This window comes from Taudactylus pleione, unplaced genomic scaffold (assembly GCF_031769625.1).
Source record: "Taudactylus pleione unplaced genomic scaffold, aTauple2 ptg000851l, whole genome shotgun sequence".
NCBI classification, from domain to species: domain Eukaryota; kingdom Metazoa; phylum Chordata; class Amphibia; order Anura; family Myobatrachidae; genus Taudactylus; species Taudactylus pleione.
In genome coordinates, this window is record NW_028285253.1 from 109,423 (window position 1) to 253,601 (window position 144,179).

General features: G+C 44.1%; 1 protein-coding gene across 1 annotated transcript; it reads left to right on the forward strand.

Moving 5' to 3' along the window:
- Window positions 1-32,645: 32,645 nt before the first annotated feature.
- Window positions 32,646-104,285, forward strand: SEC14L1 (SEC14 like lipid binding 1). The gene is made up of 18 exons (XM_088458799.1): window positions 32,646-32,781; window positions 36,403-36,475; window positions 40,923-41,017; window positions 73,138-73,287; window positions 82,228-82,359; window positions 86,036-86,164; window positions 86,273-86,504; window positions 86,903-87,012; window positions 87,104-87,293; window positions 87,972-88,060; window positions 93,838-93,908; window positions 97,352-97,523; window positions 98,293-98,427; window positions 98,729-98,863; window positions 99,688-99,939; window positions 100,017-100,195; window positions 100,293-100,394; window positions 101,155-104,285. Exons 3-18 carry the CDS (start codon window positions 40,955-40,957, stop codon window positions 101,390-101,392), a joined length of 2,379 nt encoding a protein of 792 aa, XP_088314925.1. The 5' UTR covers window positions 32,646-32,781; window positions 36,403-36,475; window positions 40,923-40,954; the 3' UTR covers window positions 101,393-104,285.
- Window positions 104,286-144,179: the final 39,894 nt, after the last annotated feature.

Below are 144,179 nucleotides of genomic sequence, written 5' to 3' on the forward strand. Positions count from 1 at the left end.
TATCTTTCCCCTCTTTGCTTATATGAAGCAAACACCACTTGTTATATTATCGACCACTGAATATGTGCAAAAAATCCCACAAAATATGGATTATTAACAAAATGCAACTATTTTTATTTATAAGGTGCCTTAATTCTATTTTGTTATGGTCATGAAAATTGGCAGACTGGGGTATGTGGGGACCACCAGGATAATTTAATTGTAGTGGGCCACGGTGGCACAATATTTGTGGGAAATGGACACAGTGGTGGATTAAGACCACGTGGGGCGCCTAGCATCCATTCACCGGTTGTGACCACTGCACCGCTATATTTCCGACCTGTGGGACACTGCTGCCCACTGGTAAGGATGGCACCTGGCAGGCTGTTTTAGTGGGGTGCCGCGAAAAGGGGCAGAACGTATTCTGCCATTTTGAAATCAGGCAGGGCGCAGTGCCCCCCTAAAAGAGCCTAGCAGGAACGCTGTATAAACATGGAGCCACACACTTAGATTTTGGATAGTGAGCCAGAAAACATACCACCCATGGAAGAATAAACACACACACGCACACACACACACATATATATATATATGTATTGTGATAGGATCACTGGTAAAGTGGTCTGTGGCAGGTACATTTGTCCCAGATTCCTGTCTTTTGTGTTTTAAACCCCCAGGAGAAAGTTTGCAGTGTAGCAGGCTTGAGTTTCGGCTTTTTGAAAAGCCGGTTTGGGACCTGGGGGTTGTGGGTGAGAGGAGAGGGAGGGCTCCACCCACGGCCACTCCAGGTTTTGGTTCTCGCAGCCTGGTATCAGGCTTGATTGGGTTCCCACCTGAGAGTGGCCAATATAAGCCTAGTGTGTTGAGGGCTGATTGTCTCACCTGGGAGAGCAGACAGGGAGTTTGCTCAAAGACACCTGGATACCTAACTGTGAGTGTTGTGCTGTGCTTTTGTTGCTGGCGAGGGCATTAGGCCCTGCCATGTTCTGGTAGTGAGGGAACTACCTGTGAAGTTAGTGCCCCGACAGGGCTAGGATTTATATTTATGTTTTCTTTATGTTTCTGACATTGTACAATAAAGACTGGCACCGACCAGCTTGTACTTGCATCCAGACTGGTGTGCTGCTTCCCTGCTGCTGTGTGTGTGTGTAAGGAAGGAGTCCTCTACCCAGGAGAGGGACCCCCTAACCTAACTGTGTCACAATATGGTGGAGAATGCGCGCACCCACATACACTGAAGTTGCAGCAAGAGGAAAACTTTCCATTTAAAAATTAAAGGGACAGACACCCAATTTGTGAGTGTGGAAATAACGCTGTGTCCTTGGAGTCCCATAGAGGAGGCGTCAGCCCATGCTCAGAGAGGCAAGGTTCAGCTTCCAACCTACACCCCAGGACAAAATGGAGGACATTATTAAAGCCCTGCTCCAAGCTACAGCAGCTCAGCAGGAATCTACCAGGGCTCTGCAGGAATCCACCAGGGTGCAACTGTCGGCCTTGGAGACAGCCCAGGGGCAACAACAGGTTGCCATCGAGGAAACCCGCCGGGCCTTAGCGGAAAACAGCCAGGCCATAAAAGAGGTGGTACACCACCTGATCGCCCGGCCCAGAGATGTTGGTACTGGTCCTCCCACCACCACTCACTCCGTACGAGCCAGTCACTTCCTCCAGAAGATGACTTCGGGTGATGATGTGGAGGCCTATCTCGCTGCATTTGAAAGAACGGCCGAAAGGGAGAGTTGGCCCAAGGAGCAGTGGGCCAGTCTGGTGGCACCTTTTTTGTCTGGGGAGCCACAAAAGGCCTATTTTGACTTATGCCTGGCTGATGCCAAGGACTATAAAAAACAAAAATAGGAGATCCTAACTCGCTTGGGAGTCACCACCTTTGTTCGTGCCCAACGGGTCCACCGCTGGGAGTTCCATATGGACAAGCCTCCACGTTCACAGATGCATGACCTCGTCCATCTGTCCTCAAAATGGCTACAGCCCGAGACGCTGACAGGACCACAGATCGTGGAAAGGGTCGTGATGGACCGGTACCTGCGATCATTACCTGCGACTCTGCGCAAGTGGGTGAGCCATGCAGACCCTAAGTCCGCGGACCAGTTGGTCGAGCTGGTGGAGAGGTACGTGGTGGCTGAGGAGCTGATGAGTATGCCCTACCGAGCCCCGATGACGCACCGGAGAACTCCCAGAGACACTGTTCCAGGGGAGAAGGGTGCTGGGCGGTGGAATGTACCTAAGACTGAGGGTGTAGAACCTGGAGACAGGCCTGCCAGGCCGGGAAGGTTCTTGCCCCGTAAACGACTAGACATTAATATGACTCAGTGTTTCCGATGTGGTGGCTTCGGCCATATTGCCGCTAATTGTGCACTTACAACTGAACCTATGCAATGTGATACTGCTCATGTCTACCACAGGGGGTCTTTCTTTGCACAGATAGCCTGTACGGCTGACCGGCAGGCTGAGACTGATAAGCACGTGTGTACTCACTGTAGATGGCAACCGAGTAGAGGCACTGTTAGACTCTGGTAGCTTGGTGACACTTATAAAAGCTGAGCTGGTGAACCCCTTGAGGCATACAGGGAAAACTGTTGGTGTGACCTGCATACATGGGGATACTCGATATTATGTTACGGCCGAGGTGAACATCGAGACACCATGTGGCTCTGCTATAGTTTCTGTGGGTTTGGTGCATGGTCTGGTGTACGATGCAATATTGGGGAGAGACTTTGCTCACTTCTGGAAGTTGTGGGAAAGCCGTTTAGTTCCAGAGGTGAACAACCCCGATCCATTTGAGAAGGTTGTCGATGTAGTGGAGGAGGGAGTTTCTTCTGAGTCAGAGTTATTCCCTTTTTCTACTATGGTTGGCGAACTAGAGAATGCGGAACGTGACGGTGGCCCGCCAACTGATGTGCCTCCCATTGAGGTGGGAAGTGTTGTTGGGCCAGGTGATCGTCTGCCTGATTTAGAGGTCAGAAAAGAGGTCTTTGCCGTGGAGCAGTTGAATGACCCTACTTTGGTAAAAGCCAGGGAGAATGTAAAAGTAGTTGATGGTAAACCCGTAGACCCTGATAGTCCTTTGTCCTATCCCCACATGGCAATGTGTCAGGATTTGTTATATCAGGTGACTAAGAAGGGGGAAGATGTTGTGGAACAACTAATAGTTCCCAAAGCCTACAGAAGAACAGTGTTGGATCTGGCCCATGGTCATATAACGGCAGGCCATCTAGGGGTAGAGAAAACCACTGAGCGAATAATGCAGAGGTTTTTCTGGCCCGGGCTTCATAAAGAGGTATCTGACTTTTGCGCATCCTGCCCTGAGTATCAGTATCATGCTCCCAGGCTACATTTTAAGGGTCCACTAGTTCCATTGCCTATCATAGAGGTGCCGTTTGAAAGAATAGCGATGGATTTGGTTGGACCCTAAATGAAGTCTGCCAGGGGACACCAGTATATTCTGGTCATAATGGATTACGCTACCAGGTACCCGGAAGCGATCCCGTTGCGCAATACGTCAACCAAGACCATTGCCAGAGAGCAAGTTCATGCCTTTAGCAGGCTGGGTATACCTAAGGAGATACTAACTGACCAGGGTACACCGTTTATGTCCAAAGTCATGAAAGAGTTATGCCGCCTGTTCAAAATCGAACAGTTAAGAACTTCGGTTTATCACCCCCAAACCGATGGGCTGGTCGAGAGGTTTAACAAGACGTTAAAACACATGCTTAGGAAAGTGGTCGACAAGGATGGTAGGGATTGGGTCTACTTATTGCCGTATTTATTGTTGGCCATAAGAGAAGTTCCCCAGTCCTCCACCGGGTTTTCACCCTTCGATTTGTTGTATGGGAGACACCCAAGGGGGTTACTAGACATTGCCAAAGAGACATGGGAGGGGCAGTCTAGTCCTTACAAAACGGTGATTGAGTATGTTTCTCAAATGCAGGAGAGAATTGCTGCGGTAGTGCCGATAGCGAGAGAGCACCTGGAACAGGCTCAACAGGCACAGCAGAGGGTATACAACCGCAATGCTCGGTTACGCAGCTTTGCTCCTGGGGACAGAGTGTTAGTATTGGTTCCCACTGTGGAAAATAAACTTTTGGCTAAATGGCAAGGGCCCTTTGAAATCTTAGAAAGAGTGGGGCAGGTCAATTACAAAGTTTACCAGCCGGGGAAAAGAAAGTCGGAACAGATACACCATATAAATCTGTTAAAGCCCTGGAAAGATAGAACGGTACTGTCGGCCGTCCAAGACCCTCCAGTAAGTCCAGGGCCCTTAGTTCCCGAAGTGACAGTGGCAAAAACCCTGTCGGCAATTCAACAACAAGAGGTCAAGGAGTTTCTGATTAGAAATAGGGTGCTGTTCTCTGACGTACCTGGGAAAACCTCGGTCATTAAACATGACATCATCACTGACCCAGGGGTTAAAGTTAATCTAAAGCCCTATAGGTTACCAGAAGCACAAAGAGAATCGGTGTCGAAAGAAATTAAAAATATGCTAGAGTTAGGGGTTATTGAAGAATCACATAGTGAATGGTCAAGTCCCATTGTGTTGATTCCAAAGCCCGACGGGAGTGTGCGTTTCTGCAATGACTTCCGAAAGTTGAACACTGTTTCAAAATTCGATGCCTACCCGATGCCAAAAGTGGATGAACTGATTGAGAGACTAGGGACGGCAAGGTATTTAACCACTCTTGACCTAACCAAAGGGTATTGGCAAGTACCGTTAACCGAGAGCGCCAAACAAAAGACAGCTTTTTCAGCGCCAGAGGGCTTGTTTCAGTACAAGATGTTGCCCTTCGGGCTACATTGGGCACCTGCTACCTTCCAAAGAATGATGGACAGGATTCTAAGGCCCCATAGACGGTATGCGGCTGCTTATCTGGATGACGTGGTCGTTCATAGTCCTGATTGGCAGTCTCACTTACCCAGGGTGCAAGCAGTGTTGGACTCCATCTATAAGGCAGGTTTGACAGCCAACCCAAAAAAGTGTTGTCTAGGCATGGAGGAAGTAAAATATCTGGGATACACCATTGGCAGCCTGATAAAGCCTCAGCTCAATAAAGTTGATGCCATACAAAACTGGCCACGGCCTCTGAATAAGAAGCAGGTGAGAGCCTTCTCGGGAATTACGGGGTACTACAGGAGGTTTATACCCAACTTTGCCACCATGGCAGTCCCACTGACTGACCTGACCAAAGGCAAACAAAAAGTCATGGTAAAATGGAGTCCTGAGGCAGAGAAAGCTTTTCAGGAGTTGAAAGTAGCGTTGTGTTCCCAACCAGTCCTGACGACTCCTAATTTTGAAAGGGAATTCATAGTACAAACCGATGCATCAGAAGTAGGTATAGGAGCGGTCCTGTCCCAGAACAAGGAGGGTGAGGAACACCCTATTTTCTATCTTAGCAGAAAGTTGAATGTACATGAGAGAAACTATGCCACAGTGGAGAAGGAGGCATTGGCCATAAAGTGGGCGTTAGAGGCTCTCAGGTACTACTTGGTCGGAAGAAAGTTCAAATTGATCACTGACCATGCCCCTCTGAAGTGGATGTCTGAAAATAAGGACAGTAATGCGAGAATTACAAGATGGTTCTTGGCGTTACAAACTTTTAAATTTTCAGTGGAACACAGGCCAGGAAGCCAGCTGGCCAATGCTGACGCATTGTCACGCGTTCATTGTTTGGGGGCTTCAGTTGTTCCGCCCCACAGGTCGAAACAAAGGGGGGGGATATGTGATAGGATCACTGGTAAAGTGGTCTGTGGCAGGTACATTTGTCCCAGATTCCTGTCTTTTGTGTTTTAAACCCCCAGTAGAAAGTCTGCAGTGTAGCAGGCTTGAGTTTCGGCTTTTTGAAAAGCCGGTTTGGGACCTGGGGGTTGTGGGTGAGAGGAGAGGGAGGGCTCCACCCACGGCCACTCCAGGTTATGGTTCTTGCAGCCTGGTATCAGGCTTGTTAGTTTTCCACCTGAGAGTGGCCAATATAAGCCTAGTGTGTTGAGGGCTGATTGTCTCACCTGGGAGAGCAGACAGGGAGTTTGCTCAGAGACACTTGGATACCTAACTGTGAGTGTTGTGCTGTGCTTTTGTTGCTGGCGAGGGCATTAGGCCCTGCCAGGTTCTGGTAGTGAGGGAACTACCTGTGAAGTTAGTGCCCCGACAGGGCTAGGATTTATATTTATGTTTTCTTTATGTTTCTGACATTGTACAATAAAGACTGGCGTCGACCAGCTTGTACTTGCATCCAGACTGATGTGCTGCTTCCCTGCTGCTGTGTGTGTGTGTGTAAGGAAGGAGTCCTCTACCCAGGAGAGGGACCCCCTAACCTAACTGTGTCACAGTATATATATATATATATATATATATATATATATATATATACAGAATTAGTGCAATTCTAACAGAAAATCCAATAGGTATGTCAATGTTTTGGCCTGCACCGTGACCATTTTCGAGACTTGAAGCCATCTAGTACAAACGTTCCCAACAGAATCATACTTCATGATGTATGATTCTGTTGGGAGCGGTTGTACTAGATGGCTGGAAGTCTTAAAAATGGTCACAGCGATGACCAAAATGTCGTCTTACCTATTGGATTTTCTATTTGAGTTGCACTGAATGTGCTATGGATGTATACCGCAATTTAGTTTCAGTGGACATGCTGTTATGGGTGGTAAATAACTAAACCTCTATTTTTTTAACTGTACAAGGAGAGTGTTCATATTCTATGTGAAAATGGTTGAAGTCACGGCTCTGGAATACAGTTTGTGATTTTCTTATGTAGCACCCCAGAAAGGTGGATTTTTGCATGTACGTGTGGGCTCTTTCTACATTATTATTATTATTATTATTATTATTATTATTATCCTATATTTATATGGCGCCACAAGTGTTCTGCGGCACCTTACATAGTACATAGAACTAATAAGTGAACAAGAAACAAGTAACTTACAGTACATTACAGTGCAGGACAAGGACACGATTTATATACATTGCTGCAGTAGCGATTAAACACTCACAATAAGCAGCCGGGAGCTGGTAGTCACGTGTTAGGTGCCCTTATGGGGAGTAAAGAGTCGAAGAAAATGTAAAGAGAAGCACATGAGGGAAGAGGTCCCTGCTCGTGAGAGCTTACATTCTAAAGGGGAGGGGCAGACAGACAGGCGTGACACAGAAGGGGAAGATAGGGAGGAAAGAGCATGAAGTGGGTTAGCATGAGAGCTGGAAGGCCTTGATAAAGTAGTGGGTCTTGAGAGCCCGTTTGAAGATATGTAGAGAGGTGGAGAGTCTGATAGGAAGAGGGAGAGCATTCCAAAGGTAGGGAGCAGCACGGGCAAAATCTTGGATGCGGGAGTGGGAGGAAGTAATCAGTTGGCAAGAGAGGCGGCATGCATTTGTTGAGCGAAGTGGATGGGCGGGAGTGTGAAGGGAGAGAAGGTCAGAAATGTATGTGGGAGAGGATTTGGTGTGGGCTTTGTAGGCGAGTGTAAGAACCTTGAATTGGCATCTGAAGGGGAAGGGGAGCCAGTGTAGGGCTTGAAGGAGAGGGGAAGCAGATGTAGAACGTCCGGAGAGGAAGATGAGCCGAGCAGCAGCATTGAGAACTGATTGTAGTAGAGAGAGGTGAGAGACTGGGAGGCCAGCTAGGAGAAGGTTACAGTAGTCCAATCTGGAGATGACCAGTGAGTGGATGAGGATTTTAGTGGCATCCTGGGTGAGGAAGGGTCTAATCCTGGAGATATTTTTTAGGTGGAAACGGCAGGACTGCGAGAGGTGCTGAATGTGTGGTTTAAATGAGAGGGAAGAGTCTAGGATAACTCCAAGACAGCACACTTTGGGGCTAGAGGCGATAGTTGTACCATCAATAGATAATTCTTTTTTGGGAAGTGAGGTAGTGGAAGAGGGTGGAAAGATGATCAGCTCAGTCTTAGACATGTTAAGTTTAAGAAAGCGCTGGGACATCCATGAAGAGACAGCAGGAGATACGGGTAAGGAGTGAGGGGGAGAGCTCAGGGTGGAAAGGTAAATTTGAGTATCATCAGCATAGAGATGATATTGGAGGTCAAAGGAGTTTATGAGTTCACCTAAGGAGGATGTATATAGGGAGAAAAGGAGAGGTCCAAGAACAGAACCTTGGGGAACTCCTACTGTTAGTGGAAGTGTGGGGGAAGAGGAGTTATGAGAGGACACAGAGTAGGAACGATCAGAGAGGTAGGAGGAAAGCCAGGAGAGGGCAGTGCTACGTAAACCAAGAGAGTGAAGGTTTTGCAGGAGGAGAGGATGGTCTACAGTGTCAAATGCAGCAGAGAGGTCAAGGAGAATGAGCAGAGAGTAGTGGCCCTTGGATTTGGCAGCAAGGAGGTCATTGCTGACTTTGTGAGGGCAGTTTCAGTGGAGTGGAGAGAACGGAAGCCAGACTGAAATGAGTCAAGGAGGGAGTTGGAGGAGAGAAAGGTGGTAAGGCGGTTGTAAACAATACGCTCAAGGAGTTTGGAAGCAAAAGGGAGAAGAGAGATGGGTCGGTAATTGGACAGTATGTTAGGATCAAGGGTAGTTTTTAAGAATGTGGGAGACAAGGGCATGTTTGAATGCAGAAGGGACAGTGCCAGATGATAGGTAGAGATTAAGGAGGTGAACAAGATGGGAACAGGCAGAAGGAGACAGGTAACAGAGGAGATGGGAAGGGATTGGGTCAAGAGAGGAGGTGGAAGGAGGGGAGGACCGGATGAGGGCCATGACTTCCTCTCCAGAAACAGGGGAGAAGGATGTCAGAGTTGGTGAGGCAGAAGGGGAGGGGTGGTCAGGGAAAGGAGGGGGAGGAGTGCTGAGGGTCTGATGGGATATGGAGTCAATTTTAGATGTAAAGTAGGTGGCAAAGTCAAGGGCAGAGAGCGAGGAGGTGAGGTGAGGAGGGGAATGGCAGAGGAGGGAGTTGAAAGTGGCAAAGAGATGCTGGGGGTTTGAGGACTGGGAGGAGATGAGGTTCTTGAATTATGTTTGTTTGGAGAAGGATAGGGCAGCACTGTAGGATGAGAGAATAAATTTGAAATGGAGGAAGTCAGCCTTAGACCGTGATTTTCTCGAACATTAGATACAGTAGATCGATATGAGATAGTTAGATGATAGACGGATAGATACAGAATTACAATCACACACACATATATATATATATATATATATATATATATGTGTACAGGTGGTCGCACCGGCACTTAATGCAAAGAAAAGACAGGCTGTGTTTTTTGTGAAACAACATTTCAATGTTTATAAAACATTTTTGTCAGGGTGCATACAAACTTAATACTTATCAAGCTAAGGGCCTGATTCAGCTTCAGACTGAATTGGAAAGCAGCTTTGCAATTCCGTCTATGCTGATATGGTAATGCACAGAAGGCATCATGCCCCCTGCTGCATTATGCATCGGATACTCTGTGGAACATCGGCCGGCTAAGGTGACCCATGGGGTCACGCAGCCGGCCAACGCAGATGAGAGGAAGAAGCCAGGAAATTTCCGTCAGCCACGGAGATCCTGGCTTCTTCCTTCCCTCCCAACGGCAGCGACATGCCTCCATTTCGGCAAATGGAGGGCATCGCAACCCCCTCCCCGCCCACAAATGGCAGCAGACTGTCAATCGCTGACACTCTGCTGCTAGTCTGCGAGCGGGAATAAGGTCCTAAATACCAAAGCTGGGCCATCCATGGTTTTGTTTTGCCGTGGGATCCTGCGCAGTGTGATGACATCATAGGTCTGCGTCACAGAGCATCCACACCACAAGTGAACTGTAAACAAATAATGTGAATGGGTCTCTGCAGTGAAGCAGTGTCATGGACGGTCCAGTGAGGATATTAAGCATGGTAAATATTATGTTTGTGTGCTACATAACTAGCCTCGAATTTTGCATCAGGACACTGTAAACCCTTAACAGAAGTGTGTGTATATATAATATACAGTATATATATTATATACAGTAGATATGTGTATATACATGAAAAACATACACGGTATCTGTATATTTTTAATATATACACATAGGGCCTGATTGATACCCACTCGCGAGCGGCTGTCCGCTCGCAAGTGGGTCGATGGTCTGCACTGCGCATGCGCACGACGGAGGGAGCTCCGTCGTGCGCATGCGTGAGACGCGACGAGCGAATGACTTTCCTTCGCTCGTAGTGTCTGATCAAAGGGGGCGTGCTGTCGATGTTGATTGACAGCACGCCCCCTTTGGTGGGCGTGCTGGGGGCGTGCCTCCCAGATGGAGGCGTTCCCAAGGGAACGCCTACCGTCAGAAGCCGGCCCCACTGACATCACTAGTGATGTCAGTGGGAGTGATTTTGGCTCTGATAGAGCCAAAATCACTCCGGGCCTTGCGGTTGAGAAACTCAACCGCAGGCTTCTGTACGCAGTGGCGATGGTCGCGATGGTCAAGACCATCGCAACCATCATCCTGCACGCTCGTATATGCTGTGGGTGGTGACCCACAGCTATACGAGCGTCCAGGAGGACGCTCCATATTTATGGAGGTGGGCCCTGATTCAGAGCGAGCGCTCTGGTCAGAGCGTCCGGCTCTGAATCAGGGCCATAGTCATAATTTTCATATATACACACATCATATATATATATATATATATATATATATATATATAAATATATATACACACAATATAAAAATATATATATACAATCAGCAGCGTATCTGGATGGCAGTGCGCCCTGTGCAGCACTGCCGCCCCTCTCACTCCCACCCCGCCCCCCTCCTCCCCCTGAGCACTTACCTTTCAATCCAGGAGCATGGATGGCGGGCGGGACCTTTCGCCGGCGTTCTTGGTGCGCCAAGCACCACTGCAGGAGGTCTCCTCCTGCAGACCTCTGGAGCCGGGAAGTGGGTGGCCGGTGACTCTGGAGGCTTCCGCCCTGTGTGGAGGCACCGGCCGCACCACCCTCCCTACGGCCCTGTATACAATATATGTATATATATATATATATATATATGATCTCTATCAGTGCCTCAGCCTGCAGTGCGTTATTCACAACTTATTATCACACAGCAGGCAGGCTGGCAGCCAGCAGGACTGATGCCTCACCTCAGGAGTCAGGATCAGTCACCCTGTAGGGCCGCCTTCATGGAGCTGCCTCAGACTGCTGCTTCTCTTCCTTCAATGGCAGGGTGGCACCTTAGTGACATCACGATGTCACGTGGTGCAGAAGAAGCGCTGTGTCACTGCATATGCGGCGCAGGGAGGGCTAGTGAAGCCTTCCACTGCGCCGCTATATGTCTCTAATGTATGCCGCCGTTGACAGTGTTTGATCCGCCTGATGACACGGCCAGGAGGGGGGAGCAGGTTGCATCTGTTGGGGGTGGGGCCTCGGACGGCCACTGGCAGGCCGCAGGCTGCTGTAGCAGGAAAAAATGTTTTCCTGTCAACAGCAGGAGCACAGCTGTTGGTGGGCCTATTTTGATTGGGGGCCTGGAGCTATAGCTCCATCAGCCTCATTGTTAATCCGGCCCTGGTATAACTATTTATAATAAACTGTTTGGCTATATGCAATTACAGACATGTCAGGATTACATGAATAACAGATATTACTTCAGTATCTTCACATTTTCTTCTTCTAGAACAAACCTGTAACAACAACAACAAAGTACATAATTGTATAAAGACTGACAACACACCACCTGCTGTCCCTCCAGTGTAACCATGCAAACGACATTTAAGTGCGGTTTTATAGAAGTGGCAATGTTATCCATAGCAACCAATCAGATTCTATGTATCATTTATCTAGCACTTTCTAGAAGATAATAGCTAGAATCTTATTGGTTGCTATGGGCAACATCTCCACTTCTAAAAACCTGAACTTCTAAATATACCCCTAAGCTCAGTCTGTTGTAATATCCCAACACCTCTTCTCAACCGATGAGGCTTAATCCATGAGACCTTTTCTTCTAGATACTCTCTGATGTCTCTCTCCAGCTAATGGTTTCTCATCGAACCTATCCCTAATCCTAAAAATAAAAAATAATGTGTCAACCATTTTTGAGTCGACAATTTTCTTTTGTACCTGTCGACCTAGTATTGACTGTCTAACATCTGATGGCTATCTAGACATTGTCGACTTTTTTACTGTCTATCTATAGTCCGGAACCCTTTTCTGTGTTACTGTCCATGTTATCATGTGTCATTTCTTTTGTGTGCTGATATTTATCTATGAGTCTATTTTTCACAAAATCCAGTTCTGCTTCAGGCCTTGTTTCCATAGCATTTATCAGTGCACTGTATGTGTCAGGTAAGCTGGCTACTACGTGGCTGCATTTTATATCTTCTCCTATAGATCTGAGCTCTCATCCGGTACAGTTTTCTCAGCAGGAATAATATGCAGTTTAAACTGATTCATTCATGTAGCCTCTGCTGTGCGTCCCACATACCCTTAGTGTTATTCTTGAATCTTCAACTAATAAGCTTATGGCTGCACATGCCGGTCTGTTTTTCATGTCCCATTCCTGATTATTAATCTCTGGTCTGTCTATAATTAAACTTCCCACAAATTATCTTTAGACAACAACATTTCAACTTTAAATTGCAATAGTTAATAGTTATCATTGTACAACTTGGTCACTGATAGCCTAAGATATGTGCTGCTTGCCATCCGTTCCCTGCTTGTACGTCTTTATTCCCTCTGAGGTATAAGACTGGGGGGCCTATTCATCAACACTACAATAACGGTTTTAAGGACATTTTCCTTATTTACCGTTATTTTAGTATTCATTAACACACTTAACACAGGAGATATCACTGATATATCCTTGTTAAGTCCCCCTGCGTTAATTTCCACACTCCCCATATATTAGTATGGGGATATAGAAATTAGGCTATTCATCAAATTCCGAAAATTATGTATTTTCGGAATTTGATGGTGTTACTATACGCCACTCTCAGGTGGCGTATAGCGGGTTACACTTGCCTGCTTTCAGGTGGGCAGGTCCTCATCCCTCCTCCAACTTTGGCTGCTGCTCCGACTGTTGTTCTCCCAGCAGAACACAGTAAAGTTTAAAAAAAATATATATATATTCTTTTTTTGTGTGTGTAACTTTACTCTTTTCTCCTCTTCAGATGGGAGGTCGGGGTACGCGGCTGCAGCGGTCAGGTAGGTGGGAGACAGGGAGGTGAGCTGTGGGGAAGGGGAAGGCAGGGGTTGGGGGGCACACATAGTTACCGCAGCAATTGTAAATGGAGCAAACTCGGCACCAAATAGAAGTTTAAAATAGCCTTCTTAGCAACATGTTGTGCAGAAGCACTGTACATGTCAGTGTTCTGTTCTATAGGGTAAATAAAGTGTTAAAAAAAAAAAAGGTGTGGGGTTCCCCTTCAAAAGCATAACTAGCCCTGGACCTCTGAGCCCGTTCTGGTACAGGATTATGGGAAAACCAATGTGGGGTTCCCCCTATTTCCCCTGATTTTTCTGTACCAGAACAGGCTCAGTTATGTTAATGGGGAGGACCCCACTCCATTTTTTTTTAACACTTTCACTACAAATACAATACAGAAGCTTTGCACAGATCACACTACCTCATCGGAAAACACGATTCGCTCAAACACGAAACTTGGTAAGTTTGTGTGTTTGACAAAAATTCACTTGTGTGCCAGCGATTCAAAGTGTGTTTAAAACTAGGTCAAACATGTATTTTAGGAAATCTACCCCTAAGTCTCTGTTCGTTGTAATATCCCAACTATAACAAGGTGTTTAAAGTAGCCAGAGGGATACTGACCTGCAGTATGTCACTTATTGGTTTCAAAAGCAATGGTGGTAGATTTCTACTTTGAATAATGTGTCCTGCCATATCCCTATGGTACTCAGTTGGTTTGCGGTGTGTGGCTTCAAGGCTGGGAGGGCCAATACACAAAACTGAATAAGTTGTCATGTCCCTGGAATCATTCAATGGTTTTGAAGCTATGCAGTATGAAGTATTATCTTTCTGAAGAAGCAAAATCACAGATTACATGAGAAAATGCACCTGTAAAATGTTGAAATATTCTGTGACATTCAGGATCGGACTAGCTCACAGGTGTACGGGAGAAATCCCTGGTGGGCCCCAAAGCCTGAAGGTCCCATCCTCTCCTCTAGGGGTCAGTAACTGGGTGGAGCAGGATCATGGTTGGTTTGTTTCTATGGAAACTACACCAAGATTAACACTCCTGCCAATCAAAGTGGGTGGTCCTGACATGCCCCTGTCCGCTCCTTTATAAAGGAACCTTGTTTTCTGCATGCCCTCTCTAATGGTTGGGCAATTTGCTCTGCGCTGGATGGCCCCACTCTTTCTGATGGCTGGCCACACCACGTAAGCTTGGGTCCCTACAACTACATTCCCTGGAGGGCCCTTCATACCCCAGTCCAGCACTGGTGACATTCAAACATTTCTCTACTCATGTCATGGGTCCTACTCCTAATGCATGTATATATATATATAAGTTTTTTTTCCACTTAGCCAGTGTCTGTATTCCTAAATCCACTTCAACTGTACTGTTTAGTAACATGATTTGAACTTGGTGGTCTCATTGGCTGCTGAACCTCATCTGTGACAATCTTACTTTGCATAAATCATGTCATCCTCCATTGGCCCATTTTTCTCAAGCTCTGTTGCTAAGCAAATTAAGACTATTGGCTGGGTGTCATATTAAGTGTTGGCCTTCACTTGATATACATGTGACACAGTCAAGTCATGGATGAAAAGAACAGCAGTTGCCGTGTTCCTCATGTCTGCACCTTTCTCATCCACCACCATGCCAGAATAATTAATTAGGGCTCTGTTTATAAAGCAAGTGTAACCCCTTTTTTGCTGATGGGGTATAATTGTAATCGGTATTTAATGCCAGCGGCTGAATAGCTGCCGGATCAAATACCAATAGCAGAACCCCGACAGACCTAATTCCCGACTGGGGCTGTTAAGTAACCTAAAACTTCCCTCTCCCCCTCTAACCCTAACCCTCCCTTAGTGGTGCCTAACCCTAAACTACCCCCTAGTGCCTAACCCTAACCTCCCCCCGTTAGTGCCTAAACCTAACCCCCCCAGGCACCCTAAACCAAATCCTCCCGGTGGGGGGGGGCAAACCCTAACCCCCCTTGTGGTGCCTAACCCCCCCTTTCCCTACCCTAACCCTCCCAGGGGGTGCCTAACCCAAAGTCCTCCCGGGGGTGCCTAAATCTAATCCTCCCGCGGCTAGACAATAAGACACCTGGCTTACCTTCGTTCAGTATGCTGGGTGCCGGTATTTTGTAGTGGTGCTAATGATAGGTGTCAGGATTTCGATGCCTATCTTTAGTCCCCTGTCGGGCTGTCAGTGTCGGGATATCTGTGTCGCCAGTATCCTGACTGCATCCCGTATAATTGCCTGCTGCTATTTCGCCAGAGGACAGGTGCAGAAATATCACTTATTTCTCCTTTTGTCCCTCTAATTTCGCCTGTTACCACAGTCCCCACAGCCTGCTATGGTGACTGATAAGTGACTCAATTTAATGTTGATTTTTATTGCTAGGTACCATTGTCTTAAGATAGTGCTCCTCTTTACCCAGCAATGGAGACCTGCAAAGTTGGGGAGACTTTGCAAGGTCCCCTCCAGGTTAAATCTCAATGCGTATGCACATGTTGCTAGAACTCCTTGTCAGCATCCTTAGGCTGCAACTAAGGGGGAGAAAACTACTAAATCACAATGGGGGTTTTGCCAAGGATCCAAGAGGAGCAACAGATTGATAAATTGAAGCTAAAATGTGCTTGATACAGAATTAAACCACTGACCCACCAATAATAAATAGTCCACTTAAACCTTTATCCTGCACATTTTGCCACTGAATTACGCACAGACATGATACGTGGGTGCCTGGATTATATAGCTTCATCTGCACATGGGAAGCTGTCAGGGATTGCACAGTGTTTGCCATTAAACATATCAATAATATGTATGTTTACAGACTGGATCCTCAGCATTCATCCAAAATTGTTTTTGTTAAAATATAACCAATGTAGGACCTCTTACTAGCTTGATTTGTATGAAGCTGTTTGACTAGGTTGAAATCAGACATTGAATAAATATATAAGGGTAGTTCAATAAATAAGGTTACAAGACCTCTCATTTCATACATTTATTCAACTCGTACATATATATATATATATATAATCAATAGTATGGCCTTGGTACTGATTATTTTTCCACATAGTCCCCATACTTTTCTAAGCATTTGTTCCAGCGGTACACCGAGGCATCTATCACAGCATAGACGATATCAGTGATAAGTGCCTGAAACCAGGACGTGTTGGCTTGCTGAACTTCACCGTCAGTTGTGATTCGCCTACCACCCTGGGCTTCTTCAGTGGTCCAGAGATGGAAATCACTTTGTGCCAGGTCAGGGCTGTAGGGAGGATGGTCCAATACCTCCCACGTGTGCGGTCAGCTGAGTGTGGCCTGGCGTTATGGTGCAGCAATAAGACGCCTGTTCGCAGCAACCCAGGTAGTTTTTGACAAATTGCCCCCGCAATGTGTTACCATAGTGGACAGCATTCACAGTATCTCCCTCAGTGAAGAAATCAAGAAGAAGCATGCCCTTGTGGTCCCAAAACATTGTCACCATTACCTTGTTTGCTGATGGAGTTGGTTTAAATTTCTTTGAAGGTGGGGAGGATACATGTTTCCATGTCTTGGATGCTTGCTTCATCTCTGGTGTCAAATGAGGCACCCAAGTTTCATAGCCTGTAACAATACGCTGCAGGAATCGCACTCCCTGCTCATGGTACAGCGTCAAGTACAAGGGAAACATTCCCATCCTATTGGTTTTGTGAACTTCTGTGAGTTGCTTTGGCACCCAGCGTGAACACTTTTTCCTGTACCTTAGGTTCTCATGAACAGTGTTGTGCACAGTATGCCCACAGATATATTCAGTTCCTCAGCAATATCCTTAACTCGAATGCGTTTGCCCTCCTGAATCAGACCTTCAATGCGGCAGAAATTGTCATCTGTGGTGGACGTGCTTGGCCGGCCTGATCGCTGCTCATCTTGAATGTCTGTCTTGCCGTTGTCAAAGGCAGTGCACCAAACACAAACCTGTTTTCATGACATGACGTTATCACTGTACACCTTGACAATGAGTTTCAGCTGCTGTGCCCTTTAGATGCAGAAATCTGATCACACTACGCCAGCCCTGCAATATTACAAGTGATGTTAGGACAGTATGACTGATATGAGGCACAGTCTAATGGCCGTGAGTGGAAGCAGTGGTCTACCTGCTCTGGCCTGGTGGGAAATTAGAATTAAGTAGAGAACATTACACACCTGAGAGGTCTTGTTACCTTACCCATTGAACCACTCTCATGAAAAAAAGTGACCTGGAAGAGATGCTTGGTCCTATCGGAATGCCCAGCTAATACCAGAGTGCGGAAATAGACGTACAGTGCAGCAGATACATGGCTGGCAAGTACCAGCTGCTGGCGGTGACAGGCAGGTCTAGCCCAGGCCTACTTGTCACCCCCAGAAACTGGTACCTACCAGCCATGGATCTGCTGACCTGTACATCTATCCCCACACTCTGGTATTAGCTGGGCATCCCACATGAGGATGCCTAAGCAGCCGCATATCCTGCTACACACCACATGCATGGACACAGTATAACACACACTGTGCCAGCTCACCTGGGTCATTGTGTGGAGGGAATGGGCTGCTTCCATAACCCTGTAATCAGCAATGGGGCACCAACAGCTTGGCCATGGGAGTCTCTCAAGGCTTCACACAAGACTGCCCCTATTCAGCAGGCATCCTGTGCCCCTCGCACCCCTTACCTCGAATGGTGGTAGTGAAACTACTCCTCCCGCAGGGCAATCATGAAGATCCTAGACTGGGTAGTCCTGCAGGCGGAGGTGGCAGGTAATTATTGACTAATAAAGCGAAATGGAAACTTGCAATTGCCTAATTAGACATTAGAGGGGAGTGTCCAGGGCTTCTGAAGCAAGTTCCAAAATTTCTCCTTAAATAAATATTTTTGGAAAAATTGGACTTGCTCTGAAGCTGTGAGAAAAAAAGCCATGTTCATTTCTATAGAAATTACCATGGCTCATTTTCCCACAGGCAATTGAAAAACCCAACGCCGCAGGGTTTTTCAATATCCCAGGAACAGACAAATCACAGTGTGTACAACTCCAAATTACTGATTAAATATAAATACATTGTGCAATAAAATTTTGCAATCAATAGAGGTTTTTAGCATAATCATGGCCAAGGTTATGGGCCTACCCACCATATCCAGGTAACCTCTGTAGGGTAGGTCCCTAACAAACTAGGGTTCAAATCCAGAGCGCAGGACACCCCTAAATCAGTGCAGCCAAGCCACCCCAGGGCATCGCTATAATGAGAAAAGTGAAATGTAAAGTAAGAAAGGTAAGAGCATCTATGGCTACAAGTTATATACTGTAGTGCAACTTTGGGTTGATTTTTGAGGCGTGGGTACCCTGGATCGTTTTGGTTGGTCTGTTTCAGGGCATCACATTATAACACATTCTTTCTTTTTTGCACTATTTTAACACTTTAATTTTTGTTTTTATTATATTTGTATTTTCACCTTTCTATGCAGCCATAGCTTCTCTTACCTTTCTTACTTGACATTTCACTTTTCTCATTGTAGCGATGCCCTGGGGTGGCTCGGCTGTGCCGATTTAGGGGTGTCCTGCGCTCTGGATTTGAACCCTAGTATGTTAGGGACCTACCCTACAGAGGTTACCTGGATATGGTGGGTAGGCCCATAACCTTGGCCATGATTATGCAAAAAATCCTCTATTAATTGCAAAATTTTATTGCACAATGTATTTATATATAATCAGTAATTTGGAGTTGTGCACCTGTGATTTGTCTGTTTCTGTGTCTGCAATAAGTCTCAACAGGTAGCACCTCCCATTATATATATTCAGGGTGTGCAGTCCAGGAATCTTTCCTATACACTTTTTTCAATATCCCGCCTGCAATTGAATATGCCCTCAAGTTTGGCAACAGGTATCCAATGTAGAAAACACTAGAGGTTGAGCACAAGAGTTAGGAAGCAAGAGAAACTAATCACCTAACACTTGTTGTTAGGAGAACCATGCATGCTGGTCCAGGCAGACCCTACTGCGCAGACGCCCCAATCTCCGGCTTTGAGTTCCAACAGCTGGATGGATCGGTTCTTCTGCACAGGCACCCAGGTCTGAGATTCCTTCAGCAATATAGTTGCGGCAGCAGGAGGGTTCAGTAGCCTGCTTGCGGAGAACAGGCTGCCTGTGATGACAGTTGAAAGCAACTCAGCCTATCCCTACTTTCGGCTGAGTGGGTGTAACTGGGTAAGAACTGGGTATTTGCACATAGGATAAGTGTTCCAAGAGTGTGTCATGTGCATGTATTCAAAACTGTGGGCTATTCAGAGGTGAAAGTACTCTGAGATCCATCTGATTTCACCAAGGATTGGCCTGAATGTAATGATGGTTACTTTCACAAGCGAATGGATATAGGTGATATGGCTGTGCAGATGCTGCCAACTTAGAATACAGACAGAGATCTGCATTTATTTCCGAGCATGCAATGTAGCCGCATCTGTAACTGAATTGCGTGCACCTCTGTAGGCCCCATAAAGCTTTGGATTTTCTCCAGCCAAGTTATAGACACCAATATTTGCAGGAGCAACTGCTATACAGTAATTCACTATATCGCTTGATGTGGCTTAATATTCATCTACTGTGATGATAACAGTCAAAGCCATTTCAGTTTGGATGCTTTTATATGACTTAAATGCACCTAACCACCACCTTGTCATTGCAGTGATCTGATTCTACAACCTGAAATTCAATTTCTCCACTGCTCTACAAAACACCATCAGTAAATACACCATTACTCTTCCCAACTGCTTGTTAAAAATACTGTTCCACTGCAAACGCAGCTACGTTTCTCCATAATCCGAAGTGCCTTGGCGCCTATGCTAACGTGTCCGCAGGACCAAAGCTGATCAGCAGTGCAAAGTGGGTGGTTTCCACTCAGTAAATGACCTCCACTGAAGGCAGTAAGAATAATGCTTAATGCTTTAACATTTTACATTTTATCCATGGCTACAGACAATTGACAGTTTGCATTGTTTTTTCATCACTGATTCTGTATGATATAGAAAAATGATATACTGTACTGACATAAATTCATGTAGCCAGTAATAATTCCAAAAAAATTATATATATACCATGTGACACAAAAAGAATTATATCATTTTTTTCTGTGCTGAATTTCTATAAAAATTTTTTTTGAAGAAGCTTTTACCATGTCAAAAGGGCCATCTAGTGTTCATTGACAGTTACTGCTATTTCAATGAATATATGAAAATCAGTATTTTACTGGGGGAAAGGGTTCATAATAAATTAATTGAAATGTCGACATTTGATGTGTCTGGAAGTGATTCTCTCTAAGCACTGTTTGATTTGTGTGCCAACTAGAATCCACATTCTAACTCATGTAACAACAAACATTTCAGGTTCTATCTACAATTTCCCAAATTAAATATTATTATATTCAATTAGAGGCGAAAAGTCTGTTGCCGGACTTTTCGCCATCATCGGAGCTTTTCTTGGGGATAAAGTATTGGGCGAGTGCCCGCGTATTCCCGTATTCAATTTGGAATCAGCGAAAACGGGACCAAGCGGAAAGGTAAGTAGCGAAAAGTCCTGTCACTTTTGGGGAAATCAGCCCGTCAACCACTAAAAGATGCACTAACATGGGGGATTACTATGGGTACCCCCAAAAAGCCCTGCTAAAGGTATTTGGGGTTTTTAAACGGTCTCTACAGGTGCTTTAATGCATCTTTAACAAAGTGGTGAAGAATAGCATTTAGCAACATTTAAAAAAAAATAAAACTAGTCCCATCAAATTTGGGGTACATGAAAATGGGTGCAACAATATTTTTAAGTCCCTAAAGTGAACTTTTAAAAATACACCTGCCGCAAGCAACTGCATTCTAAAAAAATACCTGCCACATTCTTGGGGACCCCCCTGAGTCTATTTCGCTAGTTTATAAGTTTGTCCCCCTACTTTTTTTTTTGCCCCCAAAATGATAGTACATTTTTGGGGGGTATCCTGTTGAACATTTTTTTTTATTTTTTTTTTTACACAGAATACCTTTAAGGGACATTCCAAGGGGTGCAGAGTACTTTTTTTTACTTTGTACCCCAAAGCCCCAATTCTGCACTTTTTTGGTGAAAAGTTATCGCTGGATTTTGACAAAGACTTCTAAATTGAATATGGGGAAAAGTGAAAACGGCGAAAATAACATCATCGGCGATAAAGTATAGCCAATAACGGGTTTTCGCAGCCTAATTGAATATGGCCCTGTAGTACTATAGATTTGTGAAGATAATAGATACTGGTAATTGGGCAGAGCCTAATTAGGAACTTATTAACACTAAAAAGGGCCCTTGATAGTTGTCTTTCTGTGATCTTGAACCCTAGAAGTAGCGTTTCAGTCATTAGCACATTAGAAAATCTGGTGCCGCTCCTGTTGGTAATCGTGGCATTGTGTAGTGGGAAGCTGGGGCCACGATGACAAAATCAAGTCACCAAGCCCACTGGCCTGCCCACTTTGCTGTGACATCCCCACATCCCCTCCTCCTCCCTACATCTCGCTGAGCCGGCCTGGCCGCCCCCTCTTGGTGGGAGCAGCCGGTAAGTTCGCAACTGTGATCTAAATTTTAACATCCCAATTGTAAAGTGCAATGGAATACGCTGGCACTATATAATAAAGTAAGTAAATAATAAAGAACCAGGACCTGTTGATCACACATGTAATGTTTCAATTTGCTCTGTGTTCATCTGTATGCATGGCCCTATGACACCCTTTTGGAGACATATACAAATATGATTACAATTAAGTATTAGGTACTGTATACATTTTTTTTTTAGTACCAAAAGTTATAATAACAGTTTCCATATGACCAAATACCAGAAAAGGCTAAGGCAAATTAACCGCTGCTGTTTTTTTATTGCTTGTTAACTTCACACTATGGGCCTGATTCAGACCCGGTCGCAAATGCTGAGCGCTCGCAACCAGGTCGATGGTGGCCCAGAGTGCATGCGTACGACGGAGCCGGCTCCGTCGTGCACATGCGCGAGACCGGGATAACGACGGGCAAGCCTTCACTCCTGGTCTCGCACCAAAGGGGGCGTACTGTCGATGTTGAGTGACAGCACACCCCCTTTGGTGGGCGGGTCGGGGGGTGGCTGGCCAGATGGAGGCGTTCCCATGGGAACGCCTTCCATCTGGGGCCGGCCCCACTGACATCACAAGTGATGTCAGTGGGAGAGCTTTCGGCTCTGTTTGAGCCGAAAGCTCTCTGGGGTTTGAGGCCACGAGATCCTACCAGAAAGGTCTCGTCGGAAGCCTGATGGTCATCCTGGCCGCTCGCATCAGCTGTGGGTGGCAATCTACAGCAATGCGAGCGGCCGGTAGGCCGCTCCATAAAAAAAAAAGACGCCCTGATTCAGAGCGAGCGCTCTGTCAGAGCGTCCGGCTCTGAATCAGGGCCTATGACCAGACCAGTGGCATAATTAGAGTATTTGGAGCCCAGGACAAGATGAAAAACGGAGACCCCCCAACTATGTGCACGCGGGGAAGGCGTGTGCTCCGAAAAAGTGGATGTGGACACTGATAAATGGGGGCGTGTCAACATGACACACAACCGTTGCTCGTCACTCTGGGAACATTCCATTCCATATGGACCTTAATACCTCCAGTAGTAAGTACCCCTTATGCAATGCCCCCAGTAGTAGTTCCCCTTATGCAATGCCCCTAGTAGTAGTGACCCTCATGCAATGCCCAATGTAGTAGTGCCCCTTATGCAATGTCCACAGTAGCAGTGCCCCTTATGCAATAACCCCTGTAGTAGTGCCCCTTATACAGTGCCCCTAGTAGCGCGCCTTATACAGTGCCCTTTATACAGTGCCCCCAGTAGTAGTGACGTGTACACATAAAACACACAGACATACATATAATTATACTTACCCGAATCCCTGCTCCTGTGCCCACCATCGTCCACTCCTGCGTTCCCGCTCAACACTATGGGAGAGGTGTCATGACATCTCTCCATTCACCCACTGTGGGAGCCAGGGGGCAGAGCTCATGAGTGAGCTCCAGCCCAGCTCCGGCCGTGGGTGCAGCAGCCAATTAGAGTCTGTCTGACTCTTATTGGCTGCAGTGCTAAAACAAGCACACCCTGGGCACCGCCGGGTCCAACGGCGCCCAGGGCACATGCCCCGCTCTGCCCCTCTGGATTCGCCACTGGACCAGACCTCTGCTGAATTCTTCTTTTACCAAGTTTTGCTTCTGAATTTATCTAAGGAGCACAGTGAGATATTAGATGCTTCCCTCGTTTCAGAGGCACCTAGATTAAAAGAGGGACAGCAACTATTTTGAAAGAGGAATGTCCCCTCTTTCAAACAAGGGTTATCATAGCTTCTAAATGCCACAGTGGGGGAGATATAGTAACTTAAAGTCTCTATTTTCATAATAATTAATAATTATTACTTACAGAAAAAAAAATCCCGATCTTCCTCCCAGCCACTCATTGGACCTCATTCAGAGGCGGTCGATAGATGCAAGCGGTCGCACTGAATCAGGGAGGCTGCTTGCATCCTGAATGGCCGCCTCCTTGTCGATCGCTAAGCTGTAGGTTACCACCCACAGCTTAACGACCGACCAGGTTGATGGTCGCGATGGTGATCACCATCGCGACCATCGGAGTTTACGACCAGACCCTAAGGTTGGGTCTGGGCACTCGTAAGCCCCAGGCACTGACATCACTGCTGATGTCAGTACGGCCGCCCACAAAACGGCAAGCATTCCTTAAGGAACGACTCCGTTTTGGAAACCACACCCCCCCCCCCGGCCCGCCTACCAAACGGGGCCAACTGTCGATCAACATCGACAGTGCCCCTTTGGTAACGAGCTCGAGAGCGACAGAGTTTCTCTGTCGCTCCGGGGCTTGCGCACATGCAGTGCGGCTGCTGCGTGTGCTCTGGACTAACCATCGAGTCGGTAACGAGCGCATCAGCGCTTGCGACAGACTCTGAATAAGGTCCATATTCCCCACCGCTCTTTCAAGTGAGAGTGCGCCTATCTTCCTAAATGCCTCATGGAGGAGAGAGACATGGAGACTTAAAGGCATACTTGCCTACTCTCCCTACACTCGGACCCACGACGGATCTTTTTCCCAGAGAGGAGTTATTTAAAGTTGGCAAGTATGCTTAAAAGGAATACATATGAATTACCACCGGACACAAGTCCGGCGGTTCAAATACCGACACGGCTGAAAATCCCGATTATCCCCAGGTAAGTATCAACTAACCTAACCCCCCTAACCCTCCTTAGGGGTGCCTAACCCTAACCTTCCCCCCAGTGCCTAACCCTAATCCCCCCTCTAAGCGCCTAAACCTAAGTCCCACAGGGGGGTGCCTAGCCCTAAGTCCCACGGGGGGGGGGCCTAACCCTAAGTCCCCCCCGGGGGTGCCTAACACTAGCCCTCCCTCCCCCTAGCCTAACCCCAACCTCACGGGGGGATGCCTAACCCTAAGTCCCCCCAGGGAGCCCTAAACCTAACCCTCACCGCCCCAGCGGCTGTCCGCAGCGGCGCCCGCCATCACTTCAATCGGGATGCCGGGCACCGGTCTCCAGGCATCGGTAAAATGACAGGCGTCATTTAACCCTCGCCGGGATAAAGTAGTTGGGAAGCCGGCTGTCAGGCTTACGTCCGCCGGCTTCCCAATTGCATATCGCTTGAAAGACACTATACAAATAAAGTGAACAGTGCACACAGAATGCAGCTAGCAGTGTGTATCCCTACAGAGGGTCCACACTCCTCCACCAACATAAATGCACACAAAATCAGGAATACCAATCCACCAGCGCTTTCAAATATCTGGATGTACTTTTACAATTTCAGTCCCGGAATATTCTCACAATTCGTACTGAACTGGTGATTTTCACACTGTATATATCTTCTCAAGTAGACTGTCTCCTTACATAGGTATGCAAAAATATAGACAGCGCTTATAGACAAAAATGATTTAATATGTTATGAGAAAATAAATAAAATCAACATAAATAACAAAATTATAAAAAATACATTAAATAGAAAAATTATTTGTGTATATTAGGAATCAAGAAACAGAAACCGGCCGGTATATCTTCTTAATAACGACAAACCCATGTAAAAAAATCAATAAAAAAATCAATACAGATCTGTATATTATTAATAATCAATGGATACGGGAGCATCTTATATCCTTCGCACACATGGAGATATGGTATATTCAAAGCTCCAGCAATAATATATGTTTTTTTGTTGCTTAGGTTAGTGGTGAAACATGCAGTCAGTAATTTTGAAAGCAGCAATAATTTTGGGCGATATTGCATAAACTTCATAGTTTTTTGTGCCAGTAATGCTTAGCAGAATTACAACAAGCATGTATACATATCAGGCTTATACTCTGTTATTGCAAAACCATTGTTAGTTTGTGCCCATAGTGTTAGTAAGAAATCAATAAGCATGCAACGGAACTTTATTTCTTATACAAGCAAAAGTTCAGTCCCCTGCTTTTTTTAAAAAGCATGTACTCACGATTCTCCCGGGAGATCTATAGGTGGTAACAACCAGCTGGTTTGCAAATAGTGCAGTCGCTTACGCGTTTCTCCTCCTCCTTAGTATTCAGCGGCTTCCTCAGAAGTGTAGCCGCTGATCACTAAGGAGGCAGAGAAACGCGTAAGTGACTGCACTATTTGTAAACATATGTTTTGTCATGGCGGATGAGGGAGACGTGTCAGTGAGATTACGTCAGATGTGTGATTGAAGTTTGTGTTAAACCTGGAAGAAGCGGAAATGAAACTCACTAAATGTTACGGCAAGCATATGGTGGAGAAACAATTAGTGGGTAATAAGCAAGTGACTGACGAAGCACGTTCTTGGAGACCGTCCACCGCGATTACAGATGTCAACATTGCCAAAGCTGCGGAGATGTTGCAAAATGACAGAAGGTTAACTTTACGAAGACTTTTGGCTTCACTTGGCATCTCATTCAAAACGGGTTCAGCATATTGTTTCTTTTATAATTTTTTTTATTGAAGCAAGACTTGTCTGTACATCGAAAAAAAAAATTATCTACACAATAAATTCTCATATTAATGACATCAAAAGAACAAAGACAAATCTCAGTAATAGAGAACAGCTATAAAATGTGGATCACAATCCATAACAATATATCCATGATACATATTTACATATGAAATATACAACAAATGAATAGAATCCGTCATGACCGAGACAAACCCATAAGATATTGTCTATTTGGAGAGAGATAAGTTTTGTGAATCACATTGTAAAACAATTCTTGATACAAACTCGAGGCAGAAGCTTACAGGCATTATTGAGAAATCGGAGGAGATCCTGGGTAGAAAGAGTAGGAAAGTGGGGGTTCAGCATATTGTGACAAAGGAACTGAAAATGCATCGCGTGTGTGCCAGATGGGTACCCAGAATCTCACAGAAGAGCAGATGCGACTAGTTGAATCGTACAAGAACACCGTTCGAATGTCGGAGAGGATACCCAATTTCCTGACACCGATTGTGACGTGTGATGAATCCTGGATTCATCATTATAATATGGAATCCAAACAACAGTCCAGTGTATGGAAACACGCTTTTTCCAAGTTTAACACAAAATACAATCACACGTCTCTGACATAATATCACAGACACGTCTTCCTCATCCGCCATGATGAAATGTACAAAGATCTTCCACTCGCTGTAACCAAACAAAGAAGACTAAGGCAGTCCAACCGCAGGTTCAGACACATCAATGTATCAGCTTCACAATAACCAGCATATTGTTGCCACGTCTACCTGTGGGATAGAAAAACAAATGCAGTCTCATTACTTTTCAATCAGCCCTTGTATATAAAACATATAAAATGTGTGGCAATCACATGCAGTATCCGTTCATGGCTGAAAAAGTAACAAATACCAGCTGAAGGCCAGAATTGTCAACGGACAGTTCTTAAAGCGCATATGCAATATAGGATGTCCCGGCTGCAGTCCTGGGTCTCCCACCTGACTCCCATCCTAGTCTGTCTATGCTGGCTCGTGCCTTTCAGTCACCTCTAGTATTACTGCTCACGGGTTCACCCCATGTCCTCCTCTCACTTGAGTTTGAGAAATGCCTTTAAAGGTTGGTCATGTCTAAGGTGGAGGTAATAGAAAGTAGAGATTACAGTAGAATAACCCGGGTCGGTGCGTGGTTTGAAAGGCGTCTGTCCCAGGTTTGACCTGGTTTGGAAGCGTGCTCCAAATCCTGGGTCAGACCTGGTATTTTAGTGGAAAAGGAGCACCTACTGTACTAGCGATTTCTGTTCAATTCCTTATCAGGCCCAGAATGTACAAGTCATGAGTGTTAGGTAATTTTAGTTCAAGCCAGCTGCAGCACTCTCCTGAAAAGGTGAGGCTGGTGCTAGCTAGAAAGGTGACAAGCTGCTGCGCTGTTTCCTTTTATTATTAAAATTACTTGACTGACTCTACCATGCAGGTTTGCCGTGTAAAATCCAAAAAGATTACATTTATAGCATATTATATTTACGCTACTGGGGCCGCTGATTAATGAGAAAGGAGGATAATTATATTGAATATTGTAATGAACTGTGACACCTACCCAGCAACTAAAGAGGAGAGGGAATTCAGGGCCTAATTCAGGCCCGTTCGCTAGGATGCGTTCGCACTTCGCACGCAGCCGCCAGCAGCCTGAGTATGCAAATCCCACAAATGCTAGCAAAACATTAGCACGCCCACTATGTCTTGCCGTGCAATCGCGGTGTGTATTTTAGACGCCTACCAGCCTGACACAAGATGCGCACTTTCCCTTCGTAACATACGTCATCTCCAGGAAGTGTATTAAACAATCAGTAACATAGAGTAACATCGGACCCATACGCAGCACTTGTGGCTGACCAAACCTTACCGCAAGCACTGTGAGTGCTGCTGTGTGTAATTCAGCCATGTGACGTGTATACTGATGCTGCGTCTTAATTATGCACGCTCTGCATTCGCACCACCACACCCCCGTTACCATCGACCAACCCCTGTCACCACCCACAAACGGCACATCCTGTCACTCATGCTTGCGGAGCGTCTGTGTACAGGGTGCGAACGCTTCCCGATCGCATGGACTAGTTCCCGTAGGCACACTGCGTCTTGTACGCATGCGCAGATTGCAAACATCGGCAGGCTACGTGTGAACGCAGCCTAGCGAATGGGTCTGAATCAGGCTCTCAGTTCACGCACTGAATTGATATATATTACCATCAAATATACTTTGTCCCCACCAGAGGGCATCACTCTCCATTGAACAGTTTTTCTGAAAGGATGGTTTGTCAGTTATGTCCCTAAAGAATGAGTAAAATATGACGGTTCTCTCCCACAGGTTTAATAATGACTTATCAGGCAAAAACAGAAGGAATTGCAGTGTCTGCAGACAAAGATTATTGGGGATCGTCAGCTGATAAAAAAAAGTTAATGAGAGATAAATACACTACAGCAAAGCTGTATAAAGGCAGAATACAATCTGTACACACAACTAAAACAGAAGCAATTTATAAAGAGAACTCAGGGGCTGATTCAGCAGAGGATGCTAATGCATTCGCAACTGTGATCTCTTACGGATCGCAGTTGCTAAAACATGCTAATGCCTTCCAAAGCTTAACCAAGCATAGGGACGCCTGCTGCTGCCATGCGGCTGGCGATTCAATTCCCGGCAGCGCCTGGCCGACCAAAGCAGAGTTCCCGGCAGCGGAAGCTCAACAGCGCTGGAAATCCCGATCGTCAATAGGTAAGTATTGACTAACCCAACCTAAACCCCTAACCCTCCTTTCGGGTGCCTAACCTCCCCCCCCTAGTGCCTAACCCTAATCCCCACTCTAAGTACCTACCCTAATCCCCCCCTTCCCCGCTGCCTAACCCTAAGTCCCCCCCGGGTGCCCTAAACCTAACTCCCCCCCCCCCCCCTGCGGCTGTCTGCTTGCGGTGCCCGGCATCCCTTCGATCGGCATGCCGGGCGCCGGTCTCCCGGTGTCGGGGAAATGTCCGGCATTTCACCCTCGCCGTGACATGACAGTCGGGAAGCCGGCTGCCGGTATTAAGGCAGCCGGCTTCCCGATTATATACCCTGCTGCCTTCTCATATCCATGTGCAACTGCGTAAACATCGGTAACATCGAGCAGACACGCAGCATGTAAGTTAAGTCTGACCAGCCACAAGCACTGCAGCTCTCCTGACACCCAGAGAGCTCTCATGCTGCGAAGGAGATCCCAATGAATAATTCAAATAGCATTACACCCATGTCAACATCCCAGTGCCGGCATTGCCAGGTCCACATACTCATAATCATAGGCCCTGATTCAGAGCCGCTCCTTGCCGCTGCCCGCATGCTGGGATTGTGGGTTTTTTATTTTTTTCTGATCTCTGGCCGCTCGCAAAGCTGTGGGAGACCACCCACAGCTTGTGCGAGTGGCCAGTAGACTATCGCGATAATCACAACCATCGACCTTGCAACGAGACCCTATGGAGGGGTATATGCTGCAGCAAGGCCGAGTGAACTCCCTGCTCAGAGCAGGAAGTCCACTACTGACATCAGTCGCTGCTGTTGCGACGCATGCGCAGTGCCTAAACATCGGGCCGCTTGCGAGGACACAGCGCTTGCGATCGGCTCTGAATCAGGGCCATAGTGACAGTCAAACTGATGACCTCATCACACATAGGGCCTGATTCAGACCCGCTCGCTGGATGCGACCGCTCGCTCCCAGCGTATGGAAATTCAGTTAAGTGACGTCAAGGCAGGCGCTCGCACGGCAAGGCATTAGCACGCCCACTATGTCTTGGCAAGTGATCACTTTGTGTTTACAGACGCCCATCAGCCAGTCTTTAGCCGCCCACTAGCGGACGTCATCTCCAGGAAATATATTCAACCATCGGATCTGACCGCAGCACTTGCGGTTGACTGTACCCTACCGCAAGCACTTCAGCGTATTTGTCAACCAGCTGACACGTACTATGACACTGCATGTTAATTATGCATGCCCCAGAAATGGCGTGGAAACACTCTAGCTCGCCTGCGTCCACAACTCCACTCCCCCGTTACTACTGCCCTGCCCGTTACCACCCACAAACAGCCTCTCCTGTCACTCATTCCACTGGGCTGTCTTTGCAGGGCGAGCGAGCATAATCCGATCGCTCGTACTAGTTTGTGCATTGCGAACTACACACATGCGCACATTAGCGAACATTGTCTGCAACGAGTGGCCGCTTGCTAGCAAGCGGGTCTTAATCAGGCACATTGTTTTTTGCTTCAAGACAATGCCCAACCACGTTGCTGCTGTTGCATTGGCAGCACTAGAACACCCTCCTGGACTTAGGCCCTGATTCAGAGCCGGACGCTCTGAATCAGGGCCGTCTTTCTTAATTTTTAGAGCGGCCTCCTGGCCGCTCGTATAGTTGTGGGTGACCACCCACAGCTATAGCGAGCGGCCAGGAAGATGGTCGCGATGGTCAAGACCATCGGGCTTGCGACAAGACCCTTGTGGTAGGGTCTCGTTGCCGCAAGCCCTGGAGTGCTTTCGGCTCTATCAGAGCCGAAGGCAGTGGGGCCGGCCCCAGACGGTAGGCGTTCCCATGGGTACTACTCCGTCTGGGCAGCCACGCCCACCAAAGGGGGCGAGCTATCACTCACCATAGACAGCACGCCCCCTTTGGTACAAGACCCAGAGCGACGGCTTGCCTGTCGCTATCCGGGTCTCGCACATGCGCACGACGGAGCCGGCTCTGTCGTGCGCATGCGCACTGGGCCAACATCAACCCGCTTGCGAGCGGGTCTGAATCAGGCCCTTAGAGCCCTGTGATTTCTGGGCATTCCTAACCCTAAAAAAAACAGCTGCACAGAAAGACGTTCTCAACAGATGATGAAGTGAAAAATGTCACAGCTGCAACACTAAAAGTGATGTCACAAAACAGTTTACTGCACATCTTTGTAGAAACGCTGCAAACAATGCATTGAATGTGAAGGATGCTACTTTGAAAAAGAAAAATGTTCAGATCCTGTGGAGTCATCCGATTCTGAATAAAAAAAAAAGCAGTCTCATTACTTTTCAATCAGCCCTCGTATATCACAAATAAGGACTACATTAAAGAATATGGCTGGTAGCTGTGATGTTTAACAACCTAACCTTCGACAAGATGTATGGCAACTGAAAAACATGTCCGATATATAACAGGTCAGGGTGATCCATGTGTTATGAAAGCAGGGAGCACACATATTGGAGGACTGTCTGAAACGTCTGCTAACTACTCAGGGCCTGATTCATTGCAGAACGCAACTGCAAATGAAATATTGATTATGCAGGCAGTGCAACTGCGATAGTATGCTAATCCATTGCAATCGCAATGGCGCCACTGCACTACATAAGGACGCCCACTTTACTTTACACACATCCGTAATGTTTAGCAAGACTGCTAAACCATCGGTAACATCAAGTACCATCGCAGCCTCACGCACACTTGCACAAGCTCTGACCTTACACAGAAATTGCTAATTTCATTGCATCGCTATCACACTGCGTATGCCGTCGTGGTGGATAATTTATGCACACCCTTGCAACAGTGTTCAAACACCCTGGCACGCCTGATACCGACCACCCCCCTTCACCACCCACAAACGGCACTTCATGTCAATCACTCTGTGATGGGTCTACACAGGGTTAGGTCTAGACCAGTGGTTCTCAAACTCGGTCGTCAGGAACCCACACAGTTCACGTTTTGCAGGTCACCCAGCAGGTGCACAGGTGTAATCATTACTCACTGACACATTTTAAAAGGTCCACAGGTGGAGCTAATTATTTAACTTGTGATTCTATGAGGAGACCTGGAAAACATGCACTGTTTGGGGTCCTGAGGACCGAGTTTAAGAACCTGTGGTCTAGACTATACAGCGCTGATGGACCTGTGATGTCACACCCACGTGACCCGACCTGAAAGGGGGAGGGGTGGGGATTCTAACAGGGGACCAAAAGTGTCCCCTCGCGGGCTCACTACTCTCGCCGTGCTTCGGGCACGGTGGCTCGCCACAAATATTTATTCCCCCTCTATGCCCACGTGGATGATAACGCAGTAGCGGTTCAGCCTCCTGCAGCGGTCACGTGGTGGATACGTCACAAAGGTCCTTTAGCCACATAGGAAATAGCAGCAACCATCTGCGTAGTAATCTGCGTAGTCTCTGCGATCGCAATGGCTGGTTCGCGCACCCGCACCGCATACACATGCAGAGTACACAACAATCGGCCGATTGCATGTGTATTAACAAATGCGTTCTTTGCTGAATCAGGCCCTCAGTCAGTAGTCAATCAATGGTAACGGATAGATGCCCTTCAGTAAATGTAGTGTACTCTTTCATACTCGTGAGACGTGACATCATAAACTTGCGACGGAACGGCGCCATAACACGAACGGTTGTAGATTGCCCCTCCCTCCGTGTAATCCTGAGGACCCCGGAAACCATGTGACCATCCATGGAATGTGAGCGGCGGCTATCAGGGGGCGGGGCAGAGGAATCTAATTATTGACGTCACGCTCCGGCAGGCTGACGCCTGCGCAGTCGGAAGCTGTCGGTGGCCGGTGTCTGGTGTCACAGCGACGGGACGGGAGCCCGGCGGACCCGGACCCGGACCCCATAACCGTCAAGGTGAGAGACCCTGCCATGGTCTTATAGGAAATTAACTTGTACTGTGCGTATGAAAAGAGGCCTCAGTATACGGCTGTGTACGGAAACGCCTGTGTGTTATGTAACACCTCCAGTGCTGTGTGATATGTACACTAAGATGCATTCTCCCCGGCTTGTCATGCAGCTGTGTGATGACGTGTGTGTGTGTACATTGTGTTATTATTGACTATATGTGTTTTGGGGTCTATAATGATGTGCAGCTTGTGCTGTGTGGATTTGCACCTCCATGTGTGTATGTGGGACTATATGTACCCGGGTTTACTGTATTACCCTGTGTTATTACCCTGCTTGTAGCACAGCTACGCTGACCTGATGGGGTGGGAAGCAGCAGTGAGTGGGGTCTGTGTGTCAGGTAGCTCAGTGATTAGTAACTTTAGTGCAGCAGCCACCCCACAATGTTCTGGTGTGTGAACAGTCTTTGGTGGTAATAACTTTGCCCCCCAGTAATGTGACTAATGCAAATGCTGAGTTACAGGGTATTTAATGATGGGTGTCATTTTCTGGGGATGATTTGGTTTGGCTCATCTCAGAGTAAGTTGCTGTTTTCTTGCTGCTTCTATGCACTGCTAAGGCTGGAACGCTGTTCTGTGTCCCTCATTTGGAAGGAAGACCGTATCCCACAAGCCAGCTAGTCATCTAAAGCTGGAAGTTGCTGCAGTTTAACTTCAACCTTTTTGTGATACATTTCCCCGCATTAAAATATGCAAACTCTGTGAAATAGATCTCCCTATCGTCTGTGTAATAGACTCCTGATTAGTGATTACTCTTTTTTTTTTTTTTTTTTTTTGCTATTCTTTGTACACTTTGATTTAAAGGGAAAGTAAACCTGTTTATAAGGTGTTATTTTTATTTTTTTGTTTACCTCTGTTTTAGTTTTGTATGCATTTTGTGTGGTTTCGGTCCCATTTTATGCCTAATCCCTTTATGCAAATTTAATTTGTTTTAGAATGGGTTTTTTTCCCCAGAAGTGTGAATGTTAATGCAACTATGTTTTATGTAAAGAATGTATTAATAGCAAGTATAATTGTTTTGTGCATAGGTTCCCAAACGTGGTCCTCAAGGCTCCCCAACAGTTAAGTTTTACTCATATCCATGGTTGAGCACAGGTGTTAAATTAAATTGACTGAGGCACTAATTAAGTCACCTGTGCTCAACCATGGATATCTCTAAAACCTGAACTGTTGGGGAGCCTCTAGGACCCCATTTGGGAACCTCTGATTTTGTGTATTTCCGTTACCACTTGAAAAGCATTAACCTCTGAAGATATGTTTTTAGTTGTATGTTGCTACTATGTTATTCTACCACAGAGGTTTTTAATGGTTGAGTAATAACCCTTTTTACACCGGAGCTAAAACCCAGGTTTTTGAAGGGTTAACCCGGGCAGCTCCCTGGTGTAAAAGGGGAGAGAGTTGGATCGCCGGGTCGAGTGACCCGGCAATCCAACCCAGGTAACTAGCAGGGTTTAACACGGGCGTAGCCCGTGAAACCCTGCTGTGAGAACAGCGCACTCCGGGTCACGATGACCTGGAGTGCGCTGCTAGCCAGCCGATTGGTCCGGCTTCAGTGGCGCTTGGAGATGACGTCATCTCCAAGCGACCACTTTCACTCCGCAAAAGCCGGGTCTATGCAGACCCGACTGAGGTGTGAGCGGAGCTGACTCGGGAATATCCCGAGTCGGCGCCGGCAAAATTCCGGGTCTGATCCGGATAGGAACTTTGTTCCAACTCCGGGTCAGACCCAGAATTTAGGTGGAAAAGGGGTATTAGTAGGGTCTACCTTGTTCATCATGTCTTCTTATAAACTGCTTTCTTTAAAGGTCATATGATTAACATGATTGAATCTTACCAGTCTTGGGGATTGATGATTTACTAATAGTTTTGCCCATAGCAACCAATTAGATTTTAGCTATCCATTATTGCATTCTACAAAATGATACAGAATCTGATTGGTTGCTGTGGCAAACAATTCTACATTTCTGTTTCAGAACTTTTTATTAAATCTACTCCTTATTGTGTCTTGTAGAAATATTCATAGCTTTTAAATGTGATTTGTGTTTTGGAACAAAGAAGGCTAAATTTGTAACAATCTCTGAAGTATATAAACCACCAGTTTGAAGTGTGTTGTAAGCGGAGATAACTATTTTAGAGCTATACAGTTGTGTTTACTGATTCTCATTCTTCATACTCTCCATATAACTTGTATCCGGCATTCAATAGCCGTATGGTTCATACACACGGTCAAATTTTCCTTCAGATCTGTACAATAACTATTGCAAAAATCGTTCATATCTGAAGGAAAATCTGACATGTTTGTCAGATGAACGATGCGCGTTCCCGTTTGTCAGATAACGATATCTGACATCTGATGTGTTTGCAGTCACATTTGGACGATTCCATTCATTTTAATACAGGCAAAAATCGTTGATCAAATCCTTCATCTGACATATCTGACTGTGTGTATGCACCATTACACACACATTTAGGGTTTTACACTGGTTTACACATTTACGGGCATATGTATCAAAGCTTGATGTGAGATAAAATTGTGAGATCTATATCATCAACCAATCAGCTTCTAAATTACATTTTGCAGGCTGTGTCTAAGAAATGATAGTTTGGAGCTGATTGGTTGGTGGTCTATATTTCACAATTTTATCTTGCATCAAGCTTTGATACATATGCCCCTTAAACTCTCCACTGAAGTGGTCACTATGTCAAGCGCATTGTGCTTGCTAGAAACTAGGGTGGTGCAGTTACATGCCATTGACTTGTGTGATCTCCAGAAATTTTAAGAGCCCGCTGCACCAAAGTACCCTTACATTCAGGAAGCATAAAACTGTACATTGCACATAACAAAGTATACACAAATGTTATAAACAATATACAGGCAAGATACAAGGATTCCCAGGGATTAGATGGGAGCACACAAGAAGACAGCAACAGAGAGCTCTACCCATGAGTTTACAATCTAATACCTCAGGGTGGATATTCATAAAGATCTCTACAACAGTGTCCATTGTGTGCACTCTAATACAGTTCTACACAGTTCTTTGGACAAAACAATACATGACGTATGTAGAAGGTATTCCACATCAATGTAATTATACTTCTTTGAAGATGAATGTGTCTAATGGGAATGGAGAGCCACACTATTGTTAGTGAAAACATAATCCGCAAATATACTGCTATGTAATTTCTACTTCAGCGATAGGTAACTTGATACACTTTATCATTGATCGACCCTCTAATCATCAGATGGGATACAGCTTGCTCTAAATCTTACTAATAATTAAAATGAATTTAATAAATGAAAGACCCCAATCTGTAATAACATACTAGCCATTTTAAACAAGTGCTACACACTATAACAACAAAGCAGGATGGAGGTAGGGTCACAAGTGAAGGCTCAAAGGATCTCCTGTTGCCTATCAGTGGTCTATAATCTAAAAAAAAACACCTCTCCCAATTGAAGGTTACTAGGTATGTGACACGTTTTGGTTTGCATACTATACCAGTTGTGTATGAGATCTGTCATTGTCTGACTAATTTACTGTAATTAATGTTATCCGCTTTCTTTCTGCAGATGTGTTACATGAAACCTGCACTGTTCCTTGCTTCCATATAGGCCAGGAGTCTGCAGTTTTTGTTTTTTTAAGGTAAAGTGTTTATATAACTTCATTTCTGGTGTAATGTTTTATTAGCATTGTCTCTTTAAAATATGATCTTATGGGCTCAATTTGCTTCTCCTGTTTGGTGGCACTTAGCAAAGCCATCAAACTCGGAATTCTTAGCATCTGCGATCGGCAGCTGTTGTTGGGCCTCCTTCGTGATGCAGAAAAAATGCTGCTTCAAGTGCTCTTGTGTGTGTGTGTGTGTGTGTGTAATATGTATGTATGTCCACATTCTGTTTATTACTGCCAGTAAGTTGGTGTAATTGCTGGTTCTGCTTGAATTATACATGGTGGAAAGAGTATTTAATTGAAGAAAAAAAAAAGACACCAGTTGCAGCCTACTATCACTTTTTTTTTTTTTCTTACACTTCCCCAACCTCTAATGGTGCATACACACAGATTTGTTATAAGATATGAACGGTAACGATTGTAAAAATTGTTCATATCTTTGACATGTAGGGCATGCATCGACGTACGATGCGCGTTCCCGCATGTCAGATAACGATCTCTGACATTGGCTGTGTTTGCAGTCAGATTTTGACTATTTCATTCATTTTATTACTGTCAGAAATCGTTCATCGTTGATGAAATCGTTCAAATTGTTGTACAAATCGTTCAATCGTTTATCAAATCTGACGTGTATGCACCATTATGTTGCATACACACTGTCAGATTTGTCAGTTCATCGATTTCGTTGAATGATAACTATGAGCGATTGAACAATTTCTACAACGATTTAAACGATTTTGTCAACCATGAACGATTTCTGACATTAATTAAAATGAATGAAATCGTCCAAATCTTACTGCAAACACAGTCGATGTCAGATATCGTTATCTCGCATGCGGGAACGCCCATCGTTGGTCGATGCATGCCCAACATGTCAAAGATTTGAACGATTTTTACAATAGTTATTGTTCATATATGATAAGAAATCTGACCGTGTGTATGCGGCATTAGGTCATCAATTTAGTGTATTACATGTGTCAATTTTATATTACACTGGTCTGTGTCATTTTTGAGGTCAAGGTTTTCATGGGTGATCTTTTATATTTAGGGGATGGTGAATTAAAAAATATAACTAATTTAGCTCGATCAGGTCAGATTTTTTTTACTCTCCCAAGTTTAAAAGATTTCGTAAATAAATTATATAATAGTTTGGAAATTTGTTTATTGTTTCAAAGGAGACTTAAATTTGCATCAATTGTACAGTATATATTTTCAAAGACTTTCATGTGTGTTTTACATCTGGAACATCTCTTGAGGCAATAGTCTGCAAGCATTATTTTAATAACTAAGCATGCATTATTAATAATGCAACTAGGTCTGATAACTGACACACATTGAAGGACATAAAGGAAGCAAGTTCATTTGCAGGAACTAAATGACAATAATCCTTGTAGATGCCAGCTCCTGTTGTACCACCTATATATGCTACCATCTGAGTGGACAGATCATTGTGGTGTAAAACATGTGCAGCTGTACAGTAGTAAGCACATTACAGTACAAAGTGTAATTTAGCCATTATTTATTTATTATTTAACAGTTTCTTATATAGCGCTGCAAATTCCATTGCGCTTTGGTGGTACAAAGCCACTGCTTTGTACCACCATTAATAAGTCTACCTGCACAATTTTTTATCTCTTTGGATGTACAGATCACGACTTAAACACTCTAAAATGCTGCCACTGTTACACTAAAAAGTTTTTATGGATATAAAATTTTTTATATTTGCTTTAACCGCATTGGAAATAGTTCATTATATGGTCCAGGTCACTGGAAAATGCACTGCTGCATAGTTGTCATTTGTTAATTTCTCATTGTTGGCCTTCCCTGTGCTCTCCGGGCTTTTAAAAATGTACTATACAGTCTTACTGTGGAGGTAGGGAATAGGGAATCTTGGAGCTCTTTCAAGCATAGTAATAACCTCTCATGGTCAGACACTTATATAATTTCAACTTTTGTAAGCATCACGGCGGGTGCTATAGTGTCTGGTTGTTCTAGTTCAAGTTATCTGTACGGTCTCTATAAACCTATCTTATTCTTGTTAATAAATGCTAAGTGCACTAAACATGGGACAAATAATTTTCAGTGTGGTGTTCCAGCTACTGCATTCCAAGATGTTAATTTTAAATTTATAAAAGCTGCAGAGCCCAATTTCTCATGCATCCACACTCCTTACTAGTATAGTGGATTGTATTAGTAAAACTGCAATGTGTGGAAAACGCATTAAAAAGTCATGCGTAGTTTGCACTTATTTCCCAGAGCATATGTGCATATTAGGGAGGAAAGTACCTCTTTGTCCGCTGTCAGCTGAAGCTTACTCAGCCTGGCGGCTTGAATCCCTCTGCCGGGTCCAGGAAGTCTACGTTCTCCGATGCAGGCCCTGTGCTCGGCACGCCTACAAAACTGGGCGACATGCTGCCTGTTTCGTAGAATAGTCAAAGCCCCCCTCCACCCCCCAAACACTGCAGCATGTCAATCTTGCTGCGGCTGAGGGGGGGGATTGCGAGTGATCACGCAGGACCTGTTCTACACATGTGCAGAATGAGGCCTGTGCCTGCGCAGACCCAGAACCATTGGATTTGCGGACAAATCCGACTCTGGCCCGTTGTTAGAAGTCCTTTTGAACTCTGCTCCATTACTGTAACCTTTTCCTACAATATATGTTATGTTATGCCTTACTTTGTTGAACTATGGGCCTGATTCAGACCTGGTCGCAAACGCTGAGCGCTCGCAACCGAGTCGATGGTGGCCCACAGCGCATGCGCACGACGGAGCCGGATCCGTCGTGCGCATGCGCGAGACCCGGCTAGCGACGGGCACTCCGTCGCTCCGGGTCTCGCAACAAAAGGGGCGAGCTGTCGATGTTGAGTGACAGCTCGCCCCCTTTGGTGGGCGGGCTGGGCGGGTGGCTGCCCAAACGGAGGCGTTCTCATGAGAACGCCTGTCGTTTGAGGGCAGCCCCACTGACATCACGAGTGATGTCAGTGGAGAGATTCCGGCTCTGTTAGAGCCGAAATCTCTCTGGGGCTTGCGGCCACGAGACCCTACCACAAGGGTCTCGTCGCAAGCCCGATGGTCACGATGATCTTGATCATCGCGACCATCATCGTGGCCGCTCCCTGCAGCTGTGGGTGGTCACCCACAGCTATGCGAGCGGCCAGGAGGCCGTTCTTCAAAAAAAAAAACCAAACAAACAAAAAAAAAAAACCCGGCTCTGATTCAGAGCGAGCGCTCTGTCAGAGCGACCGGGTCTGAATCAGGCCCTATGTCCCATGAAGACATGCAGACACTTTATTATTTATTTACTAACAGTTTCTTATATAGCGCAGCATATTCCGTTGCGCTTTACAATTGGAAACATTGATAGAACAAAACAGGGTAATAACAGACAGACATAGAGGTAAGAGGGATCACAAGGCTCGCTGCGAAAATATACTAATGAATGCAATCACATGGCAACTGCAGCTCTATACCAAGACGCCCACCACTGTATAAAGCCGCCCGCTTCCCATGACATGCATCCGCAATTCAGCGAAATCATCGGTAACATCGGAACCATCTGTAGTTGACCTGACCCTACCGCACAAACTGCTAAACTTCCTGTCGCGATCTACACTTCTGCCAGCGTAAGCTATTGCAGGGGCTTAATTATGCACGGCCCTGTAACAGCGTTTAAACTCCCAGGCACGCCTGGGTTTCTCTGACCACCACCCTCAAATGGTCACTTCCTGTCAATCACTGTGTGAAGACTCTGTATGCTCACTGCGATCGCTACCCAATCGCAGTGGCCGGTTCGTTCACTGAGTCTTAGAAGCATGCGCAGAATGCAAACATTGGCTGGCTGCGTGCGCACACAGCTTTGCCAACCAAGAAATGGTTGTAATAGTTTTCTTCTTAGAGTTATGACTCGTTCAATCTAGATCTAGCTAATCCTGACATTTATGAAGAAAAGGTTATAGCTGGGATTGTACTGCTCAGGAGAGGCTTTTAGATAGTAATGCGCTTTTACTAGAAATCGGAGAACAAATATGCTTACTCTTTATTACCTGATGTGGTGCCAGTAGGGCCTGGAACTACCCTCTCCGGTATGTGTGTGATGAACACGGGGCCTCCTGCATGCTTCACATAGTTTACATGATGGAAACACACTCTAACAAAAGCTAATGGAGGGGTCTGTAGTATCTCAGTGTCATGTGTGACTGATCTTCTCTCTAGCTGAGTGCAGGGGACTAGCAGCTAGGAAGAATTGGGGCAGCTGTTTTGGTATCACAAACAGTGTGCAGAATACTTTATCAAGCACAGTCCTTAGTTTAGTCTTTGGGACATTGGGCACCCTCTATCAGTTTATATGGATTATATAATTAAAGTTGAGTCTCCTCATAAATTTCTGTATTTATCAAAGCTTTTTATTCCCCCTCCCCTGCAGGTTTCCAAAGTGTTCAACAATATACCGTCACCATGGTGCAGAAGTACCAATCACCCGTCCGGGTATATAAACATGGCTTTGAATTAATTATGGCTGTAAGTATTCAAATGTTGATGCAGAAAATATGAAGTCATATCTGTAGTATGCATTAAAGCTGTCCTTACATCATGGACATGTGCTCTGTTGTGACAGTGTTTCTGGGTAATAGTAATCAAGTTGTAATATGTACTTAACATTTTATTCTGAGCATATTCGGGGGAATGCCTAGCTTTCCTGCACTTCTCTTTGGTGGTTTCTGTATCCACTGTAATGGGGTTATATCTGTCACTGCTCAAAATAATACAGGCCTTTAGGGTCTGTTTGAAATCTGCCTGCTTTGATGTCATGTAAATCCAGCACGCAGCCAGTAAAGTAGATTTGCAAAGCTCTTCAGCTGGCTTTCAGACTGCAAGGCTTTTTCCTGTAATAATTTGCCATGAAAATCCCTTGCAGCTTTGTTAATGTGATTTTCATATATGCTGAACCTTTAGGTGTCAGATGTGCTGTCTGTGTGATGGGTAGAGAAATAGATGTTGAATATGTTTACGTACACAATGGTTTTTTTTTTTTCTTTTATATTGCTGTGGGGCGTTCGGGTTACTTTTGTGTTTTCAAGTTGCCTTTTCTTATCCCAAGCAATTGTATATAAGTATGATCTATACGCAGCGATCGAATACATTCATTATGATAAAATTATCCATAAAATACGAGATAAACCAATCCAAAGTGCTTCTTATTGACTTATGCCCTGCGTTTGCACTCGTTCTCCATTACATACTGATAATGTCCCATACCCGCAGAATTTTAAATATTTGTAATTGTGTATACTCCTGTTACGTAACTGGCAAACATTTTTATCTTATAGCCTTTGCAAATGGTTCAGGGTATTTATATAAAATTTGGTGATATTTTGTTTGCAATAAATCCCCAAAATCGGGAAGTTTCTACTTCAGGGTCCATAGGCGGTCCACAGGGGTTGACCTTGGGGGTATAGCTGGATCTGGATCCACGGGCACCACGCAGTTAAAGCTTTGCTGCTCCCAGGATGCACTTGGGTCCGTCCTCCTCTATACCCCGCCCCCGAGCCACAGGCACCTCAGTTTTAGTTGGTGCCCGGCCGGAGTCGGGTCACCCTGGGCAGTGGGGCTGCATAAGCAGCCCCTAAGCTTTAATTGAATTTTTTTTTTGCAAAGAAGATTTTATTATTTTATTTTTTACTATCTTCAGAGCGGCAGCATAAGACTGTCCATCTGGACGTCCATGCTGCCGCTCCAACAGCCCCGCTGGCGCTGCGACGCCAGTACTGATCTGGGGATCGCAGCGGGACCCCGGAGTCAGTACTAGCATGGCTCCGGGAGCTCCCACTGACTGCTGCCGGATTCTACGGGGCCAGGTAAGCCGCGTGTAGCGCTTCGCGCTGCACGCGGGGGAAAATGCAGTTTTTCAGCCGCCGGTCTCTGGGGGCAGACCGGCGGCGCTAGTAGCGGCGGCGGGCTCCCCCTCTTCAGGAATACCCCGCGTGACACGGGGGTTTAGTACTAGCAGGGGAGACAGCCTTCCCTGCTTGTGCGGCTCCTCCCCTCAGCCCAGCGCGCCTTCTCTCATGTGTGCTGGCGTCGCTGGGCTGTTATCTCCTGGCCACTCCTCCTCAGTGCTCTCCGGCGGCCATCTTCCAGGCAGCATCACAGAGCTCCCAGGCGGATACAGTGGACCAGTTCCCCTGCGTACCTCTCCCCCTGCAAAGGATAGTGTTCGCAGCGCTATAGCCCTCCCAGACACTGAATCTGGGAGGTTGTTTGTAGCGGAAGGTGCAGTGAGTATAACTTCCTGCATGGTATGTGACTATTGCTAGTGCTGCTGTCTGTGCTTTTTCTACTTACTGTCAGCTATTTACCTATCCCTTTCCTTCTCCTACGGCCCGCAGGTGCGTGGGGGAGGGGTGTTCTTTCTGTATACCTCACTTATATAGATCTACGTATTTGTGAGGTCCGTCACATACTGCGGTGTGCTACTCAGTACCAGATTGTGGGCTGTTTGTGTTGCATACTTGGGAGTGCGCAGGTGTTATACGCCTTACCTCTTTTCGGTGATACATTTTTTATTGCAAAAGTTTTGTGTCATGTCTGATGAGGAGAATGAGCGCTCCGTGGCTCCTGTGTTGTTTTCCTGCCGACGCTGTTCGGCAGGGGTTGACGGGGCGGATTTGTCTCAGGACGGTCTGTGCGGACGGTGCCAGCTGGTACCTGGTCCCTCTAAACCCCCAGTGGCGCAGGATACTCCGTGGGCGATGTTTACACAAGTGCTGGTGTCGATCGCGGACCGGCTGGCGGTCCCGACTGCGGTCCCTTCTAGGGCGTTGCCCCAGCCTACCATCCCCCATTCCCCGGGTGTGACGCGTCTGGTGCAGTCTCCTCCCGGGTCTCAGACTGTGGGTCCTTATGCGGGTTTGCCTGTGTACGTGCAATCTCCCACGGTACCACAACAGTCGATGGTACCGTTTCAGGGGTATCCTCAAACGGTACCCCCTCCCTGGGTGGATGTCCTCTCCAGCTCTGTTCAGAGTCTGGCGGCTTCGTCATCGGCCTTTCAAACTATGTTGCACAGTGATTTGCCACCAAGGACGTCCAAGCGAACCGTTTCGGCTTCATTGGCGGCACAGTTTACGGACACGGACGTGTCTTCGGATGACGGGAGATCCATGAAGACTCTGACTCGGATGCTGGGGCCCAGGAGGTGGAGGCTAAGTCCTCCATTAATGTACCGGCATTGGTTAGGGCGGTGCGGGCCATCCTTCATATAGAGGAGGATGCGCCGGCTCCCAGGTCGAAGTACCCTAATTTTAAGAAGGCCAAGGTAGCTTCGACGGTTTTTCCCCTGTCTGACCAGTTAACGGATCATATGGCAAGGGCCTGGCAGTTGCCCAGCAAGAGGTTCCAACCGCAGAAACAGTTGGCTTCAAACTATCCTTTTCCTGAGGCTCATTGCAGGAAGTGGGAAACTCCGCCTGCCGTGGATTCCCACGTTACCCGCTTAATTAAAAGCGCTACGCTGCCTTTGCCGTCGATCTCGTCCCTGAAAGATCCCACGGACAGGAAAGTGGAGACTTGTTTAAAGTCTATCTACTCTCTCTCGGGGGCGGTTGCCCGTCCGTCCATGGCCATTTCTTGGGTGGCTAAGGCCATCGAGAGCTGGGCCAACGCTTTGGAGGATACCTTTCCGGAAGATGCTCTGGAGATCCAGAGAGCGTTGATAGGACAAATGAGGGATGCGGCTTCCTACATTGGGGAAGCATCGTTAGATGCAAGCCTGCTGACTTCTCGGGTGTCGGCTGCAGCTGTGTCGGCGCGTCGGTCCTTGTGGCTGAGGTCTTGGAGAGCTGACGCAGACTCCAAAAAGTGACTGGAGGCCTTACCTTTTAATGGGGAGTTGCTTTTTGGTCCAGACTTGGACAAAATTGTGGATACTCTGGCTAAGTCTAAATCAGCCTTCCTCCCTTCGGCTTCTGCACCTACCAAAGTACGGAGCTCTGCCTTTCGGTCCTTTCGGGTTCAGGGCAAGGTCAAAGGTCAGTCCTTCCCGAGGCAATCGGCGACCAAGGCCGCTTCTAAGCCCAAGAAGCAGGCCTGGAGTGCCAGGCGCCCTTCTTCCAAGCAGGAGGATAAACCTTCTGCCTGATGGGACGGGCCTCCCTCTGGGGGACCCCAGAGTGGGAGGCCGACTTCTTCTATTTGCCCAGTGCTGGCACAATACCACCACGGATGCCTGGGTTCGAGAAGTGGTCTCCCAGGGGTACGCCCTGTCTTTTCGGCACAGACCGCCGCACCAGTTTTTCTGCACGAGTCCTTCTCAGGATACGACCAAGACTTTACAGATTCAGGAAGCTATAGAGTCCTTGCTGAAAGCAGGGGTCATTGTTCCCGTTCCTCAATTACAACGAGGGACGGGGTACTATTCTTCTCTGTTTCTGGTGCAGAAACCCAATGGTTCTCATCGCCCTATCCTCAACTTGAAGTCTCTGAACAAATTCCTCAGAGTTCCCAAGTTCAGGATGGAAACGTTACGTTCCATCATTCTGGCGATGGAACCGGGGGATTACATGGTGTCCCTGGATATCCAGGACGCCTACCTCCATGTTCCGATAGCACCTTCGCACCAGCGGTATCTGAGGTTCGCTATCCTTCAACATCATTTTCAGTTCCGGGCGCTACCCTTTGGCCTCTCCACGGCCCCGAGGGTGTTCACGAAGATTATGGCGGTCATGGCCGCACATCTTCGGAACCAGAATGTACGGCTGCTGCCGTATCTGGACGATCTCCTGTTGCTGGCAAGCTCCCCGGAGGTGGTACTTCAACATCTCCACCTGACGATCGCTTGCCTGCAAGCACACGGGTGGCTGATAAATTGGAAATAGTCCTCCCTGATTCCATCACAGCGGATGGTTCATTTGGGAGCCCTGCTGGATTCTCGTCAGCAACGGATTTTCCTGACTCCGGAGAAGGTCTCCTCCCTGCAGCTGCGGATACAGTTGCCTGAGCAGTCGCCGCCTGTCGGTCCTATGAGAGTTCTGGGGTCCATGGTGTCGACATTCGACATGGTGGAATTTGCCCAGTTCCATTCCCGACCCCTGCAGGGGCTGATTCTATCGGAATGGAACGGGTTACCTCACCGGATCCGCTCTCAGATGCTGGTGTTGTCCCCGGAGGTTCGGCAGTCTTTGGCTTGGTGGCTTCAGACAGCGCATCTGGTCGAGGGGCGCCCCTTTTGGATCCCGGACTGGGTCCTGCTCACGACGGATGCCAGTCTCCGGGGTTGGGGGGCAGTGACCGGCTCATTATGGCTTCAGGGTCGTTGGTCCGCGGAAGAAGCACTTCTCCCCATCAACATCCTGGAACTCCGGGCAGTATACAGGGCCCTGCAGTCGTCCGGCCCCGCTCTTCACGGAAGGGCGGTTCAGGTGCAGTCCGACAACGCCACCACGGTGGCGTACATCAACCACCAAGGAGGAACTCGCAGTCGGGCAGCAATGTCGGAGGTGTCTCGCATTCTTGCTTGGGCGGAGTGTCACATTCCAGCGATCTCGGCAGTCTTCATTCCCGGAGTCCTCAATTGGGAGGCGGACTTCCTCAGCCGTCACGACGTGCATCCCGGGGAATGGTCGCTTCACCCAGAGGTGTTTCAGCTACTCATGGACAGGTGGGGGCTGCCGGAGCTGGACTTGATGGCCTCCCGTCACAATCACAAGTTGCCCGTTTACGGATCAAGGACAAGAGACGCAGGCGCCTGTCTGGTAGACGCACTGTCGGTGAAATGGACGTTTCACCTGGCGTATCTGTTTCCTCCGATATCCCTGCTTCCTCGGGTTCTGCGGAAATTCAAGCAGGACGGCGGCACGCTCGTGCTGGTAGCTCCAGCGTGGCCCAGACGTCCTTGGTACTCGATCTGAGGTGCCTCTCCATCGACGCTCCGTACCTTCTCCCTCAGCGTCTGGACCTGTTGTCTCAAGGGCCCTGCCTTTACCCAGATCTGGGTCGGCTGTCTCTGACGGCGTGGCTCTTGAGACAGCCGTCTTGAGGTCTAGGGGTTTCTCCAGTTCAGTCATTGGTACCATGCTTAGGGCACGCAAGCCTGCTTCTGCACGGATTTACCACAGGATGTGGCGCACTTATTTTCAGTGGTATGAATCCAGAAACTATGATCCGCAGGTGTTCCGGGTTTCCAGAATCTTGGAGTTTCTTCAATCGGGTTTGGACCTTGGCTTACGCCTGGCCTCTCTGAAGGTTCATGTGTCTGCTTTGTCCGTGTGGTTTCAGCGACGGATTGCTACACTGCCAGATGTTCACACCTTTTTCCAAGGTGTTCTCAGGATCCAGCCTCCCTTCGTGCCTCCGGTGGCTCCTTGGGACTTGGCAGTGGTACTACGGGGTCCTCCTTTTGAGCCGCTTGAGTCGGAGGAGCTCAAGTGGCTGACGTTTAAGACCGTTTTTCTCCTGGCAATTTCTTCTGCCAGGAGGGTGTCAGAATTGGGGGCGCTTTCCTGTCGCCCTACTTTTCTGATTTTTCACCAGGACAGAGCGGTGCTCCGCACTCGTCCTGAGTTTTTGGCCAAAGTGGTCTCAAAGTTCCACATTAATCAGGAACTTGTTGTGCCAGCTTTTCAGTCACCTGATCTTTCAGCTGGTGAGGCTTCCTTAGATGTAGTCCGGGCACTTAGAATCTATGTGGACCGGACTGCTTCGGTTAGGAAGTCGGATTCATTGTTTGTCCTCTTCGGTTTTCACAAGAGGGGTTGGCCTGCCAACAAGCAAACGTTAGCCCGTTGGCTTTGTTCTGTTATTTGTGAGGCTTATGCACAGGAGGGTTTACCTGTGCCAGCCTCTGTTAAGGCTCATTCCACTCGTTCTGTGGGTCCCTCTTGGGCTGCTAGATGTGGCACCTCCGCTGTTTAGCTGTGTAAGGCGGCCACTTGGTCTTCAATTCAAACATTTTTGAGGTTCTATGCGTTTGACACCTTCGCCTCTCAGGATGCATCCTTCGGGCGCCGGGTACTCCTTTCAGCACAGGAGCGTCCCCGCCCTTAGTTGAACTGCTTTGGGACATCCCCAAGGTCATCCCTGTGGACCCCCTATGGACCCTGAAGTAGAAAACAAGAGATATGGTAAGAACTTACCTTTGTTATTTCTGTTTCTACGAAGTCCATAGGGTCCACAGGGCGCCGCCCTGACTCACCTGGCTTCAAATGGGCTGTGTGGCTGGTCACCGGTTTTCCGTCTCCCATTTCTGTGGGTATGGTTTCTTGTGTGTTTCAGTCTTCCTTCTCTCTGTTTAGTCTCCTCCTCCGGCCTTGGCTGCTTACCAACTGGGGTGCCTGTGGCTCGGGGGCGGGGTATAGAGGAGGACGGACCCAAGTGCATCCTGGGAGCAGCAAAGCTTTAACTGCGTATACCCCTAAGTTCAACCCTGTGGACCCTATGGACTTCGTAGAAACAGAGATAACAAAGGTAAGTTCTTACCATATCGCTTGTTTTTTACCTTGCTTCCACAATATGGCACTTATACAGAGTAAATGGTTGTATTGTCTCTACTTTGGCGCTCTTAGGGTTTACCATGTAGTCCACAGTTCTTACCATGAGTTAATTTATCCAATGGTTAATCCATGTGTTCATACACTGTATTTTAGTACCTGAAAAATTTTGTGTACTCCTATAAGAGCAGGGGGAAACACCCAAAAAGAGAGAGACCAGTAGTGCAGAGATCTCAAGGTAAAAAGACAATTTAATTTCATATATTACACTCACATGTTAAAAAAAAAAAAAAAAAAAAGTTATAAGCAGACAATCTGCTAATGTGGCCCAGGTTCATGTCCGCAGCCACCGCTTAACACGTTTCGGATGCAAGTCCTTTGCGTTAAGCGGTGGCTGCGGACTTGACATATCAGACCTTGTGACCGTTCCATCCGTTGGTCCACCTCCAGTTGGACGAGCGATGTATCCGGAAATTGGTCTTTTATCCTTGCGGTTACAATATCTCAGCGGCTGTGGGTGAACCTGGGCCACATTAGCAGATGGTCTGCTTATATACTTGTAACTTTTTTAACATGTGAGTGTAATATATGAAATTACAATTGTCTTTTTACCTTGAGATCTCTGCACCACTTGTCTCTCTTTGTGTGTTTCCCCCTGCTCTTAAGGGGGGTATCTAGTTAGCGATTTAACCAAGCGATTGCACGATAATGACGTTGTTATCGTGCAATCGCTTGCAAATCGCGCATGCATCGGGCATGTTTTGGTCGGAAGCGACCAGCGATGCGCTTGCCCGCTGGTCGCATCCGACATTGCCCGTACATGCTGGTCAACCTGACGATCTCGTCAGGATCAGCATGTGCGGGGATGAGGAATGTGCCTGGACTGAACAAGTGAACGTTCGGTCTAGGCACATCACTAGATATACAAACGAGTGCACGATTGCAATGTCGTAATCGTGCTCTCATTTGTATATCTAAAAGTGGATACCCGCCTTTAGATGAGTACACAAACTGGTACACAACATTTTTCAGGTACTAAGATACAGTGGATGAACACAATTTTTAACCATTAGATAAATTAACTCATGGTATATAATAACAACTGTGGACTACATAGTAACCCCTAAGAGCACCGAAGTGGAGACAAAAATAACATTTAAGCTGCATACACACACAGCGATGTTAATAACCAACGATTTTAGTGAACGATTTTCTTTGATTTTTTTTCACTTGAAATAATGAACGAAAATCGGTAACTAAAAATCGTTGGTTACTAAAATAATGAACGATTTTCAAAAACGATGAACCATTTTTTAATCATGCATACAGTGAATGGGAATCGTTTATCGTTCATTCTGCACAACATGAACTATTTTCTGAACGAAAATCGTTTGTTGGACAGTCAGAATGGATGATTAACTACAAACGTGAACGCGCATGAACGATTATCATTCAGCTTAAAAAGATGAACGATTTTATAAATGATTTAATGATAACAACATCGTTATAGTTAAATCGTCTTTGTGTGTAAGCACCTTAACTCTGTATAAATGGTTCAGGCTGCCTGACTTGTTCTTCCACTGACTTTACTGTTAGACTCTTTACTTGACATCATAGAAAACCTGAAATATTTGTATTTAATGTTCGGGAACAAAGGATAAAACGAAGGACACCGTTCACTTGGAAAACAGTACTGTTGACAAAAAATGTATATTGATGCTTGTACTTGGCCAGAGCTCGTTTTATAACCACTGACAGGTGAAGGTAATAACATTGATTATAATATTACATCTGTCAAGGGGGTGGTATATTAAGCAGCAAGTGAACACTCCTTTCATGAAATTGATGTGTTGGAAGCAGGAAAAATGGTCAAGCGTAAGGATCTGATCAACTTTGACAAGGGCCAAATTGTGATGGCTAGGCGACTGGGCAGGGGATCATCAAAACGGCAGTTCTTGTGCGGTTGTCCCGGTATGCAGTGGTTAGTAACTACCAAAAGTGGTCCAATCAAGGACAACCGGAGACAGGCTCATGGGCGCCCAAGGCTCACTGATGCACGAGGGGAGCGAAGGTTAGCACATATTGCTGAAAAATTTTATGTTGGCTATGATATGAAGGTGTCCTAACACAGCACACTGCAGCTTGCTGTGTATGGTGCTGCGTGTCCATGCTGACCCCTGTCCACTGCCAACTACCTACAATGAGCTCATGAGCATCAGAACTTTATCATGAAGCAATGGAAGAAGGTTGCCTGGTCTGAATCATGTTTTCTTTTATATCACGTGGACAGCTGGGTTACCTGGGAAAGAGAAGGCACCAGGATGCACTATGGGACAAAGGTATGCCGGCGGAGGCAGTATGAGGCTCTGGGCAATGTCTTGCTGGGAAACCTTGGGTCCTGGCAATCATGTTGATGTTACTTTGACATGTACACCCTACCTAAACATTGTTGCTGACCAAGTACACCCCTTCATGGCTTAAGGACGATGTGCCCTGCCTCTCTGCAAAAATTATTGAGGGATGGTTTGAACAACATGACAAAGAGGTGTTGACTGGGTGCCTCCCAATTTCCCAGATCTGAATCTGGTCGAGCATCTTTGGGATGTGCAGGAAAAACAATTAGCCATAGAGGCCCAACCTCATAACTTACGGGACTTCAATGATTTGCTGCTGTCTTGATGCCAGATACCACAGGACAACTCCAGAGGTTGTTGGAGTCCATACCTCGATGAGTCAGAGTTATTTTGGCAGCATGAGGGGGACTTGAACATTAGGCATGTGGTTTTAATAATATGGCTCATCGGTGTATCTTCATTGGCTTGAAATCTCCTCTGACCACCTTGAATCGGGCCCAAAATGTTGCTAACAATCTGAGTTGAATGCAATGCCGGTGATTGAGTAGAGCGATTTAAAAAAAAAAAAAGTTTTGGTTTTTACTGTGTATACATCGAAGTCTCACTGCGCATGTATCCCGATTTATGTTCTTTCAGAGTAGCATTTGTGGTTTTAGATGAACCCAAAAAGAAATACATTGAAAATGTACTTGACCAGTGACTGGAGGTGGTTCGTCTTATGGGTGTTTTTGGAGTGTAGCAGGCTTATTACTGAAAGGTTTCCGTACACAGATGCTTAATCGCTCACATAGTAGGCCATATTCAGACGGATAATCAGCACCCGGTGCAAGTTTCGATGGTGCGACCAATGATGCATCTAAAGATGAACCAGATGGTAATTCAGCATCTATAGACGCTATGGGGTATATTTACTAAAGTGATCGTTTTCAGAAGTTGGGATGTTGCCCATAACAACCAGATTCTACTTAACATTTAACTAGCACCTTCTAGAAGATAATAGCTAGAATCTCATTGGTTGCTATGCTCAACATCTCCACTTCTAAAAACTGTCACTTTACTAAATATACCCCTGAAAGTGGGCGCACCGATCCTTGATCATTTGGTCACACAAATGTACACTAGAAAGGGCTTTGTAGCTGCATTTGCATTAGGCCGCAGATGTGCAACTGACTCAGAATCAGGCCCTTTGTCTTCAAGTGCCTTTAATACATAATACTGTACAAAGAACCAGCAAAATACACCTGCTCCTTTTTGCTTGCTATTGCTTCTCCTGGGTCATGGATGTAGATTTGAATGGCGGTAGACCAGAATATGCCAGAATGTCTGAAAACATGCTCTTATGAATGTGCAATGCTTATCCTTCCCGAATTTCTTCACATTATTGCAGCCAGAAGAGTCATATTGCTGCCTTTTTCAGATTTTGTTTTTGTTCTTTCAAGGGATGTTCAAGAATTTCAACATAGTTCAATTTTGTCAAATACATTCGTTTTTTGACCTGAATACTGAAAGGTAGTTTCTTGCTAAACTTATACAGCCAAGTTATATACCGTATATACTCGAGTATAAGTCGACCCGAATATAAGCCGAGGTACCTACTTTTACCACAAAAACTGGGAAAACCTATTGACTCGAGTATAAGCCTAGGGTGGGAAATGGCAGCAGCTGGTAGTGCCCCCAGTAGTAATTCCCCCTGGTTGTGCCCCCAGTATTAATTCCCCCTGGTTGTGCCCCCAGTAGTAATCCCTCCTGGTAGTGCCCCCAGTGGTAATGCCCCCTTTCAGTGCCTCCAGTAGTAATCCCCCCCTGGTAGTGCCCCCAGTGGTAATCCCCCCTTTTAGTGCCCCCAGTAGTAATCTCTCCCCCCCCCCCCTGGTAGTTCCCCCAGTGGTAATCCCCCCCCCTTTTAGTGCCCCCTGTAGTAATCGCCCCCTGGTAGTGACCCCTGTAGTAATTGCCCCCTGGTAGTGCCCCCATTAGTCTTCTCCCCCCCCCCCCCCCCCACCAGTAGAGAGAGACATAATAAGAATAAAAAAATGGGAGAGACGTCATTACTCATGACGTCTCTCCCATTACCCACTGCGGGAGCCCGAAGATTGCTCCCGCAGTGGGAGCAGCAGCAGCCGATGAGAGTCTGACAGACTCTCAGCGGCTGCTGATTACAGCAAACACACAGCTGCCGGCTCCGGCGGCTGTGTGTTTGTGCTGTGTAGCGCTGACCGAACTCCGTCCTGTCAGCGCTACACTTCACTCGAGTATAAGCCGAGGGGGTACTTTTTCAGCACAAAAAAATGTGCTGAAAAACTCTGCTTATACTCTAGTATATACGGTAGGTCTGTCCACTTAGTAAGTTAGCCAAATAAACTAATGGAGACCCAATCAGAATGAACACTACGATTGCTAAGTCTGCAAATGAGTGTTTTCTACAGTCATTGTTGCCCATGTGCTAATGTTTGCCCAAATTGGTGGTTTAACCAGTTTTGATAATGAAATACAAAATAATTTTGTCTGCCTAGTTATGTGGAATACACTTTACTTTAGACTACTTGTAAACCTAGGTGATTCCATTGTAGTTTTCAGGTTACTGAACAAACTTTTTTTTCACATTTATAATTTACGAACTACATATATATATATATATAATTTTTGTATTCTAAAAGTTCCCATTGCACCGTGTACAATGTGATTAATCCAGTTTTGCTCTAGTTCTCATTCTCAAAGTCAGCGCCGGTTGTTATACAGGTTTATCAATTTGAGTTTCAACACATGGCAATGTGTTAATCATCAGCCTAAAGCTGGGTACACACCTATGCAATGTTCTGGCCGATAACCTGATATCGACTGTTTTGCCTGATAATTGCATAGGTTTGTATGGATGGGCATTCATGGTCCAAGTATCGGCCATTTCAGCTGATAATCACTTGATCGGCCTGATAATTGAACAGTGTATTGCAGCAAACTATCAGTAATTATCGGTCTGTTGGACATGCAAAATCGTCCCGCATGTCCGATAGATCGTCCGACATTCACCTGTTCCTTCACAGGACAGGACAGGAATGGAGAAATATTTCCTCCCCAGGGAAGGAAAGGCGATATCGTAGCCATACACTGTGATATATCTTGCTATATGATGGTTTTCAGTTTTTCATATAAAATGTCTGTTGTCCTGCCTGACATTTTATCTGACAGTATATGCCTAGCATATGCAGGAGCGTTAGCCGATAAATTGCTTCAAATGCTCCTGCAACTGTTGGATTGGGAGGTCGATGTCCAGCCTCACGATCCCATTGAAGAAAGTATAGACTGAGCTAAATATAGCTGTGATCAGATAGTCACTACGAGGATTGTAGCATTATTTTCACCTGCAAAATGATCTGCACAGTGCATACCAAGATGTTGTGCAAATTCTTAGTTGGGCAGTTTTCATTAAATGGAATTCCTGAGCGCTCCTTATTAAACATAACTTGAATATCTGCAGTCTTTCATAATGATGATCAGAAATTTTTCACAATTTGAAAATGTGTTTAGGTCGTTGAGTAAATGGAATGTGGGAGGCTGGGTTTATATCTTGTGTGTGTCAGCTGGTATGCACGCACTCCCAAGAACAGGGTGTTCTGAAAACGGCTACATCTGTGCTTCCTATGAGCCAGAACACGCACAGTTTATGATGACCTAGCCCACATGACTGCTAAAATTGGGTCGGATGCTTGGCATAACTGCTAAATAAAAGAAACTTTAAATGTCTTTTTGTTTCTCTCCATGGTTCCTTTTTTAATTGTTGCTTATTTTTTTTAAAGATTTGAACCTTCTTTTATAAAGTTGACAATAAATGTATTCATAGCAGTTGAACGACATAAAAATTAATTTTACAGTGATTGGCTTTAAGCATTTACATCATATTTATTTGTATATTATATAGTTGAAGCATACAAGATCCTTATCACTAGTGTGCTGGTAGACTCGGAGTATGGCATGCACCTAAATTGGTTGTCTTCTTCTACTCATGCCAATGTAATGACATTGGGTTAATATTATCTAGCTTTTTCTGAATGGAATACTTTGAATACAGTGGGAGTTATTTGCTAAATACCTGCAAGCTTGTGCAACGCAAAAACCAATCCGACCTACCTTGGTTTTCATCTGTTTACAATAGCTGGACCAAGCAAAGCTGATTGTTTTATATGCACGGTGCAAGCTTGTATATGACCCCTTATGCTCGTCTTACACGTAATAAATAAAATGTATGTATTTTCGTTTGGCTTATGCCTCAGAATTTGTGAACCGTATGTATGAGTTTTGTGTTCACTTTGTTATACTATATTTTTTCTTCATCAGACTAGGAAGTTGTTGGGTGGGTCTGGCTGATGGGAACTGCGCTTATGATAACAGAAGCGGAATAATTTGGTTTCCTGAATTGGGTCTCCTCTGAGAGAGCTCTATTGTGAGATACTGTTTACTAGCAGAGCTGCATTGTATGGAAAGTTAGCTGGCCGTTTAACCCCCTCATCGCAAAGCGTTTACAGCATAGTATACGAGTTACATGTTTTGCATTCAGTATTTGTCCTGTTTAGAGTTCTAGGAGAGTTTTAGTTTCACAAAGTTAGCATTGATGATCACATTGTAGATATATATATATATATATATATATATATTGTGACACAGTTAGGTTAGGGGGTCCCTCTCCTGGGTAGAGGACTCCTTCCTTACACACACACACACACACACAGCAGCAGGGAAGCAGCACACCAGTCTGGATGCAAGTACAAGCTGGTCGGCGCCAGTCTTTATTGTACAATGTCAGAAATAACCTAAAGAAAACATAAACACAAAACCTAGCCCTGTCGGGGCACTAACTTCACAGGTAGTTCCCTCACTACCAGAACCTGGCAGGGCCTAATGCCCTCACCAGCAACCAAGGCACAGCACAACACTTACAGATAGGTTTTCAAGTGTCTCTGAGCAAACTCCCTGTCTGCTCTCCCAGGTGAGGCAATTAGCCCTCAAAACACTAGGCTTATATTGGCCACTCTCAGGTGGAAACCCAATCAAGCCTGTTACCAGGCTGCGAGAGCCAAAACCTGGAGTGGCCGTGGGTGGAGCCCTCCCTCTCCTCTCACCCACAACCCCCAGGTCCCAAACCGGCTTTTCAAAAAGCCGAAACTCAAGCCTGCTACACTGCAGACTTTCTCCTGGGGATTTTAAACACATAGGACAGGAATCTGGGATAAATGTCCCTGCCACAGACCACTTTACCAGTGATCCTATCACAATATATAATATATTCTTTTCCCCGAGCCCTCACTTTGTGCCATGTGAATAAATCTTTTATTGTATTTTTCTTTACTACCTTCGTGATGCACTTTTTGTTTTGATTCCCTGATTAAAGTACCCCTTATATTTGTGGGCTTAACCATTCCACCTCAAAATTGTGAATTCACTAGGAACTTTAGGTTCAATTCGATTCAGTGTGATGCTGAATAGCCACAGGAGGGAGCTCCCTGAGCTATTCAATTCAGCACGCAGTTTGGTCCGACAGTTGCCAGTTAAGTCGGAGAATGCCGCTTCTCGCAAATTAAACTGGGTGTTTAGTCACGAGAACCGACATTCTCCGACTAAAGTGTCTGGCGCGAGGCTATTACTGCTGCGCTAAGCAGGAAAGCAGCCTCGCGGACGGCACTTTTGTCGTTTTTATCCTCGCATCCTTGAAGAGGGTCCAAGCAGTGAGCTTAAATGAATAGCTCTGGGAGCTCCCTCCTGGGGCTATTCAGCATTGTGCTGAATTGAATTGAGCCCTTTGTCTGAGTTAAATGTAACTTGTCAGATGCAAGGGTAGCCCTAACTCTAGATGGAGTGACTTGAAAATCGTAGGCTAGGTTTTGCAGTAGCTCAAACCACTAAAGCAGGCTTGGCCAACCTGTGGCTCTCCAGCTTTTGTGAAACTACAAGTTCCAGCGTACCCTCCCACCAATCAGCTGGTAAAGCATATTGGAACAACAACTGGAGAGCCACATGTTGGAGAGGCCTACACTAAAGAGCTCCTCCAGTCAGAAGCAACATTATAAGACCACCTGGCTAACAGAAATAAAGATATTTGGTAACCATTTATGCTGGTTTTTCAGTTATTTTAAGCAGTGTCCCTGATAGAATACACTCTGTTCTGCAATTACAGACTGACCTATTTCATTCTGTATATGCTTTGTGTGAGAATATGCTATTCCTAAAGCTGGGATACACACTTGGACGACGGATCGGCCATCAGACCGATCAGCCATCCTATTTGACTATGCATACACACTTGCTAATAGTCAGCTTGATGTGTCGTGACTGACGTCACAACTGGGCTGTCCGTCACTGGCGGCTGCTGCAGCAAGCCTACGGGCAGTCAGCTGAGCACCCGTATACACCTCACGACGTGCCGAGATATCCGCAGATATTTTGGGCATAGACTGTGCTGCACAGTAGACGTGATATGTCTGTGAATGACGTCGTTCACAGACCAGGGGCCAAATGTAATAGGGTGAGAGGTTAGAAAATGTGAGTTTAGCAGTAAACTGTCAGTTTTTAAACTCTGCCAATGTAATAGTCAGAGATTATGCAAACTCGCATGTTTTTAGACTCAAAAACTCTCACGAATTAAACTCTCACCCAGATGTTTTCACATTTTGAAGTTAAATTTTGACCAATGTGAGAGTTTACTGCTAAACTCTCACATTTTCTAAACTCTCACCCATTACATTTGGCCCTTATTGTCTGTACACAATTGCCAACACGCACTCGATATATCGGCCTTTCAATTGAATGGCCGATATATCGACCAGTGTGTACCCAACATTACTTCACTTTCACACAATGGAGGTGTTATCAGTTTTCATTTTCCTATGTGTATTTATTTTTTGTATAGTGTGGTAACTCCCAGTGCTTTGTGTTAAACATACATTTTCAGATACATCACTGCTTGATTATATGGTTACTTTATTTAAGCACAAACCTGTTATTTTTCATTTCACCTTTGTCTCGAGTTTCCATTTTCTGCTGGAGCAATAAGTGTACAATGTCTACTCTGTCCTTTCTTTTTTTTTTTTTTTTCTGTAATCCAGGATAACCTGGAAAACTAGGGTCAAAACGAGTTGTTTATTACTTTGTACAGCGTAAAGAATGAGTGACCTTCATTTAATTATACCATCCTGGCCAATATCTCACTCTGCAATACATTTTCTACACAATACAATAAAATTAGAATATCCTCTTAGATATCATTTTAACTAACTATGAAAACCTATTTAGAGTGGATCTGTTATGACTCCAGTCTGCTAGGTCCAACATACAGCATCACAGAATGTTCTAGGACACAGCAGTCAGCACGTGGTACTTGGCAATCAGTCCTCCAATTTATATAGATATATTATATAGAGCGAGAATAATATAATATAATATCTAGCTATGGGCCTGATTCAGAGTTGTACGCAAACCTGATGGTTTGCACACAGCTACAATGTTTGAAGATCTCTGCATGCGCAGGATCTGTACTGTGCATGTGCAGATCTCCTGTGAGCTCACTCACAGTGCCTGGATGCCGCAGTCTGATTGTCTGCCTCATTCTCTGGGCTTGCTGAAGCCAGTGTATGCTGCTGTAAGAACCTTGTACGCAACTATAGGTTACTCAGATGATCGATGTTCACTCAGTGTGATCCGATGCTGCGTCTTTGTCTAATTACACAAGACCCCCTCCTGCGGTATTAGCATATTATTGCACAGCTTGTCACAGTAGCGTGCAATTCTGAGTCCGGCCCTATGCCACTTACTTGGCAGGTGTGTGCAAGGGCAGTTTATTGTGGGCAATACAAGGGGACCAAAAGCTGTAGTTTTGGGGATTTTACATTTATTTTCCATATATGGGGATTACACATACTTGTTCTGTAGTTCTTTTAATAAAACATATTTATCATGTTTGTATTTATGATTGCAGTATATGTAGGTTGTAGTAGAAAAAACACAACTCACGTCATCTGGTCATTGAGGGAATCAATTTAGGTGTATCGCTAAAAACTTATTCTGTAGGGTGCACTTGAGAAAGCACTGAAATGCCATCCAAAAGCACAAAAGCCCAGAGGACAGCCAACTGTTGTTTTTCAATAAACCAAGACAAAGTCTTGTGAATATACAATACTCTCTCCATGCTCCCAACCTTATTGCAGAGGACTTAAGCCCAGCCTAAGAATGGCTGCCACAGTTACCCGAGACTATCACTGTCAGTGGGGACCATGCTTTCAGACACTCCACATTATCTGGCCACCCACTGCTTTTTAGTTCATGGCCCTTACCAGACCTCTCAGCTGCCAGCTTTTACCGATGACGTATCCATAACCATCTCGAGCGATGCACCAGTATTATTTTCTCATAGAAGTGGTGAGCTTCATTTTGAGGTGCCATTCCCTGGCAAGTTTAGATGATTTTCATATTTCATAATATTGCAAGTTGTCATATGATCTATTCTGGAGGGAATCCATTTCTCTCTATTGTTTAGACTGTATCCTATTTAGACTATTACAATTTGCCGGTGACTTTACTAACCGTGTATTTAATATATTGCACAACTAGAAATGCTCAAATTGGTATCTAGCGTTAAATATTATCATCTTCTAATAATTACTTGGGTTATCACCTGCAGCAGTTGTAATTAAGGAGAAATTTGCAAAGGATAAAAGGAAAGAATGCGCTGGTAAATTGATTTCCCACTGAACCGCAGTATATTAAACAACTCTTACCAATTTATTAAGCTACACAGAAACACACATTACTAGAATACCACATGACTATACCATAAAAAAGATCTGTAAAAACATAGGCAGCTTGAGTGTTCAATGCATCGATGTTGATGGCACAAAAGATTTTAAATCGTATGTTCAAAAAAGTCTCTTAATAGAACTGGTTGAATAGTTGCTATTTAGACAGTAATATTAGGACTTGTCACTTAGTTGCAGTAGTAGTCACAATTTATTAAAGTGAAGTACATATTCCGGATACAAATTATCAAAGGTTCCACTGGTTTATAAAATATGATAGCCAGTTTCTCCTATTATAAGTGTCGGAAACAGAGTTCATTATATAAATTCATGTGGGCAACTGCAAATACTAAATAGGCTGGTATGTAGCTGACTAATTTAGATATAATACCTTCAGTAGGCTTGCACCAGTTGAATAAGCCTCTATCCTGGCTGGTATGGAGTCCAGTGGTTAACCTAATCTTCGGATCGGTATACCTGGCTCATTGATGGGTCCGAGGTGTGTGGCACTGGTGTCAGATGTGAGTTCTGCAGATAGCCGATGCTTTATTGCAAGCAGTACTTCAAAGTTCCGAGATGCCAGTAAATTGGTTTCCTCTCTTGGCTGTTATTCAATTTGATGGTAGTGATGCCACCTGATTACGAAGTCCAGCTATATAACTAGTCCGTGAAGCATGGAGTTCAGGAGCAGGTTTAATAAAGTTACTGCTAGTTTTGTTGTCAATCAGTCTGTTCCGTTATGTTGCTATGCTTTGTTTCTGCAACTGACTGCAATTGATTTTATGAGCTATCTTGACTGGTCCCAGGTGTGTGCTTTTTATATGGTTATTTTTGTTCTGTTAAATTTACTTATATACATAAATTATTTAGACACTTAACCAAGCGCCTAATACTCCTCCTTTTGTATCACTGCTGGAGAAGGAATTTGGCTATTGAAAAATGCATTGATGATAAATGTAATGTCTAAAAATATGCAGGGAATACAAATACACACACATGGTCCTTGCCTATTCACCCTGAATACGGTGACTGCTAGCTTCACTGTGGCCCACAAACTTTGTGATCATTCCCCTGCTAGATGCTCAGCTGAGCCTCCTCTGGTCTACCCAGAAATTCCAGTAGCCCAACCACTATGGCTTATAGACCCAGTCCAGCAGGAATTGCCAGCTCAATTCCTAGCCAGCACAATCTGCAGACTTCACATCGGAGGAGTCAGACAGAAGTTGTAACTCTGCTGTGCAGGAGAATTGCTGAGAAATCAACCTCTCTTGTTGTCAGTCCATTTTATAGTCCACATTTTTCCCAAGTTTATTTTTCCAACCCCGGCTAAAAAGCATCATAACACGGTTGTCTAAGGTTTATACCAATGTTTCACAGTATTAATATAATAAGTAGGATTCATTTTTTTTTTTTTTTTTTTTTAAGTACATTAATGCAAAAAAGAAAACACACTGGTTTAAACCTACGGAAACAAAGAAACAACCCCCCCTGAAAATGTGTTTTTTATTTTGTTTTTTTGCTTTTTAACACTGATTTGTTTGTTTTGCCTAGTCCAGGAAAAAGGCTTGTTGTTAGGCCCTCTCCTTTAATTCTTGCGGAAAAGGCTTTGGTATTTCTTTGGATGGTCTTTGGGTTAATGCAAGAGCGCATACCAGACATCCATGTTTAAACCCAGGATAGGGGTTATATGTACTAAAGTGCCGGTATCTTGAAGTGGAGTTGTTGCCCATAGCAACCAATTGGATTCTACTTCTTTATCTAGCACCTTCTAGAAGATAATAGCTAGAATCTGGTTGCTATGGGCAACAACTCCACCTCTAAAAACCCGCATTTTAGTAAATATATCCCTAAGTGTGCTTGCAACTTATAGAGGTGTGACTGTAGAAGAACTCAAACTCTGCAGTGCTGCTCCATCAGTCCATTTGATTTAATCTGACTGCCCAATGCTAATGGAGGCAGGGCTTTGGCTGTTGACCCCCTTTCGCGGTGATCTATGGGCGTTTGCATATTTTTACAATGAAGGAGGATCTTTCACGGTTAACTCTGTGGGCCTGATTCTGCATGGATTGTAATTGCAAAGCTGCACGCAGGCTATAGATATATGATGTATGCACGCAGGCAGCTTTGCAGTTGCGATCTTTGCAGATATGGTAATGCAGCATGAGGCATCACGCCTACTGTGCATTACTTACCCGAGCTGCGTTGTTCAACGCAGCATCGGATAATCTGTGTACCATTGGCCGGCTGCGGTGAAACGGAAGGCATTGCTCCCCCTCCCCACCCCCAAACAGCAGCAGACTGTCAATCACTGATAGTCTGCTGCCAGTTTACGTGCGGGCTCGCAGACCATTCTTCACATGCACAGAACAGGTCTGGCGCCTGCACAGACTCCTGAACATATGGAATCTGTGTAGCGTGCGCTGCTGAATTAGGCCCTGTGGTAATACGCTTGCTATCTTTCTCCATCCACAGAATGTAAACAGGCCATATTTCCACACATCCTTTCCTGCATGCATTACTAATATAGAAAGTTTCCCTTCTGTGTCCCATAAAAAAGGCCTATAGTGTTTCCCTCTTCAATCCCTACTATAGCCAAATCTCATAGGCACTGATTATTACTAAAGCGTTCTTAATATAAGACCAATAGTTCATGCACCCATCATTACAAAGCATTTCTTTACGGATACTACAACCCATCATTTGCGTCCTGACTACTGCCCATCTTACAGAGATGCAAAATAAGAAATGTTCACGTTCCTAAATAAGAGCTTTTGGCTTCTTGTGACTGCACTGACTGTGTAGTGATGCAGGAGTAGCTGAACAGCTGTCACCAAATAGGCATGTATGGATGGCATAATGTCATACACGTACCAAGCATTATGGAAGAATCCTGGTGTTATTCAGACGGACATGATGTTATTGCTCATATATAAATGTTGCAGTAGTGCTGAAGAATGGAAACCACTAAGGTGTGTCAAAATAAACATCTCAGCCTATATTAGTTTGCCAAGTGGGTGTAAATAGAGTAGTGGATTATAAAATATTATTGAAATGTAAACTCACAGAAAAGTCTTGAGTACTGCACATAGCAGAATATAAATGGCCGAGCTCTTCCTTGTTCTCTCTATCTATCCATATATACATACACCAATGTATCAAGCAACTGTTAAAATAAATACTTAACTATACTATTACCTTAAATTAATAAAACATTTCTATAATTAATCCTTGCCAACTTCAAAGGGGAATGTCACTGTTTATTTTTCAGTCCTTTCCAAATGTGGCGCGTGATGGGCAACTAAATGTGATTCATATGTTTGACAATGTGAATATAATTTAAAAGTTGTAACCATTCATTTTAATGGCTGATATACAGCTTTTTTTTTTTCTAAAGACTCAGACTGTCAGACGAATGTATTGCTTATTTTGCAAGGTCCCTGATGAAAATTACTTTGGTTATGACTGTTGTGCATAGGATGTGAAAATACACTTCTCCTTAATGCCGGGTACATACTGGCAGATATATTGGCCGATCAATTGATCGGCCAGTATATCTTGTGTGCTTTGGCAAGTATATACCAGTATATCTTGTGTGCGTTGTTCAGACCTATTGCGTCTGTCCCTCCTACCCGCGGCCTCTGCTGCAAGTGTACAGGTGGTTGGCTGACCGATATATTGGGCATCGGATGTGTGTGTATGGGTGGTCAGCCGACCACCCGCACACTTGGAGCAGAGACCGTGGGGAGGCCAGCAGGACCCGCGGCCAGATGACATGATGGTTATTCAGTGCGTATGAACAATCATCATCTGCAGATATATCTGTTAGGTCTCTACCCAGCTTAAATCCATGTGTTTATAAAATAAAACTTTAAAATATGGCTTATATATCTAATAGTAAAAATTAAGATCTGAAAATGGAATATTTGCAACTTATACATACTTTGTTATGTGATATCCTGAAATAAAGTCAGTGTTTTCCTTCTGACTTTCATTCACCCTGGGCCCCTCCTTGATTCTTGGTGTCCCAAGCAAACACAGCTGTGTTCCCCCACTGTGACCCAATTCAGTCAAGGAGAATAAGTGCAGAGAGTGACGTACAAGCCGACTGAGCATAGTACGAAGTGCATGAGTAATGGGCTGCTTCTGGTTACATCGGCTACTGTATGCTGGACCTGATGTCAGGAGTGCTGGCATCATCATTGCACAGTACTATGGTATTATCAGAACTGTATGTGAGCCTAATTTGGGTCAAATCAAAATCTCGATAAAAGCTATAATAGGATAATCCGACATGTAAACGATACTAATTATCATTCTAATTCATGCATAAATGACACCAGAGGGGGCACACTGCTTTTTGTACTTTGTAATACAATGTCATTGTTGCATTCCAACATAGTGGTTGAGTCTCCCATATCCAAAATGCTTGGGACGAGGGGTATTTTGGATAACGGAATATTCCGTATTTTGGAATATTTGCATATTATAATGAAATATCTTGGAAATGGGACCCCAATATACACACAGAATGCATGTATGTGTTATATACACCTTATACACACAGCCTGCAGGTAATTTCATACAATATTTTCAATAATTTTGTGGGTCAAGCAATGTTTGTGTACAGAAATGAAATTAATTTATGTTTCATATACACCTTATACACACAGCCTGAAGGTAAGTTTATACAATATATGTAATAATTTGGGCCTTAGACAAAGTTTGTGTATATTGAATCCTCAAAAATCAAAGGTTTCATTATCTCAGTCATGCCAAAATTATTCCGTATTTCGGAATATTTGGATATGGGAGACTCAACCTGTAATAGTAATGTGCTGATTTTTTCGTTCAAAATTGAAATGCGCCTGCAGTGTGTTTTTGTCAGAAAGGTCCAGTACAATGTACTCTGATGTTGGAGATTCCTTTCCCAATATTTTATACTAATATAGACCCCATTATGGGTCGCATTGGCTGTGCTGCACAACCGATGGACAGCTATGTCTGCAGATATATCTGTCCATCGGCAAGTGGACCGCCCGTACACACAGAGCGGCAGACGCGAGGAGGGGGGCGGGACCCGCCCACCGGCTGCCAGGTCCCGGCTGCTGGGACCCAAGGGCACAAGTAGATGATGGCCATTCAGTGTGTATGAACGACCATCATCTGCAGATATATCTGTCAGGTGTGTACCCACCTTAAAGTGCCAGCCTCAAGGCTGTTAGCGCCGCGCTGAGCTGGAAAACACCCACGCGGCCAGCACTTTTGTTGGATTTCTGCTCGCACCTCAGGAGGGTATGAGGAGAAATCCTTTAGTCGGCCTAACAGTGCGCTGAATTAAATAGTTTCTTGAACTCCTTCCCGGCGCTATTAACAACGCGCTGAATTGAATCGCCCTCAATAAGTGAGCCAATTTAGTCACCTAGTCAGCTTCTCAGTAGGGTCTAGTTTGTATATTTCAAATAAAAGTAATCTCTGTTCTAAATAGACTATTACTGCTTTTATTGTTTGCACAACTGCAGGTGTACAGTACATTAACCATGAGAAGAAAAAACATTCTCAGCTGTTGTTCTGCTGCCCTGGGTTTTCTTGAAATACAACACTTTCAATTCTTAGCTACCCTTCATTTCCATTAGCCAGTGATACAGATGACTCTTTATTATATATTGACCATTATTTATATATTGATTACATAGTATGGGGGACATATTTAACCAGTCCCTGCCCCTGTATAGCTTAGTCTATATTCTCTACCAGTATGCCTTTAGCGTGTGTGAGGAAAGTGGGGTACCCAGAGGAAAACACTCATGCGAAGGTAACATGCAAACTCCACACAGATAAAACTGTTGTCTGAATTGAATACATGACCCCAGTTCGGTGAGGCACTAGTGCTGACCACTGTGCCACCGGACTGCCAGTGTGAAGTATATGCATTGTACTGTAATTCCCTATAATTATTTGAAGTTGTATCCTTCAGTGCACATCTCTACAGCCAATCCATTTTATTTTATAATTGAAAGTTCTATATGGAAAATGTGTGCTTACTACAGCTTCCTTTTGCCGTGTTCTGCATTTCAATTTTAATTCCTCCCGAGACCAAAGTTTAACAAGCTAAAACAGAAATATCACCTCTCTGCGCTCCACCATAATCACTATTTTGCCAGGATCTATAGTGTCTGTAATGATGAAGCAGGCCTTTTTTCAAGTCTACTGGATCTTCAGTCTCTCTCTTCTGTGGATTTACAATATCTGTAAACACCAGTGTCTTTTTTTTTTTTTTTTTTAAATCAGGCACGCGTTAGCTGGAAAGAAGATCTCCAGTGCTTGACCATTAGACATTGGGGACTAGTCAGTCCATAATATCTCCGAATGGTTAAGTGAGGTTTTGAACATTTATATTCATTTCTCTCAATATAAAACTGCCACATATCAAAAAGGCCCAGCTGTTCACAGGGTATTAATCAAATTAGAGTATGTGGCTTGTATTGTAGAAATGTTCAATGCACCTTGGAACTACCCACCTACTCTGAATGGCGGTGAGTAAGATGTTTTATGTAGTATGAGCACGGGCGGTATACACACACTTTGGGCCGTATTCAGTTAGATTCGCACCTGTGATAAACTTTCGCATGCTGGACTTTTTGCCTACATCTTGTATTTTAGCCGCAGAAACTTTTCGTGCACGTACCCGCTATTCGCCCTATTCAATTCCAAAAGACGTGAAAAAGTCGACACGCAATGTCGGAACAGGCAAAGTGATGTCAGAATCGGGGAGATCAGCCTGAACCCCCCCAAAAAGATGCAGAAACATTGGGGATCAATGTAGTAGTGCCCGATTAGCCCTAATGAAACTGTTTGGGGTACTTATGTCGTTACAATTGCCTCAAATTAGCGTGGTGAAGAATGGCATAAAGCAGTATTTTTTTGTTGAAAATAAGTAGTCCTGGCAAATTTGGGGTACCTGAAAATGGGTGCAAGCATCTTTTAATTTCTCTAAAGTGAAGTATTAACAAAAGTGAAATTCTGCCCTCATAAAAGCACCCGTAATCCCCCAAACAGTTGACCCCTTCTTAGAGCACCCCCAGAACTTTATTTTGCTAGTTTGCGAATTTGTCCCCCTACTTTGTGCTTTTTTGCCCCAAAATTCAAAGTACTTTTTTGGGGTGGTCCTCCTTTTTTTGGGGGGGGGGGGATTTTTTTTAACACAGTTAACCTTTGAGTGGCTGTACCAAGGGTTCTGAGTGGTTTCCCCACCTTTGCAAAAGTAAAAATTGTGCACTTCTTTTCTCCTGCTATTCAGAGGCGAATCTTTTTCGCCTATTACATTGCATTGACTTTCCGCGTACGCGAAAAGTGGATGGAATTGAATATGGAGATAAGTTTCCGACTGGCGAAAAGTCGCAATCGGCGATTCTTTTTTGCGGATCTCGGCTTTTCGCTTCTAATTGAATACGGCCTTGTGAAAGCTGAAACAATGTAGTATTTAAATGGTATAACCGAAAAAGGCTTATTAAAGTAAAATAATTGTGAAGTTTTGTCAGCTTACTTGGAGTTCCAAAGGATTTATTTGCACAAAGAAATAGAGCACTGCCCCTTACAATGCGCAGGCGCGATTGGCGACAACACAAGGCTTCAATTCTGAATACACTGACTTCCAACGGTCACTGCAGTACAATTTATAAGTGCACATTCAAATAGTCCTTTAGGGAATAAAATCACTGGGTACAGGCAGGGGATCTGTGTATACTCAACGTTGTATAGGTCAGTTCCTTCTCCGTTGTATGTGCAGCCGGATCTTCATTAGGCCAGAGGGCCCTACCGATGACTATCCCATGCTGGATTTCCTTTGTCTTACAGTATTATGGGTGAGGGGAAATATGAGTTTCAGGGGCAGTACATTACATTGCTTGGTACAGATAGGAAGGCGGAAAACCGCTCTGTGGTACTTGAATATATAGATGAATATAACTAATATGTAGTATATATGGTTGGGTTAAATTACGGCCTCTAATGGTGTATTAGTTCAATCGTCTTGAAATCTCTAATCCATTACGTATCCTCATGCGTAAATAACAGGGACAATCTCAGGTAGGCAATAACTTGGGGATTTGGAAGTTAAAGTCTCAGAACTAAGTCTTCACTGTTCAGACAGGCAAAAAAAAACCACCAGTTTTTACTGGGTTGGCTACAATGGGTGAAGTTAGTCTCGTATGGGTTAGTCAATTAACAGTAAATTGATAACAGGTAGGCAAAAACTTTAGGCAGAAATTTGTGTGGATGCAGTGCGAAACTTTGGCCAAAAGATGCCACCTCCGTCACAGCCATCACCACCTCGGGAACAAGGAACGTAGTATCAGGGTGCTTCGGGCACTATAATGCAGTTACAGGTAAGGCTGAGTTTACTTACCAAGCCATGGTGTCTGCTGGTCCATATCCTCCCTGCGTCCTAGTTCGCTGAGTGCATGTGAGTAAGGGGTCCAATATGTGCAGCAAAATCACTGAATGTAGTTAGATTGCTTTGCAAATGATTTAATATAAAAAAAGGGATCAGTACACAAATTTATCCATAAACAAGGGTTGCAGTACAAATGACATAAAACATATGCAGAAAGGTATAGTGTTCCAACGCGTTTCGTTCCTCCTTGGGACTTTTTCAAGGGCAAATGCTTATGTTAGGGAAGTAGGGACACTTCCCGAGGGAGCAGCTAGTGGCTAATCACTATCCCTCTATCTGTTGCTTAACTACAAATAAAGGGAGCTAGAACATTACGTCAAAAATAAGACTAAACATCAATATACAGTTATGTAAAATTATAAATATACTTAAAGTAAGAACTTTGTATTAATGATATTCCATAACCTCATGGTGTGATAATTTCTGCAGGGTCACCAAAGTTATTCTATTGGAATACAGAACAGGACAAGCCCAAGTTATGGTGCAATATTATAAATCGCAATAGCATACAATCAGATTGGCAGATCATTATTTGTAACTTATATAAGTAAAATGCCTTCATCCAAGATATCTAGCTTTAACAGGCTCAAAGCCTCAGAGAACATACAGTCAAAGTGTACAGCAGTTCCAATGGGTTACAGCTAACCTCACCTCCAAAAAATGTCCAAATAGAAATTGAGGAGTACTTGTGCACTAGACAGAATACTATATAGAAAGGTTCAGGTCACCCTAGGTACTTGCAAATTTAAATTTTCTTAAATTGCGTTATCAATTTGCGAGATCAATAATGCCACATATACTGTACATAAATAACGCACTTAATAATAGCTTCAAACATTATGTAAAGCAACCTCTGCTTCTGTAGGAGTTTAGATTAAACCTTCCAACAGTTTTTCTGAGTTTTATAATGCTCTAGATATCTAAGCTCATGAGCTTAGATGTCGCTGACATATTAGTGTATTTTACCATTGCTTTTAAAATAAAATTTCCCTAGGAAACTGGTTTGTCGGATGTGAAAACTGTGGGAAAATGTGACGGTGGGGGGTGGTTTTTTTGTTGTTTTCAACTGTTGGAGCCAAATTGTAAGAATATTTTAATTGTATAAATGTGGTCATACACAGACTGATCCTGCCTCTTTACAGTAAGCTTGGCTGGGCATGTGGGTGATTAAATCAAATGAGAACTATCAATTAGCTGGATGGCTTGTGGCTTCATTCAGTTCATCACTGCAGCCAGAAGATGACCATACACAGCCCTACAATTTCTACGATGCCCAGTAATATAAGCATAATTATAATAATAATGCAATCTATTTCAAGTGGCTGTCTTTTAGCTCTCACTCATACTGCAGTATCAGACTAATTGCACAATATGACATTGTGTGCGGACACCTTAAGTGTCTAAATACTTTGCAATATGTACTTGGGAAATGGGCCTATTTTACACACCATAAAACTGTACTTGTGAAAGTGACTATAAACACACAAAATGCCCTGTCAAGTAATCTTATCTTGATGTTTATCTGTACCTGTTAACCATACTGTACACTGGAGTCTGCCTTATATTTTGAGCTAACGACATCACTGAGTTATGAGGCACAGTGAATTATTTGGCTACATTTTCATTCCTATGTATTCAGACAACAAAATTGTGTCCTTACTTATCTACTTTAATTGCTGTTCAATTGGCTACTCCCTTATTTGTTTGTTAGATTATTTGGTTGGGAAAGAATCTAATGTGCAAGTGCTCAGTTATGTCCCTATAAGACTAAAGGTGCGTACACACTGGGAGTTTTTACTCAGCGATTGCACAATTGCGACATCGTAATCGTTCAATCACTCCGTAATCGTGCACTATAATGTAGGAAGCGACCAGCGATACGCACTCCTGCTGGTCGTTCCTGACATTGTCCATCGCCTGAATATGCAGGCCAATCTGTCAATAACGAAAGATTGGCCATGTTCAGGAATGATGGAGGGTGCCTACACTGAACGGCTGATTGTTTAGTGTAGGCACTACAGGGGAACCGGAATGACGGTATGATTACCCCTACCTGCCCCCAGTCCGGCCAGACCTTCTGCAGCATGTAGATGATAGTCGTTCAGTGTGTATGAACGACCATCATCTACAGATATATCTGTCAGGTGTGTACCCACATTAAGAAAGACTTGGAGAGTTGTATGCTGCTTAGGGCTTTACATGGCTTCATCTGATACATGGGCATGACTGCCGGGAATTAGACGATCATTGTTGTTGTTTTTTTTCCAAGATATCGATTAGTCTTACAAATGTAAATAAGTCAAAATGGAGTTTGTCTATAAGCTTTCTAAATAAATATAAAAGCTCCAATAATATTTAAATACAATGAATAATTACAAACGAACATAGAAATCAATCTAGTTCAGTGCCATTTTTTGTTAATACAGGTAAACGGCGATTGTTGTAAGTGGTTAGACTCCCTCTCCCCTCCTCCCCTCCCTCTCTTTCTCCCTTGTTATTGAAAATAATGCCAGAAAAAACCTTTCTTCTAATTTTGATAAAATATCAGATTAACATATCTACATAGATTCTAGTATACTTGAAGGAGTATTTTGTCAGATGGTTTATCCTGCATACATACTGTTATAGGAGATATCATTGTATCCATTTAGTACCAATATCTTGCAACATGTTGCAAATACAGTTGCTCAAGAGCTAGCAGAGAGACAATTGTTATTCATGTAGCAAGAAAAAAACAGAAAAACAAATCCCTACAGTTGTAAAATAAATATATTACATGAAATTAATCAGCAGTAGAGATATATTTGGGTCTCAAAACTGGTAATGCAGAGTGCATTGTAGTAACCACTTTTATTAGGTAGTTGCTACAATGCACTCTGCATTACCAGTTTTGAGACCCAAGTATATCTCTACTGCTGATTAATTTCATGTAATATATTTATTTCGGCAGGACTATGTACTATCCACTGAGTGAAAAAAACAAACTGTAGGGATTTGTTTTTCGTTTTTTTTTTTCTTGCTACATGAATAACAATTGTCTTTCTACCAGCTCTTGAGCTTCTGCATTGCAACATGCTACAACATATTGGTACTAATTTGCTCTCTGCTAGCTCTTGAGCAACTGCATTTGCAACATGTTGCAAGATATCATTGTATCCATTTAGTACTACGATCTCCTATAACAGTATGTATGCAGGATAAACCATCTGACAAAATACTCCAAGTATACTAGAATCTATGTAGATACTGTATGTTCATCTGATATTTTTTCAAAATTAGAAGGAAGGTTTTTCTGCCACTATTTTCAATAACGGGATGTTTTTTGAATGATCAGTAATAGATATACTGTATATAATGTGTTGAATCTAATCACTTACAACAATCGCCTTTTTGCCTGTATTAACAAAAATTGGCAGTGAACTATATTGAGTTCTATGTATGTTTGTATTTATTGGTTGTATTTAAATATTATTGGAGGTTGAAAAATAACACCTTACCCCTTATATTCTAAAACCTAAAAAAATAAAAAGTTTTAATCTATTCATATTACTTTTTTTTACTATTCTCTGTGTCTCACAAAGACACGGCGGTTGGAACCAAAAATCTCAAATTTGGATTTATCAGACCAAAGTACAGATTTCAACTGGTCTAATGTCCATTTTTTATTTTTCTTGGCCCAAACAATTCTCTTCTTGTTGTTCATCCTCAGTAGTGGCTTCTTCGCAGCAATATGACCATGAAGGGCTGATTCACGCAGTCTCCTCTGAACAGTTGATGTTGAGATTTGTCTGACGACTTTGTGGTCTCTAATCTGAGGTGCTGTTAAGTAGTGGTTTCTGAGGCAGGTAACTCTAATGAATATATCCTCTGCAGCAGAGGTAACTCTTGGTCTTCCTTTCCTGGGGCGGTCCTAATGAGAGCCAGTTTCATCATAGCGTTTGATGGTTTTTGCAACTGCACTTGCGGAAAATTTGAAGAACTTTGAATGTATCCTCATCAGCTGACCTTCATGTCTTAAAGTAATGATGGACTGTCGTTTCTCTTTACTGACTTGAGTGGTTGGTGCCATTAATATGGATTACAACAGTAGTCAAATAGTGGTAATTCCACAGATTGTCTCTTGACAAGGCACACCTGTTAATTCAAAACCATTCCAGGAGACTACCTCATGAATCTGGTTGAGAGAATGCCAAGAGTGTGTGCAAAGCTGTCATTAATTCAAAAGGGGGCTACTTTAAGGAATCTAAAATATAAAACACATTTTAATTTAACACTTTTTTTTGTTTACAACCTAATTCCATATATGTTTTTTCATAGTTTTGATGTCTTCAGTATTAACCTATGTTGAAAAGAATTTAAATAAACAAAAACCATTGAATGAGAAGGTGTGTCCAAACTTTTGACTGGTACTGTGTGTGTATATATATATATATATATATATATATATATATATATATATATATATATATATATATTATATTTTCTCTATCCAACAATCCAGCACTCTGGAGGCAGCTGGAACCTGGCTTTACCTTGCTTAGGTGCCCTTCTGGGGAATATGTCCCCTAATACATCAAAGAAATAAAGGTGACACTCCAATCATCTCTTAATCATTGTAAAAAACTGGTGTATTGAATCAACATTTCAGGGTCCAGCACCACTTCTTCACCTTTTGGGTCTCAAATAGCTGATAATTAAAGGATGCAGGTTGCAATGTAGTAAATAACAGGACTTTAAAACAAGATATCTCATTGCATTTTTATTTTTACCTGGTAAACTGATTAGGAATAAAACCGTAGTGCAATATATTTTACATATCTGGGCTGTTGTCATATTATGGTATTTTGCATATACACTTATAAATTTTAAAATGTCTTATTTGTCAACTGGTGTGTTGAATAGTTTTTTTCCTTTATGGTAGTGGAGAGCTTTGAAAAGGATGTATGAAGAAATGTACATGCTGTTGTGGATGGATTAAACTGCGGTTTTATTTATTACCAGTAATTTATATAGCGTGCATATTCTGCAGTGCTCTCCAGAGGATATTTGGTCATTCACATCACTTCCTGCCTCGGTGGAGCTTATAAGCTATGTTCCCTATCACATGTGCGCACACACACTAGGGTAAATTTTTGTTATGAGCCAATTAACCTACCAGTATATTTTTGGGAGGAAACCGGAGTATCTGGAGGAAACCCATGCAAGCACAGGGAGAATATACAAACTCCACACAGGTAGGGCCGTGGTCGGAATCGAACCAACAACCTCAGTGCTCTGAGGCAGTATGCTAACTATTACGCCATCTGTGTTTAATTTCTGTATATTTTGTAGCATATTGCTTTCATAAGGAGATGGTTGCCAAAGATTGTACTATTTCATATCTTCTTACAGAACAGATGGGTTCCCTGATGGTTATGCCATGACATGCCGAACCATGGCAATATGCTGACATTCTTATGAACCACCAATGTTTTCTCCCTGTGTGTATTGTCCCAAATTTTTACCTGTATCTCTAAGATATGGTAATTCCGCACACCTTACTCATGGTTTTCCCCTCTCCATTCTGCAGGCGTATGAACGTCGTTTCCCCATTTGCCATCTCATCCCCATGTTTGTTGGCAGTGATATCATGAATGAATACATCAGTGAAGATGGAGCAGTTCATGTTGTGGAGAGACGTTGCAAGCTGGATGTTGATGCTCCACGACTGCTCAAAAAGGTGAGTCTACTATTTTTCAACAACGAATGTAGATACAAAAACATATTAAAGTTTGTCACACTCTGATATTGGCTCTGTCTTCTAGCTTCTCTGTTACTAGTTTGTCATGGTTACTACTACGCAATATTTGTTCTTCAGGGTCCATAGGCTCCACAGGGAGACCTTGGGGTGTAGGTGATGGATCTGGATCCCGGGCACCACGCAGTTGAAGCTTTCAGCTCCCAGGATGCACCAGTCCATCCTCCCTATACCCCGAGCCAGAGGCACCTCAGTTTTAGTTGGTGCCCGGACGGAGTCGGGTAACCGTTAACGCAGGGGGGCTGCTTAGCAGCCCCTAAGCTATTTTATTTTATGATTTTATTAGTATTTTGTAACTATCTTCAGAGAGCGCAGCGCCCAATTTCTTGGAATGGTGCATAGCAGATCTTCCAGGATAGTGCGTGGTCCAGTCCCCCTGCATACCTCTCCCTTGGGTTAGTGTATGCAGCGCTATAGCCTTCCCAGACACTGAATCTGGGCAGTTGATTATAGTGCCAAATTGCAGTATATTTTCTGCATAATGTGACTTATGCTAGCCCTGACAGTCAGTGTTTATTTTTCCCTACTATATCTATCCCTTTCCTTTGCTATCTACCCTAATGCAGGTGTAGTTAAGGTGGTTCTTGTACCTCACATATATAATATATATATATATATATATATATATATATATATATATATATATATATATATATATGGTAATATTTGTGAAGTCTGTCACATACGGTTGTGTGCTGCATGGTGCCATATTTTATTTGGTCTAGTAAATTGGATAAATGAAAAGCGGGTCCCTGCAGGGAATCCTAGTGTCAGTCAGGACCTGTGTAGCGCTCCCTTATATATATATATATATATATGTGTGTGTCAGGTGCATAAATATTGGGACAATTTTCATATTTTGGCCTCTATTCACCACCACAATGGCTTTGAAATGAAACAAACAAGATGTGCTTTAACTGCAGACTTTCAGATTTAATTTGAGGGTAATTACATTCAAATTAGGTGAACGGTGTAGGAATTACAATGGTTTCTATATGTGCCTCCCACTTTTTAAGGGGCCAAAAGTAATTGGACTATCAACTCAAAAGCTATTTCATGGACAGGTGTGGGCTATTCCCTCGATATTTCATTATCAATTAAGCAGGTAAAAGGTCTGGAGTTGATTCTAGGTGTGACATTTGCATTTGGAATCAGTTGCTGTCAACTCTCAATATGAGATCCAAAGAGCTGTCACTATCAGTGAAGCAAGCCATCATTAAGCTGGAAAATCAAAACAAACCCATCAGAGAGATAGCATACACATTAGGTGTGGCCAAATCAACTGTTTGGAACATTCTTAAAAAGAAAAAACGCACCAGAGAGCTCAGCAACACCAAAAGACTCAGAAGACCACGGAAAACAACTGTGGTGGATGACAGAAGAATTATTTCCCTGGTGAAGAAAAACCCCTTCACAACAGTTGGCCAAATCAAGAACACTCTCCAGGAGGTAGGTGTATATGTGTCAAAGTCAACAATCAAGAGAAGACTTCACAAGAGTGAATATAGAGGGTTCACCACAAGATGTAAACCATTGGTGAGCCTCAAAAACAGGAAGACCAGATTAGAGTTTGCCAAACAACATCTAAAAAAGCCATTACAGTTCTGGAACAACATCCTATGGACAGATGAGACAAAGATCAACTTGTACCAGAGTGATGGGAAGAGAAGAGTATGGAGAAGGAAAGGAACTGCTCATGATCCAAAACATACCACCTCATCAGTGAAGCATGGTGGTGGTAGTGTCATGGCGTGGGCATGTATGGCTGCCAATGGAACTGGTTCCCTTGTATTTATTGATGATGTGTCTGCTGACAAAAGCAGCAGAATGAATTCTGAAGTTTTTCGGGCAATATTATATGCTCCTATTCAGTCAAATGCTTCAGAACTCATTGTTTAGTTTGTCCCATTACTTTTGGCCCCTTAAAAAGTGGGAGACACATATAGAAACCATTGTAATTCCTACACCGTTTACCTGATTTGGATGTAATTATCCTCAAATGAAATCTGAAAATCTGTAGTTAAAGCGCATCTTGTTTGTTTCATTTCAAATGCCTTCCATTTCTTCCTTCCTATGGATAGGAAGGTGGAGACGTGCCTGAAATCTATTTACTCTCTCCCAGGAGCTGTTGCCTGTCCGTCCATGGCTATCTCATGGATGGCCAAGGTGTTAGAGAGTTGGGCTAATGTTATGGAGGACTCTTTCCTTGTGGAGGTTCCTGAGGCTTAGAGGTCCATGGTTGGTCACATTAGAGATGTGGCTGCTTTGGGTGCTAGTCTACTGACCTCCAGAGTCTCGACTGCAGCTGTGTCTGCTCTACGCTTCCTGTGGCTGCGCTCCTGGAGGGCAGATGCTGACTCTAAGAAGGGCCTGGAGGCCTTGCCCTACAATGGGGAGATATTGTTTGGCCCGGACCTGGACAAGATCGGCAAAATCTAAGTCTGTATTTCTGCCATCAGCATCTGCGCCCTCAAAGTCTAGGACCTCTTCCTTTCATTCCCAGGGAAAGCCCAAAGGTCAGTCTTTCCTTAGGCAGTCAGCTGCCAAATCGAATGCCAAGCCTAAGAAACAGGCCTGGAGCACCAGATGCCCTACTTCCAAACCAGAGGATAAACACTTCTCCGTGATAGGATGGGGGATCCCATTGAGGGAGGCCGACTTCTTCAGTTCACCGAGTGCTGGTGTCACACCACCAAGGACGCTTGGGTAAAAGAAGTGGTCTCTCGGGGAATATGCCCTCTGATTCAGTCAAAGGCTTCCCCACCAGTTTTTCTGCACAAGCCCTCCTTCGGACGAGGACAAGGCCTTTCAGCTGCGAACAGCCATACAGTCCTTGCTGAAAGCAGGGGTAATTGTACCAGTTCCCCTATCTCAACGAGGGACTGTTTATTATTCTACTCTGTTTCTGGTTCAGAAGCCAAATGGGTCCCATCGGCCTATCCTCAACCTCAAATCTCTTAACAAGTTCCTCAGGGTGCCCAGTTTCAGGATGGAAACCTTACGATCCATCATACTGGCTATGGAACCTGGGGATTACATGGTATCACTGGACATTCAGGATGCATACCTACATGTCCCCATAACGCCTTCTCATCAGTGTTATCTGCGTTTTGCTATTCTGCAACACTTCCAGATTTGGGCATTGCCCTTTAGCCTATCCACGGCTCCAAGGGTCTTTACCAAAGTTATGGCTGTCATAACGGCCCATCTGCGGAGTCGGGGTATCCGGCTTCTGCCATATCTGGACAACCTCCTCTTGTTGGCAGGTTCTCCAGAGGTGCTTCATCACCACCTACGACTGATGATTGCTTGTCTACAAGCGCACGGGTGGTTGATCAATTGGGGAAAAGTCCTTCCAAGTTCCCTCACAGAGGATGGTTAATTTGGGAGCCCTTCTGGATTCTCGTCAGCAAAGGATCTTCCTAACTCCAAACAAGATCTCCTCGCTACAGATGCGGGTTCGCAGATGCCTCAGCAGGCGCCCCGTGTCTGTCCACTCGGTGATCCATGGTGGAATATGCTCCGTTCTACTCGAGGCTCTACAGGGGCTGATTCTCTCCAGGTGGAACGGATTACCCCATCGGGCGATGGTACGCTCTCCGCGCCTGTCTGTCTTGGTGGCTACTGACCTCTCATCTAACAATAGGTCTCCCCTTTTGGATCCTGGACTGGGTACTTCCAACAACGGACGCCAGTCTGGTGCTGGGGTGCAGTGACCGGTCCGCACTCATTTCAGGGCTGTTGGACAGCAGTCGAAGCAATCCTTCCAATCAACATATTGTAACTTTGGGCTGTGTACAGGGCCCTCATGATGGCAAAACACATTCATCACAGAAAAGCCGTGCAGGTTCAGACCGACAACGCCACCACAGTGGCTTACATCAACCGTCTGATGCACTCGATTTCGGGCAGCAATGACAGAAGTTTTCTGCATTCTGACATGGGCAGTGTGCCACCTCCCGGCCATTTCGGCAGTGTTTATTCCTGGAGTTCTCAATTGGGAAGCAGACTTCCTCAGCCGTCACGAAGTGCATCCAGGGGAATGGTCTTTTCACCAAGAGGTGTTTCAACTCCTAGTGGACAAATGGGGCCTCCCAGAGGTGAACCTCATAGCCCCCCGACATGATCACAAGTTACCAGTGTATGGGCCCAGAACAAGGGATGCCGAAGCAAGCTTGGTGGATGCTCTGTCAGTGACATGGATCTTCCAGTTTGCGTACTGATTTCCTCCACTATCCATGCTTCCTTTTGGTTCTTCAGAAGTTCAAGCAAGCAGACTGAGGCACTGTCGTGCTGGTAACTCCACCTTGGCCCAGACATCATTGGTACTCATATCTTCAAACTCTCTCCATTGACACTCCGTTCCTGCTGCCTCAACGTCCGGACCTGTTGTCTCAGAGTCCTTGCCTTTACACGGACCTGGATCGTCTGTCTTTGATGGCGTGGCTCTTGAGGCTTCCCTCCTAAGGTTCAAAGGATCTTCTAGCTCTGTCATCAACACGATGATTAGAGCCTATAAACCTACCTCCCCCAGGATCTACCACAAAGTGTGGCATACCTATTTCCAGTGGTGTCGTACAAGAGATTATGACCCTCAAGTATTTCGTATTTCCAGAATACTGGCTTTCCTCCAAGCTGGATTGGACCTAGGCCTATGCCTGGCCTCACTGAAAGTACATGTCTCTGCACTATCAGTGTGTTTCCAGCGCAGAATTGCTCCGCTTCCGGATATCCACACCTTTCTCTAGGGTGTTCTCCAGATTCAACCTCCCTTTGTCTCACCCTGTGGCTCCTTCAGATTTGGCAGTAGTTCTTCGGGTCCTCCAGGGTCCTCCATTTGAACCACTAGATTTGGTGGAATTGAAGTGGTTAACGGCTAAGACTTTTTCTTCTGGCAATTGCATCTGCCAGGAGGGTGTCAGAATTGGGGGCGCTCTCTGATTGTCCCCCCTTTCTGATATTTCCCCAGGGCTGTGCTTCGCACTCGCCCTGAGTTCCTTCCGAAGGTTGTTTCTAATTTCCATATTAATCAGGAAATTATAGTACCGGCCTTTCAATCACCAAACCTCTCATCATTGAATGTGGTACATGCTCTCAAGATTTATGTGGACCATACCAGTTCCCTTCGGATTTCACAAGAAGGGATGGCCAGCCAATAAGCAAACATTGGCTAGATGGCTTCGTATGACTATCTCAGAGGCTTACACACAGGCAGGCTTGCCTTTTCCGGCTTCTGTTAAGGCTCATTCTACTCAGTCTGCGGGCCCCTCGTGGGTGGTTTGCCGTGGCACCTCGGCTGTTCAGCTTTGTAAGGCAGCCACGTGATCTTCCATTCAGATCTTTCAAAGATTCTATGCATTTGACACCTTCGCCTCTCAGGATGTTTACTTTGGGCGCCGGATTCTCCTCTCACCGCAGGAGCATCCCCACCCTTAAAAGAACTGCTTTGGGACATCCCCAAGGTCTCCCTGCAGAGCCTATGGACCCTGAAGAAGAAAATGAGTTATGGTAAGGACTTATCTATTTCTTCGAAGTCCATAGGGTCCACAGGGCACCTGCACTGACGCACCTGGCTTCATATGGGCGATCTCACTGGTCACCGGTTTCCAGTCTCCTTCTCTGTGAGTGTGATTCTTGAGTGTTCCAGTCTTCCTGCTCTCTTATCCTCCTCCGGCCTTTGGCTTCTTACCAACTGAGGTGCCTCTGGCTTGGGGGTGGGCTATAGGGAGCTGAAAGCTTTAACTGCGTGGTGCCCGGGATCCAGATCCATCACCTACACCCCAAGGTCTCCCTGTGGACCCTATGGACTTTGAAGAAAGAGTTAACAAAGGTAAATTCTTACTGTAACTCTCATTTTGTTCAGCCTTTGCGTTCTGTTACAAGTATTAACTCAATTTGTCTACCTTTCACTTACAGTACCACTCTTCTCCCTAACCTCACATTCCCTGGTTTTGCCATTCTCAAGCCTGTATATTTTGGCCTTCTCAGCCTTTTCTTTCCATACACAGTTAGTACTTCTAATTGAATCCCTATCACCGTAAAGTGATCTAAGCACAGGCTTAAATGTAGAGCCCCTTTTCTACAGACTTGCATTTATACATACGGCCAATAATTTAGATGTTTATGCAACGTCTTGTGAACAATATGCAAAACTAGCCCTCCATTTTAGGAGATCAGACTTCTGCTTTGCCTTTAGCGAGTGACATGGTTTAGAGCAGAAACAGAGTTTTCACCATAGACACGCTATTTATTTTGTAAATACAGGAAATCTTTTTTGGTCTGTACGTGTTTGAGAGACATGGCTTCTCCTAGGTAATGAGAAGAAATGGGAAATAATCTAAAGATCTCCCCAGTGACGATATGTAAATGAAGCACTCCTTTTCTGGGTAACAGACTTCTGACTTCCTCATTTCACTTTCTTTAAAAGGAAATATATTCTTCAACACCCTTGTGCCATTCAATGACATACTATAGATTGTAAGCTTGCCCTATAGATTGTAAGCTTGCAAGCAGGGCCCTCTTAACGTCACCTTACAGAGTGTGATGCACCGTGTAGGGCGACTGCCGATCCGTCAGCAGACAGATTGTGCTGTCACCGCCGGCAATCGTGCAGTCCCTGCAGACCGCACGATATGCCTGCTTCCTCATCCTTCATCTGAATGGGATTGTACATCGCATCCCAGGTCAGATGGTTTTGCAGGAAGACCTGGGGATGCGATGTACGACCCCGCGGGAGCGCGCAGTACGATATCAGGTACGATATCGTGCCCATACACTGCACACTGCACGATATAGTACCTATATCGTGCAGTGTATGGGGGCATTTACCTCGGTCTGTCTGTTATTACCCTGTTTTGTTCTATAAATGTTTCCAATTGTAAAGCGTAATGGAATATGCTGCGCTATATAAGAAACTGTTGTTAAATAAAATAAACATACTGATTCTTCTATCGGCAAGTGGAATTACAACAAGTGTACACATGCCACAAACTCCTAATGGAAATTATAGCTTGAGCCGATTGCACCTCCTTTGCCAGCCTTGTCTGTAGTTGTTCTGTTTTTATGTGCATGATTTGTAGCTGACTTTCTGGAGCTACAGAGTTTTGTGATACCATACAAATAAACAATTATATATGTGTAGGCCTAAAGTTACATAGGTGTACAATCTGCAAAAGGGGCAAAAAATTAGTATGGATCTAAAAAGGATCACATAAATAATACAATCTTTTTCTTGGCTGGTGTCTTTGGAAAAAAATTGGAATTTGTTGCTTAGTTTGCCTAAAAATTGCAACTGTTAGTACTTTTTTTTTCTGATGATTTTTTTTATTATTACCAGTTATTTATATAAAACACACATTCTGCAGCACTTCACAAAGAATATTTGTCCATTCACATTAGTCCCTGCCCCAGTGGAGCTTACAATCTATAGTCCCTACCACATGCACACATGCACACACACACGCACACACTAGGATTCATTTGTTTGTCCGGAGCCAATTAACCTACCAGTATATTTTTGGATTGCGGGGGGAGTACCCGGAGGAAACCCATGCAAGCACAGGGAGAGACAATACATCGAACCAACAACCTCAGTGCTGTGAGGCAGCAATGCTAACCATTACACCATCCGTGCTGCTGATGATTTAAATATTACCTATCGTCTTGGTTTTTTGCATGCTAAGAAACATTATTAAAATCACAAATCTTATTATACATTTTACCCTTAAACCACTTTTCTTTCTGCAAGATATCTTCCTTGATAATGAGCAAATCTAAAAATTAGAATGTGAAATAAAAGATAAAAAAAAAGTTATGATTTAATTCATGTTTTTCTGATCTTTCACTTTATCTTTGTTTGTAATATTTCACTCCTCATCCATTAAGTTATTTTATAGACAACAAGATACTCAAACCTTTTTCTTTTTCAGTCAAGAATTTAAATGTATTAGATTGGTTGCCATGGAGTCCCCCAAAAACTTATAAAAATTGTGTAGAAATAAATATCATGAAATATAATTATCAATTCTCTTTCTCTGCATGTTAGGGATTGGGATGGCTGTACTTCTGTCTACATTTTTGGGCGAAAAGTCTTTTTGAATGTGTAACAATTCAGTGTAAACAAGCTTTGTAGCATTAAATAGAAAATAGTTGCGTTGGGAAACCTCCTGCTTCCTTCTGACTACCTAAAATACCTGATATCCCCAGATATAGAAACTGTAAGTTCCACCCGTACCCACATTAATAGATTGCTTGTACTTAGGAGCTGATTCGGAGATGTACGCTAGCCAGATGGTTAGCGCACATCTCTTATGTTTTGGGAATCTGCACTTGCTATCTCGCACACTGTTCCCCAAAGCTTCTGTATGATGGGCAGAAGAGTTTGGGGGTCAACATGGTGGCCAGGACAGCCTGCGTTCCCGGAAACGGGGGCGCGTAGCCCCGTTTTCTGGGCGTACTAAAGCCAGGGTGGACGCAGACTTCCTGACCTCACAAGCAGCCAGGAGCCGGCCAGCCTGCGCAAGCTGAGGCTTACACAGCTGGCCATTCCCAGGGAAAATCGTGATCTTGGTCGCAGTGCTGGGATTGCAGATGCTGACAGGAGGAGTCTCATCTCTTCAGACGTCTTCTGCAGCATTTAGCATTTTAGATGGACGGTATTGCACATCCGTCTGGGTAATACCGTCCATCTCTGAATCAGGCCCTTAGTCCTTAGGTTTGGGTTTTTGTGCACTGTTTCTTCTCCTCCCATTTTCCTCCTCCTGGCAACTTCGAGTTGATACTCTACATGAACACGTGCAGTACATTTAAACGTATGACAGGTGTGCTTTTTATTTGTTAACCGATCCTCCTCATGTTTTATAGATCGCAGGAGTAGACTTTGTATACTTCATCCAGAAAAATTCCTTAAACAGACGAGACCGCACTCTGCACATTGAAGCTCACAACGAGACTTTTGCTAGCCGAATAGTTGTCCATGAGTATTGCTGTTACACTGTAAGTATTTCTATTTTGCTGCTAAGCTGTTACATAATGCATGTTTTTGGTCTAAGGGCCTGATTCAGCAGGGGTTGCACTAGCTATCACAACTTCTAATATGGTAATATGGTAATGCAGCAGGAGATGTCATGCCTTCTGCATGTATTACTGATGCAATTTGCATCTTAGAACGCAACATCAGAGCATCAGTCGACTAAGTGGCCCATGGGGTCATGCAAGCCACCCGCTGCAGATGCTAAAATGAGGCCAGGAAATCTCCATCAGCCGACTGAGATCCTGCCCTTGTAAATCCCCCACAATGGCAGCGACCCGCTTCTGTTTTCAGAAGCGGAGCCCATCGCGCCACCCCCACCCTGGAACAGCAGCAGACTGTCAATCACTGACTCTTTGCTGCCAAACTGAGCGATATCACAGACCTGTACTGCACATAAACAGTACAGGTTTGGTGCATGTGCAGATTCCTGAACATTGGGAATCTGTATAAAAAAGCTTCCCTGGGACCTCTGCTACATCAGGCCCCAAATCACATATTTGCTTACCTGGCCTTAGAGGTGCAGTATAAACACTGTATGACAGAGACTTACAAAAGCTGACCTCCTTTAGTAATGGCTGATTCCTGATTGTTATAGAAAAATAAGGGCAGGGAAAACGGAATAATTATGCCTAACACTTCCTTGAGAAAAATGAGCAGAAAGCATTACTGACCTGTAATAATGAACCTTCCATTTTCCGTGGGGGTCCTTATGAAGTATTCTCAAATTTTTCCCTCTGATATCTGCACCTCTGCTTTCTTTCTCTCAAGTTCAGTCTTTTTAGAACATTCATTTGCTTTAATTTAGCTAATACTATTGCAACCAAGTATTGCTCAGTATTCTTCACTTGTCCACAAAGTCTGACTCTTAAAATAAAACAAGCAGAGTTGGAGGAATAGCGAGTGCAGTAGGGAAACCAAGATGTTTCTTTTTAAGGAAACGTGTTATAACATTTACAGATAATACAAAGTAGCACTAACCTATTGTGAGCATGTGTAAATTATTAATATCGCTTTGAGTTATGTCAACATTATCGGCCCCCACTGAATAAATGAATACCTTAACTCAGGTTGTTCACTCTTCTCTAAATGTGCCCATGTACTTTTGGTTTTTCACAACTTGTAGTGTTTTTTACCTTTTTTTTTTCTCTCCTCCCAATATTACTTATTGATATAAAATGTGACTTTTTATGGTGTTTGCTGCAAATATAGGTTCATGGAACCATGTTTACAGATGCGAAGTCCTCACAATGTAACCTATAAGATCTGTGTTGCTTTGTCATTACTCTTCCTTTTACTATATGTGCTCTTTTCATGAGGTCTATAGTCTGTGAACAGAACTGACACTCACTTCATTCTGCTCTGTGGTTTGGTTGGGGTAGGACTAATCCTCCAGCACAACAAGGCAAGCTCTCCACCAACTACACCACACAACAAAATAATGTGACCCTTGTCTGCGCTCCATTCATAGACTGTAAATTCTATTAACCACTTGCCTGTCATGGTCGCATCCAAGCTGAGCTTTCCCTGACATGGTCGCATCTGATGTGACCAAATCAAAAACGCCTACTGATTGCTTCTGGAAGATAAAGTTTCTGACAGCCACTGGGCTCAAAAACGTTAACACTTGTGTTTCATCCACTCAACATTTGTCCCCTCTTTGTGCAGTATCTTTTCCACCCTTTCTTCCCTGTGAATCAACAGGGGAAATATTTGTCAGCTGAGGCTTTGCATACGCTGCCCAATGCGGCTAACTTTTAGCTTACAAAATATCACATCGGACGAATATGCTGGACGATCCGGCATGCCCGACCGATCGATATTTAGCATCGGCCAGCCGTGCACAAAGTACAATTATCGGGTCGATCCACCAAGACCTGCTCGATAATTGTGTACAGTAGTATATGCCCAGTATAAGGAATGAAGCTTCAAGTTCTAACTAATTCATCATAAGCAACTAAGCAACAAACTTCCTTACAGAAATATGTTGAAATTTATTGAGCATAATATCCAGCTCTTTCAGGATTATTTCAGTGACTGAGATCAGCTGTATAAATGCACTTCCTCTATAGATATACGTCCTGATCAAAGAAGATACCTAATGTAATTTTGCTACCAAAAATATGGTCGGTTTCCACAAACTACAGCCTGAAAAAAAGTTAGAACTATGGACCTCATTCAGAGGCGGTCGTTAGTTGCAAGCAGTCGCACTGAATCGGGGCAGCCGCTTGCATCCTGAACGACCGCCTCCTTGTCTATCGCTAAGCTGTGGGTGTTAGCGACCGACATGGGTGATGGTCAAGACCATCGGGGCTTGTGACCAGACCCTAAGGTTGGGTCTGGGCACTCGTAAGCCCCAGGGAGCTTCCTGCTTTGATTGAGCAGGAAGCTCCCCACTGACATCAGCAATGATGTCAGTGGGGCCGCCCCCAAATGGCAAGCGTTCCGCCGGGAACGCCTCTGTTTGGGCAGGCACGCCCCCTGCCCGCCTCCCAAATGGGGCGAGCTGTCACTCACCATCGAGCGTCCGTCGCTAGCCGGGTCTCGCGCATGCGCGGCTCCGTCGTGCGCGTGCCCAGTGGGGCAACATCGAGTCAGTTGCGAGCGCTCAGTGCTTGCGACTGACTCTGAATAACCCCCTATCTCCTTATAAAATTTAGCTTGCATTTAGAAACTTTAATATAAAACTGAATTTTGAGGTAATATTTCTAAAACTGTATGACTCAAACTTTTTTTTTTTTTTTTACCTTTTTCGGTAACAGAATCACATTTACTGTTGTACCATACTATGGAGAGAGAATTATTTATCTGTTAACTTGCCTTATTTCCATTATATTAACCCTGATATTCAAATATTATGCGATAATTTAATCAAACACCTAGATTTTAATTGCTTTGAATGCAAATGAATGAAAGCCTGCCCATCATATTGTTTTCATTCAGTGAAAAAAGTCCTATTTTCATAGAATTACCCTATTGTAAGGATCACATTCCTGAAATGTTTAAATCTTAAAAGTACGCTTTGAGGAACAGCTGGTAGAATGCCAAAGGAGGAGGAGTTAGAGTTTAGTTAAAAAAAAAAAAAAAGCATTAATAACTAGAATAGGATTGTATTTAATTTTAAACTCATTATTTTGGAAATATACCATCTCATAGATCCCTATTTCATTGTAAGTTTGTGAAGTCAAATAAACCATGTAATGTTAGCATATCCAATCTCATGCAGGGTCAGCTTCAGTGGTGGGGCTGCAGCGCAGTACAAACTTCAAATAGGGGAGCCACACCAACTGCCAGTGAGTCCCAGCTATCTATGTTTGGCAGGGTTTTAAATGGCAGTTGGTGTGACTCCCCTATTTGAATCTTGGACCCACCCCACCTCTGGAGCAGTCACTGACCCCATACACTGTCAATTGCCAAAAGGGAGCGCTGTTGAAGTATTTTCTTAGATTACATGGATTGGGGGCGTGGCTGCTCCTCCTCCTCCTCCTCTTCCTCCATAATTTTGTCTTCAACATGTACAGTATTTTACTCCAAGCACACATACATGGGGTGCCCATGTGTTTTAGTGTTTAAGTATTACCGAATGGACTTTGCTACCAGTTTCCGAAGCATTATTAACTTTTATCCACCTTTGTCCTTAAGGTACACCCTGACAATGATGACTGGACCTGCTTTGAGCAGTCTGCTAGCCTGGACATCAAGTCATTCTTTGGTTTTGAGAGCACAGTAGAAAAGATTGCCATGAAACAGTACACCAGCAACATCAAAAAGGCAAGTGTATGCCACACATGGTAGTAATTAAAATGGGGGGAGGCGAGGGGGGGATTGTACCATTCAATGTGTTTTCATTGCTTGATATTTTTTTTTCTTTTTCTTCAGGGTAAAGAAATCATAGAGTATTACTTGAAGCAAATGGAGGAAGAGGGCATTACACATTTGCCTCGATGGGTTCCTGCCGTCAAGCAGCAACAAGTGCTTCAGACATCTACCTCAGTCCATTCTGTGTCCCCTGCCCAGAATATACCTACCATAACCTCTAGCGATGCGCACAGTAGTCGGGATGGCCTATCCTCATCCAGTCCACCTGAGCCCCTCAGCAGCACTCCAGATGGTATGCCTCGTAGAGCTCGAGTCTTCAGTCCAGTGCTTAGAATGTTTTTTATTCTTTTAAGACGCTGGTAAATAAAAGCCGTTGTAAAAAGGAAAGAGTGCTGCTTTTATTACATTATCTATTAACTCAATGCACAGAAGTGTCTAGAATCTAGATCAGCAGACTGTAATTATGTTATAAGGTAATATCCTAGTGAATAAATCTGGCACACAAAACACTTCATGTTTTACAAACAGCATCTGAGGAGGTAGAATAACACTATTCCTTGTCATTATGTGCAGTCATATGTGTCTGCATCCATTTTCATCTAAGTTACTGTATTCATGAGAGTAGTGAGTTTGGGAGCACTCTCAGATCTGTGTCCCAGCATCTTCTGAGTATGTTGTTGTTATTTGTAGATAAATTAGATGCGGATTACATCAAACGCTATCTGGGAGACCTCACACCCCTGCAGGAGAGCTGCCTTATTCGCCTGCGACAATGGCTACAGGAAACCCACAAGGGCAAAGTAGGTGTCTACTGTATCTATGGCCTTTGGTATGTACTGTATATGTCAGGGAAACATCATTTGTGTTATACAACTTCTAATCTGTATATAGATCCCCAAAGATGAGCACATCCTGAGATTCCTGCGTGCACGGGACTTCAATATTGACAAGTCCAGAGAAATCATGTGCCAATCGCTCACCTGGCGTAAACAGCACCAAGTAGACTACCTACTGAGCACATGGAGCCCCCCGCAGGTTCTACAGGATTATTATGCAGGAGGCTGGCACCACCATGATTCAGGTCTGCATTTTTGTTTGCTCCCTGAGTATTCTGTTATGACTTCATGAGAGTTGAGTTTAGACCTCACGAAGGTTCCAACATGTACAATAGTATCAAAAACACAATACTTAGAAAGCTGTACTTAAAATTGAAGCCAAGATGAGTAGTCTCGCTGGCCCCCAGACCTCATGAAATGAGGTATTTGAATACTTGCATACAGTGTAGACAAAGTAACTGGTTCAAATAATATATTTTTTTTCCTGGGAGAATGTCCTAACATGCAGCAATTCTGATGGCCAAATTATTGCAACACATTGCATAGGTGTGGCAAAAACAAACCAATTTTTCCTCAACTGTTTTAGCTGTTTTTCGTAATTAAAGGATTACTGGAAAGCAAAATAACTGAGTGTATACGCAGCCTGTATGGAGTTGAAGAGTGAACAATGAATAGCAGTATGAAACTTTTTTTTCTCCTTATTTAGCCCATTTGAATAAGAAAATACTTTTTAATTGGCGTGCAGGAAAAAACTTTACTTTGGAATACTAATAGAAAAGTGCTAAATACCCTATGAGGCCTTTAAGGTCCATGAACTGCAGTTTGCAGCAGTTATTCCAGGTTTTTATATCCATCCCTGGACCAGCTTTACTTCCTCGGGCACGTAATGTTGGGCTGACTATGATGATGTGTACCTTTTTCAGATGGTCGTCCATTGTATGTGCTGAGGCTTGGACAGATGGACACAAAAGGTTTGGTCAGAGCTCTTGGTGAAGAGTCCCTCCTCAGGCATGTAAGTTCCCTTTTATACAGAAAAGCATTTGATTTGACATAAAGGTCCTGAAAGTTATATATTGTAATTTTACCTTCTAGGTACAATGTTTAGTTTCCATTTATGGTCTATATCACACATTTACTTTACAAAAAATTTTAAACTATTTTCTTCCTCAGGGTCCATAGGGCTCCACAGTGAGACCTTGGGGTGTAGGTGGTGGTTGAGGACCGGGCACCATGCAGTTAAAGCTTTAGCTCCCAGGATGCTCGGTCCATCCCCCTATACCCCGAACCAGAGGAACTTCAATTTCGTCGGTGCCGGCCGGATTTGGGTCACCTTTTATGCAGTGGGATGCTTAGGCAGCCCAAATAGCTTTTATTTTTATGATTTTACTTATTTATATTTTTGTATACTGAGCGAGCAGCAGCATACTGTCCACAGGGATGTCTGCGCTACTGCTCCGACAACGTAAATAATCAGCATGGGGAGGTCAGCTTTCCCCATTAAAGCGGCCCCTCCCCTCAGGGCGCCTCTGAGGTCTCTTTCCCTGAGCTGCTCTCCTCCTCCGACCACGCCCCTCAGAGGTCTTTGACGGCCATTTTCTCTCAGGCACAGCCACAGCGCGCTCAGGGAAATACAGGGTCCGGTCCCCCTACATACCTCTCCCTGGAGTCAGTGTATGTAGCGCTATAGCCTACCAGACACTGAGTCTGTGTAGTTGATTGTAGTGCCATATTGCAATTGTATGTGACTTAAGCTAGTGCTGCCTGTCTGTTCCCCTCTCTATACTGTCAACATATATCTTTCCCGTTTTTCTTTGACTTTGCACTAACATACAGGTGTATTCAGGGTTTTTTCTGTGCCTTAAATCTATAAAACTAAGTATTTGTGAGGCTTGTCACATACAGTTGGTTAGTGCACTGTGCCATATTTGTGCTGTGTGCTTCTACAGCTTGCCCAAGTATAAGACAGGACCAGTATATTGCAGTGGTTGCATTATACCCAGTGCCATATTGTGTGCCTTTTTGCTCTGCAGCTATGTCTAGCAAAGGCATCTGCACCCATACTGCTATTATGCAAATTATGTGGTGCAGTCTTAAGTGAGGAGGATTTGATACAAGATGGGTTATGTGTTAAGAGTTATACTCCACCAGGCCCATCGGACCCCCCAGTGCCTGTACAAGAGCCCACCTGGGCTCCTTCTCTCAAGTGCTGGCTAATGTTGCGGACCACTTAGCGGTTCCGGTTGTAGTTCCTCCTATGGGGTTACCGCAGCAAGCTGTGATTCCCCCTCTGGGGTTGCCACAACAGGTTCAGGCAATACAGGTACCTCCTGTACCCCCACCATGGGTAGATGTTCTCTCTAACTCAGTGCAGAGGCTGGTGGCTACCTCTACTGCCTTTCAAGCTATGTTGCAAGGTGAGAAGCCCCCACCCAGTAAGTCTTTTAAGTGTCCTGTGTTTTCTTCACAGTCCACGCAACTCTCAGAATCTGAAGTATCATCTGAGGAGGCAGAAGATGCCGATCTTTCTAACACTGACTCCCCTCTGGAGGAAGAGTCGGTCCAAAATTAATATTCCTGCCTTGGTACGAGCTGTCAGATCCATCTTACTAATAGAAGAGGACAAGCCAGTCCCTAAATCCAAGCACCCTCTGTTTAAACGACAGAAAGTGGCTTCAGCAGAATTCCCTCTATCGGATCAACTAGCTGAACACATGTCTGCGGCCTGGCAGACGCCTGGTAAGAGGTTTCAGCCACAAAAATGTCTGACCTCCTGTTACCCATGGCTCATTTTTCTAAATGGGAAACACCCATCCCCCCCCCCCCCCTTCGCGCTGGACTACCATGTTACACGTTTCATTAAAGCGCTACGTTACCTATCCCTGCAGTCACCTCTTTGAAGGAACCTACGGATAGAAAGGTGGAATCTTGCCTGAAATAGATATACTCTTTCAGGAGCTGTTGCTTTGCATGGGTGGCCAAGGCTATAGAGAGCTGGGCTGATGCACTTGAAGACTCTTTTCCCTCAGAGGCTTCTCGGAATCGGATGTCTTTTGTTGCTCACATTCGAGGTGCAATGTCCTGTATTGGAGAAGCGACATATGATGCCAGTTTCCTAACCTCCAGAGTCTTGGCCGCAGCTGTGTCTGCCCGCTGTACCCTGTGGCTACGCACATGAAAGGCAGATGCAGATTCCAAGAAAGACCTAGAAGGGTTACCCTCCAATGGGGAGATCTTGTTTAGCCCAGGCCTTGACAAGATTGTAACCACATTGGCTCCATCAAACACTGCATTTCTGCCTTCAGCAACTACAAGGCCTCGGGCTGCATCCTTTAAGTCCTTTCATCCTCAAGGAAAGCCTAAAGGTCAGTCCTTTTCCTAGGCAGTCGCCTTACACTAGGGCCGCCAAACCCAGGACCAAGCAGGCCTGGAAAACCAGACGCCCCGCTTCAAAACCCGAGGATAAACGGGACGGGCCTCCCTCTGTGGGATCCCAGAGTGGGAGGCCGAATACTTCAGTTCGCCCAGTGCTGGTGTCAAACCACCACGGATGCTTGGGTAAAATAAGTGGTCTATCGCGGGTACGCCCTCTAATTTCTTCGACTGCCACCCCACCAGTTTTTCTACACAGGCCCTCCTTCAAACCCGAACAAGGCCCTACATATCCAGAAAGCAATATAGTCCTTGCTGCAAGCAGGGGTAATTGTCCCACTCCTGCTATCTCAGAGAGGGACTGGTGGTTATTCTACTCTTTCTGGTTCAGAAGCCGAATGGGTGTCATCGGCCTATCCTCAACTTCAAATCCCTGAACAAATTGCTCAGGGTACCCAGGTTCAGGATGGAAGCAATACTCTCCATTATCCTAGCTATGGAACCTGGGGACTTGATGGTATCTCTGGATATTCAGAACGTGTACCCTCACATCAGCGATATCTCCGGTTTGCTATACTACAGCAACACTTCCAATTTCAGACTCTGCCCTTTGGAATATCCACAGCTCCACGGGTGTTGACCAAAATTATGACTATCATAGCGGCCCAGCTATATGGTCGGGGTATCTGACTGTTACCATTTCGATAACCATTGCTTTCCTGCACATGCACGGATGGTTAATTAACTGGAAAAGTCCTCTCTGAATCCCTCACAGAGAATGATTGATGCTGAGAATCCAGCAGGGCTCCCAGATTAGAGAGTCTTCCTGACATCAGACAAGATCTCCACACTTCAACTACAAGTGCACAGATGTCTCCACAGTCCCCGAGTGTCGATCCACGCAGCAGTGCAGGTTCTGGGATCCATGGTGTCCACCTTCGACATGGTGGAATATGCTCAGTTCCATTCCAGGCCTTTCCAAAGGCTGATCCTCTCCAGGACGCCAGTCTCCGGGGCTGGGGCGCTATGACCAATCCGCACTCCTTTCAGGGCTGTTGGACATCAGTCAAATCAGCCCTGCCAATCAACATATTGGAACTTCGAGCTATCTACAGGGCCCTCAAACTGGCCCAGCACATACTTCACGGAAACCCTATACAGGTTCAGTCTGACAATGCCACAACAGTGGCTTACATCAACTATCAAGGAGGCACACGAAGTCGGGCAGCAATGACAGAAGTGTCACACATTCTGACATGGGCAGAGGGTCACCTCCCGGCCATCTCTGCAATGTTTATTCTTGGAGTTCTCAATTGGGAAGCAGACTTCCACAGCCGTCACGATGTGCATCCCAGGGAATGGTCACTTCACCAAGAGGTGTTTCAACTCCTAGTGAACAGATGGGGCCTCCCAGAGGTGGACCTCATGGCCTCCCGACAAAATCGCAAACTGCCAGTGTATGGGTCCAGGACAAGAGATGCCGAGGCAACCTTTTTTTAGACGCATTATCAATGACGTGGTCCTTCCAGTTTGCATACCCCTTCCCTCCTGTCTACCTTCTTCCTCGAGGTCTTCGGACGTTCAAACAAGACGGAGGCACTGTTCTCCTGGTGGCTCCAGCTTGGCCCAGACGTCATTGGTACTCCGATCTTCGGAGTCTCTCCATCGACATTCCGTTCCTGCTGCCTTAACGACTGGACATGTTGTCTCTGGGTCCTTTCCTTTACCCGGACCTGGGTTATCTGTCTTTGACGGCGTGGCTCAGGACATCCCTCCTGAGGCAAAGGATTCTCTAGCTCTGTAGTCAAAACTATTCTCAGGGCGCGTAAGCCAGCCTCTGCTCTGATTTACCACAGTGTGGCATACATGTTTTCAATGGTGTTGTACCAAAAGCTACAACCCCCAGGTGTTTAGGATTTCCAGAGTCCTGGCCTTCCTTCAAGCTGGATTGGACCTTGGACTCCGCCTGGCCTCACTGAAAGTGCATGTCTCTGCTTTGTCCATTTGGTACCAGCATAGACTTGCTCTAATGCTGGATATCCACACCTTTCTCCAGGGTGTCCTCCAGATTCAACCTCCCTTTGTCCCTCCAGTGGCTCCTTGGGATTAGTCAGTAGTTCTTCGTGCCCTGCGGGTTCCTCCCATTTGAACCCCTGGATCCTGTGGAACTCAAGTGGCTAACAGCGAAGACTCTTTTTCTTCTGGCTATAGCGTCCGCCAGAAGTGTGTCAGAATTAGGGGCGTTCTCCTGTCGCTCCCCATTTCTAATATTCCTCCAGGACAGGGCTGTGCTTCGGACTCGGCCTGGTTTCCTTCCAACAGTTGTTACTAGTTTCCACATTAATCAGAAAATTGTAGTCCCGGCCTTTCAATCACCAGACCTATCGGCAGGTGTGGCCTCCTTAGATGTGGTCCTTGCCCTCGGGATATATGTGGAACGTACCAGTTCCCTTTGGAAATCAGCTATGGATTTCACAAGAAGGGATGCCCAGCCAACAAACAAACATTGGCTAGATGGCTTTGCATGACTATCTCACAGGCTTACACGCAGGCAGGCCTTCCTGTACCGGCTACTGTTACTGCTCATTCTACTCGTTCTGTGGACAGCTCACGGTGACGCATCAGCTAAGCAGCTTTGTAAGGCGGCCACGTGGTCCTCTGTCCATAACTTTCTGAGGTTCTATGCCTTTGGTACCTTCGCCTGACAGGATGCTTCCTTTAGGCACTGGATTCTCCTCTCAGTGCAGGAGCGTCCCCACCCTTAAAGGACTGCTTTGGGACATCCCCAAGGTCTCCCTGTGGCGCACTATGGACCTTGAAGAAGAAAATAAGTTATGGTAAAACTTACATTTGTTAACTCTTTCTTCGAAGTCCATAGGGTCCACAGGGAACCTGCCCTGTCATATGGGCTGTATTTCTGGTCACCGGTTTCCCGTCTCCTACTCCGTGAGTGTGCGATTCTTGTGTGTACCAGTCTTCCTTCTCTCTTCTCCTCCTTCGGCCTTTGGCTTGTCACGAACTAAAACTGAGGTGGCTCGGGGGCGGGATATAGAGGAATGGACCGATGCATCTTGGGAGCTAAAGCTTTAACTGCGTGGTGCCTGGTCCTCAACCACCACCTACACCCTAAGGTCTCCCTGTGGACCCTATGGACTTCGAAGAAGGAGAGTTAACAAAGGTAAGTTCTTACCATAACTCTCATAATGAATTAATAACCATTTGTGGTGGTGTGTGGTCTTTTTTTTTTAAAGACACTCCATTGTTGGAGAACGACAAGTGTAGAATAGAACCTTTGACCTTTTTGTCCTCTCTTTGATCAGAGTGGTCAAATTGTGGTTTTAAAGCCTCTCAGAATATACATTTAAAAGGGGATTGGTTTATCTACTCAGTGGATTAACTGAGAATCCTCTTTGGTTTCAGGTGCTGTCCATTAATGAGGAAGGACTCAGACGCTGTGAGGAAAATACCAATATATTCGGGAGACCCATCAGGTGATGTTTTAGTTTTTCCATTTGCACATTTAAAAAAACTCTTTTCTAGTTAATCTTTTACAGATTTATATTTGTTGAATAAAAATAAATATACTCCGATCATGATATTTTTTTGTTCTGATAGAATAACAAATCCACCTGTCTTTGGTCTGGGAGCAAAATGATCTAAGCAAATTATAATATAAAGAAGAGTCCTTATTGCACAATTCTGACATAATTTGTGCCTTATACATGTAATCCAGTCAGCTTAATATATTTGTATTTGAAAATGACACAAAATAAGCGATAGACACAGCACAAAATTAATGAAAACATACTTTGCCACAAGAAAAGATAAAGCACCTACAAATCCATACACCTATTGCAGTAAACAGCTGACACCACAAGGTGGCTCTGATGTGCACCTGTTGTATTGACACCAGAAAGGCAGAGCTTGCTGCTTTGGCTGGCTCCATTGGACTTCACATTTCTCCTAAAATGGGTGCTTTAATACTTGGTGATTTATGAATTGATTGGTTTGTCTGTTTTTGCAAACTATTGTTGTGATGTAAGCTTATTTCTTTATATAAAAATCTAATAATAACCAAAAGCAACTTTAGTAGTCACTTTTTGCTAAGCTATACTTTTTTTAAGCTATCGAAAATATCCAACTCGTATAACAAAGTAACAAAGTTCAATGATACAATAGATACAAATTAATATTACATAGACAATGGGCTCAATTCAATTGCCCGCGATGTAAATAGCGCCGGGAGATAGCTCCCGGAGCTATTCAATTCTGCGCAGTGTTTAGTCTGAGAATGCCCGTTCTCGCGACTAAACACCCTGTTTAAGGCGCGAGAACGGGCATTCCCCAACCTAACTTCCCGGCGCGATGCTGTTTTCCAGGCGCGAAGGGCAGAAAACAGCCTCGCGCCTGGACTTTTGTCGGATTTCTGCTCGCATCCCCGGAGGGGTATTGAATATCTCCGGGAGCTGATTCTCGGCGCTATTCACTTCACGCAGAATAGAATCGAGCCCAATCTGATGTAGTTAGGTAGAGCCGTATATGAAATGTCAAAAGGAAGGCCACATTGAAATTAATAGCGAGTGCATACAATACCCAATACAATTTTGTGTGGCAAAATAACAGGCCTGTGATCCTTAATGCCCCAGTGGGTCCGCTGGTTGCATGGGCAGTCCACAGCACTAAGTGATGCTCATGCCGGTTGAGAAAAGTGTAGGATGTTCAAATGGAAAATTTTAAAATAGCCAGACTTGCATTTATTCAATTCAATGCAGCACAGGCTCATAAGTAAGCTGGGTACAGTGTGCAGATGTCTGCAGTGGCACAGTGAGACCCCATGGCTAAGGATAGTTATATAGGGTTCTTGTCTGCCAACTACAGATGCTGACTGCAGTGTTTGGTCTTGTGCGCAGATGACCACTCCAGGACAAATCGCTGCTGTTAGCTGTATAGTAAACTTGCTGCCAACTCCAGAAATCCTGTATTGCGGTCAACTGCCGTCAGATGTTTGAGTGGCTTTAGTACCTAATTCAATCAGACTGACTGCTTCAATCAGAGACCCACTTGTGGCTGCTGCTCATTGGGGGGTCACCTCTGTAGTGCTGTAAAGGGTCAGTCCGTTATCTGTATAGGATCCTAAGGAGAGCAAGAATGCTGAGGCTTTATCCCAACTACCTTTATCGTGTTTCTCTCTCACTTAAGTTTCATCAGAATTTGTAAAAGGCACTATTAAAGTTGCTTTTGGTTTTTATTAGATTTTTATCTAAAGTGAATTAGTTTAACCCCTAGTTGGCAGCCTTCTAATTCCTGAAAACACTGGGCACGCTGTATCTACTTTATTTCTTAATATACCTAAAAATATATTTTTTATAAATGCTGTCTTTTTTTTTTCTTAATTTTATGTAGCTATTGTGTATCACAACATGTTTAGATTTTACTGTGGTCGTTTTCGACATCAATCATCGCCTGAACATCCTGGGTAATCTGCCGATAACGACAGATTGGGCATTTTCGGGGATGAGGGAGGGTGCCTGCACTGAACAACATATCGTTCAGTCTGGGCACCTACAGGATGAGGAACGATTACGATGTCTTAATCGTTTAAACGTTCCTCAGTCGGCAAGTGGGTACGTACCTTTTAAACAGATTTTGGTCTGTTTAACACGAATACTCATTTGCGCCACCTTGTGGAGTCAGTAGTTTCCTGCAATAGGTTTATTGACTTCTTAACTGCATTCTGGGCGGGATCTACTAAGCATCGCATTTGTGATGCTTAGTACATCCCGCCTCCATTTGGGTACATAACGGGGTTGATTACCGTGGTATGTACTTAGAATCGCAAAGAACAGCTCTCCCGATAAGGTGGACTTTCAGGTTTAAGACCACGGGGAGGGGTGGGGGTGGGGGAGAGATGGGAGGGATAGAAACCCTCTCAGGGGGTGTCCCAATAAGAAGCCCATAGGCTTCTATTGGGTAACGCCTCCTGAAGGGGTTTCCCACCAGGACGAAGCACTGGAATGCATCGGAGTATTCATAGTACATATGAAAAATGCAGTAAAACCACTGAAAACTGCATTTTCAGGCATTTTACAGCTTTTTTTCGCTTTAGTACGTACCTCCCTCTATCATGATCTATCTCATTGTTCAACGTTCCCGTGGTTTAAAAAAAAAATGTAAAAAAAAAAATATATATATATAAATAAAATGTATTTCTCCTATGTTGTTTTGTTTATCTAGCTGCAAGTTTTTGTTACCGATGATTCTTTTAGGAAAACCTTATTCTTTTTTTGGAGGAGGGGGCGGAGTGCTTGTTCCAATGTAATGCAACCATCTTTCAAGCTATTGCTCTTAATTTGTTTCATGTTGGGCAAATTAATAAATCCCTTTGTAGCTCATAACGAGGGGTCCCAGTTTCTCATGTTGCACAATCGATAACCACGTTGGATATACGAATTATGTTTCATATACAGGTGTATTTAACTCCACACTTTTCCTGCATGTGTTCTACAGAAGCCTCACTTTGTTGTTGTGTCCTTTTAGAGCACCCTGCTCCTTCCACCATCGAACTCAGTCTGTGGTTTTCTGTTGGCCTTTATTCCCCTCCTCGCATTAGTTCACAGCCCCATCGCATACATGCCTGGCCTCGATTACACAATCACACCATCGGATAAGTTGCACAAGATCGGCCACGCTAATCTCCAGAATGTTCACATAATCGCAGAATGTTTCAGATCAGACAAGTAATAAATAGATGGCTTACAATAAAATGTTCTGGCCCTAGGCACACACTTTAAACCGTGCTTTATCTAATAGACGAAGGATTATGGAAGGGAAAGTTATATAAATGCTGTCATTAGATTGCTCTCGCATATCATTACTTTTAAGAATTATTTTGAAAGTTGATCTAATTTTATTTTCATTGGCTGTTACTTTCCAGCTCTTGGACCTGTCTAGTAGATTTGGAGGGATTAAATATGAGGCATTTATGGAGACCTGGAGTCAAAGCATTGCTGCGCATCATTGAAGTTGTGGAAACAAATTACCCAGAGACATTGGGACGGCTGTTGATCTTACGGGCCCCCAGAGTGTTTCCAGTGTTGTGGACATTGGTAAGTTTCTGAGAAACCAATCTTTTTCTGTCCCCAGCCGATGCACAACATTTCTCTTTAGGAATTAAAACGGAACTTTGAGTGGGGTGGTTTACAAGTAGGCTAATTGTGAAGTTAAACAAACAATGTTACTTAAGGTCATTATAAATAAGTTAATCTACAAAGTAAAACAAATGTACAGATGTGTCCTTGCTCCTCTAGCCGCAATACGCCAAGCAGAGCAATAATACCGGCGTGAGTGAGCTGCCAGGTCTTGTGCTACTCTAACATTGGGCAACTTTTTTTGCCGAAAATGCATCTAAAAGTCGCAATGTGATGTGTTCAGGACGCACCAGGAGACTCTGCCGATTAATTTGATATGTGACACTTGTATATCTGTGTGCAATTGAGTCTAAACAGAACTTGATGTGGAAAAAAGCTACAGCCACTGCATTGTAGCTCTCCACATGCATCAGCACAGTCTCCTGGTGCATCCTAGTCGCATTTTTGGCAAAAAAGACTGCGCTAACAGAGTCTCGCAGGACACTGTGCGCCGAAAGTGGCTGTTTGACGCGACTGCAGCACAGACGAATGAGGACACATCTGTACTTGCCCATCCTCATTTAGCTCCCTATTGGGATTCATACACACTTTTCTTTTTATTTATTTATTATTTTTTACATAAAATGTCCACAATCTCTCCTGAAGCAAAAGCTTCTATTATTTCCGAATGTCCCAGAAAAAGAAAAGCCACTTTATTTTACTCTGTAATTTCTTTGTGATGTTTCAGGTTAGTCCCTTCATAGATGAGAACACCAGGAAGAAGTTCCTTATTTATGCCGGCAATGACTATCAAGGACCAGGCGGACTAATAGATTACATTGACAAAGAAGTGATCCCAGACTTTCTTGGTGGGGAGTGCATGGTGAGCATTATAGGGATTATTGTGTAGCACTGATGGGGGTCACAGTGGCTAAGCATGCAGGCTGGTAATGAAGACTTTAGAAGTCCTACTGGATGCAGGCTTGAGTTTCTCTCTATATTGTAATCTTGCGAGTCGCAATATTCTTCTTAAACAATAATTAATTTGACAAACTATTGTGTATTTGTACAAATCTTGTCACTTGTAAGCATTTCTAGATCTGACAGTCTCCTAAGGTTGCCTCATTGTAACACCATGCAGTAATCCTCTTGTGCCTAATTCATGTAAATCACTGGTTTTGCAGTGTGACGTTCCGGAAGGTGGGCTGGTTCCCAAAGCGCTTTACCGGACTCCGGAGGAACTGGAAAGTGAAGATATCAGACTTTGGACAGAGACAATCTACCAGTCAGCCAGTGTGTTTAAGGGAGCTCCACATGAGGTATGATGGGAGACGCCAATATGTGAGTCTCTCACCCATAATGTGTTTTATCATTGCTGTATTTCTTTCCAAATGAAATATCCTTTATCTTTGACTTACTAGCTTTTGTGTATTCTGTAGTTGGGGGTGAAGTAGTTAGGTGTGTGAAATTTGGCTGTATCTCCAATTTATTTGTTTGTTTATTTTAATAATCTCTGCACACTCTGTCACTATTGTCTTGGTTGTGGCACCTGTCCTGCTTTGTTTGGTTTTCTTCTGAGCCTAGTATTGTAAGAAGGTGGTCAAAGGCGGTCTTATCTGCTTAGCACTGCAATTTGTTATGCCAACTACACAGACGGAGAGAGCAGTATTGTATGGTACACTAATCTGTAGAAAATACTATATTGAAATCTAACTTTTATTATTGATTCTTTAAAATATAAAAATGAGGGTGAAAATGAATACGGTCATACTGGGATATGTGACACTAACAGGTTATTGACCTGACATAACCAACGTGGTAGCACTGTAGAATAAGATCTCTCTAACCAATTTGTCTGTACCAGCATCCACATCCCTGACCATCATTGCTTTTCACCTTCCGCCTTTTTCACTCTTATCGAATTGCTCCCTTAGGGGTTACTCATTTTGTTCTAAAGAATCCGTAATAAGTTTTATATTTTATTAAAGTACCTATTCTCTACTGATTGGCACACCATAATAGCGCTCTCTCGCACACGCTTACACACCATTTGAACACTACAGATAATAATTTTTGATTGCTCTCTGTAATATGTTTTGCGATGGCCCACATGATCCTGTTTGTGTTCTTTTTACCTCTCTAGATATTGATTCAAATAGTAGATGCCTCATCTGTGATCACCTGGGACTTTGATGTTTGTAAAGGAGACATAGTTTTTAACATTTACCACTCCAAGAGGGCACCTCAAGTGCCCAAACGGGAAACCCTTGGAGCTCATGGCATCACAACTCCTGTGGGCAACAATGTGCAGCTGATTGATAAGGTTTGGCAACTGGGCCGAGATTACAGCATGGTGGAATCTCCACTCACCTGCAAGGAGGGAGAGAGTGTGCAGGTAACCTTTTCTTGCTAATTACTGCAATCCTTTTTCTAACTTTGTTGTTGCACAGGCTGTAATGCTTTCATTCACAGGGTTCTCACGTGACTCGCTGGCCGGGGTTCTATATCCTGCAGTGGAAATTTCATAGCATGCCTGCCTGTGCCACCAGCAGCCTCCCACGTGTGGATGATGTACTTGCCTCCTTACAAGTCTCCTCACACAAGTGCAAAGTCATGTACTACACAGAGATCATTGGCTCCGAGGATTTCAGGTACTGAACAAGGTTTATAACCACATGGTATATTTAACAAACTGAGAATTTTACTTTGCTGCATAATACTTGTATAATGTTTGCTGTCTTCCTTCAGGGGTTCCATGACCAGCCTGGAATCGAGCCACAGTGGTTTCTCGCAACTCAGTGCTGCCACCACCACCTCTAGCCAGTCTCACTCAAGTTCCATGGTGTCCAGGTAGCTGGTTCTTGAACTGTTATCTGCACCAGTAGACCTGACAAAGCAGATACACAACCGTACCTCCACTGACTGTACCCTTTCCCCATACATGTAATTTCAATCATGTGCCATTATTCCTCCTATTCACCGATGGGCTTAAAGGCCCAGTATTTTTACCCTTTAGGGTTTTTTCTATCTTTTGGGATAGCACTTGTAAAAGTATATGAACTACACTCTGATAATTTTGTTTTCTTTTCCATCATCTGATTCATTACGCATTTAAGCATTTGTTTAAAAAAAAAAAAGAAAAAAGCTGTGTATCATATGTAATGTTGCACAGCACCGGGTTTCCATAGAACTATTGTTAATGGGATGTTGTGCCCCCTTTTCCACTGTAATGCCCTAAAATTTAAAGTCTGGATTTTTCTTATAGCCAGTTTAGCACCTTGGTCGTTAGAGGCCTGTTCTGCTGCTGCTGCAAAATAGATTATTATTGTAACTTTTGTTTCATTTGTTTGGTAAGATGGGGCTAATAATCTCTTTATGTTCTCTCTCCATGCATTACTTGTGGTTTCCATTTTCACCTCTTCACAGCTCATCCTGTGTCCCCATCCATGGTCATTTGGGTTCCTGCATTTCCATTTTTAAACGTTAATTTTGCATCTCCATTCTATCCCCTAATATTAAGAACCTATATAACTTTTTCATGTTTTTTGTTCCCCCTCCCCTTACTTTTTTTTTTTTTTTTGTCCTCCCTTTCCTTCCATTTTGGTTACAGAGAGCCCCTCCCTCTGTCTGAGTCCATGCTCCCTTCTCTCACTCACCCCCAAGACCTGAAGTCCTGTCCGGATGGGCTCCTGCGCCTCTCCCCTTCCTTCTGGGGCCAGCACTTTTCCACTCTCTACACCCTCAGACCCCCCGTCTTCCTGCGTTGGCCCCCCTCCTGGCGCCTCCCATTCATCCGGGAGGCAGTGGGGACTACTGCCATCGAGACAGAGGGCTCCGACTCTTCCTGAGGCCATGCATGAAGGTTTAGGGTGTCAGATTGGTTTACAGAAAAAGTTGACGTTCTGGCTTTCAGCTCTCTACCTGATCAAGTAATGCAAGGCAGAAATGCTTGATGTTGGAAACATTTTCCACTGCCCTCGTGTGGAGGAGTTGGCATGCATTGCTCACATAACTGCTTCACCATATCCTTCAATACTTAATGTAAGAGCTGTGATATTCTTACGCAATAGTCACACAGCATCTTATAACCACCTGCTGGAGAGGTTGGACAACAAAACACAATCCTGCAATCTCATGCATTCTGACTCGTACTGAAATGCTTTTTTTTTTATTAGATGTTAATGAGTACTTGACGTTTGCCATATGCTGTGGTGTGGTAGGGGTGGTTGTTGAACAGCACTTCAGTCTGCCACTATTGGCCAAATGGTTTCTCCCAGCCATATCCTACCACTGTTAGTTATTACGGTTGGCTTTCGCAGCAGTGAGTCCATAAATTTCCTTCACCAAGATCTGTAATTGGGCAGAGAATGAACATTCCTGGGAAAATACCATACAAAGGAAGAGGCAATCCTTTGTAAATGAATGCAGAATTTTTGTGTTCTTTAACTGGTAAGTGATATAGACTGGGGTAGTCCATATTTTTAGAAATTTTTGCATGTGGTAGTGGATGATTTCTTTAGACTTTGCCTGTTAAATTGCAAGGGATGTTTCATGAATGTTAAAATTAAGCTCCACTGTGGTCTGGGAAAGGTAAGCCAGCTTGTTCACAGATGGAACAGCTGGGTCAGAGAATAGGATTCTTGCAAATCTAATCTAATTAAGGAGACTTTACCTCCCTGCATTGACTTGCCAAAAAATGGCTGACTGGCTTCCTTTCACCATCTAGTCATTGGGCGAGTTGTTGTCACCTTTACAATATCTGACGATGGCTGAGCTGGAAATTGCCCCTAGTTGGATAATGGTGATAATGTGTTGGGCCAATGGCTTAGGTTTCTTAGAAGTTTACTTGATAGCCATTTTCTCTTTCAGTGATCACTTTTTATCTCCTGGTGGGATATACTGAACATTAAACCAACAGTTTTGTGCTCCACAAATCTTACCCATTTCACTGCCTCAAGGGAGTGCAGCAATGTGTACTATGCCGATTCCCTAAATCAGTCTGACTATCTTCAATTGCTTCTAAAAGTGCCAGAATATTTTCACCTGTGTTTTTAAAAGGTTCACCATAAAATGAATATGTTCTTACTGGTGTATTCCTATAGAGCAGGGATGGGGAACCTCAGGCCCTTGGAATCATTTGGTCTGGCCCTCTGAGCTTTTTTCTGCTAGACTCATCTGGCCAGCAGGGAGCCTAAAACGGCACCCTGCAGCCAGAATCTATGCAGCAGTGCCGCCTGGAGCGTCCTTAGGACGCTTCAGACGGTCACACCGCTGCCCTTACAGCTCCCTGGAGCATCCTGAGGATGCTCCGGGCATTGCTGTAATCACTGGCTATTGTGGCCCTGCCCCCATGTGATATCACACAGAGGGGGCATGGCCTGCACCAGGCCCACAAATAATGTTATATATATATATATATATATATATATATATATATCAAAATGGCCCTTGGCAGAAAATAGGTTCCCCACCCCTGCTATAGAGAGTCTTAAACATCATTTATTTTATTTTTTAACTCCAGTGCACTATTATGCGTTGTTGGAAAAGCTCTGCCTGTTACATAGAAAATGTTTGTCGCCTTGTGAAGGTTTTGTAGCCATGACACTCTTGGCAGCTGTGCTAGTTATAATTGTGCATGCCTGTAATCAGAGTGTCACACAAGCTGTACCCAGAATACCTGATAATAAAAGTCTGATATTTCATATAATATCCTGCCCACTTTGCCAAAGAATGATAATATCTGCATGTTCTGAGCTAGTCGCCAATGTTACACATTAAGGCATTGCAGTTAGATTTTTAAAGCTTCATAGATCAAATTTTAAGCCAGAATATATGACATTTGTACCAAAGAGACCATACACATACTAGAAAGTAGTTAATTTATGCATGTGTATGGTCCCTCTACATTTATTTATTAGATCACTGTTATTAAACCCTGATGAAGGGTGGCTATAGTTGATAGCCCTGAGAATAGTTGTCTGTTAGAACAATACAGACTATTGCCATAAGAACACTGGTCATGACACAGGTATGTCAGTGCAATACTAGAGACAGATCTTGTTTTGTGTGGTATATCTGACAGGTTAAAAGAATGCACAAATATCTCATATTGTATATCATGGCTGAGCACAGCACACACGTTTCTCCACCTTTTGCCACCATGTAGTCCCTGGTTTGTGTCTGAAACTCTGAATGATAACTAGTCACTACTTCTCCCTATTTGTATTGTGAGGCTCTCCCTAATATCCTGGAAATAAGGGCTTATTTCACAGATGACAGGGCTGTGCCTTGTTCACTGGATACTGTGTAGATTCCTTACCCCTTATTCAGCATTTATTCATTCCTCCAAGCATTAAAATGACATCCATGTCTCACATTTAGGACCTTTTCAACATCTAGGATGGAACCTAGCGCTTCTATGACCTGTCCAGTCTTAGATAGCCAGGGACCGCTGATCTTTTCATGTCTGATGTTTGGAGAGATCATTTGCACACACATTGCTATCAAATGTTGTTTTTTTAATGTTTGCATTTTTTGTTGCAATATGCATATCAGCTGTAAGGTTTTTGTGTCCTTCCCACCCAATATCCCCAAAATATGGAATGGATGTGTGTGTGTTTGAAAGTAGTACATAATAATGACATGACCTCAAGCTCTGTTCTAACAATTAATTTAACATACAGGTAGCTTTTCAAAGCATTTTTTAATTGTTAACTATAATAAACATTGATGCTGTATAAAGCTGTGTGAATTTTTTTTTTCTTCTGACACAATACACTTGGATCGGGCACAATGTGTGGATATGGCATCATAACTGAGCGATTGGTTTAGTCTGCAATTATCCAGCTATTCAGCAACTGCTAAACAGTCCTGGTCTGATACAAACTTTCACACCTATACTAATTTCATCTAATTGTATCAGATTTCATTTGGTCCGAGTCACCGAGCAAAATTGCACTTTGGTAATTATTACAGTAGGCTGATTTCTGCTCGCACTTCCATAGGCTATAAGCAAAATCAGACTTCTGTGAGGTAACGTGCAAAGCCAATAGAAGCCATCCTGGCGGCTTCTGCGCTCTATTGAATCAGCCGCTAAGTGTAAGAGATACAAGTGGAGACTACAGAGTTTAGTAGTCAGGAAAGTGCAGGACTGTAGCATGGGTGCAGTATTCACAATAAGATTCAGTTAAAGAAATTGGTAAGTACCTGCATGCTCTTACAGATTATAAACTAATAATACATGGACTTCAATAACTCATGTAGGTATAACTTATTTGTGCTTTGTATTAGGATGCATAGTGCTGTGCAATGTCAGCATTTCACAGAACTCGCAAATATGTATTTTATTATTTTTAAGACTTCGTGAAATCTCCATTTTAACCACATTAGTAATCTGCACAGATCATATTTGAGAAATATTGTTGACATGTTAGTTGTCAGAAAGTCAATGTTACATGTCAACATTTCCCAGGCCAACAGGTGGCATGTCAGGCATTCGGCTGTCAGTTCTCAAGGTGAATATCCTTAATCAAAGCCGAACCCTAAAATTGTGCAGAAATTGGCTATCGATGTTCTCACGACCACATTCTGAATGTTGGCTCTATGAATGTATACCCATTTGTCAATCCTGCTGCTGGCAACGTGTTTAAATGGCTACAGCATGCACTGGTGAATACCTACTGTATTTACAAACTTGCCTGTTAATGATCTTATCCATTTCAGTGTCAGATATTGGAACAACATACATAAAATGAGGATTGTTTTGCATATATTGTAACTTTATATTGATTGAGTCCCTGCTGCCATATTACTAGCGCCTCACATGTAAATGAATTGACAGATTCAGATGACCGTCAACTGAAGTGATGTCCAGCCCTGCCGCCTGTTAGCCTGGCATCACAGCATCTGCTGACTAGAGGTAGGAAACGGGCTGGATGGTACAGAGTAGGGGGAACAAACAAAATCCTTACTGAGAGACTGTGTTCATTTGCATCTAACCCCTCCACACAGACCTTCTTTCAATGCTATAGTGTTTTGCATTGCTGTCTCACAGCACTGGTGTCATGGTTTTAATTACAACCAGGGCACAATCTGAAGTTGGCCTGTTCTCCCTGTATTTGTGTAGATTTTCCTTGGTTTCCTCCCACACTCCAAAGACATGCTGGTAGGTTATCTGGGTAAAATTTTCTTTATGCAGTTCTGCTTGTTTTATGGAATATGAATTGTAAGCTTCCCTAGAGCAGGGACTGATGTGTGTGATTAAATATTCTCTGTTAAGTTCAATGGTATTCTATAAATGACTTTCAAAAGACGCGGCGGTGTGACATCACAGGTCACGCACGCTGCGTTGGCCGCTGCCTTCCCGCACACTCCTCCGGCTAATCGGCAGGTCCGCGCTCTCTTACCTCCTGCCCGGCCGCCTGCCTGGAAGCCCGCACGCTCGCTCGCCTGCCTGCTGCAGTGTGTGAGTGACAAGGTGGGGAGCAATATGTTTTTTTTTTTGTCTGTCTGTGGGGGCCAGTCATGTTTTCTTTTCTTAGTGGGGACCAGCCATGTTTTATGTGTTAGTGGGGAGCAATGTGGTTTTTTTTTTGTCTTTGGGGTCCAGCCATGTTTTTTGTTAAGGGGGGACCAGCCATATTTTATTTTTTAGTGGGGAGCAATGTGTTTGTTTTTCTTTTGTTTCCGTGGGGGCCAGCCAATGTATGTGTTTTATTCCTGTGGGGGCCAAATTATGTGTTTTTTTTTCTGGGGCCAATGTAGTGTGTGTTATTCCTGCGCGGGGCCAATGTGTATGTTTTTTCATCTGTCTCGCACACCGCATTGCCAAATGGTGTGCCTTGGCAATTTTAAATCTTGCGCTGTGTGCCTCAAGTTGAAAATCACTGCTCTAAGTAGCCAACGTGGTGTTGGCGATTCAGCCACAACTAGATTGTGCGGAATGGTGCTCTCTGAAGTATGATAATGCAGCCGTCTCTAATCAAAGGGAAGGGTGCAAAAGAATCCCAAACAAGTACAAATACCAACAGCTGAGACTGTGCTATCGTCTAACGACATAGATCTCAAAGATTGGAAAAATCATAATACATTTATTGAGACCATTATTCAATATAACTTCAAATATGCATACACAAAGAAAAAAGAAAATAATATAAATAAAACATGAGCATATAAGATTCCATTGGAACAAAAAAAAATCACAATAAATTGATAGATGATAGTGCTTATTAAAATGCAGGTCATTCCCCCCACTACATCTGATCGAGAGGGAGACCTCACTGACGCAAAAACATTCATACCAGGAGACGAGGCATTGGTACACTACTGGCCGGTTATACATATACTCTTTTAATGTGCATGCCTCTGACACCACTCTCCTGACAGGCTACGATTGCCAGTCCAGCGAATATTCCCGACCTCAGCGTCCAGTACAATACGTACACGAGACACACATCCCATTCAAATAAGCCGTGGTACAGTTTTGAATCAAAGCCGATATCCGGTCATACAGACATAAGCTGCTGGCTTCAATGACCGCCATGGACTCAAAATAGTTAGTGGACTTTTGGAGAAGATGTCATCCCCAAGGGGAAGCAGTTGGAAAGCCAACAGATGGAATCCTGACCGCCGGCTTCCCGACTGTCTAATCTCTGCAAGGGTTAAATGACAGGTGTCGATATTCCGACGCCAGTCATTTTACCTTCGCTGGGAGCCCGACACCCAGCTTACCGATCGAATATAAGCTGGGTGTGGACAGGCACAGGGGGGGGGGGTTTAGGTTTAGGGGGGTACTTAGAGTTAGGTACCCCCCTGGGAGTTTAGGGTTAGGCTAGGGGGAGGGGGGTTAGGGTTAGGCACCCCTGAGTGGACAGGTTTAGGCGGCAGGGAAGGGGGGATTAGGGTCAGGCACTTGGGGAGGTTAGGGTTAGACACCCCTAAGGGAGGGTTAGGGGGTAGAATTAGGTTAGTTTATACGTACCTGAGGACGATCGGGATTTCCTCCTCTGCCGGGATGCCGCTGTCGGGATTAGAACCGCCGGCGGAAAATCTTATGTATTCCTGTCCAAGCACCACTGAAAGAATATACTGTAGTCCAAATAATGTAGCTGGAAATTGTATTGTACATAATTGTGTTTCCTTAATGTACCTTCCAAAAATTATTTAATATTGCTATAGTTAAACTTAAAATTTATAGGACTAATTTAATACCAAAGAAAAAAAAATTACATTTACTTTGTACAATATGGTATTAATAGAAGGATTTAGGAGTAATTGCAGACAATTGACTTTCTTTAGCACTCCATGTTTGTCACCAAAATATTGGTAAGTAAGGAGAGGATTAAGGCAAGGAGCTGAAAACAGAATGTTCCTAAAGCCTTCCTCTGCATCCATATTACATACAGTACACCAAAAAGCTACAAAAATCTGGGCGAAGTGGAAGGAAATCTCAAAACCCCAATTTTACTATTAAAATCTCCATTAAAGGCAAGTTTTCTTAGGTGTGGAAGTAAAAATCTATGATATTGTAAATGGTTACCTCTGATTTATCCATTAAATCCGAAAGTGTAAAGGATGTAAATAAAAGTGTATGGTGCACATTGCAAATAAAAAGGCAATTTTATTTCTAAAGTGATGTGTGCTGGGATTCAGTTAGCAATTGGCTGTCGTTCACATAAAACTGCTATTCTGACATGAATTAGAGCTGCTTCCCCATGTACCTTTTTAATCTTTACACACACACTGCCCCCCTCCCCCTTCTTTTGCTGGTTTTCCACTTGTCGTCCATAAAATAGGCTTTTCACACTTGCTGCCTGCCAATAAAAAAAAATTGTCTCGGAAAGGCAATCTAGTAAAATAATTGAAGTGCTTTTAATTATTTGAATGCAATCACATCAAAACAAAAGGCCTGCCCTATCTTAGTATTGTTTACACTCTAGGCAAAATGTAACACCATGCTTTCAAATGGTTACATCAATGAGGTAATACAAGCCATAAATATTTAATACATACAAGAATCACTTATTGGTAACTGCTCCTGTACCAAATGCTTCCAGTGAGAGTATGCAGCGCACTCATCACATAACAGAATAGTGACTGAAGGAACAATCGTGTAGATACATAGAAATAAGATATGTTCCTACACAGTCCCTACAGGTTTTTTTTTTATGTGCTCTATTTTATTCACAGCTATATATAGTGGTTATAAATAAAATAATCAAGTACAGATTCTTGTATTCTAAAGACCACTACTCTCTAAGGTAATTATAAAGCTATTTGACCTTCAGAAATCCTGTAATCTGGTCACTAGGGTAAAGGACAGCCACAGAGATGAATGTATTGATTTTAGTCTTTGTACCGACATTTATTAGTGGAATATAATGACAAGTAATAGACAAGGTCCTTTAACACTCACGACTTGAGATCTGGGAGTACGTTTGGCTACCTAGAAAAGCATCTCTCCATTCAGTTGCTATGGCAATTTCTGTACAAACTCTGTCTAAAGCTGAGGTCTTTTATATATCTATTAACTCCTTTGTGTGCCAGACATGTGCAATAGTTGCCTGTACAAATTGTGTCTATGAAGAAATAATATTTGGATTCAATTTATACAGGTGTATTCTGTGGCAGTATATCTTTTCCGGGATACATATGGTGACGGGACAACATCAACTTTGTTATAATGTTATTTAAAGAATTTAACTGTGTCTGTATTATAGCTGTAAATGTGGTTAAAATGTCTTAACATTAAAACTGTCTGCATTGTCCTGTCAACATAATACTGTTGACGTTTTACTTCTGACTAACACTTCCCTATTTTTCATAGAATACATAAGCCAAATCAGTAAGAAAGTAAATGCACTATCAATATTTAGTGTAATCTCTTACATACCCAACAGACCCTTTTATACTACTGTAAATGCATTACTTTTTGACAAATTCACATGCTAGTGCGTGTGTGTATAAATCTGAGAGCCGGTGCTTTAACTATTTTTTTTTTTTTTAATTCATGGAAGATCTACCCTTGAGAAATTTGGGTTGATGGGCTGTCTGGATGATTACTGGTTCCACTGACTACTGTATATATACATTAAGAGATTATTCATTACGACCACATGGGGCCACAGTGTCCAACCAGTGGATCCATCTTGCTTTGCACATAGGGCCTGATTCAGAGCCGGTCGCTATTAGCGCTCGCTCGTTCAGAAAAAGGGGGTGGCTATTCAAATGAACCGTTCGCTCTTTACGGTCTGTTGCCACCTCTGTCTGAACGAGCGAACAAAACATGCGGTCGTTTTTTTGATAAAAACGCCCCCTGGCCGCTCGCATCATACGTCATGTCCGCTATTTATTAGATTAATCGAGTACATCAACCAGCGTATGAACTGCTAGCTATTCTTGTGGTTGGCTTTTCCTACCACAAATTTGCAAGCAGTTCTGACTGTAAAATAGCCCAGTGACGTGGTCAATGACGCTGCTGTATTATGCACACCCATAAAACGCCCGTTTTGACCTTTAAGCACGCCTGCATTCTGATCTCCACTCTCCGTTTTCAAGCACCTTCCCCTGTTACTACCCACATACGCCTCCTCCTGTCACTCATATTAGCAGGCATTCGCTATTTAGCGAACAAACGATTTTCGGCCGCACTGACTGTTTCGCGCATGCGTATTACGATCCGTACGCATGCGCAGTTGGGCAAACATCGCTCGGAACGAACGAGCGGCCGCTTACGAGCGTCTCTGAATCAGGCCCATAGAGTGGAGACTTGATGTTTTTCCTTAAGAAAATGTTGCCACTGCTTTATCAGTATCTCCTAGGGGGATGATTGTTGGTGTTGGGCTATACATTAATGGAATGTACAAATGGTTTTACCCACATAAATCAACCTGTATGGGCAAGTCAGATAGTAAATTACATGGTCCATTTTGCTAGACCAGTGATTTTCAACCTTTTTCAACTTGAGGCATACAGCGTAAGATTTAAAATTGCCAAGGCACACCATCTGGCAATGCGGCGTGTGAGACAGATGAAAAAACATACACATTGGCCTCCGCAGGAATAAAACACACATACACTGGCGTCCACAGGAATAAAACACTACATTGGCCTCCGCAGGAATAAACACACATACATTGGCCCCAGAAAAATAAAACACACATATAATTTGTCCCCCACAGGAATAAAACACATTGGCTGGCCTTCACAGAAACAAAAAAACTCCCACAGAAACAAAAAAACACTTTGCTGTCCACTAAAAAATAAAACAGGGCTGGTCCCCAAAGGCGCACACAAAAAAAAAAAGCACATTGCTCCCCCACTAACACATAAAACATGGCTGGTCCCCACTAAGAAAAAAAAATATGGCTGTCCCCACTAAGAAAAGAAACGACTGGCCCCAACAGACACAAACCAAAAAAAACATTGCTCCCCACCTTGTCACTCACACACTGCAGCAGGCGGGCGGGCTTCCAGGCAAGCGGCCGGGCAGGAGGTAAGAGAGAACGTGGACCGGCTGATTGGCACAGCACGCTGGCTGGAGGAGTGTGCGGGAAGGCAGCGGCCAACGCAGTGTGTGTGACCTGTGATGTCACGCCGCCGCGTCTTTTGAAGGTCACTGCCCAGGCACGCCTGAGTCTCCCAGAGGAACTTAGCGGCCTGGGCTGCTGCAGTACTGTAAAATGTGTACACTTCGCAACCGGCCACAGCACACTAGTGTGCAGCACCACAGCGGTTGAAAACCGCTGCGCTAGACCATGTTTAAAAAAAATACATAAAAATCTTGCTCTCACTTTGTAGTTGTCAAAACTATCGTCCAGTAATAATGGACCAACGGTCATGTAACCCAGGCACTTATAACAACCATTATGCTTGTTTAACCAATTCCCAGTCGTGTTGGTATTGGCCTCCATATTGGGTCTGAATAGAAGATAACTTAAATTTGGACCCCTCCAAACACTCAGTAGGGGGTGGTGGTTGTCACTTCTTTGTAATTTTCCTCAAACTATTTCTGAACAATTTTTTCAGTATGGCAGGGCACATTTTCCTGCTGAAAGGGGCCACTGCCATTAGAGAATATTGTCATCATAAAGTGGTGTACTTGGTCTGCAACAATGTTTAGGTACGTGTCAAAGTAACATCCACAGGAATGGTAAGACCCAGGGTTTCTGAGCATCAGAATGTTTCAGCCGCCTTGCCTTCTACATACTGTGCATCCTAGTACCATCTTTTCCCAAGTAAACAATACACACACCAGGCTGTCCACAAATAAAATGTGATTCATCAGACCGGGCCACCTATTGCTCCGTTGTAAAGTTCTGACTGATCTGCAACTACGCAGCAAGCTGCAGTGTGCTGTTTGTTCGGACACCTTTCTATAATACAAACAAAAAAATATGTCTGCGCCGAGGATCACTGCTCTATCCAAACAAACCAAAAAATTGAATCACATAATATATTTATTAAACTAGCAACAATGTGCCTATAGAACTGCAGTTCACATACAATGATTTACCCATACAATAAGAACAATAAAGCAGAATATAACCGCACATTAGTAAGGGCATGAGGCCATATGAAGTCCAAATGACCTACACAATACAGTCACTGATGAAAATATATAAGTTCCTTTATCAATGGTATAGCTCCATAAAAAAGCTGGTAATAAAAGATAATTCAATGGATAGCAAATGGCTATTTCCCCTTACTTTGGATATTCGTATCTCCTCTGTTATAGACTGCCACTCACCACCGTCGTGGAATCCAGAGCAGGTCAGGGATCGGTAAATGGGGATGCAAGTGGGCAATCAACCCAGCCAGGGATATGTATCGCCGGAGCACAGCCGGCCACGGGTGACAGCCTTTCCGTTCACAGAATCTCTGATTACAAGCTGATTCCACAATGGGATGCAGCAAAGCTGCGTATGGCAGTAAACCCCGTCACCTGAGATCAAATTGGGATCAGTCAGCGGCAGAGTGGTCAGCAGGGCAGCAGGATCCACTATGGTCTGGGATCAAATAGAATCAGTCAGCGGCAAAGTATTAGGTGAAGCAGCAGGATCCGCTAAGGTTTAGAATGGGTGATACACACTCCGGTGTGTTGTTCCTCCTATCAGCGGCAATCGACTGCTTTGCTCACCATCAACAGCAGTTCAAAATAGAAGGATCTGTTCCTTGACGCGTTTCTCCTCACTTATTCTGCCTTTTGAAAAAACCTCACTTATTCTGCCTTTTGAAAAAAACTCACTAAGTCCCCCCTTTCCAAGGAAGGGATTAAAAATCCACAGCTACCAATGGTAGACTTCCATGTCCAGCTTGACATGATTAGTCAATTATCAACCCTAAATCAAAAACATAGCTGTCACATTACCCATATAAGAATCAATACTTCTTGGTTTGTTTTGTTAATAATAAAATACACATACACTATATTATCAATTGGCTAGAGTACTCAAAATGTAAAAATAGGCTCACAAATATAATAACATTTATCAAACATAATAACTAAAAAATAATAAACATACACATATATATATATGCACATACACACACATACATACATATATGCATAAACATATAAATAAAAAAACAATCCGAATAATAAAACATATTAAAAAAACACAAAAAATTATTTTTAATACTAATAAAAAATATATATATATAAATTAATTAATTGGACAAAGTAAATATAAATGAATCAAAAGAAACAAAAAATAATAATAATGTGATATAGAATAAACAATAAATAATGAATCCCCATAGCTGAAAGAGGATCTAGCAAAGATATTGCATACAAAATAAAATCCACAATCAAAATGGGGAACAAAAACACACAAAAAAATCCCCCTAAAAATCTATATCCACCGTTTCATTCAATCCATTCAGAGTAAGGGTCCGCAAAGTGTGTATCCAATATGCCTCACGTATACACAATCTGCGGAACCTGTCTCCTCTATCGGTGGGGGGAATATGTTCAATGCCTACCACTGTCAGAACACTTGGGTCTCCAGAATGTTGCAATGTAAAATGTCTTGAGACACTATGATTTCTGAAGCCCTTAACAATGTTTCTACGGTGTTCCATAAATCTAGTCTGAAGAGATCTAGTAGTTCTCCCTACGTAACTCAGCCGAGACGGGGATTGAAGCATATATATGACATATGTGTTTTTACAATTAATGAATGACCTAATCGGGTATTCTATAGCAGAAAATAACGAGGAAAAAGAAGTACTCCCATGTTTTATATGCTTACATGTAATGCAACGCATATTACCACATTTGAAACACCCTATGGTTTTCATCGGCCACCTAGAAGTTACAGATAATGAACTAGAAATCCTGTTCCCATTTCGAAAAAAACTAGGGGCCAATAGCCTTTTTAAATTATCGGCTTTCTTGAAAACTATAGTGGGTTTGGATTCCAATTCATTCCTCAAAAGTGGATCATGAAGAAGCATATTATAATTTTTAGTAAAAATCTTACGTATCTGAAATGAGCAACTATTATGTTTAGAAATAAAGAGACTCGACTTATCTACCGGAAACCTTGATGTCTTTTTTATAGAGGGTTTTAACAAGGTATCACGATCTATTTCTTCCACAGCTCTTAAAGCCTCCTTTAATAAAGGTTCAGGGTAATTTTTATTTTTAAATACTTCCATCAGTTTAGATGCCTGTGTGGTGAATACGTCTCTCGATGAACAATTCCGTCGCAATCTTCTGAACTGGCCCAATGGAATATTCTCAAGCCAGTTCCGACGGTGATTGCTGGTAAAATCTATATAATTATTTGTGTCAACCTCTTTATGAAAGGTACTTGTTTGTATAGTGTCCCTGGCAACATTGAGTCTAACATCCAGAAAAGTAATAGCTGAAGAATGAACAGTGCTCGTGAAAGTTAAATTATAATCGTTCTGATTTAAGTGATCCAAAAAACTTAAAATAGAGTGCTCATCCCCATCCCATATGAAAAATAAATAATCTATAAACCGCTTGTAGAGGACCAGATTCGCGCCGAATCTACCACCCCAAATGAGCCGCTCCTCTAAGTGGCCCATATAGAGGTTCGCGAAACTCGGCGCGAATCGGGTCCCCATAGCTGTGCCAGTGCGCTGTAGATAGTGAACCCGATTAAAAATAAAATTATTGTGAGTGAGTATAAAGTGAATACAATCTGATATGCACTTACATTGTAAACTATCGATAGTATCGTCCAAAGCCAAAAATGATTCTACCACTTCAATACCTTTCAAATGAGGGATATTAGTGTATAATGAACTGACGTCACACGTCAAAAATTTATAATGTGGTAACCATTTAATAGTGGAAATAAAATTCAAAAAATCCGTAGTATCTTTTAAATGTGACTTGAGCCAAACAACTTGTGGCTGTAAAAAGTGATCAACATAAAAAGAAAGATTAGCAGTAAGAGAACCTACACCAGAAATGATAGGACGTCCCGGTGGATTGTGCAAAGTTTTGTGAATTTTAGGTAAATGATAATATGTGGGAGTGACTGGGTGTGTAGGGAACAAAAAATCAAATTCCCTCCTGGAGATGGCTCCATTTTCAAGAGCATCATCTAAAAGTATCTTTAATTCCTCCTGGAAACGTTTAGTTGGATCTGATCCGAGAATAATATAAAAAGATGTATCAGAGAGTTGCCGCATAGCTTCTCTCAGATATTCATCTGGATTCTGAATAACCACTGCACCTCCCTTATCCGCCATCTTTATGATGACTTCAGGATCTCCAGTCAACTCCTTGATTGCCCTTCTTTCATTAATAGAAATGAATGCCCGTCTCGGCTGAGTTACGTAGGGAGAACTACTAGATCTCTTCAGACTAGATTTATGGAACACCGTAGAAACATTGTTAAGGGCTTCAGAAATCATAGTGTCTCAAGACATTTTACATTGCAACATTCTGGAGACCCAAGTGTTCTGACAGTGGTAGGCATTGAACATATTCCCCCCACCGATAGAGGAGGAGACAGGTTCCGCAGATTGTGTATACGTGAGGCATATTGGATACACACTTTGCGGACCCTTACTCCGGATGGATTGAATGAAACGGTGGATATAGATTTTTAGGGGGATTTTTTTTTTTTTTTTGTGTTTTTGTTCCCCATTTTGATTGTGGATTTTATTTTGTATGCAATATCTTTGCTAGATCCTCTTTCAGCTATGGGGATTCATTATTTATTGTTTATTCTATATCACATTATTATTATTTTTTGTTTCTTTTGATTCATTTATATTTACTTTGTCTAATTAATTTATATATATATTTTTTTTATTAGTATTAAAAATTATTTTTTGTGTTTTTTAATATATGTTTTATTATTCGGATTGTTTTTTATTTATATGTTTATGCATATATGTATGCATGTATGTGTGTGTATGTGCATATATATATATATGTGTATGTTTATTATTATTTTTTAGTTATTATGTTTGATAAATGTTATTATATTTGTGAGCCTATTTTTACATTTTGAGCACTCTAGCCAATTGATAATATAGTGTATGTGTATTTTATTATTAACAAAACAAACCAAGAAGTATTGATTCTTATATGGGTAATGTGACAGCTATGTTTTTGATTTAGGGTTGATAATTGACTAATCATGTCAAGCTGGACATGGAAGTCTACCATTGGTAGCTGTGGATTTTTAATCCCTTCCTTGGAAAGGGGGGACTTAGTGAGGTTTTTTCAAAAGGCAGAATAAGTGAGGAGAAACGCGTCAAGGAACAGATCCTTCTATTTTGAACTGCTGTTGATGGTGAGCCAAGCAGTCGATTGCCGCTGATAGGAGGAACAACACACCGGAGTGTGTATCACCCATTCTAAACCTAAGCGGATCCTGCTGCTTCACCTAATACTTTTCCGCTGACTGATTCTATTTGATCCCAGACCATAGTGGATCCTGCTGACCACTCTGCCGCTGACTGATCCCAATTTGATCTCAGATGACGGGGTTTACTGCCATACGCAGCTTTGCTGCATCCCATTGTGGAATCAGCTTGTAATCAGAGATTCTGTGAACGGAAAGGCTGTCACCCGTGGCCGGCTGTGCTCCGGCGATACATATCCCTGGCTGGGTTGATTGCCCACTTGCATCCCCATTTACCGATCCCTGACCTGCTCTGGATTCCACGACGGTGGTGAGTGGCAGTCTATAACAGAGGAGATACGAATATCCAAAGTAAGGGGAAATAGCCATTTGCTATCCATTGAATTATCTTTTATTACCAGCTTTTTTATGGAGCTATACCATTGATAAAGGAACTTATATATTTTCATCAGTGACTATTGTGTAGGTCATTTGGACTTCATATGGCCTCATGCCCTTACTAATGTGCGGTTACATTCTGTTTTATTGTTCTTATTGTATGGGTAAATCATTGTATGTGAACTGCAGTTCTATAGGCACATTGTTGCTATATTAATAAATATATTATGTGATTCAATTTTTTGGTTTGTTTGGATAGAGCAGTGATCCTCGGCGCAGACACATTTTTTTGTTTGTATAGGTTGATCTGGGGATTTTCAGGCAGCTATCCCCTTGTGTCAGCTGCCGACAATTCACTGATAATCTCTGTTGCAATAACAGCGCTACACTATTTTTCTACCTTTCTATAATAGCCTTCATTAACTTTTTCAGCAATGTTTGCTACTGTTCATCTTTTCTCGGAACAGAGCAGCTGGGCTAGCCTTCGCTTCCCACATGCATCAATGAGCCTTGGGCACCCATGACCCTGTTGCTGGTTCACTGGTTTATACTTCCTTGATCCATTTTTGGTAGGTACTTACCACTGCATACTGGGAACACCCAACAACACATCATTTTCAAGACCTGACTGTTTACTTGCTGCCTAATATATCCCACAGCGTGATAGGGGCTATTGTGACAAGATGATCAATGTTATTTGCTTCACCTGTCAGTGAATTTAATGATGTAGTTGATCTGTGTTTTCATATAAACTGCTAGCCCAGGAGGAGTCTTGCTAGAAATGCTAGGGCTAGTTGTAGTTGCCCCTCCACAGCTGAAAGTTGCCAGCCAGCCAGCCAGCACCTGCATAGAGTTGGAGTGGATAGAGAAAGTGAAGTTACACACGGGTTTCACAGGGTATCCCTATCATCTACACTGCATTTGGTTGCTCTCATCCATCCTCATACCAAATTTGTCACTGGAACCTTTCCAGATCACTAAGATGTTATTGATAAAACATGAAAAAATATAAAATTACTTGAAAAGACCTCATTCTCCAAAAATAGTTTCTTCTCCATTAGGAACATAAGAATTTGCAAAAGACGGGGCCACATTAGAGCCCATGGCACAACCTACTAGCTGTAGGTATTAGGCCCTGCCAAAAAAAAGAAAATGTTTACTTTACATTTTTCCATTAAAAAGAGGAAAAATTTGATGTCTGGGCCTTTTTACTGTAGACTGTTCCTTATGAGTTCTACTGCCCGCAGGCCGTCCAGATGATGTATATTTGTGTACAAACTTAATAGAATTCAGCAGGGCTGCCATCAGTTATGGTAGGGCCTGGGACTGACAAAATAGGCAGGCCTAACCCCCCCCCAGATTATTAGACCCAGTCTCTGCCCAGCTTTTTTTTTTTCCACTCCAACCCCCCCCCTTGCCCCGCCCCCGTTATGAAATCCAGTCTCTGCCTTCCATCCAGTCTCTGCCCGCTGTGCACAGCTTTCAAATTCACTTACCTTATTTGCTTCTTCTCTGCCTCTCCCCCAGCACTGCAGACGCTGGCTACTCCAGCTCCTCTCGATCTGCGGCTCCTACCACAGGCTCTCCAGCGGTGCGGCGCGATGTAATTATGTCACGCGCGCCAACTTCATACCAGAAAACGTTATTGACCATAGGGGGCAGGCGGGTGTCTATCATGTAGATTTTTGGAGGAGCGGCCCGGGCGGGCCCGCTGCCTGCACCATTTATGGGGATCGGATCGGGGCCATTTTTCTTCTGTTCAGACTGCAGGCTGTTCACAGGCGTGCCCCCTCTCCTTCAGTCCGGGCCCGGGACTCCAGTACCCGCGGTTTCCCCCTGACGGCGGCCCTGGAATCCAGGTTCAGCAACAAGTCAGTGGTGTCTTTAAAAGATGTGAATTCTGTTTAAATGACATGTTGCAAATAGAAGTGAAGATATTTTGATAGCTATTAACTTGTCCTAAATATATATATATATGTGAGGAGTCTAAAGTTTTAATTAATTAGGTCCTCTAGTATATGCGTTTGCCTCTTCTTCTGGCCCAACGACCTGGACATTCTAGGTCTTCCCACTGAGTGCTGGTTTTCTGCCTTAAAGGGTTTCTACAAGGTAGAAATTTGTGCTTGCTTAATATCACTATGATGAGCTAGGGCCACGAGACGCTTCTGTATCATAACCAGTTTCTTTAAACTGTCTGTATAGGGTCATGTTTTACCAGCCAGCGCCCTGTGGCCCACAAGTAAACTTGTTGTTATTGATAATCTCTGTTGACAGTTGACAATTTCTCTTTTCTAAATTTGATGAGATCACGTCTACGTCTCAATATTGTTCAGTTTCTCTAACCACTTATTGGAGATGTCATTACCCAAAAGAAACTTTGAGCTCATTTTCGGATCTATCATTTTCTTTCTCACTTTTGTCAGCTCACTAGAAGATTCTTCCACCACTAGGAGAATCAAATCTAGGGAGCATTTATGTAGTAGTGCAACCCATCGACGACAGAAATCTACATTCTGTCTTCCAATTTGTAGAAGTATTTTTAATTCTAAAACCTTTCTGTATTTTTCTCACTGTGATAATCTGAGAGGGTGATACCATGTAGATGCCAATCTACCTCTTGGTTTTTTTTAAGTCTGTGTAAACAGTGGTAAATTTCTTCTGCTGAATCAATGCCAATTTCCTCTCATAAAGTATATTTCAATAAAAGTTTCTCGGCATCAGATTTTGAGAAGCTTAGTACTTCTCCAATAGGTAATGTCAAGTTCTAAAAACTGCTTCCATCAGCAGCACCAGGTGGTACAGACATGCTACTGGGAAAAAAAATGCAAAAAGTGTCCAGTGTATTCACAGTTCACTTGTATCCTATAAAATGGAGCAGTTCATGCAAGCTTAATAACGCTGATTGTCTCAAATGCTAGCAGTCTTTAACATCCAACATTAAAACTGTTAAAAACAAATGAGCCTGAGTGTAGCACATAGTCACTGTTCAGATAGTGGTAGCCATACCAGAATGTAATGCAGGGTTAAACACCCAATACATATATGATGAAAAATGGGCGGCACTCCCAATTGTACACTAATGCCTAGAACGTTCTTCTGATTACACACTGTTCTTTACATTTGCTGCAGTCCAATCATGTGACACTACTCTCTGCATGTTCATTGGTGGAGGGTGTTTTCACTATCACCTTTGCTACCAGACGTGCCTGGAGACTGGGCATGATGACATCAGACGTTATGGACTTCGGGAAGCGTGGCACGCTTATGATGTCCGCCCAGACCAATGATAAGCTGCTGGTTGGAGCACACATTGTGTTACTGCCTATTTAGGGTAATTGTTATTTGTCCCTGAGAAAAATCATTGAACCTGATAGAACACGTCCTTAAAGCTAATATGTTTCAATGTGGTGATGTATTGTGAAAAGTAGAGCGTCTAGGCATTAGTGTACCATTAGGAGGAGTGCCCGCCATTTTTCTTCATAACAAAAGTTTATGTACAATACTGTGCAAAAGTTTTAGGCAGGTGTGGAAAAAATTCTGCAAAGTAAGAATGCTTTCAAAAATATAAATGTTAATAGTTTAATTTGACCACCATTTGCCTTCATAACAACATCAATTCTCCTAGGTACACTTGCGCAATGTCAGGGATTTGTAGGATTATAGTCAGGTGTATAATTAACCAATCATACCAAATAGGTGGTGATAATCATCATTTTCATATGTACGTTGAAACACAGACAGAAACAGCTGTTTAGGAGGCTTAAAACTGAGTGAGGAACAGCCAACTCTGCTACAAAGGTGAGGTTGTGGAAGACCGTTTCATGTCACAGGTCATACACCATGGCATGAGCACAGCAACAAGACACAAGGTTATTATACTGCATCAGCAAGGTCTCTCCCAGGCAAAGATGTCAAAGTAGACTGGGGTTTCAAGATGTAGTGTTCAAGCTCTTTTGAAGAAGCACAAAGAAACTGGCAATAGTGAGGACCGAAGACACTGGTAAGCCAAGAAAATTGAGTGCATCAGATGAAAGACACATCATGCTTCCCCTTGAAATAGGAAGATGTCCAGCAGTGCCATCAGCTCAGAAATGTCAGAAACCAGTGGGACCTAGGTAAACCCATCTATTGTTCGGAGAAGTCTGGCCATAAGTGGTCTTCATGGAAGAATTGCAGCCAAAAAGCCATACCTTTTGACGTGGAAAACAGGCCAAGCGACTCAACTATGCAAGAATACATAGAAACTCTGGACTGATGAGTCAAATATTTGGCTGTAACAAGGCAGTTTGTTTGCCGAAGGGATGGAGAGCGATACAATAATGAGTGTCTGCAGGCAACATTGAAGCATGGTGGAGGTTCATTGCAAGTTTGGGGCTGCATTTCAGCAATTGGAGTTGGGGATTTGGTCAAGATTAATGGTGTCCTCAATGCTGAGACATACAGGCAGGTACTTATCCATCATGCAATACCATCAGGGAGGCGTTTGATAGGCTCCAAATTTATTTTGCAGCAGGACAATGACTCCAGATATACAGCGAATGTCATTAAGAACGATCTTCAACATAAAGAAGAACAAGGAGTCCTGGAAGTAATGATATGGCCCCCACAGAGCCCTGATCTCAACATCGAGTACTTCTGGGATTACATGAAGAGACAGAAGGATTTGAGCAAGCCTACATCCACAGAAGATCTGTGGTTCTACAAGATATTTGGAACAACCTCCCTTCCGAGTTCCTTTAAAAACTGTGCAAGTGTACCTAGAAGAATTGATGCTGTTTTTGAAGGCAAAGGGTGTTCACACCAAATATTGTTTTGAATTAGATTTCTCTTCTGTCCATTCACTTTGCATTTGGTTAATAGTTTATTTTTACCAATTAACACTTCTATTTTTGAAAGCATTCTTACTTTGCAGCATTTTTTCCACATCTGCCTAAAACATTTGCACAGTATCGTGTATTTATACAGCATATGATGGTATACTGTTAGGTTGTTCTAACAGTGGAGAAGATAAAGGTGAACATCAAATACATAAACCATCTGCACAGACTATATATGTATTGCATGATGGTGGCCCAATTGTTTTGGTTAGGAAGTGACTAAGGAAAATAGAATTAAAATTTATATCAATCCATAAACTACAGTGTTCCATTCAATAAGCCATCCAGCGCCTGGGGAAGCAGCATTACGGAAGTTTGTAAACTCCAGGGTGCTTTCTCTGGTAGAATGGAGTGAGTAGGCCACACCGATAGAACCAGTTCTAAAAAAATAAATAAAAGGACAATCGGGAAGCAACTAAATCTGTGGAAATTTCGAGACCAGGATAAATCCAGTTTTGCACTTTGCGTGATATACTCTGTCACAATTGATATAATTGCAGTCTTTTTATGGTGGGCAAGGGTTCCTGAAAATAAACCTGGCATAAGGGTATCGGCAGATGGAGGTGGGGGAAGCTCTGAAGAAATTCAAATAAATTTTGTTTATTTTCCCAACATGATAAATGCCACTACTGGGTAACCACCTGAAAGGTTTCTACAGAGGAACTTGATGTCTCAGTGGGATTTAGTGAAGCCAGATGTTAGGAAAGTGGTACAGAATAAACCATTCCATCAGGTCAATCTATAACCCACAAGAAATATTGTTGGACAGGGATGTGCTTGTTTGCAATTTCATGGCAGATAAATGACAAGCAGGCAAGTTGATCTATAAAACTGGACCTTTGATGTACAAAGTCCAGGTAGGAGAATGAAGACGACACCATGTTTTCTGTTTTCATTCAGTCCAACATGACTCCTAATCTTCCAAGCTTGAAGGACATGACCTTACCAAATACCTCCTGAGCTGAATGGGATGCAGTCAGGAAGCCGATGGTCGAAAGGCCGACCGCCGGCTTCCCGACTGTCAGATCCTGGGTGGCAGGGTGCTAATGACGGGCATCGAAATCCCAACGCCTGTCATACCTACGCCGGGATCCTGACACCAGCATTCCGAACGAAGGTAAGCTGGGTGCGGACAGCCGCAGGGGGGCAAGGTTAGGTTAGGGGCTCCTGGTGGGACTTAGGGTTAGGCTGCGGGGATGGGGAGGTTAGGGGGGTAGGGTTAATTGTTCTTAAATCCCCTGTTGGGATTTTCACTGCTGTCTGTTATTCATACTGATTCCAGCTGAATGACCCTGATAATTTGATTTAGGCTTTACTCAAGTCTGTTCTGGACCATGTGGGTTCTCCTGCAGAAGAAGAAACATCAGTAGAGCTTCAACTTTATGAACCTAACAAGGAGCCCCTGGAAGGGTTTTATAACATTACTCAGAGTACAAAAGGCTGTCTGGACTTGCAAATATAGTTAATTGATGTTTGGTAAATATGTTGAGCACTCTATGATGGGAGGAGTGTGGTGTTTGTGGTACTATTTGTTTTAGACCATCCATTGGAGGTGTTACTTCCTGTTCAGTGTATTGTAACCCTCTGTATTCTTTTATGATTCTATGTCAATCAGTAAGTATACTCTGAGACTCGCTATTATATTAAAATATAGAAATACAATTTATTGATGCATATACAGTAAGTGATATCAGAAAACCACATTCAGTTCAAGAATGATAAGCAATATGAGAATCAATACTTGTGTGAACGTCCTTACATATGTCCTTCATATCTTCAAACTTCTAAGGGGAACCAGTCACCACTACTTTGATGCTCAGAATCAATGGTCAATCATTGCAGAAATACTAAGTGCAGACACATACCGCTTTCTGCCATAGTCTAATCCCAATAATGCATAGAAGAAACTCTTCTAATATACAATGCATTCTGCTGACCAAACTATATTTGTGCTATAAACTGTCTCTGATTGGTATTTGGACCATAATGCTTTTGTGTGCCCACTCTGTTACAGACAACACCTGTCATCCTCAAGGTCTATTTGCCATTCTGTTACACAAATAAGGGCTGTGTACAGACTCCTCATAGCCTCAGACAAGATATTTGCAAGTCTATGTAGAAATAACCAGTTACCATTTAAGCCACTGGTGACATGTATCTATATATCAAACGCTGTCCTCAAGGCACCCTAACAGTCTAGGTTTTAAGGATATTCATGCTTGACCACAGGTGACTTTATTAGTACCTCAGTCAATTAGATTTAACCACCTGTGCTCAAACATGGAAACCTGATCTGTTGGGGTGTCTTTAGGACCGCGTTTGGGAACATCTGATATATAGATTGTTTATTAAGTTATGTTGTTCTCCATTAAAGAGGCACGCTGTATTTGTTCCATTGTGAACATATATACAGAATCTCCTGCATGTACAGGTAACCCTTCCTATACATTACATTTATTTCCAATATCAGCTCTCTATGTTCAATATATTTTTTCTCTGTCTGCTCTGTCAAATCCCTTTTCAAATGTTACTACAGTTGATGTCTTTTCCCCATAATGTACTTGTGGGATGGGTATGAAATACCAGCGGCTCCACACAGTCAAGATCCCGACGGGTGGTAAGTATGCTATTACTAACCCTCTCCCCACGTTGTTGCCCACCCCTAACCTCCTCTTCCTGTACTCTAAACCTAACCTTCCCGGGGAAGGGGGGGGGGTGGGTGCCTAACTGGTATGCGATCGGGAAGCCGGCGGACGTAAGCCCGACAGCCGGCTTCCCGACTGTTTTATCCGGCGAGGGTTAAATGATAGGCGTCTAAATCTAGACGCCTATCATTTTACCGATGCTGGGAGACCGGCGCCTGGCATCCCGATCAAAGTGATGGCGGGCGCCGCTGCGGACAGCCACGAGGAGGGGAGGGTTAGGTTTAGGGCTCCCGGGGGGGGACTTAGGGTTAGGCACCCAACCCGGGGGACTTAGGTTTAGGCGGCGGGGAAGGGGTGTTAGGTTTAGGCACTTAGAGGTGGGATTAAGGATAGCCAAGGGGGGGAAGGTTAGGGTTAGGCACTCCTAAGGAGGGTTAGGTTATGTTAGTTGATACTTACCTGGGGACGATCTGGATTTTCAGCCGTGTCGGCCTGCCGCTGTTGGGATTTGAACCGCCGGACTTGTGTCTGGCGGTAATTCGTATGTATTCCACCTAACGACCCCCTCCCCCCTCCATGCAGCCAAACCTGCCCAGGTGGTGCCTAAACCCATCCCCCCGTGACAGTGCGCTACTTACCTTCCTCCGGACGTTCGGCATTCCATCGTTTGAGATGCCGATACCGGTTTCCTGATGTCATTTGGGATAGTGGCGTCTGCATTATGCCGACGGTTGCTATTGCGGTGGCGGTATATCGATGGCCGGTATTTTAACTACATCCTGTTCTTGCAATGCAAAAAAAACGAAGTAATTTATTATGACTGAGCTCTTTTCTACCCAAAATATTACAGAGGTTGTTTATGCAAATGACATCCCTGTAATAAGCAGTGACAAGGAGCAATCAGCTGAAATGACTGCCCTGACAGCATTGGGCAATGAGCGGGAGAAAAGATGGTTGCTATGGTAACACTACTGAAGTCAGTCTCTATATCGCTGCACAGTGCATAATTGCACATTAATGAAAAAAAGAAAACTCCATAGGCATCTTTGGAGCCCCCATAAATAGTCTAGGGCCATTTATTTAATTCAGAAGACCATCATGGCAGGGTGGTGAAATATTATGGCTCCCAGTCCTCCAAGTTCATTCACCAAATGTGGGATCCTTAATATTGTTTATTGTATCTACAAGCATCCAGATAAATTTAAGCATTTTGGGACTGCTGCAGAGTTGTATGTATGGAATCGGTATGAAATACCGATGGCTGAATAGTCGCCGGTTCTCATGCCGAAAGCTCGATCATCTACAATCCCGACTGGGGCTGCAGTGACAAACGCAGAATTTCTAGAGGGGGGGTTCCAAATGCTTGATTTTAGAGTGAGTGTGGCCAGTCCATGAAAAGGTCATCATTAGCACATAACCAGCTTTAATATGCATCATACAAAGTGTATTGTGTGTCATAATTCCAGCATGTACAGGACCAGCGATCACAGTAAGCCTTTAAATGCTGCAGCAGGGCCATCCTGTCTGAGCTGAATGTGTTTTTATTTCAGATGTGGGCACCATTCCAGAGCATTGAAACAAGTCCGGGTGTCTGGGGGAGCAGCAGAAGAACATAGCAGTGCCCTGGACATATATATATATATATATATATATCAGGTGCATAAATATTGGGACATTGACAGAATTTTCATATTTTGATTCCAAATGCAAATGTCACACCTAGAATCAACTCCAGACCTTTTACCTGCTTAATTGATAATGAAATAACGAGGGAATAGCCCACACCTGTCCATGAAATAGCTTTTGAGTTGATGGTCCCATTACTCTTGGCCCCTTAAAAAGTGGGAGGCACATATAGAAACCGTTGTAATTCCTACACCGTTCACCTGATTTGGATGTAATTACCCTCAAATTAAATCTGAAAGTCTGCAGTTAAAGCACATGTTGTTTGTTTCATTTCAAAGCCATTGTGGTGAATAGAGGCCAAAATATGAAAATTCTGTCAATGTCCCAATATTTATGCACCTGACTGTATATTCCATAGAGAAAAAACCTTACGGTTTCATATGTCCCATTAAGGCTGCTTAGACATGATCTGAAAATTCACAAAACCTATTGATTTTCTGCCACTCAAAAAGCAATGAAATTACGATCATTAAGGCTGACGCCTTAATGGACATGTTCCTTGCGCAATACAGATATGGTATGCCATCACACCCCGTGGTTAACGGCAGATTCAGCACTCTCACAGAATGAGATTGCTGTCACTCACAAAATGGTGGAGCTGCTAATTCACAGAATTGTGTGCTCATTGGAATACACACATGGGACATATGAAACCGTAAGGTTTTTTGTCTGGAATTTCATAGCTTTTTTAAAATTAACTATCAGGGTTTGGATGAGCAAACCGGGCTACCTGCAGGGGAGAAGGGCAACAAAATGGTACTCTAACGCAGGTGGAAGAGGGGACAGCACACAGGAGGTTGGTTTGGGATGTGCAGAGTGCGAGATGGCTGTAGGCGTGTGGGGTAGCAGCAGCAGTGCAGTGCAAAAGGGGCATCAGTGGGCGACAGAGGGCTCACTGGTAGTGAGTATACACCTGAGAAAATCAAATCAATAAGTCACAGATGGACGAATGCAGCAGTGTGATCTATGCATTTATGTTAAAAATTGAATGTGTAAAAAAAAAAAAAACAAACGTAGCCACCCCCCACAGAAAACAAGCCCTAGTACTGGTTGTGCTAAATACAGGGGACAAATGATGTAGAGGCACAACCAGGCTTTTGAGATCCTGTCCTGGGTGCCAAAATACGGGGGACAAATGACATAGGGGTCCCCCGTATTTGGTGCAACCAGCACAGGGCTCTGGGCCGGTCCTGGTTCTGGAAATACAGGGGGGGGAAATGCATAGGGCTCCCCCTGTACTTCCCAAAACCAGCACTGGACTCAGTCTAGCAGGGGTGTGATGCCACAGCCAGGGGAGCCCTTTCACTGGGCCCCCCAGCCGCAGCATCACCCCTGACCGCTAGTCAGCCCATGCTGGGGATCCCTGGGAAGTTGGGGACCCCCACAATAAAGGGGTCCCCCATCTCAGGGCACCCCAGGCTGATAGCCCGGGGCTATCCCAAGCACCCATGGGCAGTGGGTGTCTGGTTGATTATGCATAGTGTGGTGCAAAAGAAACTATAAATATTGTCTTTTGCAATAGTACTACAGGTGCCAGCAGGCATCCCCCGCATGCTAGTACTTGGAGAATCACAAGTACCAGCAGGCGGGGTATTAAGGGCCTGCTGGCACCTATAGCACCCCTGCAAAAGAAATATTCAAATAAAACAAACACAGTTTTTAAAAGTGTTTTATTATGCCGCACCTTCACCTGGAGGGTGACTGCCTTTAAGCTCTTTTACATGGCCGTCGCCCATCCAGGACTTCTACGGCGTCTTCAACTGGAGCGCGGTGGCCAGTAAGCTCTTTTGCGAGGCCGCCGCACATCTAGGGCTTCCCGTCGTCTTCATTTTTCAGCTGGTCTCTCCAGCTCCCCGGCCGACGACTGAACGGACGAGGCATGCGCTGCTGGCTGTATTTAAGCCAGCCGAGGGGGTGGGGCGATGACGTTGTGAGCCGTGATTGGCTCGCGGCGGCCATCTTTGAATTTCAAAAATGGCGCTGATGCACCATTTGTGAAAAGGGCACGCTCTGTTCTCATCATTGAATTCAATGGTGAGAACCGCTCATTGGCTGAGAGGCGGAAGGTTCGTCTCTCTTAGCCAATGAGCGCTCCGCATTGGGATTTCTGTACTGAAATCCCGGGCGGAGCTGTCAATTGGGCAGCTCCGGTTATCTCCATTTTTTTTTTTTTTTTTTTTTTTTTTTTTAGCCAAGACCCTGGATTGCGTGAAGAGGACCTGATCCACACATAGGAGGAGGTGAGTATGGAATTTTTTTTCACAGCTAATCCATTGGATTGTCTACTGGAGAAGAGGACAGAATGGCTTCAGGGATACATAGGTGAGTATGTGAGATAGTGTGTGCATGTGTGAGTACGTGTGTGTGCATGTATGTTTTAATAAAATTATACCTTTCTACGGTGTGTGTGTTTTTTTTTCAATATTGGTTTTGCTGTGAAACTAAAGGTACCAGCAAGCCCGTAATGCCCCGCATGCTGATACTTGTGGTTCTCCAAGTACCAGCATGCAGGAGAGGCTTGCTGGGAACTGTAGTTCCACAGCAAAAGCCAATATTTATATTTTCAAATGCACCACACCAGGGAGCTGGAGAGACCAGCTGAAGAATGAAGACGACAGGAAGCCCTGGATGGGCGGCGGCTGCGCAAATGAGCTTACTGGCCGCCGTGCTCCAGGTGAAGACGCCGCAGAAGCCCTGGATGTGCGGCGGCCACGCAAAAGAGCTTACTGGCCGCCGCGCAAGTAAGGTCCCAGTAAATAAGATTTATAAGACTGTGTCTGTGTGTTTTTATTTGAATATTTCTTTTGCAGGGGTACTATAGGTGCCAGCAGGCCCTTAATATCCCGCCTGCTGGTACTTGTTCAGGTGTCGGAGATGGGCATGGATCCGAGAGGATCTAGTCTCCGCCAGCCATTCTGCCGAGTACGGCAGCGGCGCCCATTTTAAAATTCAAAAATGGCCGCCGCAAGCTGTGATTGGCTAGCGACGGCCATCTTTGAATTTCAAATCTATAGCGCAGAGGCGCCATTTTTGAAATGAGCGCCGCTGCCGTATTCGGCATAATGGCTGGCGGAGTCTGAATCCTCTCTGGTCCATGCCTGCCGCCAACACTCACCGCCGCCGGCCCCTCCGCCACCAACACCCGCGCCCCCGCCGCCACTGAGGTACCCACCGCTGCTGCTTTGCCTGCTACCGCCCGCAAACGATGGCCATCTTGCTGCACCCAAGTGAAGCCACTATCATTACACCTGCTGGAAGCTCCTACTGCGGCTGCGCAACAAGTTGAAAAGTCCTATCTTTATAATGGCGCATTCTTAAGGTAATAGTTTGAAAACTGTAACTTTCTAATTTACCTGAACCCCAAAAGCATGTACCCTGGTACAATAGCTACCTAATAAAACAAACCCCAAGTCTAAATTCCACCCCTAACTTGAGTTTTGCCTTCCCAAAAATCCCCCATAGACTACTGCACAAAAGGGTTCCTAATTGACAATGTCAGAAAAACTGACAGTTGGAGCCTTTAGATTACTCCCAAATCCTAATTTTTTTATGTTTTTGCTCTGAAATTTGGCATGCAACACTGAGCGACCGTTCTACCCGCCCCTACCAAATTTCAGATCTGTATCTCCTATAGCTTTTGAGGTGTAGTCCCTTGAACACCCTGCCCCCCCCCCCCTTCGGAATTCTCTAAGGAGAAATCCGTTTCGTTTAGATGCAGCCTTAATATAAGGGCACGAATGTGCCCTTATAATATTTATATATATTATATATATATATATTATATATATATATACACATATTGGTCTCCTTATGCACATGCAGCGCTAGTAAAATTGTAAGCTATTACCATATCTATTGTGAGCATAGTGTGGGTGGGGAGGGGGGTTTCTGATTGTCTGCTTTTGCCTACACACTGATAATTACCTTATCCCTCTCATGTGCTCCCCCTAACCCTAAAATTCCCGAGGTGGTGCCTAACCCAAAGCGACCCCCCGGGAATCCTCTTCAGTCATTAGTGTACATGCGACTGAAATGCATATGAACCTACATCATCTGTACTTCTGTGCACTCAGCTCTGGAGAATATGCAGTGCGAAAACATGCAGTATATGGTTGTCAGTGTAAGAATTAATACTCCTAGTCAGTGCCATAACTAGTGGTGTGCGAGTGGTCCCACCGCAGAGAGTGCAGTGCCTTGTGAGCCTGGAATGACACCCTGCAGCCAGAATCGCTACTGCAGTGCCACCAGAGTGTGTCTGGATGCTCCACGCAAGCAACCTGCTGCGCTAATACCGGGGCTGCCGGCTCTGCATGACGTTATTTTTTTTTATTATAGAAAAGCCCTTTTATGTCCCTGCTCATATCATTTTAATATATCTGCATTGTAGTGATCGCTATACAGAATTATTTTGATGGTGTGAATATTAAATTTATACTTTATTTTCTAATATGAATAAATGAAAACACAATTTATAACTATGGCTGTGGGCTCCAGTTATACTTATTTGGTAACTCATTATGAGTGCTTTCTCATATCTCTTAGCTCATTAAGCATTATATGCAGTAAGGTTACAGCTGTGCTGGCACTACTTGCTCACCTAGCTATCTGTTCTTCTGGGATATTTTATGTGCTGCGCTTCTAGCTCTAATTGATAGAATTTATTTCAATCTAAATTTGCTTAAATATTGACAAATGTATTTCCTACTTGAAAATTGGGATAATCACACTGCTAGTAACATACCTATACTTTAAACAGGGAGCTTACAGACCCACTGGTTCTCCTTCTATTGAAAGACATCTGTGAATTCTGTTTGTGGTGTACTTGGAGACCGAGTTGGACTGGCCCACAGGGGTACAGGGGAAATCCCCAGTGGGCCCCATAAGATGGGTCCAAGCCCCCTCCCCTTTGCACTATATTTGTGTATGGATTGTACACTTGAAGGCTGAGATTCCTTCTATTTGGTATTTGCACTCTACCCATCTGCCCTTAGGTGTTTTTAATTATCAGCCCAGATTCCTACATTTCTGTCTACATATTAGAATGGGCATTATTACAGGTAAGTCCTAGATAAATTTGACTTAATGTGTTAGTATTAGGGATGGTAGGGACCCATATTATGAGGTTCACCTTGATGTGATGGATGGGCAAACATTTTTGGCCAAACATGTACTAAGAACCTCACTTATACTCCATTTTAATTGTAGAGTTTATCAGAATTATTTTGACTATCATTGTTCTTTGTACCTAGAGTGTGCGCCTGCATTCTATGTCCCTTGCATTGTACTACAAGTCTCAGCATGGCAGAACCTCTTATGTTTAAAATTAGGGTGTGCAGTCCAAGCCCCCTCCCTCTGTTGTACCTCAGTCCATGGCATAGGTCGCATACCGTACACACACCAGTCGCTCAAGTCTGCGGTCTAAGTGGACCCTAGTCTGCTACATCAGCCAGTGGCCTAGCCACACTATTGTGCTCTATCCAGTTCCATAGCTGTGGCCTAGCCACATCATAGCCCTTGCTCCTTTCACCCTGTGGCCACAATCTAGCCACTCCACGGCTCAGCCGCACCAGAATTCATAGCCAGCCGTTCCATAGCCTGAGACTCTGCTGTACCACAGTTCCAGTTGCTTCGGCTCCATAGCTAGCGACTAACCGGTGTTTAGCCGCTTTATGCCTGGCAACCCAATTGCAACATAGTCCCTAGCCGCACCTGAGACCATCACCACTTGTTGCTGCCAGTGTACTTTTACCTTTGTTCCTGTTCAAGTTACATTCTGCCTGTAGCTTCACTCCAGCTAGCAGCTGCAGTGGTAGGACTGCCACTTCCTAGCATAATCTTGTCTCCTGCCAGCAGTCCTGCGGTCTTTTGTTAGTTGTGTAAGCCTCTACTGCTGGAGGCTTAAATCCAGGCGGTAACCTAAGTACCGGTATGAACAGCTATCGCTAAGGCAACAGCGAGTGGCTGTTATTGGCGGAAGATCCTCTCCTTGGCTCTAGAGGTCTTACACAACTGTGTAGAATTACGTAACATTTGTATGAGCGCAACAGGCACCAACTCCAAGGGGTGTGTGAGCCAAAACCTCCACCTCACCGGATACTGACTGAGGTTGTCAGAAGTTGAACACCTGTCTTCATGGACAATGAGTCCCCTGAAGAAGACTATTGAGGTGCAGGACAGTCACGTGCCCTTGCCCAACAATAAGCCTATTCAGACACACCACTATCCCCTTTCTTTGAAACCAGGTCTGGGAGAATTTTTAGGCCTAATCCAAAATTTCGGGACTATGTTACAATAATCTCGGCTTTTTTTTTTTCTTTGTTGCACACTATCGCTGAATCCAACACCTGACACTCTGTCTTACACCCATACACACATTTATTGTTCTTTATGTTGAAAAAGGTGGATGTAGATGTATGCTGTATGTGGATTGTGGAAGCTGCATCATTGCCATCTCCTTGTTACACAGGAAGTGCCTCTGCAGCCACTGTTCATGTGGTGATTTGCATACAGACTGTCTTTGTATGTAGCGGTTGTGATAAAATATACTAATGCCGGGGGCGTGGCTTGGCTGGCACTGAGAGCAGACTTGCTCTTTCTAACCTCCTGCAGCCTTACCACTAAAGGGCACTTTTAGGGGACTTCCCCATCCACACTATATAGTGCCCCTACTTTATCTACCAGCCGTGGGGAATCATCAAGCCTAGATAAGACTCACCTCCGGTGGGTCCCTGCATGCGGGCCTTCTTCCCCACTGAAGCCGCGGCCTCGAGTTGGGGACTGCCTCCGTCTGCACCTCTGACCCATCTGTGATCCTCCCTTGAGTGCTGCCTTACACCCCGGGCTCCTCTACACATAGGGGCAGAGACTTCCGCTTTGGGCACCAGCGGATCGCTTGTTGTGCAGGCTGCACCCCGGCCCCATCCCACCCCTCCTAAATGCCGACTGGACCCGGATCTATCCGCTCCTCTCCCTGCTTTACAGCCGCGGACTCCGGCATCCATTCCTCTGCTAGACCGCGACCTCTGTTGGTCTGGGGGTCACGACGGCGGGCCGCGCGCACCCTCTGTGCCGCCGAGGTCTCCTTGTCCTGCAGACCTCCGTTGCAGACTCCTTCACCTCCGCTGAGCCATTGCCTGCCGACACTCCCCGATCAGGACCTGGCAGCTGCTGCTGTGATCGATGCGTCCCTCTCCTCCTAAGCACATAAAAGGCACCTGTCCTGCACTCTGCCTGCCTGTCACATTGGAGATCACTGCTGCCCAACTACAGTTTACAGTAGGTGCTCCTCTCAGTGTCCACAAGAGCACATACAGTCCACTCTGCCTCTGCTCTGCTGGCTAACATGTAGGAATTGATCTTTCAACCCTCCCTCCAGCCCCCCATATACAACTGTGGAGGTTTATTTCATTTATTTTACCTATATTTTTCTTTTTTCTGATTCACTCTTTTACATATATCAATATTTTATTATGCCGAGAGGGAAGAAGACTGACTGTGACATCACCTTATTTTACGAAACAGAAGCCCCCACCAATTTCCACAAAAGCTCCATCCGCCCTGCCCCCGGTCATTCCAACTCTGAGTCAGAAGAAGATGATCTCGCTCCTATCTCTCGCAGAGACTTTCTTGTCCTATTTAAGGAACTTAAGGATGTCAAAAAATCTGTCCAGGCTCTCCACGCTATGCAGGCAGATGTCTCCGCCATTGGGAACAGAACAGACCATCTGGAGCGCAGAGTGGAGGATGTAGTCACTTCACAACAATCCTATGATACTGATCTCACTCAACTTCGTCATGAGGTAGCCCAGATCCAGGAGGGTTTGGAGGACCAAGACAACAGAGCCCGACGCAACAATATGCATATCAGGGGCATACCTGAAGACGTCGAGCTCCCTCACTTGGAACTCTATCTTAAAGGCCTGTTCATGCAGCTTTCCCCTCAACTACTCCTTGACCGGGCCCACCGCGCTCTCAAACCCTATCCCAACCTTGAGACGTGATTCTTTACATGCATTACTACACCGCCAAAGAGGCTATTATGAAAGAGGCCCATAAGCTCTCTTCGATAACCTTTAGAGACTCTGCCCTCCCAGATATTTCAAGACATCTCTCCGATGACCTTGACTAAACGTAGAGACCTTAAACCCTTCACCGCCCTACTACGTCTCCACAATGTTAGATACCGTTGGGGCTACCCCTTCCGTCTTCTGCTCTGGCATCAGAACCAACTCCACGTGGTTCGATCTCTCTCTGAGGCCCAGTCTCTCCTCCCAACACTAGGCATAACTGAAGATTTTGCTGCACCCACAGTCCCACCTGGACGAAGGCCTCCCCAGATGACGTCTCCACGCCCCCCTCCATCTGAATGGTCAACTGTTCCTAGATCTTCCAGAACATCTACCCCAGCCACCGAAACTTGAACTCTTCTAAAGGTTTACTGTTTTTACTGTTTTTGAGAAGGGACCCTCCAACTTACGGAAACCTGCCCCTCCCTATGTAGATTCTTTAATGCTGTGCTGCTATGCGCCCCTAATTTTCCTTTAGTTCTTTCTGCAATTATTTCTGAAGAGACGTGTTCCGCACAGCTGAAACTTTAATATACCTATATATATGTCAAATGTTTGATAACGTGATTGGTAAAGTGTTTTGCACAGCCGTTTCATTTCATGTCATATGTTTGTTATTTTTCTATATGTTATTCCATCTGTTTTTTATATTCTTTTGTTATCCTACTCCCCCATCTCGCCCTTCCTGCTCTTCACACTGCGGTTTAGTCATGCTCTATACCAGTACCTCTGACCTCTTACCCTTATTTTTTATTCATTTATATATACATTTTTTTATTTTTCCTCTCTTCACGCTCCACATACATTCTGCTAAAATGTTTATTTTTATAATTTAAGGGCTGAGGGAGGGTCCCCCCCTCTCTCTCATGTTACCTTTTTAGAATTGCGGCTTCACTTTGCCACGCCCCCTCAGGGCTTTACGCCCACCTGCTGACCTATGCGCCTTTTGAGCGCATAGTATCCCTTCCCCCTGTCAGCAGCTATGGCCCTGGCCCTTGGTGCCAGTAGGCTGCACCTCCTCCCCTCCCTCATTCCGGTCTTCCCTCCTTTTCCAACAGGACATTCATTACCTTTTCCCATCTCTGAAAATATCCTTATTCTCCATACCAATCCATTTCCAATTTTTTTTCTTTTTCTCTTTAGCTAACCTTCTCAACCTTCGCACATGGGTCTTAAACTACTCTCATTTAATGAGAAGGGCCTCAACAGCCCCCAAAAGCGTACCAAGCTTTTTTCTACCCTTAACATTTACAGGGGTGACCTGGTGTTCTTGCAGCAGACCCACTTTTTGCGAAACCTCCACCCAGAGTTGCGCTCTAAGGCATATCCTACTACCTATCACGCCTGTGACGCTAAACAAAAAAAACAGGGAGTCGCCATCCTCATGGCCCGACACATCACTTTTGATCTGATTGATTCCCACCGGGATAAAGAGAGTTGTTTTCTTATACTTATAGGCACTCTCAACAACACTTTGTGCACTATTGTTAACATATATGCTCCTAATCAAAACCAACATGCTTTTTTTAACTAAATTAGATACTCTTCTGTCCCGTAAATGGCAGGGCCCTCTTATTTTGTCAGGGGACTTTAATGCGGTCCTTAATCCTACATTGGATAGATCTACCTCGGGGGCCACTAACTCTAGCGGAGCAGACCTTCGCAATTCCAAAGCTCTCCTTGATCTCATGAAGTCCCAGCTTCTCTATGACTCCTGGCGGGTTCGGGAACCCTTAACTCGAGATTACACCTTCTTTTCACAAGTACATAGCTCTTACTCCCGCATAGACATGATTTTGCTCAGCCATGACTTAGCCCTCCGTCTCATGAATGTCAAGGTCTATCCCTTGATCTGGTCTGACCATGCACCTATCTCAGCTGACCTCTCGGGTATCACGGACCGCTCACGTCCATTGACATGGCGTATGAATGACACTCTCCTCCACAGCCAAGATATAGTCACACGACTTAATAAAAACCTTACGGATTACTTTCAGTTAAATGCCCTCCCAGATACCTCCCCTTCGACAGTTTGGATGGCCCATAAGGCTGTGCTGAGGGGGCACCTGATTAGCATGGCCTCCAAAATCAAAAAAGATTTTCTGACCCGCACTAATACTCTCTCTATTAAACTCCAACAATTGGAGGCCCAGCACAAACAATCTCAGGACCCCTCTATCTTGTTGGAGCTCCTCACTGTTCGACGTTCCCTTGCCCTCCTATTCTCCCAACATACTGCTAAACGCCTCAAATGGCTGCGCCAGACATTCTACAAAAAAGGCGATAAGGCAGACAAGATCCTGGCCTCTAGGCTTCGTTCAATGCGCACCCACAAAAATATTCTTATGATCAAAAATTCTGAGTCACCTTATCCATGACCCTGCCGCCATTAGACCTGAATTTCAAAACTACTATAGCAAGTTATACAACTTGCAGTCTGCCTCCCCACCCTCCTCTACCCCACCTACTGATGTAGCAATCCAAAACTTTCTTGCTGCTGCCCACCTCCCTCGATTATCCCGGGAGGCTCTGGACGACTTGAGCGGAGAGATCTCAGAGGAAGAAATAGTAGCGTCTATTAAAGAACAGAAATCGGGTAAGTCACCTGGGCCTGACGGCTATACTGCGGCATACTATAAGAAGTTTGGGAGTCTCTTAGTTCCCCACCTGCGCTCCCTTATTAATAATGTTCTGCGGGGGGGATCCTTCCCTGCAGAAATGCTGGAGACCTGACTTGTTGTCATACCTAAAGAGGGCAAGGACACCAGTGTTTGCGCAAGCTATAGACCTATCTCCCTGCTTAACCTTGATGTTAAAATTTACGCGAAAATTTTGGCTAACAGGCTCAATCTTGTTCTTCCCCTTTAGTCCACTATGACCAAGTTGGTTTCATACCAGGCCGTCGGGCACGGGATAATACCCGCAGGGCGGTAGATCTGATTCATATTATTAACTCCAGGAGATCCCCAGCCATTATTCTTTCTCTGGATGCTGAAAAAGCATTTGATAGGATCTCCTGGGGTTTCATGTCTCATGCCCTACAGTTCTTTGGGTTGTCTGGGAACTTCCTGACGGGCGTCCTGGCTCTCTATTCTGCTCCTTCAGCTAGAGTCTCCATTAATGGAGTCCCATCCGCTTTATTTTCCATCTCCAACGGCACCAGACAGGGATGTCCCCTTTCCCCCTTAATCTTCACTCTAATAATTGATCCTCTAGCCTCCCTTATCCGCCTTAACCCTAGTATCACGGGTGTGCAGGTCGGGAACATTTCCTCTAAAATTGCCCTTTTTGCGGTTGACATTCTGCTTACGCTTACTCAACCTCGGATCTCTTTGCCAAATCTTTACGAACTCCTGGATAATTATAGCACACTTTCGGGATACAAAATCAATTACTCTAAATCAGAGGCCATGCTCCTTCATGTCCCCCAACGGGACGCTGAATCCCTAAAGCCCTTCTATAATTTTAAATGGCAACATAAAAAACTTAAATACCTTGGGATCGTCCTGACTTCCCATTATAACCTGTTGTATCAGGAAAACCTCCCTCAACTTTTCGCTAAACTACACACAGACCTGACCTCTTGGAAGAAACTTATCATTTCGTGGCTGGGCAGAATCATCTCTGTTCAAATGAATATCCTTCCTAAATGGCTCTATCTATTCCAAACACTCCCTATAGCTGTTCCCCACTCTCTCCTCCATAAAATCCAGAAGAGCATTACCCGCTTTATTTGGAATGGTAAAACCCCCAGGTTATCTTCTGTTATTCTTAAGAAACCTATTTCTAAAGGTGGTAGAGGTCTCCCAGATTTTAAACTATATTACTTGGCTACCCACTTTTCTCAAATAGTTTCCTCCTATTCTCCCCCTGGAACAACATCCTGGCTTGACATTGAAGCCAACCTTATTAATTTCCCAGATCTATCCTCCCTCTAGGGCTTACAAAAGAGATATCGCCCCCCCTCCTCCAGTCTCCCACCTACTCTTCAATTCCTACAACATCTGTGGAATCTATACTCCGTTAAATTCTCAATTACCTCTCCTATGTCTCCCCTCACACCAATATGGAACAATCCCTGTTTTCCACCAGGCCTACAAACGACCCGCATGACATGGTGGACACATCTGTCCCTCAAATTTCCTGTGAAGTTTAGCGCAGATGGGCATTGGCTTTCCTTATCGGAACTACAGTCGAAAACTCCTACCCAACCTCTCCGCCCCTTTGAATATTGTCAAATACGGCACTTTCTACAATCTATGCCACAAGATTCACTCCTACGTACCCTCACCCCCTTTGAATGCCTCTGCAGGTTCTATCCTGTGTCCAAAGGATTAATTTCCCAAATTTATAAAATCCTTATTGATGTAGTTTTTTCAATTTGTAATCCACACAAATCCTCTTTGGAGACGGACCTTGGCCTGCCACCGGACGAGGAGGCTTGGGGACGACTTGAGACAGGCTATTGCCAGATCCTCTATTTCTACACAGTTTAAGGAAACATCATATAAATTATACTACCGCTGGTACTATACCCCAGTGCAACTCTCACAAATGCTTCCTTCTACCTCACCCCTCTGTTGGAGAAATTGTAGCCTCCGGGGTACTCTTACCCATATCTGGTGGACTTGCCCGGTCCTCAATATTTTCTGGACCTCGGTCCATACCCTTATAAATCAGCTCTTTGAAACTCCGATTTCACCGGACCCATGGATTTTTCTACTATGCTACCCTCCTCCCGACATTTCCAAGTGCTCCCAGAAACTGTTGTCCCATATCCTAGTAGCTGCCAAACAATTAATAGCCCACCAATGGAAAAATCCTCTCCCGCCATCTCTTTCTGCCTTGAAATCACAAATTTGGCATATTGCAGCAATGGAGAATATTACTTACTATCTCCATGATAGGGGCCATTTATTTGCCCAAGTGTGGGCTCCTTTGCTCTCCTGTGAGGGCACCTCCCACTCTTAACCCTTGTATTTCCTCCACTGAACCCATGTGCGGCGGGAGGGTCTTACTCCCCACCCCACTCTTTTGTGTTTATATGCTTTACTACCTTAGATAGGTACTCCTTGTTTTTGTTTTAATATTTTTTTTAAATATCAGATGTTTTCATTTCTATAATAATCCTGTTTCCCTTCCCTACACCTCCACCCTCCCCCGTCTTCCCCCCATGTCCTATTTTCTTTTAATTTTGTTTACATATATAGATCTATATTGTATTTTCTTTATATATTTGAAAATGTGTCTCATTGTTGAGGCTATTTGCACTCATGCCTGTTTATATGCTCAGTCTGTTTATTTTTATGAGCGCTTTAAATAAAGAATTTTTAAAAAATATATATATATACTAATGCCGCAGGAGTCATTTTCAGGACCGTCAAGAGTAACGATGGTCCCTGAAGATGCTGAGCAGCAGTCTCCTCTCTGCATGATGTGCTGCTGACCCAGGCCCCTGTTGAGCCCCTCCAGCTGGGTAAGTAGTACCCTTTCCCTCGTCAGTGCCCCTGGGTGTCTTAAGTAAAAATATACCTCCTGCTGGCTTCTCTGATTTCTTACTACCTCCGAAGACAGCATTGGACCCCTCTGTGTGATCATTGGATATCTGAGTAAACTCAGGCTGTCTGGTATAATCGTGCTGGCTGAGTCAGTGAAGCTGCATCCGAGGATGCAGCCACTGGCTTCGGCACGCCCAGAAAATGGAAACGACATGCCCCATTTCCAGCAAAGCTGACAGTCATTCTGTAGTGTTTGCGGCAGATCTGCACATGCGCAGTGTGGCAAATCATTATACATTGGCCAACTGCAAAACACTTTGAAATACTGTAGCATCCACCTCTGGATCGTGTGCACTTTCTAGTGAAGCCGCCAGGGTGGGGAGATTATAAGGGGAATTTGGTAGTCTGTATGGAGGTTGCTGCTAAAATTACGCGAATCGGGCCTAATGATGTGAATAACCCACCCCTAATAATGCTACAGAAGCATCAAGACTACAGTGGCATAGAAATGCCTTTGGGGGAGTGAATTGGTACAGGCGGATTAATAGATACGGAATCTGTATGATATCCCGGCTGCCGCATGGCCGAGAGTTCGAATCCTGGCAGCGGCAGCCCGACAAAACAGCAGAGCCTGACCGTGCTGGAAATCTTGATCATGGTAAGGTATCAACTAATCTAACCTAACCCCTCTAACCCTAACCCTCCTTAGGGGTGCCTAACCCTAATCTCCCCTCTAAGTGCCTAACCCTAATCTCCCCTCTAAGTGCCTAACCCTAACCCCCCTTCCCCACTGCCTAAACCTAAGTCCCCCCCGGGGGTGCCTAACCCTCCCTCCCCCTAGCCTAACCCTAACCTTCCCGGGGGGGTGCCTAACCCTAAGTCCACCCCGGGTGTCCTAACCCTCCCCTCCCGCGGCTGTCTGCTCGCGGTGCCCGGCATCCCTTTCGATTGGGATGCCAGGCGTCGGGGAAATTACAGGCGTCTAGATATAGACGCCGGTCATTTATTCCACGCCAGGATTAAGCAGTCGGGAAGCCGACTGTTGGTAATCCGGCAGCCGGCTTCCCGATTGTATACCATAGATACAAACCAGATGGGAAAATGCTGCGAGGGTGGGGTGCACTATATGTCGCATCGCCAACCTATGTTGCACCACGCCCCCTCTCTCCTTCCCCCCTTGCTGTGCTGACCTGGCAGTTCTCTCCCGGAGGGGGCAGCCAGAATGACGGCAAGTATATCATGTAATATGGGCACTGTAGTGTGGCATATCATGTATTGGGGGGCACTAATGCTTGGCATATAATATATTGGAGGCAAATCTTCTTCGATGAATAGGCCCCTGAGTGAGCTCACTACCACTGGCTAAGTCATGTTAAGTTTGTGTAAAACTGTAATAGGCTGGCTAGATCTTCCCATCCATATTTATACATTGCACTTTGCTGCGATAGTCTGCTGTCGCCTTTCATTGGTAACACTTAACCCAATGTATACTATGTGGGACCAGCCCCAAAGCCCTACTTAATGCGGATTTCTAAACAGGAGCTAAACTCAAACAAAAAACTGAATTGCCCCCAATATATCCATTCACTTCCACCATTACCCCCAGCAACCCAGTCAACCATCCTGTCAGCACCTATTAACCCCTTTAGCACCCATTAGCATCCCCCTCCCAACAGCCATACCCTTCAAGAATCCATTAGCCATTCCCCCCCACACACACAGTATTCATTAACCCAGAGTTTTCCAAATGTTGCCATTACAGTAGAGGTTTTAAGGATATCCATGCTTGAGCACAGGTGACTAATTAGGGCAACAGTTATTGATTTAACCATCTGGGGAGCCTTGGGAACCTCTGGATCTCTCTTCCCAATTCATTGGCAATCCACCCTCCCAGCACCCATTAACACATTCATCCACCCTATCCGCTCCCGTAAAGCTCCACTCACGCAGCATCCATTCATTTATTCACCATTAGCACACTCACTTAGCACCTGTCAACCTTTCCCCACCTAGCACTCAACCCATTCAATTATCAATTTCAACATCACAGTGCCCATTAATACATTCACTTACCCTGTCAGCACTCCACACACACGCCCAAATCATTAATCAATTCTTAATCAAGAAGCCGTTAAAGAATAAAGCAGGCTCCATTCAGCAGCAGCTCCTCGTGTTGTCAGGTGAGGTGGGGGGCAGAGTTTGTGAATGACAGGCTGACAATAAAAAGTTGTAATCCTTCACAAAATGTTACTACAGAACCAATGGAATTAACAAAATCAAGCATTCTAATAGTGAATTTAGTATGAGGTAATTGGGTTGAGAAAGGAAAAAACATCAAACAGTATGGACGTATTGGTGCAAAGCAAAAACACTAATTCCCCTTTCACACTACAAACAATAACCCGGGTTACTGTGCAGTGTGAAAGGGCCTGGTTGAAATAAGCCAGGTCAAGAGACCCGGCATTTCAACCCTGGTCACGAAAAAAGGGTTGAATGTGTTCAATCTGGCTTGCAGTGCAGTGTGAACGGGTAACCCAGGTCGATGCATAGGAAGAGACGGGGCTTGGAGATAAGATCATCTCCAAGCACCAGCTCACCATGTGATGGCGGGGACGTTATCAACCCGAGCCGCCAGTCTGAAAGGGGTCTCAGCCGGGTCGCGTGAACAAAATCCCAGCATACAGATGTGAAAGAGGTATAATTTAGGCCACAGGTCCTCAAACTCAGTCCTCAGGACCCCAAACAGTACATATTTTCCAGGTCTCCTCACAGAATTACAAGTGAAATAATTACAGTAGCTCCACCTGTGTATATTTTAAAATGTGTCCGTGAGTAATGAATACACCTGTGCACCTGTGCACCTGCTGGAAAATGTGAACTATGTAGATTCCTGAGGACCGAGATTGAGAACCACTGATTTAGGCAAATGTGAACCATATGGGTAGGCCTGTATTATGATCACTTAAGCTGCATACACATCTAAAGATTATCTGTCCAACCAGCCAACTAGTTGATTGGTTGGAATGAAAATCTGGTAACGTATGGGAATAACTGATTATCAGCAATTTGCTCCTAAATGTCAGAAAACAGATGAAAATGGTCATCAGACAAGTTTGTTAAATGTTTGATCTAAACAATTTGTTCAAACAACAATTATTGGCCATTTTCAGCCGTTTGGGAGCAAATTGCTGATTGTCATTTGCTTTCATACCTTACCAGATTTTCATTCCAACCAATCACTAGTTGGATGGTTGGACAGATAATCTGTAGATGTGTGGCCAGTTTAAGAGGCTAATTTCCATATGAAAATTAGTAGAGACAGCAAACATTTTATTTATGAGGGTACAGTTAATCTCCCTAACTGAGACATCTACGTCAAAAGTATAGGCAAGTAGAAATCTGGGCAAGTAGATATTGCCCAGATCGCCTCTGGGGGAGGTTGGAGATTATTTCTGCTTCAAGCCTAGTTTCTGTTGGAAGATATTTATCTTCAGGATGTCTGAGTGCAGATTGGATTTCAGATCTGGAAACAGACTGAATAGAAATCCTCATTTATTGTTAATCTTGTGGTTTCTTAGAACCTCAGTAAGCAATTTTAGCTCTTTTCTTCTTTGCACAATGATGCTCATAAAATAATTGAACAGCTGGAGTTCCTGGCCTTTAAATGAGATGGGGCAGTTTTGAATGCTGCAGAAATGTTGCACTTTTTTTAATTTAACGAAATCCATCCTTAATAGACCAGATATAGGCCCCTGAAATTACTTGTTCTTCAGACCATACATACCATGAGCTCTGTACTATGACAAGTGGACATCTTTAATGGTTTGTGTCAGGAAGTGGAATAGGAGTGTTTCTTTTTTTTCTAGCTTATCAGGGCTAGTACAGTCAAAGATTCTCTACAGCAACTTTTGAGAAAAGGATTTCTTCAAGGTGCCTCAATATCTAGTATGTTGTTTGAACAACTATTTCCATTTTAAATTCAAGCTTTTTAGTGCCAGAACTATCTTTTGTGCCATATTTCCAAAGAACTCGCCAGAAATAGGACACCTGTTGGGATTGGCCTAGGGGTGTGTATGTGTAATGCATATTTTGTTTCCACTTCTGGAGCTTCCATCGAATGCTGATGTGTGCAGTCACTTGCGGGTACTTACACTGGATGATGTAGGACCCTCTGACATGCATCGCATGAGGAGTCTGGAAAGATTAAAAGCGCCAGTAAAATATCCCATTTTTGACTAGCCAGATGAACAACTGTAACCTTGTACCCAAAGGTCCAGTGATGAAAGGGTGAAAGATAGATACAGTACACAGAGTGACCTCACCGCTGTTACTCTTGTCACCTTGATGAGTCGTCCTCTGCAGAGCACTGCCAGAAAAAAAAAAAAAAAACACCCACCACACAACTATCTAACTTCTACCAGTGTCAGGTACCTAAATAACAACACAGGTCCCTAACTACGACTGACATAGTGTATAAACCGCAGCAACCTGTTTCTAACTCTGGGGTGTAATGCATTCACTGGTTTTCCCACTGCAACTGTAAATGTCAAATAACAATAACAACTCTCATTCACACTGGCAAAATGATAAAATAAAACCGATTACAACAACAAAAAGAGTAAATGCACCAG

Coding starts and splice junctions, on each gene's coding strand:
- SEC14L1 (XM_088458799.1), top strand. CDS start 40,955: ATGGTGCAGAAGTACCAATCACCCGTCCGGGTATATAAACATGGCTTT. Junction 41,018..73,137: donor GCTTTGAATTAATTATGGCT/GTAAGTATTCAA, acceptor TCCATTCTGCAG/GCGTATGAACGTCGTTTCCC. Junction 93,909..97,351: donor ATATTCGGGAGACCCATCAG/GTGATGTTTTAG, acceptor GTTACTTTCCAG/CTCTTGGACCTGTCTAGTAG.